Genomic DNA, 121,896 nt, shown 5'->3' with positions numbered 1-121,896 from the left:
CTTACTGTGACTAGGGAACTACTTAAAGACCTTGAGTAATTATAAATAGAATGACCACATTTGCATGTGTACACAGATAATTCAGTAAGTGGAAGGAAAATAGGTTGCAAGAAAGACAGCCTGGAAGCAGAGCAAACAATTAGGGAACAGTGGCAATAAGCCAGGAAAACATGCTAACCAGCTGCGTGAAGGCAACAGCAACAAAGCAGATACTCAAAAGATATCAGGGAGGTAAACTAACAAGACTTCGCTACTAGCCGAAGATGGTGGGTGTGGAAGGCATCTAAGGTGACACAAGGATTTACTGGCTTGAGTGGTGGTATTAATTCTGGTGTCACTATTTAAGAAAGGAAATGAGGAAGAGGATGAGATTAGGGAAACAGGGACAAGAATAGACTGATATTATTGAGTATATGTGCCAGCCACTGTTCTTCTGCCACAGTTTTAATTCATCTTTATTTGCTGCTGAATTTCAAACATGAATCTCCAACCAGGCTTTCTTTCTTGAGTTCCAGATTTGTATATCAAAATGCTTCCTAGATATTTTCACTTGGATAGCTTGATAAAGAATTGCAGAGTAGAATCTGAAAAATGAGATTAGATTTAGGCACTAGAAGAGAATGTGTGTTGTTAATTTTTTGCTATATTATTATTTTTCACTGAAACTATAGAAAATAAGAAAAATAGAGGTATGGATACAAATAAGTTAGGAGAAGTGGCAGCAAGATGAAGAAACATCTTTGGGAATTATTTCTTTCAGTAAGTAAAAAAAGATAATCTGCTGAAACCAATGGAGGTAAATTGGCAAACTAAAAAAAAAAACAAAAAAACTGAGGGGAAAATGGTGAAGGTTTGAAATAGCTACGGACAATAAGAAAGGGAGCCAAAATGGAACATATAAAATGGTGTGCAGGTATCATTGACAGTTCAACTAAGATGAGGACCTTGACCTGTGGGATTTCAATTTTAGTAGCACCAATCCACGTGGCTATTTGATTTCTGTAAAATTTCTGATGAGTCCAGGTACAGGAGTGGAGAACACAGGTGGTTATCCAGGATTGGACTTTTACTTCATTGAGTGTAGCAGGAAAGTAGAGTCAAGTTTTGTGGGTGTAGACAATAGAACTGCTTAAGTTAGAGATCAAAGGCCCAGAGTGATTATCAAATAAAATGTAACCAGGAGGAATCTTTTAGATTGACAGGGAAAAAAAAGGAGCAGTTATGAGCTGAACATTAATAGAGTGTAGTGGGAATGGGAACTGGAATGTTAAGAGGCTAAGAACAGAGAGGAAATCTTAGAGCAGAGTATTTCAGAAGTGGGGAGACCCTGGGCGATGCAAAGACCTAGGTTTGGAATGGAGTTGCTGACTGAAGAGGAAGGAAGGAAAAGTCAAGGGCTTGGACAAAACCAAGGGAACTTGATATTAATTTGCCAGATGGCCCACCCAGTATTGGAAGGACTTTCAAGGCCACTAGTCCAACCTCCTTAAACAGAAAAGTATATTAAGGTGTGACCTTCAATAAATGTTGGCCACAGAGCAGGCATCCTGAGCATGAAATAGTCACCCATCATAGAACATCCTATGCAAATGATTTAGCTTAAGTTCTCTAAAGCAAGTATAAATAAGTCAGTGATAACTTTCTGATTTTTAATTTAAATATTATTTGCATGCAGTAGTTTGTATTTCTTACTTTTGTTTTTAGAAGAAAATGTTTGACATGATTTGAAGGGAAGGAGCTTTTGATTCTCTCTTGGACAAAAGAACTTCAGCAAAAATCCTAGAGGGAGAAGCAATAGGGGATGTAACAAATGTTCTCTTAGAGTTGACATCTAAATGACTTTTCATTGTAGAGGCATGGAACCAATCTAAATTCTCCCACTTTATCTTGTGTTACCTATCAGTTAAATCCTATTTTTTTAATCCTCATATAAATGTAGCTCTGGGCTTAATATGGAAACATTTTTTGAATATGGATTTAAAAAAAATCTATGTTTGCAGTTTTTAATTTATTTGATTATACCATCATCTGCCTCTAGTGGAAGAAAATTCAAGGTTGTTTGCTTTCCTGGCCTCCTTTTCTCATTTTCTCTCCAAAATGAATCAGGATCAAGGAAGAAAAATCATTTTCTTTCATCCCTAAGGAGGAGTAGTATTGATTATTGCCAGCTCCTAGGATATAATAGACTCAATGAGCTAGAACAATCTAATCAAATCTTTGTAAAAGAGGTTAGAAGGTACTGTATCTGTAGGGGCTCCACACACAAACCTGAAACTTTTCCTAATTCTATTACTTTACAGTCTGTGTTATTTACCTGTTGGTAGAGAAAAGATAATGAATCTGAGAAGAGAGCTATTAAATTAATAGTCAAATGTCATGATTACTTATTTTACCATAGTTCATTATTGCTCTCAGTTCCTTCAGCCATACAAAAGTTTGGTTTACCTATCCCTTTCAAACATTTGGGAAGCTTTAGAAACCACATTTGATATAATTCTGGGATGTGGGTTTGGTATTTGGAATGCATACTTTTGTGAAATGGAGATTAATAAAAATAGAGTAATAACTACTCAAGCAAAACCAAAAATTGCAGGAAGAAGCAAGTGCTAATTGAATAATTTGTATGGCTACAGTTAAAATCTCTAAAAAATATAATATATGACATTTGGTTATTATATTTCTTGTATAGTAACTCCTTAATGTAGTAATTTCTCTTTCTATACCAAAGACAACATTATATAGTAACCCATGCACACCTATTTAATTCATGACTGCCTAGATAATTGTAATATTATACTTACTCTGTCACAGTTATTTCTTTTTCTTTTCTGTTTATTTTATTTTATTTTTTGAGATAGAGTCTGACTTTGTTGCCCAGGCTGGAGTGCAGTGGTGGGATCTCAGCTCACCACAACCTCTGCCTCCCAGGTTCAAGAGATTCTCCTGTCTCAGCCTTCCAAGTAGCTGGGATCACAGGCATCCACCACCATGCCCAGCTAATTTTGTATTTTTAGTAGAGACGGGGGTTTCACCATGTTGGCCAGCCTGGACTCAAACTCCTGACCTCAGGTGATCAGCCCGCTTTGACCTCCCAAAGTGCTGGGATTACAGGCGTGAGCCACTGCACCTGGCCTGTCACTGTTATCTTGAACACGCTGTCAGTCAGTACTCCTAGGCATTTATATTTATTTACTATGTTAAGTAAAAAATGGTTTATAAATTGTTGCAATTGCTGGATTCTTTTATTACCAGATCATATTCCTTTTCATATTTTAAGATGAAAAAATTATCATTTCTCTTCTGCAAACTAGCTAAGAAGCTGTACACACTAAAACTGTTTTGCAGATTTCCTAAGCCAAGCATAAGTAAACTTGAGTGCTATCCTTTTGTCTATCTACAATTTAGCTTCAATAGAGAGCCTTTACATTACATCAAATCATCTGTAACACAAGAAGCTTAACACCAGCTGTTTTGAAAGTTGTGCCATATGGCCAGGTATCGAACACTCAGGAACATAAACAGGTATCTTGGGGAAAGTTACTGAATAGTTAATGCAAAGCAGATTGTGTTACAGTAATAAACTAAAGAGCCAAAAGTAAGACTGAGGTCAGTTAGAAAAGTTTTTTGTTGGTTTGTTTGTTTTTGCTTAGCATAGTGGTCACATCTGTTCATCATGTATACTCCTATCAGAGCAAACTACCTGCAGTTCCCCAACATACCACACTCTTCCATAACTCAATGCCTTTGACCATAGGGTCATGCCTTCCAAAAATTATCTCTATGTATTTCTTTACCTGGTGAGCTTCTATTTTTTCTTTTTGACTCAACTGAAACAATCCCCAGGTGGAAACTTCTCTCACTTTCCTCTGTTTCAATGGCACATTGTCTGTACCTATATTACAATATATATTCCTTTGCTTATTGAAACTGCTTACTTGCTGGTTTTGTCCCCTGGAAGTCAGAAACTATGGCTTCTTCATCCCTGCATTTCCAGTATTACGTACAGAGCCTGGCATTTCGGAAACAGGAAACAATGTTTGTTTGTGTTTTAATAAAGGCAGTACTTAGAGCAGTGAGATCAAGAGAATAATAAGAATACTGACAAAGGAATATTATTTGGTGGTGTTACAAATGAAGAAACATATGATTTTGTATAAACTAATAAATTTTACTAACTTAGGAGTGTAAGAGATATCAGTATGTTCAGAATTGTTAGCAAAATAAGTAGGTATCTTTTGATGTAATATTAAGAAATATTAGACAGAAGGTAGCAAATGAATGTAAACAAGGGAACTGCAAAGACTGTGATAAAAAGGCCATTAAAATGTAGCCAGATGGAAGTTTTTAAACAGTTTTAGGAGAGAAAGAAGATCCAATGAAGATATCAAAAACTAGACTACCAGTGAAGAAGAATATTCCATTACAGTGCTTATGTTAAGGAATGAGGCAAACAGAAAATGAAAACACTAGATTAGATATAAAACATCATGAGGATACAGATCACAGAAGAAACATTATTAAAGTAAATGATCAGATAATTCAAGTAGAATGAAGAAAAGAGGTAAACTGGATGTTGAAATAAAGGAAAGGAGCAACTGAAGTGGTAAAGTGATGTGCAATGAAAGCCAAGGTGGAAGCAAAAAATGATCTAGGTATGTTTGAGGACCGGAAAGAAGACCAGCCCCAGGAGGACAAAATGCTGTTCTGAAAGGTGTAGATGTTTGGGTTAACATTGAAAATTTGAGTTGAAATATACCAAACTTTTTTATTTTCATAGACCTTCAAGTCTTTTTCTATGGGCTGACAACAAAGCAAATGGTTATTTAACTTACAGTGAAATCCAGAGCCCTCTAGGAGCAGAGACACCCCATCAAGAACAAATGGAGCTATTTGATGCTGATAATAACAAGATGTACTCCTACTTGGAACTAATAAGAGCATTTGGGCTGACTGGTAAGAGGATTCAAGGGCCGGAATATCAATAATGGTCAAGTGACAAGTAGTCTTGAACAATGTTCTGCATTACAGCCCAAAATTAACAGGCAACCCACATTTTCAATTGTTAGTTTATAATTGAAATCCAAAACAAAAGTTTATAGAAAAACCTGAAAAGTAGCAATAAGCATGGCATCTCAAGCCATACACAAGGATAATTAGAGTTTTAAAAACTGACAATCATTGCTTAATTGCACGAATAAATGGGTTATTTATTTGCAGGCTATGGAAAGGCATATTATTTAGTCTCCTTTTGTACTTGATAATAGGATTTTAGGATGACACTCTTAATACTGTTAAACTTTTTTTTTTTTTTTGAGACGGAGTCTTACTCTTTTGCCCAGGCTGGAGTGCAGTGGTGAGATCTTGGCTCACTGCAAACTCTGCCTCCTGGGTTCACGCCATTCTCCTGTCTCAGCCTCCCGAGTAGCTGGGACTACAGGTGTCCGCGACCACGCCCAGCTAATTTCTTTTTGTATTTTTTTAGTAAAGACGGGGTTTCACCATGTTAGCCAGGATGGTCTCGATCTCCTGACCTTGTGATCTGCCTGCCTCAGCCTCCCAAAGCGCTGGGATTACAGGCGTGAGCCACCACGCCCAGCCAATACTGTTAAACTTTAAAGCCTGAGTATTATAAAGTGGTGATGTAAGGCTACTACTCATTTAACAGAAATAAGAAATTAAAGCAACATAAATTGCGTGAAATTTTAAGGAATCTAAAATACCTTTTAAAATTGTACTATTTCCCCCATCTGCTTCTTTTCTATTTAGTTTTCATAGAATATGTTGTGTAATTTGAACAGATTGACTGTACATATCTAGGGGCAGTTTCTTAACCAGTGAGGAATAGCAAACATACTAGACCTGGCATCTGAAAGCTGGTAGAGGAATAGAACACACAACTATAAAATAAAATTCCATGTCACCTAATGCTAAATTTATTTATGATTGGAGAACAAAAAAATATTTAAATTTCTGTCATTTACCTCTGATATAAGAAATGATAGCCAGCAGAGAGATGTTCTGCACCTTCTGTCTTGATATGCACAAACATGTGAGTTGATGCCACCTACACTTCCAGTGGTATAGCCACATTCTCAGGTAGGACACCCATTTATGTTGAAATCTGCATCAATAGAACATGTATGACATAATGTGGCCCATATGCCTATAGATGCCTAGATATTGCCAAAGTCTTGTACTTGCCAAATTCCACTGACATCTTTGTGTCTTACATTCAAGACCTTTAAAGGTCTTTGCTTGATTTTTGCTCCTTCCCACCTTATCTCTGATGAAATAATAATTTAAAAAAAGATGGATGACCATTCCAAAACATAGATTGCATAGTTGGGGGATCCACCTATCCAATTCAGATAAGCTTCTCCAGAACATCACTGAAATATACCAGGTGGAATAAAAATACATTTTGAAAAGTATGAGAGGAATTCTGAGGTAGTGTTTGATCTGTAACCACTCACTGCTGCTTCCTTCCCAGGTCGTCCTTGCCTTTGCTATCCACACCTTTCTGTTCATTGTTACAGGAAAGACAATTACTGCTGCAATCCTAGCTTCAGATACATTTTTGAGTACCTGCCACCTCTCTGTCTTGGGCTTTTCTCGTGCTCTAGCAGACAGGTGGCTGCAGTTCTAGGACATTTTAACATTAGAGATATGAGTGATGTTACAGAACCAGAGACAGTACTCATTTTCTGGTACAAAAGGATCCTGTTAGGAGCACCAAGAATGAATGTTTGAGACAAGCTTCCACAGGGGAAAATCAACGTCTGTATTTGTACAAGGTAGTTGTCTAAAAATTTTAGCTGACCAAGTTGGGGATAAGAAGATTATATGTGGCTTGATAGTTTAGTGATCATTGAGCTATGCCCCAAACAGTTCATTCAGTGCCATATCCAGAGCGTCACACAGTGCCCTGAGGGAGTGCAAACTCATTCAGTGGTAGCCCTCCTCCCAATACCCATAAGAAGCACCATATGCACATCCATTGTTTTTGATCTTACATCCTAAATGGCATTCATCTAGTACAGATCAAACATTTTTTAAAAAAAAACAGCTAGATATTTTCTTAGTTCGCCTTTGTAAATTACAACGTTGGAGTTAATTTTATTTCCACGTTGATAAAAAACAAAAGCATCTGGCTGGGCATGGTGGCTCACAGCGGTAATCCCAGCACTTTGGGAGGCTGAGGCGGGTAGATCACTGGAGGTGAGGAATTTGAGAAGAGCCTGGGCCTGGCCAACATGGTGAAACCCCGTCTCTACTAAAAATACAAAAATTAGCTGGGCGTGGTGGCGCATGTCTGTAGTCCCAGCTACTCAGGAGGCTGAGGCAGGAAAATCGCTTGAACCTGGGAGGAGGAGGTTGCAGTGAGCTGAGATTGTGCCCTCCAGCCCGGGTAACAGAGTGAGACTCTGTCTCAAAAAAAAAAAAAAAAAAAAAAAATCATTAGATTCACATTAGATAGGCACAATCTATGCACCATAAACTTGAAAAGGATAGGGCAGCTTGGAAAATACCTAAGGGTAATAGAAAACCCAAGAGAGGAAACTGAAAGCTTGGAAGCAAGAAGATGGGAGAGAACAGGTAAGGAAGGTTGTGTCATGTCAGTAGTACGAAATCTGGACCTGGAGTATGGCATATTCAAACTCGAAATTAATTGCACTTTCTCAAATGGTGCAACTGGTGTATCCATTCTCTCGGATTCATAAAATTTATTCAGAGGTACCCAAAGTAAATTTCTTTCTTGCCTTCATCTTTGAGATTGCAAATGAGAAGTCATTTGTCAGTTGTAAGAAAAATGTTATTTATACCATAATCTAAGTGTAGTTTAAATTTCTAAATCTCAAAATGTTTTCCATTTTAGAGTAAGAATATGGAAGTACAAGAAAGAATACATTCAAAGCAGTGACTTGATTTTATTTTGTAACAATTTCATCCTATTTATTCCTAATATTTTAGTAAGAAGTGTTAACGGAGGGTACATCTGACCAAGTTTCTAAACTTACTAGTCCTTTTGAATTTTATTTAGTTTAAAAAAGATAGTTTTTGTTTCTTAAAAGACTTCAAAAAGTTCATAATACTGTCATTCTTTTAAAAAAAATTGAGAGACCATTTTAAATTTTTTAAAAATCAAATTTCGAAAGAATTACGAGGATAATTTAAATGCTAACTACACACATAAATATATATAAATGCTATTAATAATACATATTTTTGTTCAACTTAATATATGTCTTTAGCATTTGTTTTTTCTACTAAAAATACAAAAATTAGCTGGGCATGGTGGCACATGCCTGTAATCCCAGCTACTCGGGAGACCGAGGCAGGAGAATTGCTTGAACCTGGAAGGCGGAGGTTGCAGTGAGCTGGGATTGCGCCACTGCGCTCCAGCCTGGGCTACTGAGAGAGCCTCTGTCTCCAAATAAATTAATTAAGTAAGTAAATATTAAATTGACACAGTGGAACTGGTCACCTCTGCTGTCAGGAATATGGAATAATCACTGCACAAAATAGGGTTACTGAAAAGTAAAACTAATTATAGATAGAAACTAACACAGAAATAAAATACTTTCAATTCTATAAAATTCAGCAAGAACTTCAGATTTTATTGGTTAATAAATGAAAAACCTGAGATAATATATTACCTGAGATTAATGTTGATGTTGGACTTCTTTGAGTAGATGGACATTATTATAATTGTTTTATTTGAATAACATAATTCTACAAGTAGTTCTGATTTTTCAGAGTCTGAACTTGGATTATATACTACTCTACTGAAAATAATCTGCTGGTTTTATTTATAATAAGGAAGATCACTAATCTTGCAGGATACAATATAAATGAATTTTCTCTTACATCATGTCTGCCTTACCCAAAAGTGAAGATATGAGTCATAAAAGTATTGTGTGCCTTTGGTTTCCATATTTTAAAAGTTAGGAGTCTTGGTACCAATATTCCTTACCTGCCCTGCTAACCCCAACTCAGCAACCCAAATACCCAAGTGATCGGGGATTTTTAACACTTTGCAGGACTTGTAGAAAAATGACAATATGAATACTTTAATTGTGTGGACATCTAAGACCCTTCTAATTAAATTTGTTGGAAAAATGTTTTTGCTGTCAAAAATATCAATAGTATCTTCACATGAAATACATGTCTTCAAAAGCTGGCTAAAATGTTACCATCTTGGAAGCATGATAAGCAGCTCTTTAATGCACATTTTGGAGAAGTTTCAATAATAGAACTCCTATAATTCTCAAACTTCATCATATGAAATGTAAAATTTTTCTATTTCAGACTGTTTTTGATTATATCAACTGCAAATAACCATTCTCTAATGTGATTTAATATTTACAAGCTGGTTGAATTACTTAGAAGCTAGAATGAAATATGAATTATACTTTCAGTAAAACAGATTGTTGGATTATCCCTTGAGGTTTTTCTTCAACTTATTTTGGTTCTTTCATTTATAAACCTTTTATTTTTGAAGTGGAGTCGTTCAGTTTTAGTAGCATTTGGGACTGAGTAAGTAGCTGAGTTTTGAAGAGAATCTCTAGCTTCAATCATAAACTATTACTTTAACCCAAACATTAGCTCTTTTCAACCCTGGACATCCAAATCCTGCCCCTATGTGTATGTGGAGGGATATTAGAAGCTGCCACTCTAGAGGAAAAATGTCTTAATTCTCATTTGTGTTTGACATGATGATAACCAGTTATGGGAATATTTTAATAGTTGCAGAAACTCTTTCTAAATAATAAATGAATAAATACTTTCTTGAAAACTTTACTTTATTACAGAATCTAGCCCAAGTGTGGAAAATTTAAAAATCACCCTATTTACCAAAACTGTCTAACAATAATCTTACTAAAAAAAAAAAAACAACAACAATGATAAGTAAATACCTACACTTAACATTCTGAATTCTGGAACAGAATTTTAAGATCCATGTCGATGTCCTTGTAAGGTAACTCCCTCTGTTTAACAATAAAAAAAAAGTCTCACATTTAACACGTTGTTTCCACACTCATAAATACATACAAAAGTTGGGAGACCTGTCTTAGAAACATGTTTAAAATGAATATATATAATATTATGAAATAAAATCTGAATAAAAATTTTATTCCAACAACACTTCTCTATTTTAAATTGTTTATTATTTAAGTTTTTATCACAGTGGAGATTAACTTATGTTTAATCATCCAATCAGTGCCTACTGTCAACTTAATCAAATTCCAAAAAAGTAAAATCAACTCATTCATACACTCTAAGTCCTCTTACTATCCCACCATTCATTGCCTGTGTCTTTTTTCCCTTTTAACGGCAACATCGTAATAAGATTGTGAAAAGGTATAACTAATAAGTTTCTATGTATGTATAATACCATTTCTTCAAGTATTCAGACAGCAGTACATTTGTCTGCATTGTACATTAGAAAACTACTTGTGACATTATTTCTAAGTGCAGGAGAGCAGCTCCTGGTGGGAAAGTAATGAAGTTGTTTGTCATAGTGTATGCCAAGGATTTACAGCACTCTAGAATTTTCACAACTCTTCCATGTTAGTGAATGACATTAGGTAAATGTTGTATTTGCCTACTCTCAGCTATCAGATGTGGGATTTCAAACTAGAAACAAATAAAGCATACACTCAACCAACAAGGGTAGTGCAAGTGCTAAGTAAACAGAATGACATGGAATAAATTCATAGTTGCCAACTAGTGAATGCTTCAGCAGGGAGACCCTGATTTTATGATGTCTGTGACTTGCATCCCTGTTCTCAAATGAATACTGTCACTGCTCCATGTCAGCCACAATGACCGGAAAAGGCTGCTGGGGTGAGGGCTGAGGGAATGAGGAAGATGACAGGAACTCATTTTCACAAACAAGTGGTTCAATTTATCTGTCACGTCTGTATATAGTGTAAAGTCTGATTTGTTAACAAGATCTCAAACCTCTCCAGAAAAAGCAGGTATCAATATGGAAAACTGCAAATGTTCCATTTAAAAGAATTAAATGTTGGCACCTATGTAATATAGATTGTATGGCCCAGACAATAAAAGGGATCAGAAGATGGTTTTTTAAAAGTTAAACTTTGGAAATGTAACACCTGAACATTCAAAAGTTACATTATAGAAAAGCCATCAGTTACATAAACATTCAACAATACAATGGTGCTGTTTAAAAATGCCCTAGAAGCAATAATCTTCAGTACTTTGAATAAAGTCAGAATTTCATTGCTTTGTCTTAATTATGCATTTAACATATTGTTACCCATTAAAATGAAATAGAAAAAACTATAAAATTCTTCCAGAGGAAAATTATTGGTAGTGGGAAAACAAAAGTAAAATGTGAAAACCAATGTATACATTTACTTAATTACATGTTTTTCCCCCAGAAGTGGCCATACTCTATCAGAAAAGAAAAACAATAAAAACAACAACAACAACAAAATAACTAAAACAAAAAGTACAAAAATCTGTGCCATTTCTTTTTTTTTTTCTTCCTCTGCATCCAGTTTTGGGGGGAAGTGTTCTTTCATAGTAGTGTTCTGAGTTCACACACATTAAATGCTAGAAAAGAAACATCTGGATCCTGACTATCCTTTTACTTTATTCTTGAGTGTGTTGTACCCTCAACAAATGTAACAAGCAGCCAGTAAAAATTCTCTTAATTAGGACACACACACACACACACACACATACACACACACACACACGTTATTAAGAAAAATGAAACCATTCCTGATCCGGGACACACACATATCAAGATTTAAAACTAAGGTCTGACACAGTCACTGAATTGATTTAAATAATTAAGGCTTCTAAAAGGTTCAGTGCCAAAACTCTCTACATCAGTATTTGAATAAAATACATTTCTGCATTTTAGGTTTGTGCTTTTTACAGCCATCTTAATTCCACAGAATTTCATTAGTAGATCTCATAAGGGCATGTTAGAATTGTTTACTGATGTTTTACTTTTAGTAGCTGTTAGACTAAATAATAGCAATAAAAATTCAATGAGTGAACCAATTTATTTCTATCACCTGGGCTGTTGGCTCATTTCACTTTCTTTTCATGTTTAATATGGCCATTTCTTTTGTACTTGCCATTGAGGATTCCATTGTGGTAATGTCCATTAACTGTGCTATGCTTATTTCTAGACCACAGACTTTTGATTTTTCTGTAGATAAATTTTGTCACCCAAGACAAGAGAAAGTATAACAAGGCAGCACCAAGCAAAAGCACAAAGGCAATATCCAGTAAAAAATACTGACAAAAGGAGATTTGATGGACAGCGGCACGTAAGTGATGGGCTCCATTGTGACGAATAATATAATCTATCCAATAGATAGTTCGATTGACAGGGTGACCAGGTTGATCCTTGTGAATTTCCGAAAGCTTCTGGGCCCTCTGACGGTAGCTATGGAGAGGGGACAAAACACAGAATGATGATGCTTATAATAAAGTTCTATATTTATGCATATCTTCATTTAAAAAGGGGAAATAATTAAAACAACTCTTCTTTAGTAAGTACCTTGCATGTACAAGCACTGTGTTAAGTGCTTTAAACACATTATCTTATGTTAACCCAATAAAATGTATTTTAAATTGGTGAGAAAAATGAAAATCGGAGACTAACTTGATTATGTTACAAAGTTGAGACCCAGAATTTTCTGACTCCAAACCCTATGCTGTTTCCACACTACATTACATGTAGTTCTTCTCTCCACATACTTTTAAATAGTATAAATCAACAAGTTTCAACTAGGATGGAAACTAAATTTATTAGATTCTAAAAGAAAGATGGAGAAAAAGATACAGAACTTCATTCTACCACTTTTTAAGCAATAATATTTAATTTTGTTTTAATTTAAAATAACATTAAATATGGGGTGAAGATATATTATTAAAGAGATAAAAAAGAGTTGGGAAACACCATGAAGTCAGATTTGATGTTATATGCAGTATATATGTATAGGTAATGTATGCATGTATATATGTATAAAGAAAACACCCTCTTAAATGATTAAAAGACCATGGAAAATGGGGAATCACAAAGTGATAAAATATAAGCATTTTATTTTAATCTAAAAACATGTGACTGCACATTCATGTGCCAATCTTTGACAAACGGCTAAATCCCCCTTGCATGAATTCATGACTGAAGTTTGTATTGTTTAGACATAAGAAATAATTTCCACCTCGAGAGATACAAAATCTATCATGGAGGATATAGCACTACTGAGTTGTGCATTATAGAGGAACAAAAGATTGGACATGTGTGAAGACTTGATAAATCAAGAGAAGAGCATAAACTAAATCATAAAAGTGGGAGACTGAGAATATGCCCAGAACAAATTCATTTGGAAAAAGTATGAAGTTTGGTTAGAAATTAGATTGGAAAAAGATGAGTCTTCCCCATGGGTATTCTGAATGACAAGATATAATAGCTTCTTTCTTAGAACCAAAGAGCCATTATATCAGGGAGACTGGCTGTTAAAGCAGAGGGAAGATGCTCGTGATGGAAAGTCCGTTAAAAAGACCTCAATAATGACCAATGAGAGACTGACTAAAAAATTGGTGGTGGGATTAGACAGATAAAGGGAAGGGAAATGGTGTAGTAGAAGAGTTGGCAGGAGTTGGTAAGAGTGTGGATTAAATGTGAAGGGAAAGGGAGAGATCATATGTAACTGCAATGTTTCCAGCTTGAATGACTCACATGGCAGAGTTAATTAACAGGACACAGTAACACAGAACATGGGACATGCTGCTGGAAATGATTACAGTTTGGGATGTAATGAAAGGAAAGGTCAAGAGAGCCACTAGAAATGTGAGGATGGAGCTATAAGATTACAAAGCCCAGTGAAAAATCTACTCAGATATTTATGAGTTGATTTGATGAGCCTTTATTTTTTATGATTTCACTCTAGACCTAAACATTAAGTTTTAACAATTATGCAAACAAATTGAGAGGCAGTGAACAGAAGGTTGTTAGGAGTGAGAGAAAAAACAAATGAAGGCTATTACATAAGAGTATGTAATCAACAGGCACATTTTCTCTCTCATCAATGCCTCATAAGAAAATTACGACCAAATAATAAATCTAGTTGTATTAAAAGTACAAAAACCTCACCAAATATTAAAAGGCCATCCTCAGTTGCTTTGTAATTTATCATAATTTCTAACTGATGGCAAAAGGGAAACTAGAAAGTTTCTACTACTCCATTTTATGAGAAAATGCTTATGGGGCAAAGGAGTATCTTTAAAATACAAAAATGAAACGTGACATCTTAGAAAATAAAATCCAATCTTTTATTTTAACAAAGATGGAAAAGAAGGATAAAAACAATCTTAAGTCTTCAGGTACCTTAATGTCACTGTGTATATAACCCTTTCTCTAGTGATGATTAAACAGATTAAACAGATGCTTTAATGGGAAATCTGACTTCTTGTACTCTTGAATAAATTATTAACTCATACGGAACTCCAATATATTTACTTGGTCCTAGATCACTAATTATCAGAAAAGCTCTTGACATCTGACTCAGCTTATCTGAACAGGGACTTTCATTGGTCAGACTCTTAGTCCCACCTAGGAGTAGACTTATAAAGCTGGATTGCTTACTAACCGATTTCATTTTGTATGACTATTCTGTTCAGAGGAGGTCCATGGATCAACTGGAAAGGAATATTGGAGAACTCACAGATAAATTTTTGAGGGGCAGGTATTTTCCATGCTGAAACTGGTCTCAAATTTAATGTAGTGGCATTGTCCCATGAGCATAGTTTATTTTACAACTCAAAATTCCTTCCAGTAAGAATATGAATATTGCAAAAAAATAGTGTGATTAAAATGGTCACTCCAGACACCTCTAAGTTATTCCAAGAGATCTCTTAGATAAAGGCCCTTTTAATAAAACAATTACCTTGTAAGGGGCTCACATGTACATTAAATTTTACAAAAGTATAAATATCTTCTATTAAAAGTTGACCACAGGTTGGATATGTGCGAAGTTAATAATGATCGATTCTCCATCTTTCTTTCTAACTTATTTTGTAATAATAAAAGCTCCAGACTCAAAAGAATCCTCCCAAACAAACAAAAAAGCAATAGGCCTTTATTAAATGAATCCAAAGCATTAGGAAACAGAGATGTAAGATGTGTAATTTTACTTAAGTTGTGGATTAATACAAGGAATACTTTTTGGGGTTTTTGTTGTTATTTCTTCTAAAAGAAAATGGAATACATGTGCAGAATGTGCAGGTTTGTTACATAGGTATACATGTGCCATGGTGGTTTGTTGTACCTACTGACCCATCCGCTAAGTTTCCTCCCCTCACCCTCTACCCCCAACAGGCCCTGGTGTGTGTTCTTCCCCCTCTCTGTGTCCATACGTTCTCATTGTTCAAGTCCCACTTATGAGTGAGAACATGCAGTATTTGGTTTTCTGTTCCTGTGTTATGTGCTGAGGATGATGGCTTCCAGCTTCATCCATGTCCCTGGAAAGGACATTACCTCTTTCCTTTTTAATGCTGTATAGTATTCCATGGTATATATACCACATTTTATTTATCCAGTCTATCACTGATGGGCATTTGGGTTGGTTCTATGTGTTTGCTATTATAATTGGATTGCAATAAACATACGTGTGCTTGTGTCTTTATAGCGGAATGATTTATATTCCTTTGAGTATATACCCAGTACTGGGATTGCTGGGTCAAATGGTATTTCTGGTTCTAGATCCTTGAGGAATAGCCATGCTGTCTTCCACAATGGTTAAACTAATTTACATTCCCACCAACAGCATAAAGCGTTCCTATTTCTCCACAGCCTCACCAGCACCTATTGTTTCCTGACTTTTTAATAATCACCATTCTGACTGGTGTGAGATGATATCTCACTGTGGTTTTGATTTGCATTTCTCTGATGATCAGTGATGTTAAGCTTTTTTACATATGTTTGTTGGCCACGTAAGTGTCTTCTTTTGAGAAGTGTCTGTTCATATCCTTTGCCCATTTTTTGATGGGTTTGTTTACTTCTTGTAAATATGTTTAAGTTCCCTGTAAATTCTGGATATTAGACCTTTGTCAGATGGGTAGATTGCAAATTTTCTCCCATTCTGTAGGTTGCCTTTCACTCTGATGATAGTTTCTTTTGCTGTGCAGAAACTTTAGTTTAATGAAATCCCATTTGTCAATTTTGGCTTTTGTTGCAACTGCTTTTGGTGTTTTAGTCATGAAGTCTTTGCCCATGCCTATGTCCTGAATGGTATTGCTTAGGTTTTCTTCTAGGGTTTTTATGGTTTGGGGTTTTACATTTAAGTCTTTAATCCATCTTGAGTTAATTTTTGTATAAAGTGTAAGGAAGGGGTCCAGTTTCAGTTTTCTGCATATGGCTAGCCAGTTTTCTCAGCACCATTTACTGAATAGGAGATCCTTTCCCCATTGCTTGTTTTTGGCAGGTTTGTAGAAGATCAGATGGTTGTAGATGTGTGGTGTAATTTCTGAGGTCTCTGTTCTGCTCCATTGGTCTATATGTCTGTTTTGGTACCAGTACCATGCTATTTTAGTTACTGCAATCTTGTAGTATAGTTTGAAGTCAGGTAGCGTAATGCCTCCAGCTTTGTTTTTTTGTTTTTGGTTGGTTGTTTTTGCTTAGGATTGTCTTGGCTATAGGGGGTCTTCTTTGATTCCATATGAAATTTAAAATAGTTTTCTCTAATTCTGTGAATAATGTAAATGGTAGTTTGATGGGAATAGCATTCAATCTATAAATTACTTTGGGCAGTATAGCCATTTTCACAATATTCATTTTTCCTGTCCATGAGGATGGAATGTTTTCAATTTGTTTGTGCCCTCTCATTTCCTTGAGCAGTGGTTTGTAGTTCTCCTTGAAGAGGTCCTTCACATCCCTTAATAGCTGTATTCCTAGGTATTTTATTCTATTTGTAGTGATTGCTGAATGGGACTTCATTCATGATTTGGCTCTCTGCTTGCCTATTGTTGGTGTAAAAGAATGCTTGCGATTTTTGCACAGTGATTTTATATCCTGAGACTTTGCTGAAGTTCCTTTCAGTTCAATAAGTTTTGGGGCTGAGACAATGCGGTTTTCTAAATATAAAACCATGTCATCTGCAAACAGAGACAATTTGACTTCCTCTCTTCCTATTTGAATGCCCTTTATTTCTTTCTCTTGCCTGACTGCCCTGGCCAGAACTTCCAATACTACATTGAATAGGAGTGGTAAGAGAGGGCATCCTTGTCTTGTGCTGGTTTCTAAAGGGAATGCTTCCAGCCTTTGCCCATTCAGTATGATACTGGCTGTAGGTTTGTCATAAATACCTCTTATTATTTTGAGATATGTTCCATCAATACCTAGTTTATTAAGAGTTTTTTACATGAAGGGATACTGAATTTTATCAAAGGCTTTTCTGCATCTATTGAGATAATCATGTGTTTTTTTGTCTTTGGTTCTCTTTATGTGATAGATTACCTTATAGATTTACATATGTTGAACCAGCCTTGCATCCCAGGGATGAAACCAACTTGATCATAGTGAATAAGCTTTTTTTTTGAGACAGAGTCTTGCTCTGTCGCCCAGGCTGGAGTGCAGTGGTGCAATCTCGGCTCACTGTAAGTTCCGCCTCCCAGGTTCACGCCATTCTCCTGCCTCAGCCTACCCAGTAGCTGGGACTACAGGTGCCCACCACCACGCCCGGCTAATTTTTTGTATTTTTAGTAGAGATGGGGTTTCACCATGTTAGCCAGGATGGTCTCGATCTCCTGACCTTGTGATCCACCCGCCTCATGCTGCTAGATTCGGTTTGCCAGTATTTTATTGAAGATTTTCACATTGATGTTCATCAGCGATATTGGCCTGAAGTTTTCTTTTTTTGTTGTGTCTCTTCCCAGTTTTGGTATCAGGATAATGCTGGCTTCATAAAATGAATACTTCTTTTACAGTATTAGTTACTTGGTTTAAACTAGAATATCTCGGACACAATATTAGTGAGGCAAACTAATATTTTCAATAATTATCACCTGTTAAATGTGAAATATTATCACATTTGAAACAAAGAAAGATAAGTGACTTCAGTTTATATAATGACTTTTAGCAAAGGACATGCTACACAAATCACTGGCATTTTTACATTGACTAAGACATCTTTCTATGCACAAAATCCTTTCAGTTAAATATTTAAGGTTTTCAAGTTACATGCAGTTAACTCATTATCTGATATGCATACTTTTGGGAATGATATAAATTTATTCACTGCATTGAATAATTCTTAAATTAAGCACTTACATGTCTTCAATATTCTATAGCTGGAATTTCATTGCCATGTGACCTAAGATTGCAACCTGTTCTTCCTCTGATTCAGCCTGGTTCATGCCTCGCAAAACACAGCTGGACTAACTTCCTGTGAATAACCTAGATTTTTGCTCTTTCCTTTTTATCTGAGCCAATTTCAGCAGTTCTGCAACTGTTTCCCCATAATTCTACTTAGGGCTATATTTTACAAACTTTCCTGAAAGACTGCAGATAGATACATACATACACACACATATATGATACATGTATGATGTATATGTATGTGTGCATATATATATATATATATATATGAAATAACATCATGTTTTGAAAAGCACACCTTTAAAGAAAAACTATAGATAACAGAAGAAGGGATATACTTAGGCAACCCTAGTTATGGAACACATTGCTCCAATGGCAGAGCTGTATCCGACACTGGATCCTTTAAGAGTCCAGAGCATGAAGGTGACCCCTGAGCTCACATAAAGGCAGCATAATGAACTTCAGTTGAATTCAGCATTTTATATGCAAGCTGCATCCTTTTATATGAAATAATTTTTCTTATTATTGGTTGTTCCTTAGAATGTGGCAGTGTTTCTCAAGTGTTTCTCAGTGTTAAGCCATATCCCCTAGGCATAAAAAGAAAAAGCTTATACGCTTCTAATATTTAATGCTATTGGAAATGCAAGGTAAATTAAATATAATATCTACAAATGAAGAAAACTGCTGCTTTGTTTTAAAACTACACAGGCCAGTTCTTCACCCTTTGAGACTCATTGGTGAACTAGCTTAACTCAGGACCCATCAATAATTTAAAAAGCAAAATAAAGATTCTGCTTCATCATTCACCTGAGTAAATAAATCTCCGTATTTCTGCAATACTCAGTGCTAGGGAAACCCAGCAACACCAGGCTTATCATGCAGTACAAAGAACACTGTCTCGGGAATCAGACAGTCCTGGCTTCTAATTTCAACTACAATTGCTGTGTAAGCCAAATTACTTAAGTTCTATGAATATCAAGTGCCTTGCCTCTATAATGTGGATAATAAAAACTGTGATATACAGCTGTTATAAGTATGAAAATGAAATAAAGCACATAACATTTGACACAATGTAGATATCCAAAGATTGTTCCCATTGCAGTTTCTCCCTGTTTGGAAGATCCTTGTAGAATATTATCTGGTGTCATAACATGGCTGGTCAAATGACTGCTGTTTTCATTTTCTAAATAATAGAAAACATGCACAAAGTATTATCACAGGAATCTAAAGGATATTTCCATAATTTGATAATTTATTGACAATCTATTGAAATTAATTGGCTACTGACAATATACTGTGGTATGTACGTTCATCAGCTTTAATGTTAATTGAAACCTTACCTGGGATTATTGATAACCTTCACTAGTGCTTCATAGAGCTCTTTTTCAGTAACTGTCTTCCATTCTAGCAATATCCCCATGCCTTTTGCTTGTACTCTGGTCATAGTATCATAATGGTCTCCAAAGAGTGGAATTCCCACTACAGGCACACCATGATACATAGTTTCAAAAATACTGTTCAAACCACCATGGCTCAGGAAGGCTTTAATCTTTGAATGCCCTGAAGAAAGATGAAAAAGAAAACAACTTACAACATTATTACTCTACAGAAGAGATTTTCCCAGAAATTCATTAAAAATCAACACTACAGTAAACATGCATTTCAGATAAAGGATTCCTAAAGGTGTAATTTCACTGATTCCTGCTCTACACCAATTAAAATATTTGTTATATACATAATTGTCAGATTTTGATATATCAATTAAAAGCCATTTTTAAGTAGTTGAAATGTATATTACTATTTTTAACACAAACATTGCATGACTAACAACACATATTTAAATGGCCAATAATTATTATGAAGCCAATGAAAGCAAGAAATGCCAAACAATACCAGAGTGAAAAAACAGACATCTACTTTCTGGCTACTCAAATGTTTATCAATATTAAAGTCAAAAGCACTTTTTAAAAAAAATGTAAAAAAGGGCTGGATTCCACAAGTCCATGAAGAGTTTGTGTGCTTCTCCAAAAAGAAATGTTGTAATCACTATTTACAACACTCATGTTCTATCAGCATTAATATTTCACAATTTTAAGGTTTAATTTTACATTTATGTGCTCAAACATGTAGAGGTAAACATTTATAATCATTTATAAGACATGAGACATCACATAACATTTAGTTGTTATAGGAATAAAAGAGATAATTTGTCAAAATTAATATGGAAGTTCAAAACCTAGATTTATTCTCCTGGTAAATGGCCTACATTTCTATAAAAGGGATCAAAAGTTGTCATAAGAGTTGTAAAAACAAAACAAAACAAAAACATTGTACTTAGGATATATGTTATTGGCCAGAAAGAAATTATAGCTAGCTGAAATGTCGATCTTTTAAAATACACATGTGCCAGGTACAAAATTAATATGTATGGGAACCATGGTCTCAATGGTGCTCCCAGAGCTCTTCCATTCTGAAGATTGGTGGAATTGGTTAGTCAGTGTCTCTAGCCCTTACCCACAAGTGGCTTTTCTGACTCTTAGGTCCAACTAAAGGATCTGCCCTAGAAGTGGATTTCAAACTTTATTTTTAGCAAAAACCCCTCTCTTTGAACAAAACATACCACCAAACCCAACAGTCAAATAAAGCAGAGCTGCTGTGTAAAGAGGAGGGACGGCTACGAGGGGAGGGGAAAGACATTGATTTGGTTCCTACTTCTCATCCTGGAAGAATCTTTTGATCATAGTTAGAAGCTATTAGAGGACTCACAAGGATCGTGCCTATTGTTAAAAAAGATACTAATCTTGAAAAAGTCAGAGTTCTGACACTGAGAAGCCTAGAGCAGCTATGGACTTGAGGAGAGTTTTCAGGCATGGACCTTGCAGTAGAGCCTCACAGTCAAAAAAAAGAAAAAAAGAAAAAAAAACAATAAGAAATGGAAAACCCACACACAATAAAAGTTTAGATGTTCATACATAACAGTGTCACACTGTCGCACTGAAATAGTTGATAGGTTATCTCACTTAAACTTCCTGCTTCTTTCCTATCTTCTAAGGAATCTAAGTCATAATAGTAAAGCCATAAAAGATTTAAAAATAAAAAAATACAAGGATCAAGAAAGGTAAATTGCCTTGTATTCTTTTTTCTTCAGTTTTAGCATTTATAGAATAGTATTATAATAAACTAGATGAAAATAAATTATATACATAAATAAAATTCTTTACTGGTTTTTAGTTAAATTTAGTTAAAAAACTAATTTAGTTAAAAAACACACTTAAAAGATACGCATATACTAATTACTATTTTAATTTTGAGAATCAAAATCCCCAAGATTAAATAATATAAAATGCTTCAAAAATGCCCAATGATTTAGGACTAAACAGAGCAGATAAACCAGTTAAAGTTAAAATAAATTGACTGTTCTCGTGGTCTTCTGCTTCTCTTTGGTTTCAGACAAATGAATAACTTCCAATTTCTCTTGGTTCTCAGACCATCTGTAATAAACCTGTAACCTAAATCTACATTCTTATTGTTTTAACTGTTCTACTTTCATCTGATTACTCTAATTAGGTATAATCTTATTCACTACTAATTTATATAGTTCATTAAGTACATAATTTCCAGATAATTAAAATTGATGGCTGGTCTAAAAATTTTGATATAGAGGCCCAAAGGTTTACATTTTACAAACTGTTTTCCAATAAATAAAGACTTAAAATTTTGGCCTCAAATTTAAGACTTGAGATACTGGATAAAAAACATAATAACTCTACCATATACTACACACATACTGTATGAACCTCTCAAGTAAAAAAAAAAAAAGTCACATTTATGTAATTAACACCTAACAGCCAAGTAAGTAACCACACATCATTGACTTACCAAGCAGGTCATTTTGTGGTAACCATTCTATGAGTTTAGTGTTGTTTCCTAGATTCTTTGGTTTGGGTCCAGAAAACCTAAAATGTACACCAGGCAATTAGTCTTTTAAAAATCAAACCTTACTCATAGTATGGGCTCTCTGATTAAATTATGAGATTTAAAATAAATGTTTGATGATCTTTTGTTGATATTCTTAAGAATGAAACCATGCTTTGGTAACAACAAATATTTGATTAAGTTTCTTTTTAATAAAAACTTTCACTGGTTGGAGGAAAAACAAGAAATAATTTGCTTACATAGAGATCTATTTTCCATTGGTTCCTCACGCCTATACACATACAGAGATGGGAAAAACAAACAAACAACAAACAAATAAACCTACACTAGAAGTTATTCCCCACAAACAGCCAGAAGCTGGAACAAGAAGGGGCAGGGAGAGCTGCCACTGCTATGGCAGTCAATATCCCTAAATCCTTAACACCCTGAGTCTGAGGGAAGGCACAAGTATTGAAAAAAATCAGAAAGTTCTCTTTTTTAGCTTCACCAGAAATAAAAGTTTTGTGGGGCAAAGCACATAATTAGGTTGTTTCCTGCCTGATCTTTAAAAGATAAAACATAAATATGCTTAACAACTAAGAGGGTGACAAAAGAGTCTGAATGGAGTAGACATAAACTGTCCTAAATGAAGCAGAAGAGGTACTTTCTGGGGTTAAGCCTAACAGAGGAAAGCCAATGGGACTGGAATCTAAAGGGAAAAGTCCTAAACAGTTAGAATAAAATAAATATCATTGCATAGTTCAGCCAGGAGAAGTGGGAGCTAATCCTTACTCATTTGTTACAAAGGGAAAATCTCTATTACTCAAAGCCTACTTGCAATGGCTTAAGGGGCACTTTCTTCTAATCATGGTAGTAACTATGGGACCAACGTTGTATCCCTAGAGTTCAACAGTGGTAGTACGTGCTCAATAAATACACGCTAAATAAAGTGTTCACGTCTGATTTTTCAGCATTGGGCTGGAAATTCCAAAGACAGTCATGTGCTGGCAATGCCTTCCAAAAGAAGCTGAGGTCAATCTATGGTTCTGTCTTAAACTGTGTTAAATGGTAAGTGATTGTGTTTTTAAAGGTCAGGTTTCTTAAATAAAATAAATCAAAAACATAATGTAAAGGAGACAAAGTGGGAGCCCAGAGTCCACGGTATTTTAGGTATTCGTTAATCCATCATTTTCTTCCTCATTTCAAAACTGATTTGAAGGAGTATATAAAAAGTCATGCAATTAAAACTAATTTTTAAAATCATAATAAATAATAAAAGAGTAAACGAGGGTAGAACTCTGAGGGAAACGTAAGTATGCAACTGACACAAGGAAAAGTCATTCTGAATCATATCTTCTTTCTGTGCTATAGGTCAGAGGTTTCTTTATCCATCATAGAGCCTTATGAATTAATTCCTAGATTTCAACATGCTAAGAAACAAAATGAAAGTCAAGGGCATCTTGCTAATCTTCTCAGGGAAACAATGTGCTGTGCTTTACTGGGACCTGTGGACTAAACAAGGAGATATTGATTGTCAATAGCAAAGAAACAATCTACATTATTACCTTACCTCCAAATCACTTTTTGAGGCAATCTCCCCAGAGCTCCTGCCAGTTTGTTAGCAATGTCTTCTGACAGATACTTGACACCAGCTCCAAAAGACACCAAGACAAAGCCATGTTCATTAGCACCATTTACCCATCTTTGGAGATCCTGTAAATCAAAACATGGCAGTAAGTTTTACGAAGACCAATGTAGTTTATAATTGGTGTTATTAACAGCCCAGTTAAAAAAAAACCTTTTAAGTAATTTTCTTAAACAATTAGAAAGTAAAGAAAAGGATATGATATTTTCTTCTAAATAACTGCTTTTGTTTACAACATTTCATCTGATAATGCTAACTGAAATGAGGACATGTGGTTTATTTGGTAAGATCAATAAGTAACAAAAACAACTTAAAAATCAGTAAAGGCTTAAAATCTCAGAAAAAGGGCAAAAATTGGAAATGACAACTGATGCATGTTCAGAAAAAAATTTGTATGCAGACACAAGCAAAAGATGTGGATTAAACATATGAAAAATCAATCATACTGGCAAAAATTTGTTAATGCATCATTTACAAATTTTTGCCAGTATGAATGATTTGTGTTGAAAATCAAAGCAGTTCATTTTAAGAAATACCACCCTTACTTCATTTTATTCTATAGGCACAAGCTTGTTTTTAGTGATGTCATCCTTTGAATAAATCTTTGCCAAAGACACCCAGCTTCAGTTTCCCATAGGAAAACAAATAGAGCCACGGCACGTTGAGGAACACATTAATTCCACTGTAAGAATGACTCACTTGCTGTGCATTGATGACTCCTATGCCATAATGCAGTCATGAAAGCAGAAGCCTGACCCATTCTGTGTTCATAATGTGTAGAGTGAGCTGCCACAGTTATATCTCATAGACCCTGCAGGTCTCTAGCTCAGGAAGAGTTATTGCCATGGCTGTGTCAGCCATGCTTCTGCATTTGGCACCACTTTGTAGCATAACGTGATTTGTAGCTAAGGAGTACTGCACAATAAGAAGTATCATCACGGCCAGGCATGGTGGCTCATGCCTGTAATCCCAGCACTTTGGGAGGCCAAGGCAGGCGCATCATGAGGTCAGGAGATGGAGACTATCCTGGCTAACATGATGAAACCCCGTCTCTGCTAAAAATACAAAAAAAAAAAAAATTAGCTGGGCGTGGTGGCGGGCACCCGTATTCCCAGCTACTCGAGAGGCTGAGGCAGGAGAACCTGGGAGGCAGAGCTTGCAATGAGCCAAGATTGTGCCACTGCACTCCAGCCTGGGCGACAGAGCGAGATTCTGTCTCAAAAAAAAAAAAAAAAAAAAAAAAAGCATGGTCACAATGGCATCACTGCACAGCTTAATTAAGTATTTAATGGAACATTAAGCCTATGTTTTCCTTCCTTTCCCTTTTTCCCTTTTCTATTCATTTTATCACCTAAAGAGATCTGTATTAACTTTCTCTATTGTACTCAGCAGGGGACAGAGAGACCACATTTTGTCCCTCAAAAATTAGCGAATAATGTCACTGCATGACCGAGACTGATGACAGAAAGGAGGTACATCCTTCTAGCTACTGAATGAGTAAAATAGGCTACCATTATCTGGTAGAGAAGAAAACCTTACCAAAACATTGTATTTTCCAGGAAGCTCTACTTATAAATACAGATAATCCTTGACTTATGATTTTTCAACTTTATGATGCTGTGAAAGCGATACTCCTTCAGTAGAGACTGTACTTCAAATTTTGCATTTTGATCTTTTCCAAGGCTTGTCATATGCCTGGGACAGTGACAGTGAGCTGTAGCTCTTACTCAGCAATGTAATCATGAGGTTGAATGGCCAAAACGCAACTGTGTACTGTCTTGGCAGATGATTTTCTCCAAGTGTAGGCTAATGGAAGTGTTCTGAGTACGTTTAAGGTAGGCTAGGCTATGACATTGGTATGTTAGGTGTATTAAACACATTTTGACTTAAAATATTTTCAACTTATGATAGGTTTATCAGGACAGAACCCCATTGTAAGTCAAAGAACATATGTATATAAAAGAAATAGAGACTATATCAATTTTGAATTAAAACTTTTATATTCTGCTACATTTACCAAGTATATGTAAGATGCTGAAAATTTAAATGTTATCCATAGATTGAAAGTAATAAACAAGAGCAGAATGATTTAAAATTGTATGTACAGTCCTAAGTTAGATGTACTTAAACATAAATGCTACACAGTAAAATCATATGAATACACATGGTGTATGTAAGCACCATATATAGCCTTTACTGATACGTGAAAGAGTAGAAAAAATTATATTCATCATATTTCCTTCAGGAAAAAATCTCAGTACTTTTAGAAGATATTATTCCACTTGGCTTAGAAGGAAGAGTGGGAACCAAGGTGACATGCAAACTCCTATTTCCTGAGTTAGAGATGAAAGGCTGGAGCAGAGATAGTGAGCAAGTGGATGCCTTACTGTCCCTCAATGTAACCCCTCCCCATGATCTCTAATCTTCAGCCTAAATTCACAGAACATTTGGTGTGATGGATGCTTTATGAGAACACTGAAGGGGTTGGATTTTGGATTCGGGTGACAAGCAGGTGATTCTGGAGTCATGAACAGATGCAAGAGTCAGAAGTTGAAGCAATCTTAAATTTGCTGAACTCACGGCAAAACTTTGAAATTGGAACTTCACGATAAGAATACTGATATCTTCCAGTGGTTTGGGAGGCCCTCAGGATATCTTAGCCATATATAAACATACAGGATTTTTTGGAATTTAAGACCCAGTTATAAAAAGCAAATTTATTTAATAACAGCTCTTAGAAAACAAACTCCATGGTAAATGTGTTCAACACACACACACGCACACACACACAAATCCTAACTCCAGAAATGTAACATTTTTACAAGTAAAAGTACTTCTACTCCTGGTCAAATACCAAATTTTAAAACTGGACTAAATAATTCATTTATAATAGCAACAAAATTCATAAAGACCTAAGAATAAACCTAACAGAAATATACCAAATATACCAAATATACATGAAGAAAACATGAAAACTTTTCTAAAGGACAAAGAAGGAAGGAAATCTGAATAAATGGGGACAATGGAACATGATGACAGAGACAATCAGCTACTGATTGAAGAAAAAAATATGAGGTTCTATCACTCCTCTAGTAGAAGTCAAAGAGGGATTAAAAGTTAAATTGAATTATAATTTTTTTTTTTTTTTTTGAGACAGAGTCTCGCTCAGTCACCCAGGCTGGAGTGCAGTGGTGCGATCTCGGCTTACTGCAGGCTCCACCTCCTGGGTTCACGCCTTTCTCCTGGCTCAGCCTCCCGAGTAGCTGGGACTACAGGTGCCCCCACTACGCCCGGCTAATTTTTTGTATTTTTACTAGAGATGGGGTTTCACCGTGTTAGCCAGGATGGTCTTGATCTCCTGACCTCGTGATCTGCCCGTCTTGGCCTCCCAAAGTGCTGGGATTACAAGCGCAAGCCACCACGCCCAGCTTAAAAGTTAAATTGAATTATAATTTTAAAAAGACATTTTAAAAATCAACAAAATGATTAATAGACTGGCAGAAATATTACAATACACATAATAAAGGATTAACACTAAAATAAAATAGGGGGAATAAAACCACAAACACCAGAAAACCAGAAAGCACCCAATTCACAGAAGACAACTTAATGGCATAAACATGAAAAGAACCTTTGTTTCACATGAATAATCAGAGAAACAAATTCAAATTGTTTTCATATTGTCTATATAGTCTGTTTTCATATTGTCTATATCGACTGTCGATATTTAATATTTCATTAATATTTAATTCATTTTAAAGAATAGAACCTAGAATTTACCCTTTAGATTTTTTTTTGTAATTTTCTTGTAACTGTTTTTGTTTGTTTGCTGGAAGGATAAATGTCTTTTTTTAAATGGCCTCTGGGTTTACTGTTATTAGCAAGCTTTTCGCACTTCAAGATTATCTTTTAAATGGTCCATATTTTCTTTTCATAATTTTACAGCATCATTTCTTTAATGTTTTAATCTTTTATCCAATGAGAATTTATTCTGAAGGCAAGAGTAACAATGACATCCATCTTTATTTTTAACCAAATGGTTAGCCAGTCTTGTCAACATTAGTTATTTAATATCTCATCATCTCAATTATTTGAAATGCCACCCTCACAGTCTGTTTCTGAATTCTATTCTGTTCCAATGATCTATCCATCTCTGTGCCAATACCAAAGAGTTTTATTTTACATTTTTATATTTGCAATGTTAGATTTTATTACTTTTCATTTTGGGGATTCTGTTACTCTTATACTTAGCATATTTTTAAGGACCCATCTTTTTTGGTAACTCATCAATGGCCATTTACTACCAGTACTACTAATTCTTAAGTAAGTTATGAATATTTGTGGATAAGGTACAGAATAAGCCTTCCATTTCACTCAATACAGGAATTTAGAAATTGCATCGTCTTGTACAGTAGACCAGCACTGCATGCACATTTCTCCACTAGATGGCAGGACAGGAATGGAGCGACATCTGGGCTCAACCTGCTTACATGCCCAATCCCGGACTACCTCTATGGGTATAGGGGAAAAACTGACATCTTCAAATTGAAAAGAAAATGATCACAATAAGGGACCAAATACTGAACCAGAAATCAGCAACACTCATAGGCACTCCCCTCACTATATCAGAATGAATAATTCCATTCCTATGCAACTTAAGTAACAGATATCTATCTATAAAGTAATTTTCTTTATAGCTATAATTTTCTATGTCTTTTGAAAAGACAACCTTACAATAAAAACAATCATTTTATCTTCTTGTAGGATTAAGTCATCTGTTTGAAGTCTTTTATGGCAAAAGGTAGCATAATAAGGAAATATGGATAATATACATTCTATTTCCTATAATCAGATGCTATATGTTAAGTATTTGCATTTATTTTAATGATCGTGATCCGGATAGACACTGATTTGTTTCTAGTATTGCCAGATTTCTTATCCTAGAGTAATTATATACCAAATGCCTTGACTGGACCACAGGAAGAATGTAGTGAGGGGTGTGTTGTCCTCCCATGTCCCTCCATGTGGTGCTGTCCAGCTTAAGCCGGTAAAGCAGCCTGGCTCTGTGAGGCTGGAGATGGGGCAGAACAGAAGCTAAGCAATGTACCAGAGTCAGACTCGGGGAGCAACTACTCCCAAAGTATAAAATTTTCATTATTTTCAGGTAATGTTTTGATATTAGGGATGTCAAACAATGGAAGATGGTGAAAAAATATTCAAAGAAGTGGAAAGCAAGATCTTGAAACTTTTAAAGAAGACACTTACTGGGTAATGCCTTCTTAAAAATATACTCATCCCCCTATCCGAAAATAAACAGTTTTTTTTTACTCATTGTGGCCAATGTAAAACACATCCCAATGCAAGAAAACTGTAAGTAGCTTCTTAAAAAATGAGCTTCAGAAACAGTGCAAGAATAATTAAAAGTTGAACGGTGCAAGCCCACCTCCATCCTTGCTATCCTGGATTCTGAGGACATCAGAGTCTTTTAGACCTCTAGAGAGGATAACAGGTCTGAGTTGTGGGGACACACTAAGCTGTCATGTTTGCACTCCAGATCTCTCCTGATACCAGCCTGCAACCCAAGCCCACTCTTTTCTCTCCTCCAAGAATGGGAGCCTTGAGAAGGGGCCAGCACAGTAGAGAAACCTATAACACTGCATCCTTTGTTGGCCCCATCCATTCTGAGGAAAAGAATGCCTGGACTGTGAGAGAATCCTACACAGAGATGATAATGGGAGATGAGGGGGGTGGGTGTTGGAGTTCCTTTTCTTATTCCCAACACCAACATCAATAGGCCTCTTTTCCCATTTAATGTTTCTGATACAAAGAATGCTCTGCTTTGATCAGGTGGGTTGCAAAGAATTTCATTCTGCAAAATTTAGTAGGTAAAATGATAGTGAACATTTTGACAGCAAATGCTCTTAAAAAAATCTTGGGATATCAAATGTGATCTCTGACTACTGCTAATATAGTTAACCAAGACTTATTAAACAACAACAACAAACAACACTGAAAATATAAAGGTCACCATTCAAAATAAAAATGCACCAATCATTGTTTTCACTGATTTGTTTGGCAAGAGGCTTGCTTCAAACCTCAATTCCACAATTTGCTGTATGATCTTAATGATGCCACCTATTCTCTCTGAGGCCCAGCTTCCTCATCTCTAAAAACACTTATGATACTTTACAAGTACATTGCAGAGATTAAATGAGATTAAATATATAAAAGTGCTTTGTCAACTAAAAATTATGCTGTTCTCTTCCCTGGCCATGACACCTGATAAGTAATATACAGATTATGGACTGAAATGATATCCACATTGAGAAAAGGGGGAAAAAAAGGTCATTCTGCACCAAGATATTTTCTCTCAGTTGTATTTGTTCACTATGTTTTGGATTTTTCAGAATAAAGCTGTTTAAAATACATAAATGAAAAGTTGTACCAAAAATGTTCACATGCAGCATCAAATCTAGTTTTCAGTTTTTCAGAAAACTCAAATGATTTCCCAGATCATCTATAAGGGTATAAACTACAATTACCCTACAGAAGCAATAGAGAGATCAACGTCAAGGCAATGGTTCTATTTTTAAAATCTCAAAAGATGGCTTCAACACAGTGAAAGTTCAGGAGAATGAAATAAGCACCCAGAAGGGTGTATTCATTTCCACTGAGATTCTGCAGTATCGGTTTTTCTTCATTGTGAGCTTGATTAATTTTGCCAGTACAGTTACAATTAAAATAAGTAAGCAAAATTTGAAACCCTGATTTGACTTTGAAAAGTTAAATTTTCAAGGTTCTTAAGACCTTCAAGGAACTGAACACAAGCAGCAGGGACATCCCGAGGATATGATGATGGCAAGGTACTGAGGAGATATGGAAAGTAACCACGAGATAGAAAAAAAGGACAGAAATAATAAACGGAGGTGAAACTCTCACCAGAAAAAAAAAATCACTACGGAAATGACATCTAAATCTTTCTTATGTTACAAAAGAAAATTGATTAATGGACTTGGAAACCCACCTAATTTGCTGGGTCACTATTTGATAAATGATTATTTGATAGCCATGACCAGCTGCTATGTACCATATCTGACACTTGGGACATATCAAAGAATAAATAAACAAAATGTTCTGTCTTCAGAGAGTTTATATTTTTAATGAGGCCGTACCTACAGTAAGTAGATATGGGGAAATGAAGAGCAGATAAAGTATTGAAACCTGGCCTCAGATTCATCAGGTACCAATATTTTATCTACTCTTCACTCCCCCAAATACAGCCTGCCTTGGGTGCCTGAAACTTCCCCCTCAGGTCACAGTTATTTACCAAGATCACAACAAAGTAGCTCCTCTATTGTTCTCCCATGTGAGACCTGTTCTTTCAACAGGGCACCTACCACACTTCTTGTAGCATGTGAGTTTATTCACAAGACTTTTCTTCTCCTAGGTGTAAGATGCAGTAGGTGCTCAGTACTTATTTCTTTTAATAAATCAAGAAAGCTAATAGTAATCTAAGTCTTTGAAAGGATAAACAGCAAGTACACTGCTTTATTTTGCCATTCGGTTAACAGGATAAATAACACTGTCTTTTCCCTAGAACTTAAAACAAATTATTGAGCACTTTAAAGAAATGTCTCCTTTCAAAAATCAAGCTTAGCTACTAAATTATGTGACCTACATAAACAAAAGAAAGGCAGTCTTGCTAGCTAATCTGTCTGCCTTTCTTTCCAGAAAAAAAACAAAACAAAAAGAAAACACCCAATTTTTTTCATGATAATCAGTATTATGCCATAAAGACACAGAGACTGATGAGAAATATTTACATAGCTTCCAATTCTGACTACCAAGTAAAATTAGTAATGTGACAGCAAAGAAGTCTTGTACATAACACCTTAATCAAACGATTAAAGTGGACATCATCAATAATGAAGCAAGTCAAAATCACGTACCACCTAACCAGATGCAACATGCAGAATATAGCATCCCTTCTGTGATATTCCTGTAAGGATGCAAAACCTGAATCCAATTATGAGGAACAAATGATAAACCCAAATTGAGGGACATTCTATACAACAGGCCGATATCCTTCAACAACATCAAAATAATGAGAATCTAAGAAACACTGAATAAGTGTTCAAGAAGAAGGAGCCTAAAGACATAGCAAATAAAGGCCACTGATAATTCTGAACTGGATCCTTTCCTTATTAAGGACATTATTAGTGGCTCTCACAAAACTTCATTGAGGTGTAAAACTTAGATGGTAGTAATACATCATTGTTAATTTCCTTATTTTTATGGTTTGTATCGTGATTATGCAGAAAAATGCCCTCGTGTGCACAAAATATATATCAATGTTTTGGAGGGTGACAGGGTATCATATAGAAATCTTATTGTCAGATGGTTCTGGTAAAAAAAATAACTTTGAACTGAGTTTGCAAATTTCCTGCAGACTTAATATTGTTTTAAAAATAATGTATTTGGGGATTGTTATATTACAAAAGAAAAATTAAATAAAAAAAGACAGCTTTCAATTTAACAATTCCACATGAGAAACATGGTTTACTATCAACAAGCATTACCACCAAGTAACAAACACCACCACCTAGAATAAGCCCCGTAACCAATAATCTTTGTTTCAAAACAACTTATGTGGACTTCTTTTTGTCTCTAAAAGCTTCCCCTTACTCCAAACCCCTCACAGATGCATCCATGGTCTGCAACAGCATGCATATCCAGCATTGCAGACCCTTGCTATTCCCAAATGAACTGTTTTAGAGAAAAAACACACAAAACAAACAAAAACAAATATCCCAGGATTCTGGATGATGCAAACTAAATAAATAAAAGTTTATTGTGGAAAAATCTAGATAATCGATTAATTTTAATTTTTAAATTTAAACTTCCCTCCATCAATTTCAGCAGCTAAATAACATAATAAGCTGCAAATTACTTTACAAAAAAAAAAAAAACTAGGTACCGGGAATTGGTAAGTGGTCTATTTTGTAAAAACAATGTAGGGAAATATAAATTATCAGTCATACTTGAAAATTATAAAGCCATTGCAAAAGACATAGGAATTATATATTCCCATAAACAGCTAAATTAGTATTTCCAGTCCCACATGTGTTTTCAGAAAGTCCCCATCAAGAGGTGCTACGTCCACACTGTATAAACTTGGGCAGGTAAGCTTTGGCTGACTCGTGACTTCTCTGGTCAACTGATTACAGAAGAAGTAATCCTATGTGAGTTCTAAGGTTAGATCATAACAAAAGATACACTTGACACCTACTTCTCTCTCTCTTGCAAAACGCACCCTTCTTTTCCAAACACTACGCCATATCAGTAAAGAAGGCAACATGAAGACAAGGGAAGGTGTTGTAGCTACTAGCTCAACTAAAGTCTCAGCCAACAGCTAATTTTAACTGCCAAACATGAGACTGAACAAGCCTGAGGATGATTCCAGCCTCTAGCTCTCAAGTGTTCTAGCTGATTCCCCAGACAGTATAGAGCACAGAAAAGTTGTTCCTGCTATTCTGTCTGAATTCCTCACCTGTAGGTATAATAGGTGGTTGCTTAAACGTTACTAGGGTAGATTTTGCAGCTCTAGGGGCTGAAATGTCTCTAATGCATCTTCATTTGGTTTCTTTCTCAAGAGTCATAAATGGAATCTGAAAAACAGCACTAAGAGATCCACATGAGGTCCCTAACATTTTTTTTTTCTCATAAAGATCAGGGAGAATAGAATATAACCAACAGTCACTGAATACCTACTTTGTGACTTTAAACACATTAAGTTATCTCTTCTAAGAAAATACGAGAGTGGATAAAGTTGAGGCCAATAATACCAAATAACCTACTTCTAATCCATTAACCTGTGGTCTTCATTAATACTCCGACAAAGAAAATGTAATACTTACTACATTTCCAAATTAATTTCCAAAATAATTCTGGTAGCTATATTCCCTTTTGAAGTCCACTGATATTACCAACAAAGACAGAGTGCAGTGCAGATCTTGTTTAACCTGCATGCATATTGATTTCATCAATAATTCAATATCAGTTAACAAACTTTTGCTGGTCACCTTCTATGTGCCAGGCACCAGGTGTCAGGAATATAAGAGAGCAAGATATGGTTTCCTCCTCAGAAGTTCATAGTCCATTTCAGATTCATGAGCTTCATTAACAGCACATTAATACTGCCTCTGCCCTACTTCCTCCCTGAAGACTGGGGAAATAAAGAGCCTGAAAATAAATAATAAATTTTCCAAAAATGCACTTATATTAAATCTCTGTAAATTGTAGCCCAGTTTTCTCTTGATTTCAGAGTTGAATTTCTAAAGGAACAGTTTAGTGACAGGCAATTAAAGGTTGCACACCAACATTTCCAAACCAATTAGAAATACATTTATAGTCAGTTAAATTATATGTCAAAAATTCATTGGCAACTAAAGAATCCCTTCTTAAAGAAAATTTCTCTTTTTCTAATGTAATACTGATATTTAGCATTTCTAGATTATACATCTATACAGAGAAAGACAGTAAGTGCAGGATTTGGCTAAAACAGGTCAAATTCACATAATCTCCAGGGTAAATCACTCAAATAGATCCTTCCACGTCAATGACAATATCAAAGTATACTTGAGTCAGCTTCTCTTAAATGCCTAATGTAGTATGTATAAAGCTAGGCAAAGACCACAATATGCAATAAGGTCATATCCTATGACTATAACGTCATGGATATTTTCATTAGCTCTAGTGTTTCTGTCTTATGAGCATGAATAGCATATATATTCAAGGGAAGAGAAGTCTTTAACTTTTATGGGGTAAGTGATTATATAGACTAGAAAACTAGGAACTTGATCACCCTTTCTCCTTCATCTTACTCCCCACTTTTCATAATCTATTTATACAACTATTCAGGAAGTAAACTCATTTGCAACAAAGTCAATGATCCAGAATGGTATGGGCAATGGTACATTAATCCTGGGATGAGTGACTTGGTCATCTCAAGGAAAGATTTTGTACCTTGGGCAGAAGCATGTAGAGCCATGATACAGTGCCTTCTAGACTGTGTACTCTTCCATGTACTACCTTACATAAAAACAATTTAAAAATAAATCTTATTATTTTCCTGCATAAACAATGAGATCAGAATAAGATAAAAATCCTAACTGGACCCAGCAAAGACTCCAACGTTAGAATAAACATCAGTTATCAAACATAGCTATTTGGGGTTGCTATGACCCTCAGCCTCCCCTAAAGGAATTGACCTGCCAAGAGCACTCTTTCATCTCATATTCTATACAGCCAATTCTGTGGAACTAAAATTTGGATTTATGTGCTCTTCTAATCCTTCAATACCATGACTTCTTTCTATTAATACAATTTATCACTATGCTCACAGAGAAGTCTGTAATAGAGGTATGTCTTTGAATAAGCAGCCCAAAATGTACTTTCTCACCAATTTCTTTTTATCTTAACTCCTAGACCCATCGTAAAAGTGCACTTCCCAATGCCAACCAGTTTATTTTAAAAGTCCTATTAAAATACTCTCCACTCAATGCCAATGCTCAAGTTCTCTACACTAGTTACTTAAAAAAAAAAAATACCCATGAGAAAAATCTTGAAATTTTCATTGGTCCAACTACCAGCTGACATCCAAGGTCCTTCTGTTTCTTACTTCCTACTTTGATCAACACTACATGGTTCTACATTCCCTTAGCTTATCCCATCCCTGACCACTCTGGTGACTTTATTCTCTCTGATTTCCTTTGTTAGAAGTACTTCCATCTATTGAAATTCAACAGGTCCTTCAAGCTCAGCTCAAATGCTAACTTCAACAGATCCTTCCAGGTCAGTTGAAATGTCACTTACTATATCAATTCATGTCTAATTATGCCAAATTTAAGAATTTATCTTCTTTGAGAGTACTTTATAGCTTCTTTGGTTCTGTTCATATTTGAACGTGTGATAAAATTATTTGTATACATATGTCATTTTTTTTGCAGACTATAAATTCCTTTAATTTCAAGGCATCCCAAATAGTGTATTCCCCATAATTTGTGTACACTCAATAGCCATCTGATAGCTTATAATTTTCATTGTTTGCTAAATCAAATCCATAAAAAATCCATCAACTCATAAGAGTTTATTCCAATAACTCATTTGTAAATCTTTTCAGAAATCTATGCACATTTTCCCAAAATGTTATTGTTATACATGATAATTTAGGATAAAGTTACACTTCAGTATTTCAGGTATATTTTGGATTAATGATTACTTCAAAAGACTTCTGGAAGATAACTTAAGGTCCTGGGTACCACAAATTAATATTCTCTACTTCTAATCCTGGGTGTCAGAGAATGACAGATTCTCTGCATATGCTCAACAGTGAGCATGTTAAAGAGCTTATGAATCTAAGATATGTTTGTAACAGAGAGGGCAGGAGGAAAACCCTTATCAGTGTATTTCAGCAAGAAGGCAGAAGTGGTGTATATATGGAAAACTAGTTTGTTCTTGCTTTTAATCTTGAAATTGCCTTAAATTTCACATAAAATTAAAATGAGATGTGAGACTTCTATATTTATAAAAGAGAAACATGTATAAAGAAAAAAGCTTAAGTAATGCTTACTAGAAAAGAACACTTGAAGTATTCCCAATTGTGGAAAAATGGAAAGAGCCAATTGTAACTTGTCAAGTCTTTTCAAGTCAAACTGCATATTTTCTTGGTATACTTTATTTTACTATGTAACTTCACAGGAAAATCAGTAAGAGGCACTACTCAATAGAATGAAAATTGAAAAAAATGGGGAAGTAATTTTTCCCCGCTAAATTAACAGCTACAAGGAAAAACTATGCTGGCAAAGGTCTCAAATATCTTGTCAAGTTCTAAAAACCTGAGTCTAAGATTAGGCAATTGGAGAACACAAGTACAGAAGGAATGTTAAGTAAAGTAGAGATAAGATCTTTCCAGGATCAATCAAGGAGTTTTTGAAAAGGTGAGTTTCAGGTAGGAAAGTCTATATCAGAGACAGGAAATGGCAGGATGAAAAAGGACGTTTTGGGCAATGGAAATGACATGTTCTATGAAAAAAAAGGTGTTGCAGGATAGAAGAAAAACTTGCATATCTGCAGAATCAAAACCTTTGTATGAAAAAGCAAGAAAGAAATATATCAGTGAAAGAGTAGGCGCAAAAGTTTTGTTTTTGTTTTGTTTTGTTGTTGTTGTTTTTAAACAAAGCCCTGAATTTATGAGTTCTTCTGGATTCCTGTAACCTGAAGACTGATTGTGACAAACTGAATATGCCACAAAATAGATTAAAAACCAATGACCAAAAGTCAGAAACATCCCCAGGAAAACAATTCTTTCTAAGGAATGGGAAATCGTAGTCATAATATTGGACTAAGTATCTCATAAAATATAAGAATACATATATTACACTTTAATTAAAAATTGACAAATCAACTTTAATATATTTGTTAGTTGTAGTAATAGACTGCTTCAAAAGATATGAGGCTTTAAAAAATAGCTCACACCCACTTATGGCTAGTGTTCCATTATTGGAATGCTACGCATGTGGGAGTTATTTATATCCTACTGCTCAAGTCATCACCAAGTTCTGATTTTCCAATCATGCAAAAATTCAAAAAATTGCAACCTCCGGCATAAATGGGTTAAATAGATACAAATGTGGAAAAATTCTTTAATAAGTGCTATTTGCAAAACGTTCCAGGAAAATAACATGCAGATAAGATGCTAGGAAAAGGTCTCCAAGGCAAGCCAATTGCCAGGCATTCTGAAATAATGCAACTCCAAAGGCAACAAATGTGACTACACAGCTGGAGTCACCCCAAAAGATTTAGCACCTGAGGAGAGGAGAATCAATGATCCTAATACACTTCAAGTGCTCAGGGCAATTGCAGAATCGCCATGTGAGCTCAGGGTGGGTAAAATCTCTGCATACCAATGAAAGTGGTTAAAAAACCCACTGATCCAAAACATTGCTGCTTTTAATTAGCAGCTCACATATAATTTTATATCAGTGTTTATTGAATTTAAATAATCACATAAAAATCAGTACTTCTCAAAGTGAAAAAACACAAAAGTGTACCAAGGAGTTAATACTATAAAGACATAAGATGAAATTTTAATTTTAATTCATAAAGTTTAAGGGTTTTTTTTTAAAATAAGAAAACAAACATAGGCAGATCATTGTGGAAGACATTTCCTTAGTAACAACTTCCAACTTTTAGCTGGGCATACTGCAGCCCAGCTAAAGACTACATTTTCTAGTCTTAGCTGAATGTTAAGTGTGGACACATAGCTAGCCAATGTTCTGGTCAATGAGATGTAACAAAAATGCACCATTTGATGGCTAGAATGCAGCAGCCAAGCAGCCATCTTGACCGTGGGGTTGAGGGTTGCACAGGAGGATGGTAGAGCAGAGTGTTGAAGGAGCTTGGGTCCCTACTGATTCTTAGCACTGTCATACCACCCTGGACTGCTTATCTCAGAACTTCCTTTATGTGACACAAAAATAAACTTCCACTGTGTATAGCTACTTAATTTTTTTCAATTATGTGTGTTAAAACATAATCTTAATTGATGCAACCACAAAGAAGAATACAAAACAGGAGACTTCAAATAAATCAATAAATGTTCACGCTTCTGATTGACTGTAAATATGGCTAGGCCAGTATCACTCAAATAGGCAAACTGATTCCTCTGTGGTGTGCAGGTTTGAGAAGGACTGCAATGTAAATTATTAGTATAATACTAATCTCTGTGTCATTTGAGTTGCTTTAAAACTAGAATACTCTACCCACACTACATTGGCAACCTCTAGTACCCTAGGGATCAGAAATTACATATCCAATATGCAATCCAATATTATCCCCAGCATCATTAATTTTAAAGAAAAGCTAAAATCATATTGCATTAGTAATTTATTTTCCAGCTGAAGAAACTGAAGCAAGATATTAACTGCTAGGAGGTAATCAGAAGCAGAGTTAGAATTAAGCTCCAGTTCTATGTTCTAGTCCAGTGCCCTCCATCCTAAAATATTAGCATGGCCTTATTATACTCTGTGAAATAATCTAGGCTATTTAAAGTTCCTCAGAAGGATAAAGTTAATAAATTGAAGCAATTCATATGTTTTTACAAATTTGCTCAATGGTAAGAAATTATGTTATATTATATTACCCAAAGTTACATTTCTTTTTCTTCCCTTATGCCATATATTTGAAGGGACAAACAATGACATACATAAAGAAATCTTAACCAATTTCGCAACTGGTAAACACTTTGTAGTTGCTGGTCATTCTTTTCTTTCCTTTAAAAGAATTTGTTTTATTGCATAGGCATTAATCTACCCTAAGCTCTGCAACTGAAGTTTTAAAAACATGTCAACAGCTTGTTCCTCATAAATATATTCTTATTTAATTATAATCCATGACAAAATTGAAATAAATTATATATACCTGAAGTCTCATTTTTGTGCCATAATGGCAAGATTTAAAAAATAATGCCTTTCCCCAAAACTATTACAATACAGCCTAAATACCATTCGTTAAGTATCCTGAATCTGATTTGACTAAAAAAAAAATAAATAACAGATTTTCTGTGTGTCTGAGATCACATATTAATGATACTACTGAACATACATGCTCATGCTCACAGCATTTACAACCCCTCCTTCATCACCACAGGCAAGAAGTGCATACTGCTCATTTCTCATATGCTTTTGAGTATTAATAAAGCACATAAATGTTATCACATACTGATCTGCTCGGAGTAAGCTGAAATATGTTGGAATGGCATTCTATCCTATACAATGAAGAGAAATAAAGGGAATCAAAACAAGGAATCTTTTATTATATATGAAAAGTCAACTAGGCAAAGGACCTCAGAAGGCAGGCTGAATTAAGTGGATTTTAGAGTCTTCAGGAAATAAGAAAATCTCTCTGGCAAACAGTGCACCGAACTGACATCCACTAAACATAAAAATAAGCAAGAACACGACATTGTCCATGAATTGGAATATCTATCTATGTTCACAAAATTTCTTCCACAGTTATGTCAATTAACCATCAAGAACAAGGACAAAGCAATAAGAGGATATAAGGGACAGAGGCAAGGTGATGCCTAAGAGCCAGCAGCCTGAGTTCAAATTCTGTCTTCTGCCCCTCACTGGCTGTGTAATCTTTGCAAATTCCAGTACCCTAGAGTCACTTAGCCTCCTTGGACCTCATGCTCCTAATCTGAAAATGGAGATACAAGCAGTCCTTACCTTCTAGGGATATTATGAGTCTTGAAAGAGTTAATTCTGGTGGCTCATGCCTGTAATCCCAACACTTTGGGAGACTGAGGTGGACTGATCATTTGAGATCAAGAGTTCGAGACCAGTCTGGCCAATGTGGTGAAACCCCACCTCTACTAAAAATACAAAAAAATTAGCTGGGCATGGTGGCAGCTGAGTAGTCCCAGCTACTCAGGAGGCTGAGGCAGGAGAATCGTTTGAACCTGGGAGACTGAGGCTGCAGTGAGCTGAGATAGTGCCACTGCACTCCAGCCTGGGTGACAGAGTGAGACACACACACACACACACACACACACACACACACACACACAAAAGAGCTAATTCATGTAAATTGTTTAGAATGGTAACTGGTATATAAAAGCATTCAACGAGCATTGGCTATTATTATTTAACTGTCACTGTAAGTAATGACATAAAAGAAAATCAGAAATTATTACTATAGATCCTCAGGAAGGAAGCAGTTGACATCTTTTATAACATCTCAGGCAATACTACTGGAGACTACTTACAAATTAAAGTTATAATTGATATATTTTATAAAATCTCTACAGGTGTCAATATGACTTTCTAAAAAGAATAAATTATTTACCACTGAAATTGTCAATCTGTTTCTAGTTGTGTATACTTCTACAAACAGAATCAAACTGCTTTAGAATGAAGAGTTCAGACTAAATCCCAGTGACGGAAACATGCTTCTTTCCCTAGATCAATAGTCATGTTTCTGAATTCCAAAAGATTTAGCTCTGTCTCAATGTCTGAAACTTCACAAAAGCCTGTCCCCAGTGATTGTGGAAGTGCATTTCTGCAGGACTATGACTCCAACATGAACGTGGCAGTGGCCTCAGCAATTTGACGAAATTGAAACAAAAAATATTGTCATTTCTAGGCATATAAAAAAACACTACATCATAATCATGAATTATTAGCATCACGTAGCATGGAAATCTATTTCAAGAGACTTGCCAATTTGCTTTCTCATCTCTGGTTTTGTGAGAGAATTAGAACTAATGCCCTATCCAAGGTGTCCATTGTGTACAATGAATTAACTTCTCTTGAATGCATCTGGAAATGGTACTATCTCTGTGTCTTTCTGCAGGGCTTAATTCTCCTGTGAAACCCCAGTAGTGAAATGCTACTTTTGGAAAATAATTTTTTTCATTAAAACAGAAATTATGCCCATGATACTCTTGATGATTATTATCATAATGATGACAACTTCACTGTTTATCACATTGTTTCTATGACATTAAGGCTGAAGTGTTTTATTATGCATATATATATAGATAGATATAGATATATGTATGTGTATACAGATATATATATATAATGTTCATCTGATATACCTTAAATTAGCAGCTTTTTTTCACATTGAATTTCAAACAAATAGTTTATGTTGCTCTTTTGTTCAAATAAAGATATCTGATTCGGGGTTCTTTTAATTGGCAATGAAAACAAACTAGAATTTTTTCCCTGAAAGGCACTTTTATTTTGTCACTAATCAATCCTGTGGAAGTTTTTCTTTAAGTATCATATCAGACATAAATCTTGCAAAACAGTATATCTAAGTATATCTCCTGAGCTAATTCACTTTGAAAGATCAATAAATAGATACTCTGCAATACTTCTTATTACATATACTACATAATATGGAAAAAGATATTGTGTCTCTGTGCAGTTATCTATTTAATTGCTTACACCTGACTTCCTGCTTAAAAATGTACATTATTGCTTCATTCTCTCTTCTGTCCCTTCAACCTAGACAAGCTCTATCTCACAGTATGCACTCAATAAACATTTGCTAAATCAACAGAGTCCTGAAATGTGTAAAATCTACCTATTTCACTCATCTATCCCTATACAACTCAGATAAATAGAAGCCATACATGTGTATCATATCAAGGCACAAATCTAACAAATCTAGCCTTTGTGAAATTGTCTTTTCCCAGATGACATGTCAACTTCAGGTCATTGGTATATATTCGATGACTACTTCTTTAGTATAAGCAGGTTTTTCTATGATGACCATAAGAGAATTTTCCTTCTTGTCTCTATTTCTATTTTCATCTTGTATAAAATATTAGAAATGTTAGTACACAGTTACCATTTGTGGTATTTTTCTAACAATGTGATATAGAAGCACAAAAAAATTATGTGTAATATGGCGTGATGAAAAAAAATTAACTCTATAGTGTCCAAAAACAGTGGTTAGAAATACAGGCATTCAAAAAGACCTGAGCTTGATATCTCGCTATGCAACTTGAATGATATTACTCATCTTCTCTTACCTGATAAGGAAAATGGGGTTGTCAATACTTCTTACACCTCACAGGATATCATGAGGATAAAATGAAATAGTACATGTAAAGAACTCAACACTACACTTCTTCATGGTAAGCACTCACCAACCAATCACCACTGGGATTGTTTTAAAGAGAACTTGGTAGTGAAACTCTTGATGCTTATCCTCATTCATGTTCCCATGGCTTGCTAACAACTTTTAACCAACATTTGGATTTGTTAATTTTTTTGCTCATTGAATGTTCTTCAACATAAACACAGCCTGAATTCCCCCTCAAAGTTTCCTTATATTTTCCAAACCTTGAAGATAGTTAGGAAGTCTGTCTGTCTGTGAACTGCATGTGTAGAGTGTTATAATTAATTATAGTAGAAGAATGTAGCAGAATTAATTATAGTAGAAGAAGCTGAAAGTAGCTTTAAGGAGCTAATAACCAGATTAGGAATATTAAGAGATAAAGATTTGAATGTATAACTACATGTGAAAGTAGTGCCTAAGAATGATAACTTAAGAGGCAAGTGGGCCACTTTCAGCTGTAGAGGGACCATGCAGAGATGTATGTTGACAACTCCATGCTCAACACACCCTGAAGATATGAGACACTCAATAAGCATTAACTGAAAGAGATGAAGGATAGGTGGGATTTTAATAGGCATAAAGCAAGGGATAGAACATTTTAGGCAGCAAAAGGCTTGAAAGGCATAGATCACAAATTATAAATTGTATCAATTCATCCATTCAGTGTATGATTATGAAAGGACTATAATATACCAGCCTCAGGGAGACAATGAGTGCCTACCTCAAGAGGTCCAAATGAGGGGCCAAGAACTCATCACAGTCCAAGCAGGGAAAGGTGAGTAAAAGAATCATTGCAATTCAATGTGATATGCTAAAATAGGTTATGGGATTCAGATAAAAACATCAAAGGGTCCAGGAAGCCTTCCAAATGAAGTGATGTTAAAAATGGGAAACAGATCAGTTTACCTGAAGTGAATAACTGTGAGGCATAAAATGAGAAGGATACCAATGAACAGGTAGGTCTGACTGCCAGCATCAGATATTCCTAATCTGGTTATTAGCTCCTTAAACCTACTTTCAGCTTCTTCTACTATAATTAATTATAGCACTCTACACATGCAATTCACAGACAGACTTCCTAACCATCTTCAAGGTTTGAAAAATATAAGGAAACTTTGAGAGGGAATTCAGGCTGTGTTTATCATCATTTACACATGGGGCCCCAAAAGAACTATTTCTCAAGAGAGAAATGGCATAACAAGTGCTGTGTTATTTGCAGATTATTCAGTCACTGTTTTCAGTGTAGATTAGATTCAGAGAAGAAAGGCACCATGGCTGAAGGGTAAAGCCTGGAAAACAGGGTAGTAGGCGCTGCAATTGTTCACACGCGAGGTCACAGCAATTTGCAGAAAATGGGAGTAGAAATAAAATGGAACAGAAAAATATAGATGACATTTCTAAGGAGGAACCACCAGTATTTGTTGAAACCAGAAAGAAAGAAGCATTGAGAGTTTGAGAAATGTGTATTTCATGTTTGATGTGTTGTGGCTTTTAAGGGATCCAAATAGCATATTTAAAAAAAATGCCTATGTTAGCCAAAGTGATTCCCTTTCTCTAACTCTTATGTAATATGCTTAGTGTCTTAGTTTTTCCACCACCCGAGAAACTGACGTAAAAACTACAAATGCATTTATTTGTCCAACAGATTCACTGAGTACCTACTGTGCATAATGCCAAATACATACTGTGCTCAGCACTATCAGAAGGAAATACAGTTGGAGTGATTTATCTTTTGTTTGTGAAATACGATCTAAAACAATGCCCTGAAGCTATTTAAAGGCTAACTAGTATTAGCTTCACTCAGAAAAATGTGATAATATAACATTTTTTCTACTCCCCATAAGTTTCTCTTTATCAGTACCAAATGGAAAAGCACAAAACAAGAACAACTTCTGGTTACTATATGGCTCAGTGCTATTTTTTTAAAGGACAGTCCTGCCTAGTTATTAGTCCCAACTGTAATTCAAGTGGCTTATTTAGATGCACTATCATTCTCCAAACCTGTGTAACTATTAAAATTTAAACTTCTGTTTATAGTATTTCTTTCTGTTCTCCTGAATATGACTGCCTAATTACCCAGAAGCCACTGCCATTGACCCGCATCCAGACATTGTTTTTATAACTTAATACAAACAAAAAAGTCAGAGAGTATGTGACTGTGCATCTTAAGTCCTGGGCACTACTGTTTCATAGTTTTTACCTTGGACCTTCACCTACAATTATACAAACTAAAACAACATTAAAATAATAAGAACCAAAAAAGCCTTTGTTCTTCTTTCAAATATCTAAAAAAGCTATGTCCCATTGTGGACAAAAATAATCCTTTAAAGGAGTAGTTGTTTCTAATTTTGTTCTGATTGAGGTATGATACTAATCAGAGATCACATAGCTGATCTCAGAGACCCGTAGATAATAATTCACAAAATAAAAATACCATATTCTGCATTAAAAAGAATTTTTCTAAAATATTGTCATTAAACAATTCCACCCTATTTATTTTCTATCACTTTCCCCTTAAGGGCCTTTAAAACAACAATTTTTTTGAAATACATTTTTCTCATACACCAAAAGAAAGCCAAATGACAAGCGAACAAATCCTATTGCTTACAAACTAAAACAGCTACAAGAAAGATGAAATAAATAAAATGAGCTTTGATTTACTGCAGTGATGAGTGCTAGTTTATTCAGCTGTCCATGCTGGGTGATTCAATATACAGCTGCTCATTCAAGTGAAAATATAGGAGGATTCAGGAAGCAAAATAGTCACAGCCTGAGAAGTTAGTTGGTAAAAAATATCAGGTTTAGCTGAGCAGTCTCATATTGGAAGAACACATCAATAAAACTCTACCCCCAAAAATTGTAATCATATGTTAATCTTGCTACAAGCTAAGTAATATCTACTGCTCATTGAGGGCCTAATATGTGCTGAGCATGGCAGAAAATGGTGCTTTCTCACTTTATTATCCCATTTAAACTGCAAAACAACACTATAAAATAGATTGTTTCCCTTAAAAATGAGAACAGAAGACTCAGAAAGTCCCACTATCTCAAAGTTATAAATCGCTAAAAAAAAAAAAAGTCAACAAAGGTTAATATACGTTGAAAAAGCTCATCATCTTTCAGCTACACGTTGCTGCATCTGACCTTACAATTCTATTACATACATAAGGGTCCTGTTAACAATTTTAACAAGAGGGGGCTGTTAAGCATCTAGGTAGCACTAATTCCCATCTCAACTACTTTACAAGGATAATAAGCCCCCTTTCCTCTTTTTATTGATATTTATTTATATCCCTTTAATGTAAATTTCCAACTTATAAACTATTGCATGTCATCTTGTAACATCTCAAATTCACTTTTGAAACTATCAGTCACGTTGATTTTATTTTCAGTACACAGCTATATCGAAAAATATAATGTCTACCAACTTTTCCTTTTTCTGTCAAAGTGTAAAAGAAAATGAGAAGATTAATTCAGGCAATAAAGAAATTTTGATCTTATAATTTATTCAAGTTTGTTTCTGTTTCAGGTTCCAAAAATCTAATAAATTTTTTTTCTGTTCCATTCTCCTCTCTCATTTTTCTCCAGTTTACTACAGTGGTTTACTACATGCGTTACTACAGTCACTTTACTACAATGGTTAATCTCTCGCTTTATGAATCAATAAATATCATCAATAGATTAGAGGTCTTCATATCACTGTAACCCTGGCCAGATAAACGTATATGAATAAACCTGTGTGTAGCATCCAGCATCCATTAGGGTTTACAGACATCACAGTTTTTAAAAAACTAACATATTATGAAAACTTTCTAGGTCTAACATTTTAAATTATGAAATAACTCTCTCATAGCTTCCGTGAATTGGAGTCTATGATTGGGTCATTCAGGGCAGTTACCAAACTCAAATTTAATATAATCAAAATTCCAAGTATTGCTTTGATTGTGGGAATAAAAACAAAGTGAGACTGAACAAAGAGGAACAGATTTCTCCCACGGATGAAAGGGAAGGAACAAGCTCCTAATGATGCTCTTATTTTAGGGTAACCTTGTCTATGAAGACAGTAATGCCACCAATAGTAGAGCTTTTGTGGTTCTTTTAGCAGCAATTGATTATCAGTTGATAAAGATTCATTACAAATTATTAATTCAGGCTTTAGCTTTAGCCTTTCTTAAGGCTATTAATTTTAACTATTACATTTAGATATTGCCTGCCAGCTTTTTTTGAACACAGCACATGCAAAAGTTTAGTAGAACTTCTCCACAGAAATACTCTATGACCGATAACAATGACTAAAATGCCACAAAGATCAGAGATTCACATAAGGTAAGACTAGCCTGTCCTTTTGGTGATATTTTCTAAGATAGGTCCTGATATGGTTTGGCTGTGTCCCCACCCAAATCTCACCTTGAATTCTCATGTGTTATGAGAAGGACCTGGTGGGAGGTAATTGAATCATGGGGGCAAGTCTTTCCCGTGCTGTTCTCATGATAGTGAATAAGTCTCACAAGATCTGATGATTTTTAAAACAGGAGTTTTTCTGCACAATCTCTCTCTTTGCCTGCCACCATTCACGTAAGATGTGACTTGCCCCTCTTTGCCTTCCCCCATGGTTGTGAGGTTTCCCCAGCCAAATGGAACTGTGGGCTCTCCATTAAACCACTTTCCTTTGTAAACAGCCTAGTCTCAGGTATGTCTTTATCAACAGTGTGAAAACGAACTAATACAGGTGCTTTGGTGAGATCTCCTAGCATATGTCTTTGAATTAAATAAAATCCAGCTACCTTAGGGTATATCATACATATTTTTTAACTTTAACACTTAAAAAAATCTCTTACTTTATTTTGGATGGCAGCTAGGGCCTACTTGAGTCAATAGCTATAAATGTATTCCTCCTGGAAAATATAATAGAAGTAGAAACCTGAGAAACTTTTTTCTTCTAATAAACATATTTTTACATGAAACTATCAATCTATAAGATCTTAACAGTAAAAAGGGAAATGCACTAAATATGACACTAAACTGAAGTCAACAATTGATGTTCCCTGCACCCAATAAGGCATCCATCATCCTGATTCCAGTTCATTGCTTTCATATGATCCCCTTCTCCTCCAGGCAAGCTCTGTTTCAGGAAGACAACACTAGGCAACTAAGGAGAAGTAGGTTTACTGTGTGCCAAGTACTTAACACAATTTATTTTGTTTATTGTTTTACATTTTTATTTTGTTTATTGTTTTACATTTCATGGATAAGTAGAAGTTCTGAGAAATTAAATCATTTTCCCAATGACTTAAAACTAGTAATAGTAAACCCAGGATTACAACACGGGTTTGCCTTGTGTTAAAACCTGTGCTCATTCTAGTACCAACCAACCTCCTTAGGTCATCTCAAAGATTGTTTCCAAAAGGCACCATGCTCAGTCATTATGGAAAAGTCAAGAGACAATAAAAGAAGAAAAGGCAAAGCAAAGTAATGGGAAAGATTACAAAACACAGATTCTTCATTACAAATTAACTAAAGGCCAGTAAGGCTACCTTTCATGGCACCACTTTCTGGATACATAATCCCATTCCAACTCTTGGCTTCAACTACGCCTAGGTTTAATGAGAATGTGAATGTTCTTATGTTAAACAAGAGAACCAGGGACATCAGAACACCTAGAAGATGAGGCTTGTAGTGGCAGGTTCTTCGAGTATCTGACTGGAATACGTCCTGATACTGAATATATATTTGCTGAGAGAATTGATGAATGACTGAAATGAGTGAATGGAGTCTGATAATGAGTGTGGAAGAGAGTCAGAGACTGCTATTCTTTATTTCCATTTGGGTGTTCTTTCACAAATGGAAAGGACATTGGAATCACAGTGAGCTAGAAAACTTACAGATTGCCTGAAAGATCTTTGAGGGCTTTAAGGTTTACGGCATTTTATTTTGTATCTCCAGCATCTAATGGAGTCTCTTGCAGTTGACAGGTACTCAATAAATATTTTCCAATAAGTAATAGAATAAGCCAACGATATAGGTATGAAGGGCTGGGCATTTTCTTTTACAAGGATAAATATTCTCTACTAAGATCCCCACCATATTAGGAAAGTCTGTGAGAAATTCTCAGTGAGCTTGGAATGGAAGGTAGAAAATCTTCTGCAGTAAGAGATATGTAAAAATACCAGTCAGGCCTGAGTATAAATGGGCCACAACAGACCTACAAAACTTAGTGGAATCACAAAATGATGTAGAGAATTCATCACCCAAACAAGTAGCCAGTGGGAGGAATTAAACTTTCCAATAAAGTAGAGAACATTCAGCATAACCAAAGATCAGAATGACCTAAAATGTCAGTCATGTTAGGAGGAAGGAGCTCCTTGCTCTCTGTCACAGGAGATGAGTTTAAAAGTGACAGTGCACAGTGTCTCACACGTGGTGACCTTCAATAAATTACTATGGAAAGAAATGAAATGAGCAAGGAAAACAGATGGAGGGAGGACAGATGAATGCTCCTAAAATTTGCCTCGTCTGTTAATGAGCTTTAGTTACTGGGTTCTCCAGAGGGTCTTGATGTCAGTTACCTAGTAAACATTTTCTTAGCACAGATCCAAAAGTCAGGGATGGAAAAACTACAGTGGAACACCCTTGGAACCCTCATGTAAAAAGCTCATAATGACCCTGTTCCTTACTCCCAGGCCCTAATGTCATACTCTTCAGCACCCTATGCTTTCCTTCATAGCACTTCTAAATGTTGAATAATGGGATTCGTAGTTTAATGAGGGCAAAAATCAAGTGTGTTCTGCTAAATCTTGTCTTCTCAGGAGCTAACACAGTCACTGGATTTAAATGAATACATGATTTACTATTTTTAAGTGTCATTTTCTGGTCTGATCATAATGATAAAAGGGTATTTTTTGCTGTTTTAAGTAAATAAAACAAGCACCACATGTCATTCTAAATGTATATCATATATGTATTCTATGGTAAAGTTAATTTCAAAAAAAATCTGCCAGAGGTTTAAAATATATTGATCTGGTAGAAAACAAGTATGAGGTTACATATTTTAGCCTGTAATTCTGAAGGTTAGTTTAGCCCAAACTCTTTATTTTGCAAATGAATAAAGTGGGCCTATCATGATGAAGTAGTTCTGGATCTCTCTGTTCTGTCAGGTTATTAAATTGTCAGTATTCATTGCTTTCAGCATGCCTGCCTCAAAAATGTACTTGCTGTTTTTAACCTTCATAGGCTTGGAAATAAAATAACCAAGCTGTTTAGCAGGTATATAATTGGAATAAATTAACTCTGTGTGATGAAGGCCTAAGGGCAGCTACTGTGAGTCAAGTAAATAAATGTTAGTTCCTGGACATTTTGGCATTTATTTTGGCCTCTCAAATGTCTTTGTGACTTTCTTTCTAGCTCTTGGTGTCGTTCAGGTAAATGAGACCTCCAGAAAAAGTCTGTTTATTACTGGAGTTAGTAGAAGAAATGACACCAAAACTCTAGATCTTTGGTTTTCCATTAAATGTTCTCCTAAAAATGCAGCTCATTTAAAACTAAGTGTGTACTTACTGAATTTCAGGAAATCGCAACTTCATTACTTCCTAAAATGTATATTTCTAAACAAGAACACATACTCAACAAAATATGTACAGTCTAAACAGCAACATGGGATGTGTCCAGCCTATTTTATTCTCAAATCAGAAAAGAAATAATTAAAGCTACAGGAGGATGTTAAGCACCATGCCAGGCACTGTAGCATTGTAGAACTCACAATGACCGTGAGATGTGAGATGCAGATGAAAATGCTGCCTTACCTCCTTCCTCAAAGTTTGAGCCATAATCGCCCGTAGGAGTGGACCATAAAACTGGTATTAGGGGCATTCATATTGTGTCCTCCTAATCCTCTGGAACCATTACCTCTCTGACTTTTACTAACCAGATTATGCTGCTGGTATTGATTCTTTTGACTAATGCCTCACTGTTACTAGACCTCCAATTTCAGTATAAAATATTCACTACTGCTTGAAAGGTAATATGTTAAATTGCTATCAGCCATTAACACATAGTGCTGAATGAATGTCTTTTCCCTCATTCTTTGCTGCAGCTAAGTGTATCTGAGGTTTAGAAACAAAGCGGTTTAAATTTAAGAAAATAAAAAGAGAGAGAGAAGGGAATAGGGAATTTTGGAGCCTGAGCCACAATAAGGTTAACTGAGGATGCTACAGTTGGTTTGTGGCCACAGGGTTCCAATGTAGGGTAAAACAAAGCAGAGTGGAGAAGGCAGCGGGAAGTTTGGGGGAAGGGAGAGGGGGCAGCAGAATGCTGAAATGGAGCAGAATAGAAGAAAGTGAAAAAAGAGAAATCAAAGGCTAAATAGAAAATTTTGATAAGGCTGGCCATATTTTAAAGAGATTACAGATTTCTGTGAAAGGATAATATCAAGAAATTATTTCTAGTGAGTTAAAACATTTTGTTAAATATTGCCTGCTTTACACATTTAGCACAAATGCTTATAATGAAACACTAATGCGTAAAGATTATTTATTTATGGTTCTCAAACAGAAATGGTATTGTATCAACTCCACTGGGTATGCTTTGTCCGGTTTGGTTTTCTAATTAGCAATTCTTAGCATGATTAAATGCTAAATACACAGCTGTGTAAGGCTTCAGCTGGTAGTAACCAGTAGTGCCTAATACTGACTTTTTAAAGAGAATAACAGAAGTACTCAAATACTGGATATAAACCTTTTGAGGCCTTATTCCCTATTCAGCTGAAAGAAGTAATCAACATAAGCACTGATTGTATACAATATGTGAATAAAGCTTGTATCTATGTATTATTTGACATTTCTGTTAAAAAGTTATGTGGACTAGATGGAAAATAAGCCTAGCTTAAATAATGTATTCAGCTGAAATCACATATATAACATATTACCATGATTTCCATTAAACCGTAATTTTAAAAGACTAAAGTTATTACTAAGCAAGTCTAGAGGGATAAACTATACCATCCATATCAAAACATTATCAGAATCCCATATGTTCTGAAAAATGAGCTTTTTTGTATTCATATGAAAAGTTGTATATAATCTAGTACATAAATAATCTCTTTTCATTCTTACATTATCTCTTCTTGTAACATCTAATGCTTCTAAAAATTGGAAACAATGGAGACGTTCCTGTCTTCATAACAGGAAACTGATTCAAATTACACATCAGAATAAATTTCTGCTCTTTAAATTTGTAAAGATCTGGTAAACAAGCCTCATTTGAAGTTTTATTTACAAAGCAATATACTTAAAACTTAACTGAAATAAATGGATCTTTTTTATGAGGGGGGAAAGCATTTGAACTTTACCAAAATAAATTTGCAAAAGCTTGAAGTATTTTTCTATAATTTCAATTTTTTCCTTAAAATGTTTCTAAATAAATATTTTACAAAATCTTTTCCACAAATTCTCTATCACAAAAAGCTGAAAGGTATAATTCTTAAAAGGTAAGAAAATTATGTATATGGCTTGATGCATTTCAAAATTCTCTTTAAGATTATAGTTGAAGAAAAAAAGTCTTTCAATAAAAATGGTAATTCAATTATATTCCCTGGGGAAAAATATGTACTTTCTGTATTGTAGAAAATCAAATAATATGGTGGCTTGAATTTTTTTTTTTTTTTGAGACAGAATCTCACTCTGTCACCCAGGCTGGAGTGCAGTGGCACAATCTCAGCTCACTGCAACCTCTGCCTCTGGGCTTCAAGTGATTCTCCTGCCTCAGCCTCCTCAGTAGCTGGTATTACAAGTGTGTGCCACCATGCTCAGCTAATTTTTGTATTGTGAGTAGAGATGGGGTTTGATCATGATGGCCAGGCTGGTCTCGAACTCCTGACCTCAAGTGATGGTGGCCTGAATTTTTAATCATTGGTTTTTAAAAAACAAATATTACTTGTCTTAAGCCTATTTCTAATTATTGTTCATGGTTTACTAAAAAAAAAAAAAAAAACAGCTTCACTAGTATACAAACTGTAAAACTGATCCTTTTCTATGCCTCTCACTTGTCCATCCTCTGCAAGACTCCAGCTTTATGAATTATCAGAGATCTGCCAACTGCACTAGAAATAAGAACGATTTAAGAATGGAAGTCTGTATTTTAATGTATGTATAAGGCTCAAAATTTTCTCTTTCACACCATCACTGAAGTGGAAGCCACTTTAAAGACCATCCAAGCCCTATCACTGACCCACTCACAATTTAGTGATAAAAAAAGGTAAAGTGATCTTGTGAAGGACTAGATATTCACCTGGTTCTCAGTGAGTACTCTGTCACCTCTACCAATGGTCTGATGCCACAAATGTAAGAAGATTGTTAAAGGAGAGTATAAGTTTAGTCATTTATTACTATATATCTACTTAGCAACAACTAAAATTGTCCAGTGACTCAGGACCACAGGTATACATACCCAACTAACTCATGGAAACATCCAATTCACCAACACCAATAAAGGATGGACCTATGATATCACTTTTTCTAGTTATCCTTTATCCTTTCCTAGTCATGACTTCTCAGAATTCTTGGAGACTCCTCTTCCTTCCTCCTCTTCCTTGGAGAGTCGATAAGCCACTGCATTTATTTCCATGGCTTTACTATAATCTCTTGGAAGGTAACTCCCACAACTGAATACCCAGCATTGACCTTTCCTATCAACTCCATGCTCACATGTTCAAACATCAATTTGACTTTTGAATCCACTCATATACCCACAGGTTTCTCAAATTCAATATGCCCCCAACTAAACAATGTATTTTCCTAAAGAACTTCTTCATCCCTTACTCTTTCGCATCAAGGAAATGCCATCCACCAGTTGCTCAAGCAAGAAAACTGGGTTTTTTAGAACCGCCCATCACTCAACTTCACCCCATTCAATTCTACCTCCCAAATATACTTGGAATTATCCCACTTCTCACCATCTCTGCAGCCATCAATGCACCTCTGAGCTACTGCAACATTCACCCAATTGATCCTGCCTGTCTCCTCTCTTCCCCTTTTATTGTTCTTTTTCCACAAAGCAACCAGAGTGACCTTTTTTTTTTTTTAGACAGTCTCACTATGTCCTCCAGGCTGGAGTGCAGTGGCGCCATCTGGGCTCACTGCAACCTCTGCCTCCTGGCTTCAAGTGATTCTCCTGCCTCAGTCTCCCGAGTAGCTGGGATTACAGGCACACACCACCACGCTTGGCTAATTTTTGTATTTTTAGTAGAGACGGGGTTTCACCAAGTTGGTCAGGCTGGTCTCGAACTCCTGACCTCTTGATCTGCCCACTTTGGCTTCCCAAAGTGCTGGGATGACAGGCAAAAGCCACCATGCCTGGCCCACAGTGTGGATTTTCTAAAAGTAAATCCAATCATGTTAAAGCCCATCTAAAGCCTCAGAAGGAAATCCAAACCTTGGACAGTGAACAAGGCTTTGCATGATATCATCTCTGTTCATCTCTCTAAGGTCACCTGAGTCACTCTACCCTAGCTCCATGCCATCAGCTTCTCAGCCCCCACTGATCTTTCTCAGTTCTTCAAAATGTAAAGTCCTTCCCACTTTGGGGTGGGTGTTGGTTGCCTGGAATACTCTCCTTCCATCAGCTGTCTCCACTTTCTCAGGAGGCATTACTCTGATCGTCTGAGAAGACTCCTTATTTTCTATCACTGCATTCTTTTGGCTTCTGTTACAGCAGTTTAGCTTTGGAAATATGCATCATATTAATTTGTTTACATCTTTATTATTTCCCCTATTAGACTAGAAGCAACACAAACAAAAAAACTATGGATTGCACTTAACATTGCTAGCTCAGTGCCTGGCACATATTAGGTACCCAATAAATCTGCACTCAATGTATAACTAAATGGCCATCTATCCTTTTTAAGTGTGGCCATCTCTTTGTGATTTGTAAAACCTTTTCAATGTTATACATGTGAAAAAGTTCTAAGAGGACTTTGTAGTGAAAAAAAAGTCAAGTCGGTTTATCTGTTTCTCATCATGGCCTGAAAATGGTAGTCAAGGAATTTAGTTAGCCTCAAAGTTTTAACAATATTTATCAAGTCAATTAAGTTGCTTTTCACTGATAAAAAGTCTGGAAATGCATAGTGTAATAAAAGTTTTATTCCATTTTTGCAAAATAAATTAGGCAACTGTATTGACTTTTGCAACTTTGGATTACATTAATTCAAAACATATGTATTAAAGCCCATACTGTGCAAGTACTGTAGTACTAGGAATGAAAGTGGGTGGGACATAAAAGTTGACTGACCTGAGATCCCTCAGTATTGCTTCCTCCATTATTTGTTTCTGAAATATTTAAAATTCCTTAGAACCTAATGTTTTTCTTAAAGATCTGTGCAAATCAAATCTTTTTAAATGCTATCAGAAGACCTTTTCTCTAAATCTAATTCAGTATAAAATGATTCAATAGACATTCATTAAGTAGTTACTATATTCAATGAAGTAGAACCAAGTCAGCTTACTTTGTAAAGTTTATTTTTACTCTACCACATATCCAGGAAGGAAAAAAGCAGAAGAAAATCTAGGGAAGTTAGTATCCACCACGTGGTCTTAAGTTTCCCCTCCTGCATTTGAACACCATAATTTTTCTGAAAATCCACCCTGTCAAAGGCCACCCAAATGAAATACTATATGTAAATGACCACTTTTATAGGAACTTCTTTGAAGTTTTAGGACAAAGGAAGACATGCTTGTCTGTCTCTTTTTCTCTCTCCTATCTAATAGCATTTTCATCTCTCACAGCTTTCTAGAATGGATGCTCTGTTAACCAGCTAATTAACTCTCTATGTTTATATTAATCAGAATTCTTGAATCTTCTCCTAGAAGTGGTTCCTACAAACAGCAATAAATGCTGCTTTACCAAAATATACCCGAAGGCCAAAAGCAAATGGTGAAGATGAATTAAAACAGGGAGAAGAGTTGAAAGTTATTAGTTCTGAGGCCCTTACCTATTATTGACATGGCTGTACATGGCCAGTCTATTTAGATCTATATCTTAAAGCAAGAACTGATCATTCAACAGCATCATCTTAGTTTCACAAAATGGAACTGTAAGGTAATGAGCTGTTCAGATCTACAGTGTAATCCAGGGCTTTTCTAGTTCTTGAAATCTAGATACATATCCATTTGTTTGGGTGCAATTTACACTGAAAATAACTTTCTAAAACAGAGAAAATCTTTAATTACCCCAGAAAAAAGATTCTCATACAAAATACATTACGCAATGCTATTAAAATTTATGGATCACATGGATTGTGTGAGTTTAAATTAATGGTTCTCAAATAGTGGCTGGTCATCTGACCAACAGTATCAGCATTACCAGGTAACATGGTACAAATTATTAGACCCACCCCAGATCTACTAAGTGGCCTACAATCACGTGCTGACAGGAATTTCATGGAATTCTGATCTAAGCAATACTGAAAGAGAATACAATACTGAAGGAGAATACAAAGGATACAATGGGACATTACTTTTCTTTTATTGTTGTTTTTGTTGAGATGGAGTCTCACTCTGTCGCCCAGGCTGGTGTGCGGTGGCACGATCTCAGCTCACTGTGACCTCTGTCTCACGGGTTCAAGCGATTCTCCTGTTTCAGCCTCCCGAGTAGCTGGCACTATAGGCATGCACCACAACAATGCCCTGCTAATTTTTTTGTATTTTTAGTAGAGATGGGGTTACATCATGTTGGCCAGGCTGGTCTAGAACTCCTGACCTCAGGTGATCCACCTGCCTCAGCCTCCCAAAGTGCTGGGATTACAGGTGTGAGCCACCGAGCCCTGCTGGGATATTACTTTTAATGACAAAAACCACAATTACTTTTGCACCAACCTAATAAATAATATAGGAAGAAGTCAGTATAAATATTGGGGTTGGTTGCTGAGTCTGAACCTTAGATCTTAGAAGAAACTACTAAGGCTTTTTTGGCATTTCTAGGTTACTGAGTCTAGTTCTTCAGGGTCTGAGTGTGGAGGAGATTCAGTACAATGCTGGGCTAGAAGGAAGGCAATCATTTATTTGCCTAGAGTTCTCCCCTAAACTCCCTCAAAAATGAGAATAACAGAGTCAGGAGAATGGATAGGTGTGGAGCCAGCAGAAGAGGGGCTGGAGTCCCAGTTCCTCCACTGAAAGGCCTGAAAAATCACAGTGTCCCAGAGGTTAAAGAAGCCAGCATTCTGATGAAGCTACTCCCTTAATTCTTCTTTCTACCCTAGAGAAGATACATCTATCAATTTCTGTTCATTTCTTAAGAAACTCCAGGTGATCTAAGAACCACGTATCTCACACAATTGTCATGGTCCTTCTACTTCAGTAAGAAAAATAATGGAAGAAAGAAAAAAAAAATCCCCAAGATGGAAACAGAAGTACCAGTGTCAACTGCCCGAATGAAGAGAGGTGAAACCATAGATGCTCCACATCCCTCCTACATCTCTATCCACTCTCCTGAGAACCATTCTTCTCCTCAGCATGTGGAAAATAATAAATGATCAGTGATTCCATACTCTTGGCTCACTGTAAGTTACAAGGGTTATTACAGCAATAATAAGAGTAATAGAGTAATAACTGCCACCACCAGGTATTGTCATGGCTCTCATATACCAAAAGTCCTCTGAAGTACTGACATGCTATCCTCATTTTAATTAGGCTGATTCCTTTATCCAAAAGAGTCATATGAAGATAAGGCTAAAAGTCAGGGCCATTTGACTAAAAAAGCCCCTGTTTTTCCATTTTGGTATTTTGTACAACAAGGAACAATACCTGGAAAGGTGAAATACAATTTTTCATAAACAAAGCCAGAAAATAGGTAGTTTGTCTTCAGTGCCACTGATTTGTCACAAGCTCATGCTTACACCACAAAATCTGAGCTCAGAAATAGATCTGACAAACCCTTTGGCAGTAGCAATTTAAATTTCATAAATAGACCTGTTTGGCTTAGAGTAAGAGTATTTGTGAAGAATATCATCCCCCAAAACTGGTGTCAACAGTAATTTAATTGAGAAAATTGTCATTTCTAAAAATTATCAGTTAAAAATATTTCCCTTAAAAATATTGCCAGTATTTGACTTAATACCTAAATGAACAATTCTCTAGGGCTTATTAAAGCTTAAAAACTTAACAATGTGTGCTGGAGTTAAAATCATGTCAGATCTTGCAATATCAATTCAAAACAAGTTTGTTTGATTCCGTTCATATATTGGATCTCCTATCATATCAGGAAATCCTTGTAAGCCCATAATGCTTATAGAAGCAGATGACAAGCTATTAAAAACTACAATGTTGCTTAGAAAATTTTTGTATCAGTGAACTGAACAGTTAAGTCATTGATAGTTTCAACAGTGCTTGATTTACTTACTTCCTGGATAGATTTCTTTAACAAGAAATTTGGTTACTTACTATAAATTTGGTTTCTTACTACAAAATAATAAGAAAATACATGATTAACCTACAAAGCATCTGCAAAAACATTTTACATTAATGAGTTCCCTTAGAGAATTTATTTTTTCTGCCAAACTATCATTTAACAGTTCATTAAATATTAAACTTTTATTGAGTGCCAACCACTTTTCAGGCATTCAGGCTATAGAGTATCAACCTTTTGAGGTACTCACATTCTAGTTAAGAGAGCCATCCAACAAACAAACAAACAGTAGTTAAAGTACTACCATTTCTGACCTCAGAATTAGTAACTGGAATGAAATTATTAGTCTCTTCTAAACATTGTCATCCTCAATTTTCTGACCCCCACATAGCTAACAACATAGCATAGTACTACTATATAAATGAAGCTTTACATCTCCAGCTTTAAATTTCATAAGACAACAAATTGCATATGTAATTATTAATAAAATGGCCTTAATTTTCCACATCTGCTGCAACCCTGGATCAAGTCTTTTACCCCCAAGGACCCTGGTCTCATATCCAAGCCTAAAGACTTCATTCATTAATGATGAAATCAGCTTTCAATCACCATATGTAATAGGAAGTAATGGCTTCTATGTTAATCAGGAATACCAAGTATGGAAAGCCACTATTTTGTTTCTTCATTTCATTTTTCTTCTCATAAACTTACCTGCTCACAAGTGGCTAATCTAATAACTCTGTTGCTCAATCTCTCATTGTCCCCAAGATCATTCTCTGAAGGAGTTCCAGCAAATAACAAAATGACAAACAGTGAATATCTCCTGGTCTAGTCCCTGGTCCCATGTGCTTTCTTATCTCTGTTTATCTCTTATCTCTCCCCAAGACTATGCTTCCTTAAATAAAAATGTCTCCACAACTGGTGAACTTAAGATGCCATAAATACTCCTAATGTGGAAATATAGTATCTCTGAAGAGCACCAAATGAGTGCCATGCTGCCTCAAATCATCTTTCAAGACAGCAATAGCTGGCCTGACTTTCAACACTGTCCCTGTTTATATGCATATTTGGAAGAGAGAGAAGACTATTTTAGTTCACAATTGGGTAATGGTATGGTTATCTTCTTTCCTCACTATCAGTAACATTAGAGTAGTTATTCTAATTCATTAAAATAACTTAGTACCAGCTGGGGCAGTGGTTCATGCCTGTAATCCCAGCACTTTGAGAAGCCAAGGTGGCCGGATCACTTGAGGTCAGGAGTTTGAGACCATCCTGGCCAACATATCGAAACCCTGTCTCTACTGAAAATATAAAAATGAACTAGGCATGGTGACATACACCTCTAATCCCAGCTACTTGGGAGGGTGAGGCAGGAGAATTGCTTGAACCCAAGAGGCAGAGGCTGCAGTGAGCCGAGATCATGCCACTGCACTTCAGCCTGGGTGACAGAGTGAGACTCCATCTCAAAAAATAAAAATTAAAAAAAAAACTCAACAACTTAGCATGGATTTTTGGGTTGCTTAATGGCTAGGACAGTATACAGACACAAATTTAGAACAAACAGATGATAGTTATAATATTAACATTGTTGCACTAACTGAATCACCTATTTTTGGCAACTATTTCTATTTGATACAGTTCATTAAATATTGAAGTTTTATTGAGTACCAACCATTTTTCAGGCACTCAGGTTATAGAGTATCAACCTTTTGAGGTACTCACATTCTAGTTAAGAGACCCATGTAAAACAAACAAACAAACAACAACAAAAACAGTACAACAACAGCAAACAGTAGTTAAAGTGCTATTAGGTGCTGTAAGAGTTCAAGGCTGTAGAAGTTGAAAAGTGGCAGAGAGCAACTGCCTGGCAGCCTAGGCCATTTCAGCCAATGGGAAATCATCTAAAAAGTATCACTTGAAACATTTACTTTTTAATAACTATTAGATTCCCTAAGTAAACATGTACTATTCTTTGGTGGATTATCTGCTAATAAAATTAATAAAAATTAAAATCACTTTCCAATTAGATGTCATTATTTCATTCACATTTAATATTTAAAGGATCTATTTGGCCAGGCGCGGTGGCTCACACCTGTAATCCCAGCACTTTGGGAGGCCGAGACGGGCAGATCACAAGGTCAGGAGATCGAGACCATCCTGACTAACACGGTGAAACCCCATCTCTACTAAAAATACGAAAAATTAGCTGGGTATGGTGGCACTTGTCTGTAGTCCCAGCTACCTGGGAGGCTGAAGCAGGAGAATCACTTGAACCTGGGAGGCAGAGGTTGTAGTGAGCTGAGATCATGCCACTGCACTCCAGCGTGGGCGACAGAGCAAGAGATTCTATCTCAAAAAAAAAAAAAAAAAGAATCTATTCAAATAGGGGCCTGTCTACAGACCTCCTTGATCAAAACATTTTTATGTTTTAATCTTTATCTATGTTCTCTACTGGCCTGCAATGATAGAGTAGGTAAACCACTATATGAATGTGATCCAACTCAGAATTCTTCCCCTTAGTCCACATTGTTTAAAGACTCCTATTAGAGGCAGCCAGGTAGTAGATGATAAGTTGTCTTTCCAGGCACATTTCTAACATGGATTTTAAAATGATTTCTACTATCAAGGCACACAATTTCTTCACTCTACACTGACACAACATTTTGTAATCAAAAGCATTTGAACTTAGGCTGATTTAGTTTATCAAATCTCTAAAGCATAAATAAGAGTCCATATGGTTTCATTTGACTTGAGTATTAAGCCCTGACAATCTTTGAGAGACATAAAATAAATAAGATTCAAAAACTGCTGTCTCTGCATGGTTTTATACACAATTGTAAGTAAGTAAATGACTAAAATTAGTGACAAGAGATGCAATCACCTTGAAAAAACACCTAATAAATAGCAAAACAACCCACATTACACCTGACTTTGCCACAGACTATCTGTGTGGCTTTTGATGAAGTCTTTGTATCTACTATGTGAGAAATGGATGGACTATTCCCTATCTCTATTCTACCTACTTTAAAGGAAAGAATAAATAAAATGAATGGAGCCGAACTATATGCTCTCTACAGGATTTCTTTAGGATCAAACATTGTGAAAGCTTATTTAAAATGTCCTTTATAAATTTTCTCTGCCCTTTCATCCAAGGTTGTGAAATTCAGTCTCACTGTACAATCATTTACAGACATCTGGAAAACCTAATCTATGCCCAGTGTAAGATACCAGGGCAATTAACAATTAAGCTGCTATATGTGAATCATGTGTTCTACGCAGCTATTTTCTGGGCCTTCCTGTGTTACTGTCACAACAATGCCCTGTAAATAATACAGGCATTTGAGAAACTCATTAACTTTTAGAATGAAAAGTTTATTATCTCAAATAAATCTACTAGAAAAATCTCACTGGGAACACGTGTTCATAAGCATATAAAACCACACCAGAATAAGGAATCCCTGAAAGAGTACTGCACATCATTCTTCAAAATACTCCCTGCTCAAAAACTATAAATAACATTCTGAAATGAAAACAGCCCTTCACAATGATAATCTAATAGACTTCCAATAATAATAATATACTTATCTATGTCCACATACTATATATAACACATGCACACATGCCATGTCTGTGCATGCAACCAAACTAATTGGCACAAAGCAAACTTTGTAAATAAAAAACGCATTTCAAAAGAACCACTACAAATAGCCCAGAGGAAAAAGAAGAACTCCACAAAGAAAGTCAAGCCAGTGTCAAATGAGAAATTATGGCAAATTAAAGGATATTTTGAGTAATACCTTATGTCGAGCACCAAAAACCACTAAAAAGATGTTTTTCATGTAAAACAAAATAGTGACACTAGTAAGGACATCTGTGTGCAGAGGAATCCATGACAGAAAAAAATGCTTGGATGGTAGAAAAAAATTCTCACATGCTATGCATCTTTTTGAAAGGTAGAGTACTGAAAATAAAACATAAAGTATTTTCCTACACTTATACTGTGTCATTCAAGTTGCTGCAACTCAAGACAAATATACAGCAGGAACTGGAAGGAAAGAAAAGGCAATCAGGACAGGATATTCCTTTTTTTTTTTTTTTTTTTTTTTTTAAGACAGGGTCTCACTCTGACACCTAGGCTAGAGTGTAGTGGTGTGATCTCAGCTCACTGCGGCCTCGACCTCCTGAACTCAAGTGATCCTCCCACCTCAGCCTCCTGAGTAGCTGGGACTATAGACATGCATCACCATACCCGGCTAATTTTTATTTTTTGTAGAGACAAGGTTTCACTATGTTGTCCAGGCTGGTCTCGAACTCCTGGACTCAAGTGATCCTCCTGCCTTGGCCTCCCAAAGTGCTGGGATTACAGGCATGGGCCACCGCGTCCAGCTGCTTTTCATCATATACTTCTTCTTCAATCAAGTGACTGAAGAAGAGAGACATCACCCAGATGAAAACCAAAGGGAGCTGGCAGAAGGGGAGTGTTCTAGCTGGGAAAAGATGATGACCCAGAGAGAACAAGGATGATTTGTGTAACATTTTAAATGACTCAGTTAAGGTAAAGACACACCTTGATTACCAAATCTTTTAGAAGCTCCTTCTAAAATCTGATTTTAGCTACCTTTAGGAAGGTGACTCTGCCAGAGAAGATCTGGGGATTCAAAATGAGCTTGGATAAATTCATGAATGGCTAAGATAAGCTGAGATTAATCCCTATCCTTTACAGTTGACGTCAGAGAGAACAAGTGTGCCCTCATGGCCTCCAGTGGCTGTATATATTTGAAATGCTGTGGGTGTACAGGCCATTTCTATGTTTCCATGTTATATGAAATATATCGATATATTATTTATTAATTATAACTCTAATGGCCATATTAGAAAAGCCTACAGGTCATATATTTCTAATCACCTTATTGCCTCACGACAAAATTCAGCCATGTGATTGTCCTCATCTATACGAGAAAATCTGGATTTACTCTTCATCAAGGCCCTGACAGAATTTTTAATATGTAGTACCAGAACTAGAAATCAACAATTTAGCAAAATTGTTTTGAGTGCCTATTTCCAGAGGTAGGATTAAAAGTAACTTGAATAGAGAAAGTCCTGCAACAAGCCTTACACTTCCTAGTAAATGGGATCTGATGTTGAGGTTAAATTGAGAGATTCAATGTGAGGTTAGAAAACTCACTACAACAATAGGTATGTGTATGGCTTCTGCTAATGTGGGATACCTAATAAAAAACAAGAATGGTGAACAGAATACCAAGGGATTTACTGTTGGCTCAACCAATAAAAAGAATTTAAGTTTGACATAGAGAACAGTTTCTTAAAGTGCCATTGATTCCATCATTGAAATGAAATTGCAATAGAGCATGCTTTCCTTAAAACCATTACATTTACTTACTAGCTTAAATTAACCGACTCCTTACTTTGATGGAAGTTACCACCTCACTTTCATTATTGGACATAAACTAGTGGTAATAACCTCCCAGAGAAGAACCTCTGTTCACTGACCTGAAGCTAAACATATATACCCGTTAATTGTGCTATTTGGGGTAGAACAGAGGGGATTCTGTGTGTAATTAAAGATAAAATCACTTATACTCATTAAAATTAACCATTTAACTATATTCTCCTCACATACTATAACTATTACTTAATCAGAAAACTACTTCCCAGCCAGTCTATTGACCATATGGCATAGTGGTCTTTTCAGTATTACAGAAATGCTCATTCAAAGCAGCAATGTTTCCCAGGGAAGTGGTGGACCCACATAAAGGGACTTTGGAGGCCCCATGTCCTAATCACCTTTTAGTGTACTGTATATATACAATATATATAAATAACAAATCATATCTCTTCCAAAAATCAAAACTGACTTTTACATTAAAAAAGAATTACCAAGGAATTCAGCAAACCTTACTTCTGGTAGTGGGCTGGCTGGTTTGGTTAGGATTCCTCCTACATAAACAACATTAGGCAGAGTGGGTCTTGGGAATTCCAGTGCTACGTCAGTACACAGCATCCACAGGCTGGACCCATGAACCAAATCATACATGGACTTCTCCGGCAGCAGGTTGTACTTCTGCATTATCCTTTCATATTTGGGAAGAACCAGAAAGCTGACCCCTAATCTGGAAATGAGGTAAACACCAGTATTTTTCATCCTTTGCAGCAAGTTCATGCGGTCTGTGAGGAGTGAGTTAAACTCTGGGACGTATGCTAATGGAGCAGGAGCACCCACTTCAGCAGGATACCAAAGGCCAGTTGAAAATACAGCATATTTAACCCCTAAAAGATGAGCTATCACAAATCCACACATATCATTAGGGTCCACCAGCAGCAGGTCAAATTTTTCTTTCTTCAGACCCTGGATCAGGGCATGGTTGCCAACCATCATGTCACAGTTCTTAGTATAGTGATCCAGTATGTCAAACAGTTCGATTGCTGTCAATCTCCCAGAGAAAATATTCCGCATCTTGGACTGTAGGAAAGCATCTGAGGTGGTACTGTTAAAGATCCCTGGGTAGCGCTGGAGGCTGTAATGATTAGATGGGGCGATGTCTCTGCCTTCAGAGAGGAGGAACACTGTATGGTGGCCTCTCTCGTGCAAGGCTGAGGCTAGCGTCTTGAAAATGTACATATGGCTTTCAAACATAATTGGCGGCACGATGATGATTTTGGCAGCCTTCGCTATCCCAACAGCACTCCACAGGAGAATGAAATATGGAGTGTAAGACTTCATAGCTGTAATAACAACCAGAAAACAACTTAAAACAAAATACAATGCTCACCATTCAAAACAAGCAATCACAAAGCATTTTTCCCCAAAAATATCTGATCTAATACTTTGTCTAAAAAAAAAAAATCATGAACAGACACTTCTCAAAAGAAGACATTTATGCAGCCAAAAAACACATGAAAAAATGCTCACCATCACTGGCCATCAGAGAAATGCAAATCAAAACCACAATGAGATATCATCTCACACCAGTTAGAATGGCAATCATTAAAAAGTCAGGAAACAACAGGTGCTGGAGAGGATGTGGAGAAATAGGAACACTTTTACACTGTTGGTGGGACTGTAAACTAGTTCAACCATTGTGCAAGTCAATGTGGCGATTCCTCAGGGATCTAGAACTAGAAATACCATTTGACCCAGCCATCCCATTACTGGGTATATACCCAAAAGACTATAAATCATGCTGCTATAAAGACACATGCACACGTTATGTTTATTGCGGCACTATTCACAATAGCAAAGACTTGGAACCAACCCAAATGTCCAACAATGATAGACTGGATTAAGAAAATGTGGCACTTATACACCATGGAATACTATGCAGCCATAAAAAATGATGAGTTCATGTCCTTTGTAGGGACATGGATGAAATTGGAAATCATCATTCTCAGTAAACTATCGCAAGAACAAAAAACCAAACACCGCATATTCTCATTCATAGGTGGGAATTGAACAATGGGAACACATGGACACAGAAGGGGGAACATCACACTCTGGGGACTGTTGTGGGGTGGGGGAAGGGGGGAGGGATAGCATTGGGATATATACCTAATGCTAGATGACGAGTTAGTGGGCACAGCGCACCAGCATGTCACATGTATACATATGTAACTAACCTGCACATTGTGCACATGTACCCTAAAACTTAAAGTATAATAATAAAAAAAAGAATGCATTATATAGTATTATACACTAACATACAAAAAAACACTATTAAAATTAACCTGATATTTGTTCTAATTACCTCTTTATTTTTGAAAGATCAATTATGTTTAAGTATAGAATTGAAAGCAAAGTTGACATAAACTGAAATATATTAAAAATGGATCTGTTTGGGAAGAAAATTGAATCAGTAAACTATTTTCAGACATTTGAAATAACATTTTGATAAGGTTGAATGACACATAATATATCTTTTTGGAAGAATATCTATGAAATATCTATGGAACCTCTGTTCATCTTCTAATTGAATGTCAATGTTAATCCCAGGAAGAAGAGCTGACCTTTTTTAATTTCCAGGTATATCAGCACGTGTCTCTTTATTTAAATCATTTTAATTCAATGGTTACATTTGCAGTTATAATCAAAGCATACCAAAGAAAGATTGTTTTAGAAAATAATTATTTTGAATGGTAGTTTGGTAATTCTGCAGAAAAGACTTTTTTCCAGAGGAAAAATGATCTTTAACATATATTTTCCCTTTACCTAAATACCATAATTGTCCTAGCAATCTATATTTATGTAATCTATGTCAATTTGCTGATGCATTTCAGGGCATTATGTAAAAGAGAAACTTTTAATAGAAAAGCTCAAGAGGGTTAATGGATCTCAGTAAATACTTATTGAAAAAGGACTGATGAATGATTATGTCTCAGACCACACTTGCTATGTTGTACCTTTAACTCAGGTGCAAATGTCAAGTCAGATGATGCCTGTACACTTGAGGGCCAGTACTTCTCCTACCTTTTCATGTTAACAGATATGTGTAATAAAGTTGTCTTTTATTGTTTTTAGAGATAAATATACTATACGTGGGGACCATATAGTGTGCAAATACACCCACCAACCTATTCAATATAATGAATTCTTAGACTCTAAATTAGACCCTCAAATAGAAAAAAGATCTAAACAATTGCTCATGCAAACTGGACACATTTCAAAAATCTCAAAATAGATTTATACACACATCACCAACACACATATAACCAAATTGATATCTATTTTTACTCCTTAGAATACATTAACCCTCCTATTTGTATAAATTCCCAACATCTAAATGCAGTTTTAACAACTATACCTTCTCAACATTCAAACACTGCAAGCAAAAAGAAATCAATAGCAGGCAACTAATAGATTCTTCCAATAACAAGATTGAACTCTAAAATACATATATTTCCAGATGCTTTTTTCCTCTCCTACTCTAAGGGAAGTTTCAAACTATTTGAAAGTTGAAATTATACCATTAAGAATAAGTAAAAGTAATGCATATTACAAACATATAATATAAACGTCACTTACATTATTATAAGGCTTTAAAAATAATTAACTTTGGAGAAGATACTGATTCTATAGTAAAGTTGACTACAATTACAAGATCAGTGAAGAAAGAAAATTAAGGAGCCGATCTTAGAAAAACCTTGCAAATGTTTATTCTACTGTACTGCCTCACCTATGTGTCTCTCCAATGTTGCCTTCTCACAAATCTGAAGAAGGAAAAATGAGATATTTTACAAGGAAATATTATGAACTCCAGGGATAAGACTAATGCCAAAACAGGTAGGTATTCCAGCAGCTACTGCTCACTGCTGTCACTTCTTGCATATTCGAGAGGTGAGTACTTGACGATGGAACAATGGTAGAAAACTGGTCTCCCCACTGGGTTCTGGATCTAGCTGAGCAGACCATAGGTACACTCTGTTCAGCTACAGTTAAAACTACTTTATCTATCATAAATAACTTAAAACAAAAATGATCATAGAGAACAAATGCTTTCACTGTGCTTTTGTTTAATTCTTCCTTTTTAATTTTAATATTTTATTTCAGTAATTACTACAAAGTAAAAAGAAATCACATAATTTTTAATGAACTGCTTATATTTTAGAATAGCACAGTCAAGATATAATTATCTTATATTTTAATATAATTATGTTATTATAATAGCCTATATTATTTATATTAAAGAAACCTGAAAAATACTCAATAGAAAGAAAACAAACTAAGCAATACAAATAAAATATGCAGACATATCAAATGCACCATAAACAAATATAATGACAAATGATATCTTAGAAATACAACCTGCAACATACATAATAGATATTTAACTTCCCTAAGTATTCTCCTGACTTCATTTAGTGCAGGAGAGGATTATTACCATGTGCAAATCTTGAAGTTATGTTAAATTCTCAACAACTGGGGATTGGTTAGACTGTCATTCATTCATATAATGCAGCCACTAAAATAATCTTATAAAAAGAATATGGCATAAGATATTCAAGATTTAATGTTGACTGAAAATTAGGATACTAAACATTATAAATATCATGTAGCACTTTGCAAAATATATACATGTGTACACATATGGGAATGATACTTGCCAAAATAGTATTGTTTTTCTCTGGCTAGTGTGAATTATAAGAGTTTTAACTTTTTCCTTTTATGTATTCACAAAGGAATCCACAGTGGGCATGTGTTACTCTCATTGAAATAAAAATAAATATTATTTTAAAGTAACATATGATGAAAAAATACTTCATTCACAATAACAATAAAGTGTACAATATACCTTTTACATTACCAACATAGAATATTTGTTGCCTATAACATGGCCAGACTTCCCCTGAAGATATATACACAGGAATATTTTCTAAATGTATAGAAACACTTTTGTTTTCACAAAAGAAAATATTCTAAAAGTTAATCCTTCCCATGTTATAAATAGACTGATACATTTCTTCCAAATCCCACTGGATGACTGTTGTGTTTTGTTCGAAATTTAATCAAAATTATACCTATGTTCATTGGAAAAATATAAAAAGAAGAGAGAATACATTTTTGAAAAAGAAACAGTAATGATTTGGGATATCCATATAAATCTTAAAACATATTTTAAAACCCAATAATTAAAAACTGGAATTAGCCCAAGAATTCTACATGAAATCAATGCATCAGTGTAGGAAGCCTATTGGAATTCCCTGAATAAATATAAGCATAATAGATGACGAAGGAAGTACCACAAATAGATGAGGAAAGAAAAACTTATTCAATAGTGTTAAAAATTTGCTTTATATTTGAAAAATAAAATCACTATATTTTTTACCTTAAACCTTCCTTAAAGTAAATTGAATAGCATCGTGTTAGAAGTTTTTAGATAAATCCATTAAAAATGTTTAGCTTTAAAGGATTATCTAGAAAGAGAAAAAAATAAGCATAAAGCAAAGCAAACAATCACTTTTACAAATATTAGATTTAAATGCACAATCATTAATATTTTTGGAATGTTTAGAACATCTGGAGCAAGCAGAGGTTTCCAGTTTAAAATGGCAGATTAAAACAAGTGTTTCCATTCCTTTTCTCCCAAAGCTCCACTGGAAATTTGAGTGAAGAATATAAAAGAAAACAAATACACATGAGTTCTGAAAAGTGGTATGAGGCATTGACAGGGCTACAGTGGAATGACTGAACAAATGAACAAATTAGACTTGTCTCTTATAAAACCGGCAAGGATGTTATTTTTAGTGATAATGCTCAACTCTTGCAAAGGCACAGTGTAGTCTTAAGAAGTTGGTGAAAATGTAAACTGGTGTAAATGTTATGAAATACAACTGGCATATTATTTTATAACACTACAGAGATACCAATACTTATGTAGGAAAATGTCCACTGCATTCATAGCCAACAGCAAACAGCCAGAAACCACTATAAAGCCAACAGTAGATTAATTTAATTACAGCATATTTTTATGATGGAAAATTATACAACTTCAAAAATAATGTTTGAAAATAATTTTAATATCAGAAAATACTTGTAACATAACACTAAGATCAGAAATAAAATTATGTATATGATATATATATGTATATATAAAGTGATTATAATGATAACGAAGTAAAGATGAAACTGATAACAATTTTAAGGTTATGGACTTGAACACTTTTCTTTCCTTTTCTTATATTTTTCAGGATTTTCAAAGATTTCTACCAAAAGTAGGTAATTCTACAGCTTTCAGCTGGCACATCCCTGGAGCTGCAGCCTTACTCTCATCCTTCCTTTGGAGTTAAGCATCATAAAACATCAGTCTCTATTTGCTGGTCTCCACTTACTCCCCAAATGTTTACAGTCAGCCTTTGAATCCACCACAATTCTAACCAAATTCTTACTGTTAAGGGCACTAACGCTTCCCAAAATTCATACAAATGCCCATTTTCCATTTATCTGTTTGGACTTCCCTTTAACAGTAGCCACTAGTGATTCTCTCTTCCTCTAAATTCTCTCTTGGCTTCTAGGATACTACTACTACTTGACTACAAGATTCTGGCAGTGGAGTAATATGCTGCCAGAATCTTGAAGAAAATCCAAAATTCAAAGAATGTACAAAAATTTGAAGACTCTACACAAACTGCATTATCAGTCTACCCTTTTTTCTTCCTATTAAAAATTATTTCTATGCTTGCTTTCAAGACAGGAAGCCAAAAGCATTTTAATAGGTGTGTCTACCACTCACCACAGGGAAGTCATTTAACATTTCAGTGTGAATTAATTTGGGCAAAACAGTAAGATATCAGGATATTGGGGTGCACATCCAAAACGTTCATCTGTAAAAGTGATTTCTCCAAGGCCAAAGAAAGGGTTTGTCTGTTTGTTTTGTTTGAGACGGAGTCTTGCTCTGTAGCTCAGGCTAGAGTGCAATGGCACAATCTCAGCTCACTACAACCTTCACCTCCCAGGTTCAAGCAATTCTCCTGCCTCAGCCTTCTGAGTAGCTGGGATTACAGGCACACACCACCGTGCCCAACTAATTTTTCTATTTTTTTTAGTAGAGACAGGGTTTCACCATGTTGGCCAAACTGGTCTCGAACTCCTGACTGTGTGATCCGCCCGCCTCAGCCTACCAAAGTGCTGGGATTACAGGCATGAGCCACCATGCACAGCACAAAGGAAAGGTTTTAAACCCTTAGAGCTCCAGAAAACAAGTTAGATTAGCTACAATGCTTCTGTGCCTAGGTATCAATGGTTCATATATGCTGAAATTTGATACAGGAACACCCCAGTATACTACTGAAATATTTTAAAGATGAAAATAGAATTTTATAAATCCCCTGTATTTCCCATTTTTCCAAAGAGACTAAAGCTAAAATACCAGAGTTTAATACCATACATGGGAGCCAAGATGGCCAAATAGGAACAGCTCCAGCCTACAGCTCCCAGCATGAGTGACGCAGAAGACGGGTGATTTCTGCATTTCCAACTGAGGTACTGGGTTCATCTCACTGGGGAGTGTTGGACAGTGGGTGCAGGACAGTGGGTGCAACGCACCGAGCATGAGCCGAAGCAGGGTGAGGCATCGCCTCACCTGGGAAGCACAAGGGTTCAGGGAATTCCCTTTCCTAGTCAAGACAGGGGTGACAGAAGGCACCTGGAAAATCGGGTCACTCCCACCCTAATACTGCACTTTTCCAATGGTCTTAGCAAACAGCACACCAGGAGATTATATCCCCTGCATGGCTCGGAGGGTCCTACGCCCATGGAGCCCCACTCATTGCTAGCACAGCAGTCTGAGATCAAACTGCAAGGCGGCCATGAGGCTAGGGGAGGGGCGCCCACCACTGCCGAGGCTTGAGTAGGTAAACAAGGCGGCCGGGAAGCTCGAGCTGGGTGGAGCCCACTGCAGCTCAAGGAGGCCTGCCTGCCTCTGTAGACTCCACCTCTGGGGGCAGGGCATAGCCCAAAAAAAGGCAGCAGAAACCTCTGCAGACTTAAATGTCCCTGTCTGACAGCTTTGAAGAGAGTAGTGGTTCTCTCAGCATGCAGCTGGAGATCTGAGAACGGGCAGACTGCCTCCTCAAGTGGGTCCCTGACCCACGACTAGCCTAACTGGGAGGCACCCCCAAGTAGGGGCAGACTGACACCTCACATGACCAGGTACTCCTCTGAGACAAAACCTCCAGAGGAACAATCAGGCAGCAACATTTGCTGTTCACCAATATCCACTGTTCTGCAGCCTCTGCTGCTGATACCCAGGCAAAAAGGGTCTGGAGTGGACCTCCAGCAAACTCCAACAGACCTGCAGCTGAGGGTCCTGACTGTTAGAAGGAAAACTAACAAACAGAAAGGACATCCACACCAAAACCCATCTGTGCATCACCATCAGCAAAGACCAAAGGTAGATAAAACCACAAAGATGGGGGAAAAACAGAGCAGAAAAACCGGAAACTCTAAAAATCAGAGCACCTCTCCTCCTCCAAAGGAATGCAGCTCTTCACCAGCAACGGAACAAAGCTGGACGGAGAATGACTTTGATGAGTTGAGAGAAGAAGGCTTCAGACGATAAAACTACTCCGAGCTAAAGGAAGAAGTTCAAACCCATGGCAAAGAAGTTAAAAACCTTGAAAAAAATTAGATGAATGGCTAACTAGAATAACCAATGCAGGGAAGTCCTTAAAGGACCTGATGGAGCTGAAAACCACGGCACAAGAACTATGTGACGAACGCACAAGCCTCAGTAGCCGATTTGATCAACTGGAAGAAAGGGTATCAGTGATGGAAATCGAATTAAATGAAGCAAGAGGAGAAGTTTAGAGAAAAAAGAATAAAAAGAAACGAACAAAGCCTCCAAGAAATATGGGACTATGTGAAAAGACCAAATCTACGTCTGATTGGTGTACCTGAAAGTGACGGGGAGAATGGAACCAAGTTGGAAAACACTCTGCAGGATATTATCCAGGAGAACTTCCCCAATCTAGCAAGGCTGGCCAACATTCAAATTCAGGAAATACGGAGAACGCCACAAAGATACTCCTCGAGAAGAGCAACTCCAAGACACATAATTGTCAGATTCACCAAAGTTGAAATGAAGGAAAAAATGTTAAGGGCAGCCAGAGAGAAAGGTCAGGTTACCCACAAAGGGAAGCCCATCAGACTAACGGCTGATCTCTTGGCTCTACAAGCCAGAAGAGAGTGGGGGCCAATATTCAACATTCTTAAAGAAAAGAATTTTCAACCCAGAATTTCATATCCAGCTTCATAAGTGAAGGAGAAATAAAATACTTTACAGACAAGCAAATGCTGAGAGATTTTGTCACCACCAGGCCTGCCCTAAAAGAGCTCCTGAAGGAAGCACTAAACATGGAAAGGAACAACCGGTACCAGCCACTGCAAAAACATGCCAAATTGTAAAGACCATCAAGGCTAGGAAGAAACTGCATCAACTAATGAGCAAAATAACCAGCTAACATCATAATGACAGGATCAAATTCACACATAACAATATTAACCTTAAATGTAAATGGGCTAAATGCTCCAATTAAAAGACACAGACTGGCAAATTGCATAAAGAGTCAAGACCCATCAGTGTGCTGTATTCAGGAAACCCATCTCACGTGCAGAGACACACATAGGCTCAAAATAAAGGGATGGAGGATGATCTACCAAGCAAATGGAAAACAAAAAAAAGGCAGGGGTTGCAATCCTAGTCTCTGATAAAACAGACTTTAAACCAACAAAGATCAAAAGAGACAAGGCCATTACATAATGGTAAAGGGATCCATTCAACAAGAAGAGCTAACTATCCTAAATATATATGCATCCAATACAGGAGCATGCAGATTCATAAAGCAAGTCCTTAGTGACCTACAAAGAGACTTAGACTTCCACACAATAATAATGGGAGACTTTAACACCCCACTGTCAACATTAGACAGATCAACGAGACAGAAAGTTAACAAGGATATCCAGGAAATGAACTCAGCTCTGCACCAAGCGGACCTAATAGACATCTACAGAACTCTCCACCCCAGTTCAACAGAATATACATTCTTTTCAGCACCACACCACACCTATTTCAAAATTGACCACATAGTTGGAAGTAAAGCACTCCTCAGCAAATGTAAAAGAACAAAAATTATAACAAACTGTCTCTCAGACCACAGTGCAATCAAACTGGAACTCAGGATTAAGAAACTCACTCAAAACCGCTCAACTACATGGAAACTGAACAACCTGCTCCTGAATGACTACTGGGTACATAACGAAGTGAAGGCTGAAATAAAGATGTTCTTTGAAACCAATGAGAACAAAGACACAACATACCAGAATCTCTGGGACACATTCAAAGCAGTGTGTAGAGAGAAATTTATAGCACTAAATGCCCACAAGAGAAAGCAGGAAAAATCTAAAATTGACACCCTAACATCACAATTAAAAGAACTAGAGAAGCAAGAGCAAACACATTCAAAAGCTAGCAGAAGGCAAGAAATAACTAAGATCAGAGCAGAACTGAAGGAAATAGAGACACAAAACACCTTTCAAAAAATCAATGAATCCAGGAGCTGGTTTTTTGAAAAGATCAACAAAATTGATAGACCGCTAGCAAAACTAATAAAGAAGAAAAGAGAGAAGAATCAAATAGACGCAATAAAAAATGATAAAGGGGATATCACCACCGATCCCACAGAAATACAAACTACCATCAGAGAATACTATAAACACCTCTACACAAATAAACTAGAAAATCTAGAAGAAATGGACAAATTCCTGGACACACACACCCTCCCAAAACTAAACCAGGAAGAAGTTGAATCTCTGAATAGACCAGTAACAGGCTCTGAAATTGAGGCAATAATTAATAGCTTACCAACCAAAAAAAGTCCAGGACCAGATGGATTCACAGCTGAATTCTACCTGAGGTAAAAGGAGGAGCTGGTACCATTCCTTCCGAAACTATTCCAATCAATAGAAAAAGAGGGAATCCTCCCTAACTCATTTTATGAGGCCAGCATCATCCTGATACCAAAGCCGGGCAGAGACACAACAAAAAAAGAGAATTTTAGACGAATATCCTTGATGAACATCGATGCAAAAATCCTCAATAAAATACTGGCAAACCGAATCCAGCAGCACATCAAAAAGCTTATCCACTATGATCAAGTGGGCTTCATCACTGGGATGCAAGGCTGGTTCAACATATGCAAATCAATAAACATAATCCAGCACATAAACAGAACCAACGACAAAAACCACATGATTATCTCAACAGATGCAGAAAAGGCCTTTGACAAAATCAACAAACCTTCATGCTAAAAACTCTCAATAAATTAGGTATTGATGGGACATATCTCAAAATAATAAGAGCTATCTATGACAAACCCACAGCCAATATCATAGTGAATGGGCAAAAACTGGAAGCATTCCCTTTGAAAACTGGCACGAGACAGGGATGCCCTCTCTCACCACTCCTATTCAACATAGTGTTGGAAGTTCTGGCCAGGGCAATTAGGCAGGAGAAGGAAATAAAGGGTATTCAATTAGGAAAAGAGGAAGTTAAATAGTCCCTGTTTGCAGATGACATGATTGTATTTCTAGAAAACCCCATCGTCTCAGCCCAAAATCTCCTTAAGCTGATAGGCAACTTCAGCAAAGTCTCAGGATACAAAATCAGTGTGCAAAAATCACAAGCATTCTTATACACCAGTAACAGACAAACAGAGAGCCAAATCATGAGTGGACTCCCATTCACAATTGCTTCAAAGAGAATAAAATACCTAGGAACCCAACTTACAAGGGATGTGAAGGACCTCTTCAAGGAGAACTACAAACCACTGCTCAATGAAATAAAAGAGGATACAAACAAATGGAAGAACATTCCATGCTCATGTGTAGGAAGAATCAATATCATGAAAATGGCCATATTTCCCCAGGTAATTTATAGATTCAATGCCATCCCCATCAAGCTACCAATGACTTTCTTCACAGAATTGGAAAAAACTACTTTAAAGTTCATATGGAACCAAAAAAGAGCCCACATTGCCAAGTCTATCCTAAGCCAAAAGAAAAAAGCTGGAGGCATCATGCTACCTGAATTCAAACTATACTACAAGGCTACAGTAACCAAAACAGCATGATACTGGTACCAAAACAGAGATATAGACCAATGGAGCAGAACAGAGACCTCAGAAATAATGCCGCATATCTACAACTATCTGATCTTTGACAAACCTGACAAAAGCAAGCAATGGGGAAAGGATTCCCTATTTAATAAATGGTGCTGGGAAAACTGGCTAGCCACATGTAGAAACGTGATCCCTTCCTTACACCTTATACAAAAATTAATTCAAGATGGATTAAAGACTTACATGTTAGACCAAAAACCATAAAAACCCTAGAAGAAAACCTAGGCAATACCATTCAGGACACAGGCATGGGCAAGGACTTCATGTCTAAAACACCAAAAGCAATGGCGACAAAAGACAAAATTGACAAATGGGATCTAATTAAACTAAAGAGCTTCTGCACAGCAAAAGAAACTACCATCAGAGTGAACAGGCAACCTACAGAATGGGAGAACATTTTTGCAATCTACTCATGTGACAAAGGGCTAATATCCAGAGTCTACAATGAACTCAAGCAAATTTATAAGAAAAAAAACAAACGACCCCATCAAAAAGTGGACAAAGGATATGAACAGACACTTCTCAAAAGAAGACATTTACGCAGGCAAAAGACACATGAAAAAGTGCTCATCATCACTGGCCATCAGAGAAATGCAAACCAAAACCACAATGAAATACCATCTTGCACCAGTTAGAATGGCGATCATTAAAAAGTCAGGAAACAACAGGTGCTGGAGAGGATGTGGAGAAATAGGAACACTTTTACACTGTTGGTGAGACTGCAAACTAGTTCAACCATTGTGGAAGTCAGTGTGGCCATTCCTCAGTGATCTAGAACTAGAAATACCATTTGACCCAGCCATCCCATTACTGGGTATACACCCAAAGGATTATAAAACATGCTGCTATAAAGACACATGCACATGTATGTTTATTGCGGCACTATTCACAATAGCAAAGACTTGGAACCAAGCCAAATGTCCAACAATGATAGACTGGATTAAGAAAATGTGGCGCATATACACCATGGAATACTATGCAGCCATAAAAAATGATGAGTTCATGTCCTTTGTAGGGACATGGATGAAGCTGGAAACCATCATTCTCAGCAAACTATCACAAGGACAAAAAACCAAACACACCACATGCTCTCACTCATAGTTGGGAACTGAACAATGAGAACACATGGACACAGGAAGGGGAACATCACACACCGGGACCTGTTGTGGGGTGGGGGGAAGGGGGAGGGACAGCATTAGGAGATATACCTAATGTTAAATGACGAGTTAATGGGTGCAGCACACCAACATGGCACATGTATACATATGTAACAAACCTGCATGTTGTGCACATGTACCCTAAAACTTAAAGTATAATAAAAAAAAGATGAATGCTTATAAAATAAATACCATACGTGACTCCCGGTTATATTACTTTTTTTTTTTTGAAATATGTTAACTCCCTTTATTTTGTATTTTTATTTTTAACTCAAGTTCAGGGGTATAAGTGCAGGTTTGTTACATAGGTAAACTTGTGTCACGGGGGTTTGTTGTACAGATTATTTCATCACCCAGGTATTAAGCCTAGTACTCAATTATTTTTCCTGACCCTCTCCCTCCTCCCATCCTCCACCCTTGCTATTTAAAAAAAAGTGGGGAATCACCTTTTACTACCACTTGAAAGAATCATTCCTCTCATTTCTCCAGTTCAAGAGCTGCTCATTGTTAGTGACTCTGAACTGGAAAGCATTCATGTGGATGAACCGTTGAATCATATAAGAAAAAAATGACAAGCACATAAACTACATGAAATAAGTTGACTTTTGAGAGTCTATCATCCCAGAGGCTCAGCAATTCGTTATTTTAAACAAGAATTAATCAAAGTATCTTTGCATTAAAGGAAAAACAAAATAAGGGCTTATGGAAAATATAAAATCATGTCTGCATATGGTGAATCATATTTAGAAAAATGAAGGGGATGATTTAGTCTAAAGCAGATTATGTAATCTGAACAGCTGAGGTTCTCAGTACTTTTAGGTTTCCCTGGCATTTACTATTATGTGGACTGCAATAATGTGAGCAAATACACCAATCAATTGCCACCAGAGGTCAAACTTTGTACTATATAGAATATTGTAAGAGAAACTTCATCTCTCTTCAAAGCACCCCTTACGTGTAAGCCTTGGAAAATGCCATCCAGCAAAATAAAAAATAAATAAATATAAATTCAGCAAAATAAATATTGATTGAGTATCATTACTGGTGCTTTTAAATAAATATAAATTTTATTTTAAAAAATGTATTTTTCTGCCTTTCCTTAGTATGACTTAAGCTCCATAAAGGTAGGGATTTCAGTTAAACTTGGTAATTGCTTTATTCTCATTGCCTAACTATGTAGTAAGCACTCAACATTTATTTACTGAGTAAATGACTGCAATTATTATTTTGAACCAGGACATATAGATGAATCACATGCATCTACACTACCAGCCCCACTTTTTTCTTTAATTTTAAATAAACGAACCTTCTAATTATATGAATTGTCTTACTTTTGAACAAAATTCTGAATCAAAAGCTTTTGCCTGAGGCACTGAAGTTATTTACACAACTCAACTACAGAGAAAATTTCTGGGCTAATGTGTACTACAGGTGGAAGAAGAAAGTAGCAAGTAAAAGTACTGATTTCATTACAGCTTTTCCTTGAATCTGGGGTCTTTCATTTTACACATTCACAGTAGTGTTACAAATGACCAAGATAATTGCCATTACCTTCAGTAATAACAAGAATTATGAAAGGAAACTAGAACTTAGATGCCAGGCATAGGCACATGAGAGACAGCTGTGGCCTTTGTTCTTTCTTCCAGCAATGGTATCACCCACTACTTCAGTTTGGCATATAGCCAAAAAGACGAAAGACAATTTTTCTCTACCTCTCTAATAGCTTGTTTTAGTCACATAAATAAGTTCTACTTAATGAGAGTGAAACGGAAGCAGAATTGCTATGTGTAATTTCTAATGTATGCCCTTGGAGTTTCACTTTTCACCTTCCTGCCAGCTGGAATGAGACATGGTAATGATTAACATCCTAGACCATACAGACAGAATTATAAACCAGAAAAGGTGTAACAACAAAGACACTTGGGTCCTGAGATTGTGAAACCATAACACCAGCCCTGCCTGCTTATGCCCAAATTATTGTGTGTGAAGCAACTAAGCTACCTTTTCTAAGTCACTGAAGCCCTAGGGGGACTCAGGATCCTGGTTTGCCTAGAACTGGGGTGGGAGGGGGGAAGTTTCCCAGGATGTGGGATTTTCAGTGCTAAAACTAGGAAAGTCTTGGGCACACGGGGACGAGCTGGTCACCCTATTGCTTTGACTTAACATACAAGTATCAATAAACAGCAGCTGTTTTTAATTGCTACATGCCTTCCCCCTGCATTACCAGCTTTCTAAACATTATCTCATTTCATATTGAGATCACATGAAGGCAAGAAAGTGGCTCCCACTTTACAGATAATAAGACTGAGAGTATAAAAACTTGACAAAGATCTAGTATCTAGTAAATTAATGTACTCATATCCCACCATGTGAAGAGAGAAAAAAAAGAAAGCTTAAAAAAAATTGTTAACTGTGGACAAACTGGGAAAAACTAAGCTTTATATCTACTTGGTTGTTAAATAGCTCTCGTTTTAAACATGTATCTTTCATCTGTAGGCAATTCTTGGTAATCTTAAGTTATTTATGGTGGCTATTAGCAAGTAAACTACTAAAAGCAAAGAATCCCCTAAAATCACTAGAATGGGAACATACTGATTTGAGGTAGGAGAAGAAATAATTCAGAAAATTGAGGCCACCTGTTGTTGGTTAAAACTTCCACCTGCCCCCCCCCCAAAAAAAAAAAGTCTGGCACCTTTAAGAGTACAATCTGAGTGAAAACCTTACACAGAGAGAACTCAGTTTGGCTGTCAGCAGTTAATAAATATAAGTAACTCTAGATTTTCAAAATCCTCCACATTACTAAATTAATGTTTTTCATTCCATCAGAAAAATTATATTTATTTGTATAGAAGCCCACAGCTTAACTGCAGAAATAAAACTGAAAAATGCTGAATGCAAAGGAAGAAGGAATTTGGTTCCATTTCACAAACTTAATGAAATAAATTAATCCAAAGTTCCCTGTCAGAAGTTTTTGGTCAAAATTTCCAACACAATCACTTTTGCTTTTAAAATATTGCTTTGCCTGATAACAAACTCATTTAAAAGAGCATAAAGAAAAATATTGTGTTACTATTCCATTCCTTAAACTAGTATGTCATCTTATGAAAAATAAGATTAATAGAAATCTCTACGAGTATTACAGAGGCAGACCTTTCTTTACACACATGAAATATGAAAGGAAGAGACCATTAGGAATACCACTCAAAAAATTCAGTTTTGCACCTGGAACATTCATAAGTGCCAAGAGAAATACAAAAGAACCTCTTCTTGAAGGAGAGGTTATAAAGAAAGTTGTTGTTGCTGTTGTACCATTCCAAGCTAGTTGCACTTACCACTTCTTCAACACAAGTATCTGCAGTTATCTCTTTTCAGACATCTACAGTACAGGTGGTGAAGCTGTAATGAGAAACTCAGCCCTATTCGCTTATCAGTGATAGCTGGCTTAGGCCCACCTGGGGAGTTTCTCTGACAACATTAAGCAGGAAGGTAAGATAAAAACAAAAATATAGTGAGAAAATAAAAATAAGATAATACGAATATCAACAGACCGCACTCAGTACCTTGTACACAGTATGTATCCAATTAATGCCTGATGATGGTGATTAAATTTAACTATTTAAAACACAAAGATATAATCACCTAATGAAGTTGTTTTCAAATTCTGGCATCCAGAAGAATCACCTCAAGTACTTACTAAAAATACAGGTTCCAAAGTCACCTCAGCAAAGAAGCTGTTATGGAGTCTAGGGAGAAACCCAAGAATCTGCATATTTAGTAAGCAGCTGGGGATATTTATGCAATTCTCCCACCGAACTGACAGGGATCTAGCACTCGTTACTTATGTGCATAAGAGAAATACAGGTAATACAATGAAGGTAATGTGGATCCAACTATCGAGACCTGAATTAAAGCTCAATTATCTTGGGAATTTAGAAAAATAAAATGCACATAGCCCCAGATTCCCAGGAACTCAGAATAAACAATTCCAAACAACTTTCTGTTTAAATTTCTGTATACAAAGTACCAGCAGTCTCTCAGAAGCACATGACTATTTTTAGTACTTAATAAGTAGTAAACACATATAGTAGTTCCTTTCATTTCCATGTTGTTTAATAGTCAACTTCCCCATTATTACTTAATTAATTAAATTCTAAACTAATTTGAAGTAGTATGTTAGAAAAGCATTATCAAGAGCAATTTAGACAGATAATTAAAATAATTGTTAATGTATATATAAAATGTTGAGGTTTTTTGGACATGTATGGTACTTGGTAATCTAAGACTATCTTTTCAGTTAGCTCACAGTTCAAGTAGTTTAAATTACAAAGATATCATTTTAAGTGACATATAACGAAAAGAAAAATAAAATGATTGCAGCATGCATCTATGGATCCCCAAATCAGTACCCTTTGTAATTTAGGCCAAGTCATTTAATTTATGTCCCTAATTTTCTTCACCTGTCAGGTGGGGCTATGAAATTTGATAATTTAAAATATCCCTTACTATTCTAAAACTTACTGGGAAAAAAAGGGTTTAAGAATAGGTTTAATGAGACTGATATCTTTGGTTCATAAAAAGCGGTTAAGATCAAACCAATGAATTTGAAGAAACAAAATGAAAAGAAAAAGAATTTACCTTGATTTTAAATTTTAAGTTATAGAGGATCATTAATGTGAAGACACATTTTATAGGGACACTATTAAAATGTAAATTGTGGTTCAGTAGACGTAGGGTAGGGCCCCATCATACTTATTTATGAAACAAGCTCTCTAGTAATATGGGACTACTGGTGCTTGGAGTGCATTTTGAATAAGCAAGGACTTACAGCAAAACCAGGAGGCTGAATAAAGAGTAATAAAATGATCAATAACATGGTTAAGCAAATCAACAATACCAATAACCTACTGGAAAAGAAAATATTTTTAAATTAAACATAGATGAAAGGACAATTTGCTTAAAATAATAAAAGAACCTAATAGATCTAATGTGCAATTTTTTTAATGGACCTATACGTGGTAGATGGGCCAATCTTTGAACATATGGCTATAGTCCAACTGCACATAATAATCACCTGGGAAGCTTTGGAAAAATAGAGATGCCTGAAAACCTGCCATCTACAACGTAGTTCAATCAAATCAGAATTTCTGGGGATGAGGCCTAGGACTAAGGGTTTTTGGCTTTTTTAAACCCTCCTCCCCTTTATTCCCTGTGATTAAAAATTAAGAACATCTAGGCTACACTTGTACAATGTCATAGCAAAGTATACCAAAATAAACAACTAATTCAACCCTGTTTTTTTTAATAAACTGAGAAATGTGCGGGTTTATCTGAACTAAGAATATTTGTTGATGCCTCAATAACCAATTAGTAAGTAAAATAAGATATGAGTTTAGGTTATAAAACTAACCTGGAAAGCATTTTAAAATCTAAACTAAATTTTTCTTTTGTCCTTAAGATGATCAGAATTTTTTCATTATGCGAGAAAAGTGAATTGATGAGATATCTGGTATCATAGATAAGTGGGTCTCAAACTTCAGCAGGCATCACAATCACCTGGAGGTCTTGTTCAAACACACACTGTGGGGCCTGCCCTCATTGTTTCTGATTTTACAGATCTGGGATGAGCCCAAGAATTTCCATTTCTAACAAGTCACCAGGTAACACTGATGCTTCTGTTCCAGAAACCAAATTTAGACAATAAGGATAAAAGTTTGTAATTTTTAAAAAATGCAATTTTCCTTTTTAATAAAGAAAACAGTGGTATTAAAACTTTCGTCTTGATCACATACCTCATTTTAAAAATATATATGTATACATATTTATATATATGTAAATATGTGTCTTCCAAGTATCTATGATTATACAGGTAAGAATCTATGTCTTCCAAGTATCTACAATATATGTCTTCCAAGTATCTATGATTATACAGGTAAGAATGTAAAGTTTTGTGTCTTCTAACATCTATGTGTGTGTATATATATATATGGATATATACGGCTATCTTATTATATATAGGTATCTAATATATAATATAGATATTATATATCTAATATCTGTGTGTGTGTGTGTGTGTGTGTATATATATATGTATATAAATGGCTATGTTATCCTACAGAATAAGATGTGGGTTCCTATTTCTGCAATTCCCCAAGACTAGCCTGGTACAGTTATCTCCACGCATCTGCAGCATGTGATAAACATTCAGCAAACAATATGGAAATTAATTGTTTTGATTCTGATCCCATCTTTACACAAGTGAGAAAAGTTTCAAAAATCATACAACTGAGATTATCTAAGGCTTTACAGTCTAACATGTATACATTTTATTTTTAAAAAATACAAAAACAATGATTGACATTTTAAAATGTTTTGTTAGGACTCTTCATAATTCTCTTTTATTGGGATTTTAGTTAGTAGAATACAGCAAGTGAATCTGGAGAATATCCAGATCAAATTTTCATCTTCTCCTGCAATGAAACATATTCACATGTAGGAGAAACAGCTTTTCAATACAACATTACTAGAGATTCTTAAGGCTACAGTAATGTTGTAGAATCACAAAAGATCATGGGATTATTTCCCCCACTAATTAAGATATTCTTTCTTTACTATCACTAGTTTAAATGTATTTTTAACATTTATATTAAAAGTCACAAAATAAATTTTCATGTAATGTCTCAAACATATTTTCAGGACAAAACTGGCCAAATATAAACAAGCAAATCAGAACAAGAAACAAAACTCTAGGTATTTTCCTATTCAATTCCTTGAAGGTCTTCACAGGTGAACAAATAACAAACTTCCCTATTTTATAAAATTCTACCATCATCACTAGGACAAGGTTGTATTAGATAGGTTGAGTATTAGATAAAAAACAGCAGTTATCTTAATCCCCAGAAGTGGAAAAATTTTGACAGTTTCTGCAGAAAAACAATGAATTTCTTTGATGTTCCTTTACTAACAGGTAAGAATGTATAATTTTGTGTCTTCTAAGTATCTATGATTATAACCGATATTCACCACAATGAGGCAAGTCCAGAGAAAGTATTTTGTATATCATTGCCATTGTCTTGTGAAAATAAGATAAATATATTTAAACATTGACACAATATATTTGTGCCAAAATGATATCAAAATTTTAAAAACCATATATTTTCATTAAATAAATGAGTCACAATTTAAAAACTAAAGATAGGTGATTTCAAACCCCTCATTTGTAGAGAAAGGGGCAAAGTCTCTATGGGGTGGTTGTCTTTGCATTACACAGCTAGTTCAGTTATTTGCTGGCAGAGTCGGAACCAGCATTCAGGTTTCCTAGGTCCTAATCCAGCATCTTCTATTTGTACCATATAAACACCCTCCAAAGTTGTCACTGCCATATGTCAGATAATAGTTTAACTTTTTATTGAATTCTGTGATACATGAATCAAAATAGCAGTCTTTGTAAAGCCTTGGTCACGACTTTATTAAACTTTTATACTGTAAAGCCTTAGATACTTAGACTATGAAAAAATTACAATACATTTTGGCTCTAAGACAGAAGATTTCTAGCATATATTAGGTTACTTATTAAATGAATGACTGAATTAATTCTAAATGTTACAAAATACTCACTGTACAGGCCACCAGGAAATCAACATGTCTGGTTCAAAATGTCTCCCCTTCAGTCTCCCTTTGGATGGAGTAGTAGGGGTAGAATAGGGACAGGACTGCATTTAAGTAGTATTAAAATAAGCTACATCATTTTTGCTGGCAAAAATAATGGTCAGAAAGTATAAAGCATTTAAAGCCCATATAGAGGCTGGACAAACAACCAAATCCTACTGATGGGCAGATGCCTATCCCATCTCTACTCTATCCAATCCCTCCCCCACACAAATTTGTAAAGCCAATCACTAGGATCCCTCCTCTGAATTCCCTACAAGAGGCAGAAAAATTATTTCCAGAAAAGCGGAAGGGAGAGAAAAAAAGCAAGCAGAAAGCAGGACAGCCAGAGGACCTTGTTTCTGTATATTGCACATAGTTTAGAAGTTTGAAGAAAAAGTATATTCCAAAGCATATATTCAGATAAAGTCTAACTGATTAAAAGAATATAATGACCTCTCAAATGCCTTCAAGAATTATTTAAAACTGGCAAATTAAACAGACAAGCATTACTTCTGATTAATAATCTTACCTAGCTTATCTCTCTTTTCTTTTTACTTTAGCTGAGGAATTTTCTTAAAATATATTCTTTTTTTAAGAGACAAGGTCTCACTATGTTGCCCAGGCTGGAGTGCAATGGCTATTCATAGGCACGATCTCCACAGCACACTACAGCCTAAGCCTCAACTCCTGACCTCAAGCAATCCTCCCATCTCAGCCACCAGAGTAGCCGGACCTCAGACCTGCACCACTTCACCTGGCTTAAAATATATTCCTATTCCTATTGCTCTGCTCAGAGGGAGATGGAAAGGGAGATATTCTGACCAGAAGAATTCAGCAATTATCAAAGGAGGAAATAGGGACAAAGAATGGAAAAAAGAATTATTCCTGGGCTGGTGCTTTGATTTAATTGCTATAAAAGGTCTATGGGGAAGTGGGGAGTTGGACAATTAGAATGCTTCCTAAGTTATCTTCCTCATGCATATAATCATTATTTTCTCCAACTATGGTTTCATGACATTAGGCATACTTACATTGAAATGTAAATACAAAATAAAAACTAAATACAGTTAATTATCACCGCGATTATTTTCTTTTATTAGCATTACCTAGAATTAGTTGTGAATGCACATCCATCTATAGAAGCCCCAGGTAAATTTAAAAAAGAAAACCCACTAAACCATTATAATTTTATAGTAGAGTTCCATGTAACTATTATATAATCTTTCTATATATCAAACCTTTTTTCCATTGTGACTAAATAATGTAGCAATCCCTATAAGATATGTTGTTCCTATATAGAACACCTTGTTAAAAAAAAAATTGGGGAATGTTTCAAGTTTGAATGATGCAGTTCTGGAAAAAACAACAGGAAAAAATCAAAATACGTATAGAAAATTAGGAAACTTACCCTTATTGCCTCATGACAAACTAAAGATACCATTCAATCATGTTTGAATATCTTCTCTCTGATCAATAGTGTTTGTCCAAGGTGTATGAGGAGACAAGAGACTCCACCCTCTAAGAGTTCATACTCTCCTTAGAGGGAGAATGAAACCTAATTGCTAACATCAATATATGTACAAATCAAAGTCACAGAAAAGTGACAGAGACTGGGAAGCCACAGTCTGAGGTGGGACTTGAGTGTCAAAACCTTGGGTGAGAATTTGGAAGTGCAGAAGAAAAAAAAGGCAGGACATCTCAAGCAGGGGGATATCCTGAAATGAATGCCCCAGTGGGTAAACAGAATAGAATCCTATTGAGCAATATGAGAAAATAAATAAGTCTGATCAGAAAGCAGCTAGACAATAGACAGCCTCGAAAGCCATGCTAAAAATTTTGGATCCCCCTGTGAAAATAAACGCATAGTCAAATCACACTCAAAGAAGGCAAGTGGGTCAGTAAGGACAAGTGACTGATGGTTATGGGCAGTAGGAGGTGATTGAAGGCCCAGGTAATGGTGAAAATGAGTCATTTAGTACCACTGGTGAAGAAGTGATGTGGGACTACACCAAGACATCAGGAGGTGAATGGAAAGACTCAGGCAAGGGAAGAAGGTCTTCATGAAGGACATAGTGATCAAATTAGGAATAGATTAGATATAAAGGATAAAAAAGAGTGAATTCCACAACACCAAAATCTGTCTTCGAAGACTGAGGCAAATGGGGATGTCAGATCTGAGTTAGGAAGTTGAGCTGGGAACTCTAAGCTCTTGAGAGTATAGAAGAAATCACAATCAGAAATACAGATTTTTGAATCATCTATATATAAATAAAAATCCAGTCTATGGGCATGAATAACTACACCAAAGGAGTGAGAATAGAGAAGAGGAGAGGTGCTGGGACAAAAGATGTTAATAAAAATGCCAGGAAGGAAGAAGAGGCACAACCAAAGATCAGATGGGGAGTTACCATTACAGATGAGAAAGGAGAAGGAACTCTCAAGGAGCAGGGAAGAAGCATGGAGCAAAGGAGGAGACTACTGAGGACTACAGAAAGACTACTTAAAGGTAGTTTCAGTGGGATCAAGGTTCAGCATTCCCAGAACATGAGGCAGGTGGTGAGCTATAGTTCAAAAACTTGTTCTAGGCGAGAAGCTTTAGTTTTAACATCAAATTCCCCAGACTGGATTGTCATTTTGACTTCAAAAGGTTACTTGGGACTCTACCAAGTTATGAGCTGTAAAATGCTACTACCTATAGGGCTATGCTTCAGGCGCAGAATGAGAACTAAACAGTAGAAATATATGTGTAATAGATTTGCAAACTACAATAAAGCTGTATGACTCTAACACTTTACTAGGGGAAACCAAGTATTATCTCTAATATAAGATTAGTATCAGAGATGGTTAACTATAACATTTTCCCACCAATATTCCTAGTAAACTTCAGCCCTGCCCTGGCAAGACGTTCCCTATTTTGGACATTGAGGATCACAGGCATGTGGGGGGTTTTTTGTTTGTTTTCATTAAATTCATTCTCAGATCAATACCATGGTTTCCTGCTATAACACACCCAGTTTACATAAAGCCCAGATATGACACTGAAACACTATTCTTTTCTTCTTGAGCTTTTTTTTTGCCTCCATTGTTTTTCCCTTCCTTCTCCCCATCTTGTCCTTATCCCCTGCTTCTAAACTACTTCCCCTTCCAGTTTCTCTCTTACTTTATCTCCATTAAGATACATTCTCACAAATGTCTACAAAGTATTTTCAAAACCAACAGTCAGTGATTAGCATGAATATTACTTAAAACAGTTTTACTCTTGGCCTTTATCCATACATTTCACCGTTCTTCCCTCCTTTTGAATAGACAGGCAAACCTGTTTGACTAGTTTTCCCCTAAGAGCTGCTCCCCAGATTGGCTTGGTGAGAACAACTCAATAGGGACAGCAGCACAAATGCAAAACCTATGTAAAACACAAGGGCCTTCTTCATAAAGAGAACCCAGAGGAAGGGCCTGCTGTGGAGCCCCTAGACTAACTGCCTAGTCTTAGGCCTAAGACTAACTGACTAGTCTTAGAACAGCTCTCTCAAAGCAGGAAGACACCACCACTGAATCACTCATTCCGTTGCTAGTAAAAAATTTTTATTTAAGTAAAATTGAATTCTTCCTGTTGATGCCTCTCCTCTGAATAATGAATATTATGAGGATGAGGGAGAATCAGATTAAGACTTAAGTGTAGAAGTTTAAAAAATTCCAACAGATGAGACTATATTCAAGATGTGTTACAGAAGTGTGTCCAAGTTTGTTGTTGTTGTTGTTATTGTGTGTGTATCTGCTTAATTAAACCCATTAAAAATTCTGAATTTGCAAAACAGGTATTAATAAAATCAGAATAGGATTTTTTTCCTATGGTAAATTGTATGTTGATATTGCTTTAAATTTCAAAGTCCCTGAGTATATTTAATATATAATGTGCTTTAATGTCACTAACCACAATTTTTTTCTGTAAACTATTTCTAACATACAGAAAAATATAAAGATTAACATAACAAACATCTGTATGCCCATCACTTAATATTTAAGAAGTGTTAAATGTTTGCCCTATTTTCTTAAATTCTATAAATATGACTCAACTTATAAAAGCTGAGTTTATATACAGCTTTTCAAGAACCTATTACAGAACATATAGCATATTTGCACACTTGATTCTTTGTAAATTCATGTGCACATTATTTAAACTTAATGTTTCACTTGGAAGAAAATTAGCCCCACAGTTTTTACTTATTAAAGCAAGTTATAGCTTAATGTAATAACTAAAAAGTCATGATTTGGTGTCTTGAAATATTTTGAGTATTAAATTTCTTCAAAACAATTAAAAAGTACAAAATGATTTCACAAATATTTTGTGATATAATATTCCCAAATCAAGCACATATTTACCAAATCAGATACGAATGTAAATTTCTTTAATGAACTGGACTCCTTGCAGATGCATTTCTGTTATTTATATCAAGTCAATGGAAATAAATTATACCTTCAAAATAAAATCAATATAGTGATTATTCCAAATTAACAATTCAGATAAATAGTACAATGCTACAAGGAAACAGTATCTCTGAAATGTTCCTACTATACATCTTTCCATCTAATCTAAATGTTTTAATATTTACATAAATGTCCATCCAGAGAATACGAACTGACCTACACTGTCCTAGATGCCCTGCCATTCATAAACCAAAGGTACCATTTTTATTTTGGCTATGCACTCCTAAACACTTACCTAAGTGTGGCATTCTGTATAAGTCAATTTCAACTTGGCATCTGTTATCTCTGTAAGGGAGTGCTGAGCATGACAATATATAGTCTAAAACTGAGTTGGTGAATATACAACATGGAACTAGAAGAAATCCTAAACTGAAAATCACCTGCTTAGATTACTATGCTTTACAAATAACAGGACCATAAATCGTGAAGGACTAAGCACAGTGGGAAAAAAGAAAGCACTGAAACACAACTGCAAAATAGAGAGGTGCTGAAAAAGAAAAGTATGGCTAGCGATTTTCAGGTAAATAATATGATTAAATATTAAAACTACAGATATAAAATTCATTTCATCTTAAAAATATGGAATATCTAATTTTGTTTTATTCAACAAACATGTATTGGGACAACAAATATTTATTATATGCCTTATAACCAAATAGTAAACAATATGTACTATGTGCAATTGTTGGTTGATTTCCAAACCACTGCATAGATGTAAACATTTTCTCAAATTATGCAGTAATTGCAGAGTAAAAAACTTACATACATATTAAAATAGAAATCTAATTTAAAATGTTTATTAATCTCTAATATAAAGCATCACTTCATCCAAACAGAAAATCCTAGGAAAAAAGTAGGTATATTTAAATATTACCATAGTAGTCTTAATTGGAAAAAAAAAAAAGCAAACAAACCTCTACAAATCAGTCCTTCCCCTATTACACAGGCTAATAATTATTTTTCACATGTTGATTTTTAAGACCCTAATGAGGTATAGAGGTGCCTTTGGAATCATCAAATATTAAATTACATTTTGTTAAATTTTGAAATCATCTGTATTGTTTTCTGAGTTTGTTTTCAGCTAATACTAAAATGTATAATCAATGTCCTTATAGATTATCTAAGGAACTAGAACACACTTAAAATACTAAGAGTACTTTAAACAAGACATTAGAAACCTGTAGGTTTAATTACCAGGTGCTTTTTAAACACAATGCATATGCCACCAGACTCTCCTGACTGGTGGAAGCATGGATTGTCCTGAGAAACCCAACATCTCTGCAACGCTCTTGAGGCAACTTCCACTCTCTCTTCAAGGACTTTTGTTCAGTTGGCTCCCTCTGCTCCCTTCAAAACTTTCACTGGCTGCTATTCTACTGGCTTCTAACCAAAAAAGTTAAAAGTATGATCAAATTTTCATCTTAAAAATATATTTTCAATCACTCTCTGTGAATTCTGAGAGCGAGTACTTGTGAAAGCAAAAATGACTACGGAGCTTCTAATCACAAATCCAAGTCCTGGTTTCCATAAAACAGGTAGCATTTGTTAAACACAAACGAGTAACCTCCCAGGCATTGTGCTTGATAGATTTTATCTCATCTGATCCTCACAGTAGCCCTACAAAGTAGGTGCTTCTCCCCCCATTTGCTAAATGAGGAAATGAAACTAAATTGTGAGCTCAAGGTCACAGAGCTTTTCGGGGCTCGAGAGGGGGTGGGAACCGAGACTGTCTAATACCCCCTCATTTCAGTACCTGACCTTCTCACTTTCTGAAATTTTCTCAGTTTTCAGCTGCTTTTAAAAGTTACACCCTCCTAATTCTCCTCTTGCCTCTCTTGTTCTGTACCTTCTCGTTTTTCTTTATTGCTTCCTATTTCTCTACCCAACTCTTAAATTTTAGGATCTCCCCAGGCCTCTGTTTCCCTATTGACTTTTGGTACTTGCCCTGGAAAACCTATCAACTTTCACGGTTTATAATTACCTATACACTGAAAACTCCTAAATGTTTCTGTGTGTCTATCCATTTATCTACCTACCATTTATCTACCTGCCTATCTAGCCCAGGACCTCTGTGCTCAGAACTCACATACAATGATTCACTGGACACACATCTCCAGTTCGATTTTCTATAAGCACTTCAAGTTCTACATGTCTAAAACTGAACTCTATCACTCTTGCTCTCAAATCTGGATCTCCTTTTAAGTTCCTATCCCATCCTCCTATACCACCCACTCCCAATCCTCCAACCAAATTGGTCACCTAATCTTAGAGGTTCTACCACCTGAATATCGTTGTAACCAAACCCCTTTTTTTCATCCCACTGCCAACACTTTGGTACAAGGACCTCAACCTCTCTTACTAAAGCCACCCCAATATCTTCTAAACTACCATCCAAATCTCACATTCCTCAGATCCATCCTTCTAGATTGCTTGCTGTAAGAGCTGTTTTCTCATTACATAGCTCCTCTGTTTAAAACAACCTTAAACTGAAAATAGTCCATACTCCTGAGGATGGCAAACAGCCCTCCATGATCTTGCTCCTGCCTCCAGTGATTCATCTTTTATGTCACCCTCTAAGAAACCCTCGAATCTCCTGTCCCCACACAGAATTGACCACTTCCAAATTTCTGCTCAGGGTACTGTGTGTGTATCTCTATCACGGCACTTACAGAACAGCCAGCACTATACTGTAGATATTGAAAATAGCCTGTTTCCTCCTTGTCTCCCCCTTTTAAACCTAGAGCCCTCCCAAGGCCTTAATTGTATGCACATCCCCAGAGCACAGTGCTTGGCACACAGTATGCTTTTAACAAATATTTGTTGAATAAAAGAATGAATGTTTGTGAAATGCTTCAGATTAAGGAGATATGATTACCACTGTTTTCAAGACCAAATTAAACCATTTTAATCATATGTATTTGATTACGTACCTCCTCCATAAGTAGATTTGCAAAATAATATTTAAATAATTCATGTAGCCTCAAGTATGGTTAGCAGGATTCTCAAATCATACTTCTTATTCTGGACTTCCGGGGTAGAAAAATATTAACTACACTACATTATAGTTAGTAAGTTTCAATGGCAGAAAGTAATATGTAAAATATTCTAGTATACATATTCCTAAACAAAGACGATCTGGGCCTATCATAAGAAAGTAAACTTTTTTTTAAAGGCTGCTTCAGTTTCTCAGAAACACCAAGATATTCCAGAAGACTGAATTGTCTGAAATTAAGACACCCTCCTAAAGATCTCATACACAAATTTTTTCTATAAAAGGTACATTAAAACCTTTTATATAGAGGTCACCCTTCTGGAAACCTAAACATTTCAGCTCACAGTCCAAACCACAAATAAAGCACGTAAACAGAAAGTGTCTGTCACAAAGTCTACAGGATTTACACTCAGGCAATAGCCCACATCATTTAATGGAAAAAAAGACACCAGATAATATAGCAGCAGGGCCCACTCACAGTCTGACAGCAGCAGAAAGTGATAGCCGATAACAGAAAGAGGACCCAGAAAAAAAAAAAAAACATAAAAAGAAGAATGGTACTTCTGTCTCCATTCTAGTATTTCAACCCAGCAGGCTGAGACCATTTACTATAAACAAAAACAGCTCTATACACCTCAGCGAATAGCACTATTCAATTCTTTATGAATTCATAAAGACAACCCAACAAGAAAGAATAACTTATATCCAATATTCTCCAAGGGAACAAGGAAGACAGTAAGATTTAGAAATTGCTTGTGGGTTATAATGGCTTTTCTTTAAGTTTCAGTAATAAACGGTGTGAAGAGTCAGCTACCTAGAAAATGTGCTTATGTAAATAAGTACCAATGCAGATGATGTCAAATAAATGAGATACTATATCTTGCATAAATAATCAAAAGTTCTCACTCTCCAACGATATCTTAGAAATTCCCAGGTGTACGTTGGAAAATCCTAGTATGAATTAAAAAGCAACAAATTCATATTATTTGATAAACAGGTGCATGATTTTAAAAAGGATTTGAGGATTGAAGATGGGATTTTTAGCAATATTTAAATGGTAATGAAGCTGATAGTTGTTCATAAGGTGCAATAAAATGTTTTAATTTAAATTACTGGGAAATGTAAACTGTCAAAATCTTTAAACGAAAAGCAGTTTTTATCCAAAAAAATTGTCATAAGCATCTTTATTTACTGCATTGGTTTATTTATTCTAAGATGCGTACCAAGCTTAAATACAACAAGCATAGTCCTCTGGAAATCTTAGATTTAAAAAGAGTGTGAATCTGTATAGTAGTATTACCTGGAAAAAGTCAGAAGTATAGTTTCTGTTCAGTTATGCCCAACCTCCTAATAGGGTATCAAGCCTTTACTAAATATCGGGGCACTATGCTTTATTGTAGTTTTTAAAGACTTGTATAATACTAAGTCACACAACACTAGATGTCAACTTAACCTTGTAGGTGGCAGGCAAATCATACAATACTAGAGTGTTTTTCTCTGGCATTATCTAGAATAGTTGCTGAACACAGACACATTCCTAAAGCAAAACCTCAAACCACCAAGAGACAGTTTCTGTATGACAAAACTAAGCTGGCTAAGATTTAATTCAAGTAACACAAAGTTCTGGTCTCCTTTACCATATAATATTAAGATGCATGACTCTAATTTTAAAATCTCCTGGGGACAAAGTATGGTTACTCTTAACACTATTAAAATATTGGTTAAAGATAACCATTGGGTACTGGGCTTAATAACTGAGTGATGAAATAATATGTAAAACAAACCCCTGTGACATGTGTTTACCTATGTAACAACCCTTCACATGTACCCCAAAACCTAAAATAAAAGTTTTTAAAAAAGAAAAGAAAAAAGGGCACTTTCTATCCTTCCTTCAAATGGTGGTGATTTTTTTCTGGGGATATGTCAGAAGCACGCCAATTCTGAGTGAATATAGACGTTTTTGAACATGAAATTATCAGAAATGATAACAATTTGGCATCTAGCCAAACTCCCTAACATTCACGTCATTGATACTGAAAAACTGGTAGTACAAGGTGACAGCCTGAGGGGACTGAAGATTTTTGGAGTATTTGGAGTAGTGTGGTTTTTTTCTAATTTTTACCAATAGGACCCCCAGAAATAAAAGACTCTATCGTCACTGCTAACACTGGCTCATAATAAAGGTGATTCTCCAGAGCACGCCTGGTTTGATACCGCCACCCACTCCTTCCCTTGGCGACATTTTCCTGCTGAGAACGCCTAGTTAGCGCAATCCAGCCATTCGCGTTAGTTCTCAGAACTCTCTCAGAAGTTCTCTACCTTCTCTCCTCTCCCCGCCTAGATGCTGAAAGGTGATGGGAACTCGCGGTACAGGTACAGAGGCTATTCCTTTCCTAAGGAAGTGCTGCACAATGGCAGGTTTACCGTACTCAATTTTATAAACCCTCAATTAAACCAGAGAGCTTGTATACAGGGATTGGGTACCCCGCCCACCTCCTCAGATTGTCCTTTTGCCCCGACGCACTGCATCTACTTGCACTCTCCGATGCGGTTTGCCTCCTTCAAATCCAAAACACACATACCAGGCTCCCTCGCCGCTCCTCCAGTCCATGGAAGGCGCCCTTCTTTTTGCCAGCAGCGCGTCCTTCTCTCCCCGCCCGCAGGCGCTCACCTCTTCTCTAATCCCGGGGGCCCGCACAGGCTTCTCCAATGCAAGGGCACCCCGTACCATTCCCAAATCGGCGCGGGGACCCGTGAAACCCTGCCACCACTGTACACTGTCCATTGTCGAGAGTCGCGCGGGCACGCGGAAACGGCGGGCCCCGAAAAGTCTCAGCGAGCTTGTACAGCCCCAAGACATTCCCCACCCCCAACACATCCCGCTCTTATTCCACCTTAGGGGGAAGAAGGAGTAAAGGGGAGTTGAAGAGGTCCCGAAGCTCCTCCTGGTCCCCCACCTCCATCCCTGCCCTGGCAGCTGGCTCTGGCCTCTGGGCTCCGCGGTGCCCATCCCTTCAGGGGTCAAGTACAAGGTCCTCGGCCGAATCGCCTCCCCGTTATACCCTCCCTCTGCCTTGAGCGCACAAACGCGAGAGAACCCTCGAACGGATGCCATATGGGAGAAACAGGATTGCGGGCGCTATGAGGGGCCAGCCTAAAAAGATCTCCTTCACACCCCCTCAACCCCTAGCCTTTCTCCCTACCCCGCCAACCCCCACTAACCACTTCTAACTTCCTCAGCCCAACCCTGTCTGTGCTTTCTAATTCCCACCCCCCGGCCCCTGGACAGCAGCCATTCGCCCGGCACTCACCTCAGGGAGCAAACAACGCCCCTCTCCTCCACCCAGACCGCCCCCCCTTCCGCCCTCTGGAACGGCGTGGTCCCTCCGCTCACCTCGTCTCTTGGCTGCCCCGCGCGAGTTTGAGTGTGTGTCTGCCGCGTAATTGTATCCGGGACAGAAGGGACCTGTGTTTGTGCGCTGAATCAGGTGTCGCCGCCTTCGGTGGTTCGGGGGCGTAAGGGAGGCTTCGGAGTTAGCGTGTTGGCTAAGGAGGGCTCTCTGCGTTCACAGTTGATAGCAATGCTTTAACCGTGTCCTCCCTCGGGTCCGCAGCGCGCCTGCTCGTCCGCAGCTCCCAGCAGGCGGCCAGGCCCCCCGCCCCCCAGCCGCGCCCCGCCCTGCGCGCGGCGAGCAGAGCTGGAGCGCGCCGCTGCCCTTCCGCACTTGGCTCAGCGGGGCACGACACGGGCCGCCACGCGCTCAGCCTAGCATCACTCGCCTCTGACTGCGAGCGCCTCCAGCTCCCCCGGCTGGGGCATGGATGCAGACGCGCCTTCGTACCACGCGCTCGCAGGCTGGGCAAGGGGCAGCGCGCTGGGATCCGGCCAGTCGTCTGCTGAGCGCGGTTGGCTTGCAGGCTGGGACTTTTCGCGAGCCCTCTGGGCGCTCGAGTTGCGAACTCTGACACCGGCACGTGGCCCCGCCCACTCTTCCCTCTTTGCGAGGCGTGTCCCGCGCCCTTTCTGCCACCACCCACGTAGTCCCTGTGCCCGCCTTTTGTCATCAAGGCGGCTCAGTGAGTTCTGCGTGTTGATATCGCGCCTTTTCTCATCTTCCTACCTTTCCTGCCTCACTTCTGCTGAATCCATTCAAAAGTTATACTTGGGCAAGTGGGTGGAGGAGTTAGGAAAATTAAAAGAGGGATGCTTAGGTGAGCAGGTACTGCCGCCAACCCAGGCTTCAATTCTGGCTCTCTTGTAGCGGAAAGCCTTAAAAAACGCGAGTTTGGGGATCCTGAAAAAAAGTAAATAGGGTTGTTGGGCTGAATAACATCCCTCCTCTCAGGCTCCTGCTGAAAGGGCCATTCATGCTTTGCCTGGTTGAGCCTGTGGCGACTTTATTCTGACGAATCTGCCTTTGCCAGCAGCATAACCTTGCCAAGTTGGCGTCTTGACCAGCAAGCAACTGTGCCCAAGGAAGCCTCTCTGTGGCGCCTCAGACCTGAGAGGCCGAGTGTCTTTGAGCGCCTGAGGTAGATTGTGAGTTTCATGAAAACCGAGAAAGTCTAAGTGTGCGTGTGCGTAAGATATTTTATATATATATATCTCATATATAAATGAGATATATCTATATAACGTGAACTGAATTGTTTATTGTTTATGTTTTCTGTCGAGCATAAATTCCAGAAGCTAAGATGCTGCCATAGCACACAAACGTTATGCGTTTAAACGTTGGAAATCAAAAATGCCATGTCAGGTCATTCTGTCCTTGTTCCAAAGCGAGATTCAGAAATAGGTTGGGATTTTCTGCCCTTAGATAAGAAAACGGAAATTATATTTTACTGTATATGTTATCAGTTAATGATAAATTAAAAAACTAATATACACTGCTGTTATTATAAAATCCATATGCTCAAGAATGTTCATGGATGGAGAGATCTTCAAATGCCATTTCAAAAAAGAAAATGCACTTTTCTTCTTTGCAGATTAGGAATTTGAACATATTCCTGTGCAAAATGCAGGGAATATTTTCACAGCCTTTGTACCTGATTACCATACTCTCTATTTATTTCTTATTTAAATTGCACTAGGAAACCTAAAGTAAATGAAATGTAACATAATAAAGAAAAGAGAATTTAGACATTTACTTTAAAAGCTTTATTTCTCAAAGGTCAAGCTTCGGTTTCAAGCTACTGTTTGATGATGCATATGTAAATTCTTGGTAAAAACTTGATCATTAGCAATTAAAACAACTTTTTTCTTTTATTATATAAAAATGTTTAAAATTGTTTCACCACATCCTTGTCCTTAAAATGGTGTAAACTGACCATTGTATAAGGTTTTTGTCAGATTTTTGGATAGAAAAGGAGTATATATTATGTGTAGATATGTCCATGTTTATTGTTTCTCTGATCTATTTTTGTCCACATTAAATACTGATTATTGAATTTTTCACAGCTCTACACAGTAAGGGTGTTCCATAATGTAAAACAAGTTTATTCAATCATCATATGAATAGTTGAAATACACTTTTGGAGTTTGAAATGATAAAAGCAAGAAATCAGTGAGGTTCACTTCACCGCCCCACTCCACTTTTCCTTTTTTTAATGCTCCCACCTTTAATTGTTAACATTATTGGCTAAGTGGTTGAATAAATGAATAATGAAAACATTTGCTACTTCTCTTTAAGGAAGGATGCATATTTTCCATATTTAATGTATCCTTCAAGCTCCCATTCAGATTAAACAAGATTCTCCCTATCATCTTTAGTTTATAGAATGTTGAATGGGACAGCATAGCCTGCAGTGAGAAAGTTTCAGCCAATGTGGAGTATGGTATTAAAATTCCCTCATTATTTCTGTGGACCATATATATCAGTATTCTCAATTGTTATTTTTTTCAGAAATACTTGTTATAATTATTCACCCCATATAACTTTATTGGAAAATATAAACAACCATATGTGAGATATTATATAAGTTTTGTAATCATTCACCATTAACTCTGGGATCAGACTCCCTAGAATTTGAAGAAGAAATTAATGAAATCAAGTGTAACTTAATAGTAGTAGTAATAGAAATTTTAAAATCCTCTTAAAGTTTCTGCAAAGTGTGATCCCTGCCCCCTTACACTCAAGTTAAAGGAGAATGTTAACAGCCTGTCCTGTCTCTGTGGACAGTGGACCTTATCTATACTCCCCAACTCCAAATTCCTCAAGTTTATTACAGGCCAGCAAGCTCCTGCACAGCTGCAGTGTCACAAGACCAATAAGTTTAGGTTGCAAGACATGTTTTTCTCAAGATGTAAGAAATGTTGTAATGCTTGATTAACTGCCTTTGTTTCTCGCTTCTGGTAACTTGCTTCCCACCTCACGTAGTTCCTGCCTTAAGATGTTTAAAAGTAGGAAAAGCCCTTAGTTTGGGGCTCATACTTTCTGGACATATGTCCGGCTGGGCCGGTGATCACCTTAATAGACTCTCCTGAACCTTTTTCAGTCTCTCCAGTCTTTGATTGTCTTGTAACATTTCTGGGGGCTCATCCGGGATTGGAGAGGGAACATTTTCTGTCTCCTTTGCCTGTGGGCTACAGCCCCAGGACATGGGAGATCTGGGGTCCTTGGCACCACCAGGAGAGTTTCAGCCCAGAAGGAGAACTGCCCTCCTGCGTTCTGGGGCCTTCCCCTGACAGCACAAATGGAACCAGTGGAAGGGGTTGCAGGACGGTCACGGGAGCAGCGCACAGCCATCTGAACCACGGTAAAGTTTGGGCCCTAAGGCAAGACCCGTCCCATAAGGATGGAAGGGGAGCCTGATCACCTCCCAGGGCATGATGACTGATCTGACCCGAGGGGGTTGGGACAATGGGAGAGGCTCATTGATTCAGACAAAACTCACGCCCTAACCGACACCAGATGCAGGTGGGGCTCGAAAGTCGGTCAGAAAGGAAAACAGTTTCAGGGATGGGGGAGGTGTGTGAAAGAGACAGTCTCAGGAGAGACCAATGCGGGGCGTGACATGGGGAGGCACAGATCTCTTAGCGTGCACTGGGTGCTCTGAGGCGAGTGTGGGAAAAACCAGACCTAGAACACTGCATACAGTCCATAGGACCAGCTGTATGGCTGCAGCTAGCTGTAACAGGAATTAAGGTACTCTCCTGGCTAAGCAGCATCCACCGTGGCTGCAGCTAGCTGTAACAGGAATGAAGGCACTCTCCTGGCTAAGCAGCATCTGAACCTCCCATAATAGGACCTGGTCTGGTGGATCCAAGAGTGAAAGTGACAGTGAAAGCATGCCGTGAGGGAAGAAATGGGAGGAAAAGCATCAAAGCCTACTCCACTGGAGTGCATGCTGAAAAACTTTTAAAAAAGGTTTAAATGGTGATTAAATGGTTAAGCTAACTCCACAGAAACTGAGAACCTTTTGTGAGATAAACCGGCTGTCTTTTAATGTAGGGTGGCTGGCCGAGGGGACAATACACAAGGAGATAATTGGCCAAGTGTTTCAGGTGGTCACTGGGCTTGGAGAATAGCCCAGGCACCCAGATCAGTTCCCGTATACAGACTCCCAGCTAAGTGTAATTCAGACCCGCCCTAAGTGGCTGCAGACCTGCTTTGAGACCTACTGTAAGACTCTAATGGCCTGGACAAAACCAGGAACCATAGAGACTGCAAGTCATCAGAAAAAGAAAAAGAGTCGCAGGAAAAGCAGAAAAAACCTGTCCTACAGGCCCCATCTGAAGAGTTAGAAACTCTACCCCCTATGCACCAATTTATCCATCCTTGGCAAGGCTTAGACAGGAGGCTTCCCCGGCTGCCTCTGGAGGCTCAGACTCAGAAGAAAGCATCCCTCAGGCAACACCACGCCGACGGAAGTCAGAGCCCTTACCTGAAAAGCCAGGGAGGAATTCCAGGGGGATGAGGTTGGCTATCTTAGGTCAGGTCATGCCCAAGCAATGCAGATGCCCCTCCAATAAACATGGGGACAAATTTATTTGAATGCACAGAATGAAGTCCAAGGGGGAGAATGGCTCTTCATTTATCAGCCCTTCTCTACTACTGATCTCTGAAATTGGAGACAACATACTCCCTCCTATACAGAAAAGCCTCAGGCTCTTATAGATTTAATGCAGCCCATTTTCCTAATGCACAATCCTACCTGGGTTGATTGCAAACAACTTCTTCTGTCATTATTTGATATGGAAGAGCACCAAAGAGTTATACAAGCTGCTCTCCAGTGGCTGGAGAACAATGCGCCTGCAGGCACAGGAGATATCAGGCAGTATGCACAACAAGCACTCCTGATAGAGGCTGTCCCAGGCTGGGACCCTAACCAGGCTCAAGGGCTACAAAGTTTGCAGCGGTATTGAGAGGCACTCCTAAATGGAATAAAGGCTGGAGGGAAAAAGGCCACCAATATCAGAAAGGTCTCAGAGGTCCACCAGAAGCCAGATGAAAGTCCCGGTGAATTTTACGAGAGGCTCTGCGAGGCTCACCGGCTTCATATGCCATTTGACCCTGACGCTGCTGAAAAACAGTACATAGTAAATATGGCATTTGTAAGGCAGGCCCAGGGAAATATCAGGCATAAATTGCAGAAGTTAGAAGCTCCACAGGCGTGAGTGCTACTCAGCTTACTAAAGTGGCTATGAAGGTGTACATTAACCGAGATCAGGAGGCAAAGAAGGAAGCTAATTGGAAGCTTAAGGAAAGGCAGATTTACTAGCAGCAGCCCTCACGGGAAGGGAAGCTGACTTTGCAAGGAGGCGTGGGTGCAGTCGTGAAAGAGGCCAGTCTGGACAGGGATTTAAGAGCTGGCCAAGGCTAGAAAAAGATTAATGTGAATGGTGCAAAAGGAAAGGACACTGAAAGGATGAATGTCAAGAGAATAAGGAAAATGGTCAGGACCATGGTATAAGAAAGCCACTGGCCAAGGGCTACTGCACCCGGGAAAAACCCAAAACCTTCTGCACCTGCTGTGGAAGGCAGGATATAAAGTGTCAGGAAAAAAAAGGCTCAAATCTGCTTTAAAAGTGTCCAGTATTTAGGCTTCTGTATAAGCCAAGGGAAAATATGGCTCGGTGGTGAATGATAGCAGGCTGTTTGTGCGTTTCCTACTCCAACCACCCAGCGCCAGATAAGAAAGTTCCTAGAGGCAGCAGGGTTCTTCCGCATTTGGACCCTAAATTTCTTGCTCATGGCTAAGCCATTATATGAAACCACAAAAAGGGGGAAAAGGAACCCCTCCTATGGGGAAAAGAGCAGGACATGGCCTTCAAAGAAATCAAGAAGGCTTTGATCCAGGCCCCAGCATTAGGACTGCCAGACATGAAAAAGCCTTTTTACCTGTATGTTCATGAAAGTTAAGGAATAGCTACAGGAGTCTTGGTACAAATACTAGGGTCATGGTATTGGCCCATGGCATATTAGTCCAAAGGGCTAGACTTGGTGGCTATGGGATGGCCACCGTGTTTCAAGGCATTGGCAGCCACTGTCCTGTTAGCAGAAGATGCTAACAAGCTCAAATTGGGACAAAGGTTGATAATTCGGGTTCCCCACACGGTCATCACCCTGATGGAGCAGAGTGGGCATCGCTGGCTTAATAACCCTAGGGTGTTAAGATATCAAGGGCTTTTGTGTGAAAACCCCTACATAACTTTGGAGATTGTGAATACTCTAAATCCAGCCACACTGCTGCCAATAGAATGGGTAGAGCATGGAAAGCCCATGTTGTGTGGCCCTGGGTATGACTGTTGTGTGGAAATACTGGATGACGTTTTCTCAAGCCGAAAAGACATAAAGGACCAGCCCTTAAAAGACCCAGATGTCGAATACTTTACTGATGGGAGCAGCTTCATATCTGAAGGTGTCAGATGGGCTGGATATGCAGTGGTAACACTGAATTCAGTATCTGAAGCCCACCCTCTGCCAGTCGGAACTTTAGCCCAAATTGCTGAGCTAATAGCTCTCACTAGAGCGTTGCTCTTGGCAAAAGGAAAATCAGTAAACATCTATACTGACTCAAGGTATGCTTTTCCCACTTTGCATGCCCATGGAGCCATATATAAGGAAAGAGGGTTGTTAACTACTGAAGGAAAGAAAATAAAAAATTAAAAGGAAATAGAGCAGCTCTTAGAAGCCGTATGGGTTCCAAAAGAAGTAGCAGTCATCTATTGCAAAGGGCATCAAACAGAAGGAGGTGATGAGGCTAGAGGAAACAGAAAGGTGGACAGAGAAGCCAAAAGAGCTGCAATGACAGAGGTAACTAAGAAGGAAGAGGAAACCCTTACTATGCCTTTACTGGAGCTTCCCCTTACAGAACCCCCTAACTATTCTGCTAATGAAAAGGCTTGGTTTGAGCAGGAGAATGGAAGTTACCAGAAAGGAGGTTGGTGGAAGTTCTCAGATGGGAGGCTCGCCATCCCAGAAGCAATAGCCCCCCCACCCCAGTTCATAAAGCAGTTTCATCAAGGAACGCATATGGAGAAAACTGCATTAGAGACTCTTGTAGGATGGCATTTCTATGTGCCGCGTCTAATTGCCATCACTCGAACCATTTGTGAGCCACTGCAGGGGCCAACACAGCCCCCAGGGATTCAAAAAACTGAAGCTACACCTTGTGAAAACCTGCTTGTGGACTTTACCAAGCTGCCTCGAGTTGGAGGCTACCGGTACAGGAGGTTAACGTTTGTCTGTACTTTCTCAGGGTGGGTCGAGTCATTTCCCACCGGGACAGAGAAAGCTCGGGAAGTAACCAGGATCTTACTAAAGGACATTATTCCTAGATTTGGACTGCCTCTAACTTTAGAATCAGACAATGGCCCAGCATTTGTGGCAGAAAATAGTACAACAGTTAATGCAGATGTTAAAAATCAAATGGAAACTGCATACAGCTTATCACCCACAGAGTTCTGGAAAAGCTGAAAAAATGAACCAGACATTCAAACAGCTGTTAAAGAAGTTTTGCCAAGAAACTCATCTAAGGTGTGATCAGATGCTCCCCATGGTCCTTCTCCGAGTCAGGTGCACCCCTACTAAATTAACTGGTATTCACGCTATGAGATAGTATTTAGCCGACCACCCGCAATCATGACTCAGATAAAAGGGGATTAGAGCAAGACACCGTCTCAAAAAAAAAAAAGAAAGAAAGAAAGAAATTGGGGGATTAACCTTAAGAAGGCAAATGCAAGCCTTAGGTGAGGCCATGCAGGAAATACAAGGGTGGGTAAGAAAAAGAATACCTGTTAGCCTCACAGATGCAGTACATCCCTTCCAACCTGAAGACTCTGTCTAGGTCAAATGATGAAACCCAACCACTTTAGGGCCTTTATGGGATGGCCCCCATATTGTGATCTTGTCTATCACCACTGCTATTAAAGTTGCAGGTATCACACCTTGGGTTCATCATAGCCAGCTGAAACCAGCAGCAGCCACTGCCCAGGACCAGTGGACCAGTCAACAAAATCCAGACCACCCGACACTGGTGAAACCAAGCCACGGCTGACAAGGACAACTGCCCTGCTCCGATCACACTGGAAGCTGGTTGGTCCACGCACAACTGAAGCTTGAGAAAACATCAAGCCCTGCTCTAGTCACACAACCGGAAGCTGACTAGTCTACTCATGGCCGAAGCCTGAGGAAGTCAATGGTAGATAAGTAAATGTGGATTGAATTTACAAACAATAGTTATACTCCTACTTGTACTGATTTATTTTGCTGTCATGTTATCTTTGTAAATGCTGCCAAGCTTGTTGCCCAGAAGGGTGCCCATGCATAGTATAAGTTTAATCATATTAGTAATACTGAAGCCACTGACACTTTCACCTATGGTCATAAAAGGGGAGCAGGATGACTGTCATCACTGTATGATAGAAGACTGGTCCAGAAAAGGTGTGACTAAAACTCTGTTATACCAGACCTACTATGAGTGTACAGGGACTCATACAGGAACTTGAGTCTATAACCAGACTAGTTACTCAGTCTGCGATCCTGGAAACAGGCAGCACCAAGTATGTTATGACCCAGAGTTCTTGCCCTATGACTTCTGGTTTGAAGTCCAAATTGGCGAACCCGTAATGCCATCATACACAAACCCCACAGAAACCGGGGTCAGTAAACTTGTAAACAAAATGGAATTATTCCCTTACTCTCATAAAGGGCCTGTCTTCATACATTTTGATGCCTGCCAAGCTGCACATCTCAGTAAACTAAATAATATTGGGACCATCTGTAAAAATCTAGGACAAGAAAGAGTCAGCACAGAGCCACCAAGGCTGTAATAGGAGAGTCCAAAAAAGACTGCCCTGATTGTGATAATCAGTGGACCACACATGAATTTAATCAGCACCTATACACAGGAAGGGTTGCTCTATTTGCCAGCCAAGAGGCAACTATAGGGTGCACAACTGGAACATGCAACCCACTCAATCTGACAATACTAAAGCCAAATATGCCTTTCTGGACTAAAGGGTATAAAGGGTTACTAATTTTTGATCAGCGGGGAGCACTCCTAGGACTTGGTATTCCTCTAGTCATCACAAAGAAAACCCAAAGGACCCAAATTCAAGTTAGCCGAATACAACAGTTTAGATTTTATAAATCTTTCAGTGAACACTTTAATCCTGAAATATCAGAAATTCAAATTCCTCCTATATCAGCTGAAAATCTGCTTGCCCAGCTAGCCAAAAGTATTGCTAATAATTTACGAGTTACTTCATGTTATGTATGTGGAGGTACTAATATGGGAGATCAATGGCCCTGGGATGCCAGAGAATTGATGCCACAAGACAATTTTACCTTGCCTGAGTTTGTTACAAAATTCAGCAAATCCAAGTGTTTGGCTATTAAGGAACCCCATCATCGTAAAATACTGTATCGCCCACTGGGGCAAGGCCTTTCAGAACCAGGTAGGGGAAACAGCTTGCCTAGGTCAACAATATTTTGAAGAATTTGAGAACAGAACACAAGAGAGAAGCTTTATAGACAATTCCTCTGTGTCCGATTTTAATCCCTTTTTGCAGTTCCCAACACTAAATCAATCATGGTACCAATTAGATGCTCCAGCTGTTTAGAGAGAACCTGCAGGGTTATATTGCATCTGTGGAACAAAGGCTTATCAATTACTACCCGATAAATGGACAGGGGCATGTGTATTAGGAAAAATATAGCCATCCTTTTTCCTACTCCCACTGCAGCAAAGGGAAAATCCAAGCTATTTGGTCTATGATGAAGGCAGAAAAAGAGTCAGAAGACATGTGTCTACAAAAATAAGTACTGTGGAAAAAATAAATACTAACATTAAAAAGGACACTGAAATGGGGAGCTGGAACAATAATAAATGGCCCCCTGAAAGAATTATCAAATACTGTGGACCAGCCACCTGGGCACAGGATGGGTCATGGGGATACCGTACTCCTTTTTATATGTTAAACCACATCATAAGGTTGCCAGCAGTTCTGGAAATTATAGTCAATGAAACAGCCCGAGCCTTAGGCTTGCTAGCCATACAGGTGATCTAGATGAAAGATGCCATTTATCAGAACAGGTTAGCACTGGATTATCTTTTAGCTTTAGGAGGAGTGTGTGGAAAACTTAATTTAACAAATTGCTGATTGCAAATTGATGACGATGGAAAAGGTACATTTGTGTCAAGCACCAAAAGGGGAGAATGAAGAAGGAATTAATGAAATCAACTATAAACTAATAGTAGTAGTAATAGATATTTTAAAATCCTCTTAAAGTTGCTGCAAAGTGTGACAACGCCCCCCCTTCCCCCGCCGGCCTTACACTCAAGTTAAAAGAGAATGTTAACAGCCTGTCTTGTCTCTGTGGACAGTGGACCTTATCTATACTCCCCAACTCCAAATACTTCAAGTTTATTACAGGCCAGTGAGCTCCTGCATGGCTGCAGGGTCACAAGACCGTTAAGTTTAGGTTGAAAGACATGTCTTTCTCAAGATGTAAGAAATGTTGTAATGCTTGATTAACTGCCTTTGTTTCTCGCTTCTGTAACTTGCTTCCCGCCTCACATAGTTCCCGCCTTAAGATGTTTAAAAGTAGGAAAAGCCCTTAGTCTGGGGCTCATACTTTCTGGACATATGTCCGGCTGGGCCGGTGATCACCTTAATAGACTCTCCTGAACCTTTTTCGATCTCTCTGGTCTTTGATTGTCCCACAACAAATTGAACTTCTGCCTCACCATTTGTTAGATGTGTGATTTTTTGGCATGTTACCTAACTTTTCTGTGTTTTGATTTCTTTATCTGTGAAATGAATATAATAGTAGTGTCTATTTCATAAAGCAAGACATAGCTCCTGGCACATAGTAGTGCTCAATACATGTTAACAGTATTCTCTATCTACAACTCTAACTGGTAATGGAGAAAATTATCCAGCTTTCTAAGTTTTGTTGGGGTTGTTATATTTGTTGACAGATTTAATTGGGAATTTTTCTGTTACTGGAGGCAGCACAGCATAATGGAAAATGTCCTTTTTTAGCTTCCTTGCTACCTTTTTTGTGACTGCAGGACTGATGTTTCATACAGTGTTCTGACAAGACCAAGTTCTTCTAATACTTTGCCTTTTATTATAGTAAGTAACCTAGTATCTCTTTAAAACAGTTCTTACATTCATTTTATTCATCTCACTAGCTGTACTGCATTCATCCATCTAGCAAATGTTTGTTAAACACCCAATTTATGCTCAGTTTTAATAAACACTGTAGAGAATTTGCTCCCTTAACCCCCAACAAAAATTATTTTATTGATTCTGCCCTTAACAAGCTGGGGAAAGAAGTAACTTAAAAACATTTTGAAAAAAATCTAAGTATATAATCATACTGTATTTAAATGTAATCAACTGTCAAACATGTAATAAAAACAAGTAGTGAGAAAGAAGAGAAGGTGATTAATATTAGCTAGACTTGTTAGACAAAGGATATTGGGAAAGATTGTACTTGACGAGGGCATGAAGAACAGGTAGGTTTTTCAGTTCTTCAAGAACTAAAGGGTATTTTGTCTGAGAATAAAATAATGTATTAGTAATACTTGGACAATTTTATAAATCAAGTGAATAAACCTACCTTAAAATACATAATATTACAATTTTAAAAGTACTTTCTATATATTAAACTTGAAATATATTGCTTTGTTAAATTGTACTTTTCATACTGTTTCAATCCAAATGAATAAACAGTTGAGCACTATAGGTGTAGGCCCTGTTAGATAGTCCAGCCACAAATATGAATGTGTCATGATCCTCTGATCCTCAAGGAACTCAGAATTGTGGGAAATAAGGGTAAATATATTACACATGTAAAAATAGAAGATGATGAAAGCAAGGAAGTAATACAGAGGAAGTACGATAATTGTGTGAGAAAGTTTCAGAAGACTTCACAAATAATTGACATTTGAACAGTGTTTTAAAGGATGAATAAAAGTTCTATACGTCAAAAAAAGAAGGAAAATTCAATTAGAGGGAATAATTTAGTTATTACATTTCACACTTTAATGAACTTCATCCATTTTTGTCCATAGTTACCTTAATATATTTTGACTCAAACATTTTCTGATAAAATTACTACATTGATTCTTTTTCTCATTTTCAAATAGAAATAGTAGAGACATTACCCACTGACAAAATAATATATGAATGAAAGAGTAGGCCGTGATATTGATAGATACATGTATTATAATACACGTATACATCTTTTTGCGGAAGAAGAATGTGGAAATGGGAATAGGTTTTGTTTTGGTTGGTTGGTTTTTACCAATTTTTATTTTAGATTCAGGAGGTAGGTACATGTGCAGGTTTCTTACTTGGTTATATTGTGTGATGCTGAGGTTTACAGTATGATGATGTTGGTAGTTTGATAGGAATAGCATTGAATCTGTAAATTTCATTAGGTAGTATGGCAATTTTAATGGTATCAGTTCTTCCAATCCATGAGCATGGAATGTTTATCCATTTGTTTGTGTCATCTATAATTTCTTTTAGCAGTGCTGTGTAGTTCTCTTTTCACCTCCTTGGTTAGATGTATTCCAGATATTTTATTTTGTGTGTGTGTGTCTATTGTATGTAGGATTGCATTATTGGTTTGGCTCTAAGCTTGAATGTCATCAGTGTAGAGACATGCTACTGATTTTTGTACAGTGATTTTGTATCCTGAAAATTTATCCTGACTGAAGTCAGGAATAGGTTTAAAATGAAGACTTTTTGAAAAAGAATACTAGAGAAAAAAGAGTGTGCTCAAAGCTCTACATGAGTTTTAGGCATTTTATAGTAAATGCAACATGGTTTAAAAAGTTTTTGTGTGTTCAGATATTAAACTACTTGCAAGAATATACTTTTGTAATGTCATGATTAATGAATACTTTAAAAGTAATATACAAATTTTCCTTTAATACTTTCAAAAATGATACCTCCTAAAATAAATTATTAATGGTACACTTTTACATCAAATGACCCTGTAATGTAGACCATGTAAAGTAGAATAGAGCAGAATGGATTTAAATTCAATCACAGAGAGAAATATGGGTGGCTGTACATTCCAACACCCCTTTGCTAACAGATCCAAGTATTTGAATATATTGTGATGGGGCACCTTATAACTCTGACAACATCACTGACTTCACAAACCGGCTCTTCTCTTTGAGCTCTTTAAATGTGATTGTCTATTTTGGAGACCTGAGGAACATAGAGCATCTAAATGTACACAAAGATTCATTAGGTCTAATTTGATGCTGCTCTCCATAATAATAATGATAAAAATTATGGCTTCTGCATTGAATCCTAAGTAGTGTTTTCCAAGTGCAATTACTGTGTAATTTTAATTATAAAAATCCTTGAGGTAGGTACTGTTATTATCCCTGCTTGAGGTAGAGTAGCAGAGAGTTTAGGAATAAAACTTATCTAAGGTCACTGCTGGAAAGTTGCAAAACTGAGAACTGAATTGAGGTCTGTTTGAGTCAATGATCATGCCCTGAACTATGCAGGCCATTAAGACTGGATCTCACAGCACAGTTTAAATCTTGATGGGAGGAAAGGTTGAAGAGCATGACTCCAACCTGGCCATTTGAGAAACCCTACAAATTCGAGAAGCACATAATCCCAGACTGCCTTGTTATGTCTCCTTTTTTACCCCAGAACAACTGCTTTATAAATAAATCATGGTCCAAAAATGTCCATGATAATTGGGCCTTAATTTCCTATATATCCAGTTTTAATATTGTGCCATTTTTTGTTTTAATTCCCATTTCCTGCAGATTCTGGCTTGCTATATTTATAAGAACACTAAACCTGATAGTAAACAGAATGAAGATCATGCACAAAGTCCATATGATAACAAAATATACCATCACATCTTCACCTTCTCTTTTTGCTCTTTCATTCTTTCTTTCCCATCGTCTCTTATTTTCTTCCAAACTCTAGTTTCTTGCTTTCAGTTTTAACTATATACTTCAAATGTATAAACCATACACCACAGCACATTTTTATATGTGTTGATTAATTTATTTCATTTCTAATAATTTATTATATTTTGTTAGGCATTAGAGACTACATTAGATAATGTTGATGCATGGATCAAATTTTAATAGAGAAGGATCAGAGGAGCAAAAAGGGATTTCTAGATCTTTGAAAATGATAGAGATAGCTGTATTGCCTGACAACTTCTAGACTGTCATTAAATATTTTATAAACAGTCTAAAGGAATATCCCATAAAGGATCAAACCAAAAATACTCATATTTTTAATAATTTTAATTACATGATTATAGACATCATGTAGACATAGAGACATCTATATGTGCTTCTAAAGCAATATGTATTTTCATGATTAGAAAATAGCATCAATGAAACTCTACTCTCTAATCTAATACCTAGTAGTTGAATCTTTTTAAACAATTTCAAAAACTTCATGATGAACTCTAGTGAGTTGTAGAAAATCTATGGAAATAGAAAATCTATCTTATATAACCCTTAAACCTTTCAGGACTGGAAAATTTGCTATACTGGATTGTTAGATAGCCTACATTGAGTCTCTGATAATTCAAGACCAATCAAGATTTTAGAGGAGAATACTGCATGAGGTCAAAGTTAAGGCTATACCCAAAACACAGCTTTCTTCCCATTCATTTAGTGGGTGTTACTTACTATTATAGCCTCTCTGGGTTTGGGCTGTAATACCTCCTGATAATAAAGAGCTTCATAATATAATACCTTAGTGTCACCATAATTTATTTTATTTTATGTAAATAAATTGCAAGCTCCAGGAAATACCAAGTAGTTCTAATATTGCAGCACTAGGTGAATGAGGTCACAATATCCTCTTTTTATTTTATAGATTCTAATCTTCACCCAGATCTTCTTTTAATTGTCAACTTTTATGGCAGCTCTCAGTTCCATTAAGCATAATTCAAAAATATCAAAACTTTCTGACGTATATCATATCCCCCCAGTACCATGGTTTCTGTGCTTCCCAAAACAAACAGTTTCTCACATAGTCAGCTTACCCTTTTTTTGTTTGTTCCATGACAGGGTTTTGCTCTGTCGCCCAGTCTGGAGTGCAGTGGCATGATCTCGGCTCACTGCAACCTCCACCTCCTGGATTCAAGCAATTTTTCTGCCTCAGCCTCTTGTGTACTGGGATTACAGGCACCCACCACCGCGCCTAGCTAATTTTTGTATTTTTAGTAGAGACAGGATTTCACCATGTTGGCCAGGCTGATCTCAAACTCCTGACCTCATGATCCACCTGCCGCAGCCTCACAAAGGCTGGGATTACAGGCATTAGCCACTGCGCCCGACCTAGTCAACCTAGTCTTATTGGAAACTTCTGTGGTTTGAATGTGTCCCCCAAAAGTTCATGTGTTCAAAACCTAATCCACAGTGCAACAGTGTTAAGAGGTGAGGCCTAATAGGAGGTGATTGAGTCATGAGGGCAGAGCTTTTATGGATGGATTAATGTTGTTGTCTCAGGAGTGGGGGAGTTATAAAGTGATTTTGGCTCCTGGTGTCTCTTTAGCATGTACTCACTTGCCCTTTTACCCTTCTGCCATGAGATAATGAAGCAAGGAGCCCTTCATCTGATGCAGCTTCCCAATCTTAGACTTCTCATCCTCCAGAACTTTGAGCTAAGTAAATGTCTCTTCTTTCTAAATTACCCAGTCTTTGGTATTCTGTTATAGAAACAGAAAATGGACTAAGGAAGGTTACAGAAGACTTCAAAATCCACTATTATTTTTAGGGCAATACCCTCTGCTTTTTAACATAAAAACCACTTGTATTAGTTTTAAGAAAGAAGTAAGGGGCTTGCCCTGGCAAATTGGTATAAGCAATATTTTGTGTCCATGATTTCACTTGGTTATCTTAAAATAATGATGCTTAAGTAGTGACTTTCTCAGGTCAGGCTTTAGCTCCCAGATGAAACTACTAAGTATATGTTTGTTTGTACATGTCAGTCCCAAGCCTGACCCTCCCTTGGTCCGCAAAGAAAGTAGTTTCTGTATCCATGAGAAAAAATAAGCACTATAAGGACTTTGCCCCTAGTGTTCAGACTTATTATGTTACCTGTGTGTATTTTACTTTATGATTGGAATCTCATTGTGAGTATCTCCATTGCCTTGTTTCTCATTTATTGCCTCCCTTAGTTTCTGTAATAAAGGACTATGGCATAGTAAACAAACTGTCTAAAGGAATATTCCACATAAAAGGGCAAGCTAGGTAGAAAAAGCCTGGCCAGTTATAGCATATTTCTGTTACATAAGGACATCAGTTTGCATATGTTTTTCCAAAGTGTAATCAGAATTTGAAGTTCTTACTGTAAACCAGATACAGACTACTTTTACAAATTGGTTTTTTAAATGTGATGGCTACAGACTGTCCATCCTAAGCTGATTGCACTGAGTGATTGCTGACCTGCATCTTTCTAGGGTAAAGCCCCCAGGGGACAAGCAAAAGACCCTTGGTCACAGCCACTTCTAAGGTCCTTTCCTCTGCTGCCTCCAAGTTGAGGAAGGAACATATACCCTGAAATTGTTCTAGAGCTACAGCAGGCTGCCCAAGAGTTCCAAGCCACAATCTCCAGCCAGCAGTCAAAGGGGACAGGAGCCCACAATTTCAGAGCATTGAGAGGGCACACAGCTGCAACTATGAGGAAAGAAAGGAGAGCCACACACCCAAGCAAGAGTCTACCAAGAGACCAGTATACCTAAGCACCTCCTACTATATCACATCCCAAAGCTTCAACTACAAATATACCTTGCTAACATATCCCACTGTGAAACCAAAGACAACAAGTCAGTGAGAGTCAAATAAAGACTCTGCAAAAAGCATTGGCCCTGTGAAAACAACCGTAAAAGAAGTCTCTTGACTGTACTCAATCTATGCCTCCTTAAAGGAACACTCACATGCAGAGGTGAGAAAGAACCAATGCAAGAACTCTAGTAATGCAAATGGCCAGAGTGTGGTGTCGCCTCCGAGCAACTGCACCAGTTCTCCAACAAGAGGTTTTTTTGTTTTTTTTTTTTTTTTTTTTAGACAGAGTCTTGCTCTGTCGCCCAGGCTGGAGCACAGTGGCACAATCTCAATCTCGGCTCACTGCAAGCTCTACCTCCCAGGTTCATGCCATTCTCCTGCCTCAGCCTCCCATGTAGCTGGGACCACAGGTGCCCACCACCACGCCCAGCTAATTTTTTGTATTTTTTAGTAGAGACGGGATTTCACCATGTTAGCCAGGATGGTCTTCATCTCCTGACCTCATGATGTGCCTGCCTCAGCCTCCCAAAGTGCTGGGATTACAGGTGTGAGCCACTGTGCCCAGCCAAGAGTTCTTAACTAGGCTGAGCTGGCTGAAATTACAAAAATAGAATTCAGAATATGGATAGAAATGAAGATCAAAATTCGGGAGAACAGCAAAACTCAATCCAAGGAAACTAAGAATCATAGTAAAATGATACAGGAGCTGAAGGACAAAATAGCTGATATAAAAAAGAACCTAATGAATCTGACAAGGCTGAAAAACACAATAAAAGTATTTCACAATGCAATCAGAAGTCTTAACAACAGAATAGACCAAGCTGAGGAAAGAATCTCAGAACGTGAAGACTGGCTCTCTGAAATAAGACACTCAGACAAAAATAAAGAAAAAAGAATGAAGAGGAATGAGCAAAACCTCTCAGAAGTATGGGATTATGTAAACAGGCCAAATCTATGAATCACTGGCATTGTTGAAAGGGAAGGGAGAAAGCAAACAACTTGCAAAACATATTTCAGGATATTGTCTATCAAAAATTTTCCAAACTTGCTAGAGAAGCCAACAGTCAAATTCAGGAAATACAGAGAACCCCTGCAAGATTCTACACAAGATTATCCCCAATACATGTAATCATCAGATTTTCCAAGGTTGAAATGAAAGAAAGAATGTTAAAGGCAGCTACAGAAAAAGGACAGGTCACTTACAAAGGGAACCCCATTAGGCTAACAGTTGGCCTATCAGCTGAAATCCTACAAGCCAGAAAAGATTGGGGACCTACATTCAACATTCTTAAAGAAAAACAGATATTTCATATCCAGGTAAACTAAGCTTCCTAAGTGATGGAGAAATAAGATCCTTTTCAGGTAAGCAAACGTTCTAGGAGTTTGTTACCACCAGACCTGCCTTACAAGAGATTTTGAAAGGGACACTAAATACAGAAAGGAAAGACCACCACCAGCGAATACAAAAACATACTTAAATACACAGACCAATGACACTATAAAGCAACCACACAAGCAAGGCAGAATAACCAGGTAACAACACAATGATAGGATCAAATCTACACATGTCTACACTAAGCTTGAATGTATATGGTCTAAATGCCCCAGTTAAAAGGCACAAGAGTGGCAAGCTGGGTAAAAAAGCAAGACCCAGTGGTACACTGTCTTCAAGAGATCCATCTCATGTGTAATGACACCCATAGACTCAAAGTAAAGTGATGGAGGGAAATCTACCAAGCAAATCGAAAACAGAAAAAAAGCAGGAGTTGCAATCCTAATTTCAGACAAAACAGAGTTTAAATGAACAAAGATCAAGAAAGGCATTACGTAATGATAAAGGGATTAATTCAACAAGAAGACCTAACTATCCTAAATATATATGCACCTAACACAGGAGCAGCTAGATTCATAAAGGAAGTTCTTAGAGATCTACAAAGAGATATAGACTACCACATAATAATAATGACAGACTTAAAAACTCCAGTGACAGTATTAGACAGATCATTAAGCCAGAAAATTAACAAATATATTCAGAACCTGAACTCAGCCTTGGACCAAATGGATCTGATAGACCTGTACAGAACTCTCCACCAAACAACAACAGAATGCATATTCTTCTCATTGCCTCGTGGCACATATTCTAAAATCTACCATATAATTGGATGTAAAACAATCCTCAGCAAATGCAAAGGAACTGAAATTACACCAAACACATTCTCGGACCACAGCAGAATAAAAGTGAAGTCAAGACTAGGAAAATTGCTCAAAACCATGCAATTACATGGAAATTTAACAATATGCCCCTGAATAACTTTAGGATAAATAATGAAATTAAGGCAGAAATCAAGAAGTTCTTTGAAACTAATGAGACTAAAGATCCAACATACCAAAATCTCCAGGATACAGCTAAAGTAGTGCTAAGAGGGAAATTCATAGCTCTAAATGCCCAAACAGTTAGAAAGATCTTGAATTAACAACCTAACATCACAACTGAAAGAATTAGAGAAGCAAGAACATATCAACCCCAAATCTATCAGAAGACAAGAAGTAACCAAAATCAGAGCTAAACTGATGGAAAATTAGACATGAAAAACCATTTTGAAGATCAACAGATCCAGGAGTTGGTTTTCTGAAAAAAAAAAATAATAAGATAGGCTGCTAGCTAGACTAATGAAGAAGAGAGAAGATCCAAACAAACAGAATTAGAAATGATGAAGGGGATGTTAATACTGACCCCACGGAAATAAAAATAACCATCAGAAACTACTGTAAACACCTCTATGCACACAAAATAGAAAACCTAGAAGAGGTGGATAAATTCCTGGACACATAAACCCTCCCAAGACTGATCCATGAAAAAACGGATTCCCAGAACAGAACAATAATGAGCTCCATAATTGAATCAATAATAAATAGCCTACCAACCAAAAGAAGCCCAGGACCAGAAGGATTCATAACCAAATTCTTCCAGACATACAAATAAGAGCTGGTACAATTTCTACTGAAACTATTCCAAAAAATTGAGGAGGAGGGACTCTTGAGTAGGTTTATTCTATGAGACCAGTCTCATCCTGATACCAAAACCTGGCAGAGACCCAGCAAAAAAAAGAAAACTTTGTGCCAGTATCTTTGATGAACACTGATGCAAAAATTCTCAACAAAATATTCTCAAACCAAATCCAGCAGCATATCAAAAAGCTCATTCACCACGATCAACTTGGTTTCATTCCCAAGATGCAAGGTTGGTTCAACATATGCAAATCAATAAATGTGATTCTTCATATAAACAGAACTAAAGACAAAAACCACATGATTATAGATGCGGAAAGGCTTTTGGCAAAATTCACAATTTCTTCATGTTAAAAACTCTCAATAAACTAGGTATTGAAGGAGCATACCTCAAAATAATAAGAGCCATTTATGACAAACCCAAAGTCAACATCATACTGAATGGGCAAAAGCTGGAAGCATTCCCCTTGAAAACTGGCACAAGACAAGAATGCCCTCCCCTACCACTTCTATTCAAGATAGTATTGGAAGTGTTGACCAGAGCAATCAGTCAAGACAAAGAAATGAAGGGAGCCTGAATAGGAAGGGAAGAAATCAAACCATCCCTGTTTGTAAATGACACAATTCTATATCTAGAAAACCCCATAGTATTGGTCCAAAAGCTCCTTCAAGTAATAAACAACTTCAGAAAAGTTTTAGAATACAAAATCAATGTACAAAAATCACTAGCACTCCTGTACACCAACAACAGCCAACCTGAGAGCCAAATCAGAAAGGCATTACCATTCACAATTGCAACAAAAAGAATAAAATACCTAGGAAGACAGAAACTAGGGAAGTAAAAGATCTTACAATGAGAATGACAAAACACTGCTCAAAGAAATCAGTGATGGTACAAATAAATGCAAAAACATTCTATGCCCACTCATAGGGAGAATCAATGTCATTAAAATGGCCATAACTGCTCAAAGCAATGTACAGATTCAGTGTTATTCCTATGAAACTACCAAAAACATTCTTTACAGAATTAAATAAAACTATCTTAAAATTCATATGAAATCAAAAAAGAGCTCAAATAGCCAAGGCAATCCTAAGCAAAAAGAACAAAACAGGAGGCATCACATTACCTGTCTTCATACTATACTACAAGGCTACAGTAACCAAAACACCATGGTACCAGTACAAAAGCAGGCACGCAGAACAATGGAACAGAATAGAGAGCCCAGAAACAAGGCTGCACACCTAACGACTATCTGATCTTCAACAAAGCTGACAAAAACGATAGGGAAAAGACTCCCTGTTCAATAAATGGTGCTGGGATAACTAGCTGGCCATATGCAGAAGATTGAAGCTGAACCCCTTCCTTACACTATATAAAAAAGTCAACTCAAGATGGATTAAAGACTAAATGTAAAGCCCAAGACTACAAAAACTCTGGAAGATATCCTAGGCAATAGCACCCTGGGCATAGGAATGGGCAAAGATTTCATGACAGTGACGCCAAAAGCAATCGCAACAAAAGCAAACACTGACAAATCATATGTAATTAAACTTAAGAGCTCTGCACAGCAAATGAAGCTATCAACAGAGTAAGCAGACAACCTACAGAATGGGAGAAAATATTTGCAAACTATGCATCTGAAAAGTATAATTCCAGCATCAATAAGAAACTTAGACAAATTTACAAGAGAAAAACAACCCCATTAACCACTGGACAAAGGATATGAATAGAAACCTTTGAAAAGAAGACATACATGCAGCCAACAAGCATATTTTAAAAAGCTCAATATCATTGATCATTAGAGAAATGAGAATTAAAACCACAACAAGATACCATCTCATGCCAGTCAATATGGCTATTATTAAAAAGTCAAAATAATGGATGCTGATGAGGTTGCAGAGAAGAAGGGAACACTTGTACACTGTTGGTGGGAGTGTAAATTAGTTCAACCATTGTGGAAAGCAGTATAGTGATTCCTCAAAGAGCTAAAAGCAGAACTACCATTTAGCCCAGCAATTCCACTGTTGGGCGTATACCCAGAGGAATCTAAATAATTCTACCATAAAGGCACATGCACACAAATGCTCACTGCAGCACTATTCACAATCACAAAGACATGGAATCAACCTAGATGCCCATCAATGACAGATTGGATAAAGAAAATGTGGTACATATACACCATGCAACCATAAAAAAGAACGAGATCATGTGCTTTGTGGACGGATCTAGAGGCTATTATTCTTAGTAAACTAACACAGAAACAATATTAAATACCACATGTTCTCACTTATAAATGGGAGCTAAATGATGAGAACTCATGAGCACAAAGAAGGGAACAACAGACACAAAGGGTCAACTTGAGGATGGAAGGGTAGAAGAAGAGAGAAGATAAGAGAAAAAGTAACTGTTGGGTACTAAGCTTAACACCTGGGTTATGAAATAATCTGTACAACAAATGACTGTGACATGAGTTTACCTATATAACAAACCAGCACATGTACCCTGAACCTAAAATAAGAGTTTTTTAAAAAGTGATGGCTAATTAAAGATGCCCCTTGTTATTTTATCTAATCTCTATTTTTTAGACCAAAAATAATCCTCTCTTCCAGATCATCTTCCCCAAAGCATTTGGTTAAAAAATTGCCTGCCATTGAACATACCTAGGATTTCAGAAATCTGTCCTAGCACAGATCAAGTGAAAATTTTAACAAAACACAGATGGAATAAGATGGCTTCGTAAGTTTATGTTTTCATGTAACCTTTCTATTCCAAACAGAAATGAAGAATGATAAAAAAGGAAAAAATAAGAGAAATTAAGAAACGAGGTAAACATTTTCATGAACTAGAAATAAAACACAAATGCAAAGCAAGGAACCAAGCTGAGGCCAAGGGCTGTGACTTCTGGGACAGAACATAGATGGTGATTTGGGGACTAAGGGTGCATATAGCAGATGGACCCTAAGGTGATTCAATGATTCTTACCCCCTGGCATTCATGCCTTCTATAATTCCCACCTTATGTGTGTAGTGGGAATCTGTGACTTGCTTCCAGTCACTAGAATATGGTAAAGGTGTGATGTGGTTTGGCTGTGTCGCCACCCAAATCGCATCTTGAATTGTAGTTCCTATAATCTTCACATGTCATGGGATGGTAATTGAATCTTGGAGTGGGTTAACCTCATGCTGCTGTTCTCATGATAGTGAGTGAGTTCTTATGATAGTGAATGAGTTCTCACAAGATCTGATGATTTTATAAGAGGCTTTTCCCTCTTTGCTCAGTACTTCTCCTTCCTGTCATCATGTGAAGAAGGACTTGTTTGCTTCCCCTTCTTCCATGATTGTAGGGATAATTGTGAGATAATGAATGTGTGTTGTTTTAATGTGCTGAGTTGGTGGTTATATGTTATATGAGAATACCTAATATAGTACCTTACACAAGAAAAGGATCAAGGCCAGGTTCGCTGCTTGAAACCAGGGCAGAACCAGCACACCCACATATGTGAACAGTGTCTGAATAAAAAGGCTGGTTACCTGGTTAAATAGAAAACTATGGCTATAGAGAAGTATGAGAACTTAAAACCAGGAATTGAGTCAAGTTGCTAGTAGCAGCTGGATCTTTGAACCCACTCCCCACACCTATCAGTACCCTTAAAAATGCTGTTATAGGCAGGGCATGGTGGCTCACCCCTGTAATCTCAGTGTTTTGGGAAGCTGAGGCAGGAGGATTGCTTGAACTCAAGTTTGAGGTTACAGTGAGCTATGAGCTATGATCATGCCATTGCTCTTCTAAGCAACAGAGCAAGACACAGTCTCTAAACAAAAAAAGAAAAAGAAAGTTATAAAACTTGGTTCTGGATTGGTGGATCAGGAGTACCAAGTGACAGCAATTTCAGGTACTTGAAAACTATTAGTCTAGGAAGCTGAGACCAAATAAAAGAAAATCATTCTCTCCAGTCGAAAGAAGACGTATACCTAAATTCAAAGACTTATGAAGAACGCTACTGCTAAGGAAGGCAAACAAAAACCACAGTGTCCCAGCATGAATTCCTTGCAGGAGAAATTAATTATATGGAACAGTTATGCTTAATGAAGAAATAGCATCTATTAAAAGTCATTAGAATTTGAAAGCAGAAACACGTCCTAATAAACGTTTAAACATGAAAACGAAAATGGAAATCTTAAAAATAAAAGTTCATTATATGGAATAAATTCTACACATTTATGAAGAGAAATTAGCAAATTTGAAGATGAGAAATTCAATCCAGATGGAGGAAAGGAACACACAGAGACAGACAGACACACACACACCCAAAGGCCTGAATAATATATTGACTCAATGATATATGTAACTGGAGTTTCAGAAGAAAAGAAAGAAGGAAATATCAAAAGAAATATAAAATATTAACTAAGAATTTTTCCAGAATAGAGAAAAGAGTAGGTCCTCAGATGTTAACTAGTATCTGCTTTTCACTAGACAGAGCAACCAGCACCTACTAGAAGAGAAAATGTCATCGGTGATCTCTGAGGAGACTTGAAAAGTTTTAAATTCTCAGGCACTACTCCAGATCCACCAAATTAGAAAGAAATGCACCAAAAAATCTCCAGTCTTCCCATAATTGATAACCCCAATCTAATCATGAAAAAAATCATCAGACAACCGTCAATAGAATATTCCACAAAATATCTGCCCAGTATTCCTCAAAATATGTCAAGGTCATCAAAGAAAGACAAAAAGAGAGAAAGAGAGAAGAGAGAGGAAGGGAGGGAGGGAGGGAGGGAAGGAAGGAAGACAGGCAGGAAGGAAGGCAGGCAGGCAGGCAGGCAGGAAGGAAGGAAGGAAGGAAGGAAAGAAAAGTATAAGAAAGTTGCATACAGAGCAACCCAAGGAGGCATGTTGACTAAATGCAATGTATCCTAGATGGGATCCAAGAACAGAAAAAGGACATTAGATTAAAAATTAATAAAAGGTGAATAAAGTATGGATTGTTAATAATCATGGATTAATATTGGTTAATTAATTTTAACAAATGTACCACATCAATGTAAGTAATAAGATGTTAATTATAAGAGGTGATAAATGTGATGTGTATCAGAATCCTGTACTATTTTACCTAGTATTCTGTAAATCTAAAACTATTCTAATATTTTTTTAAATTGTTAAACATAGAAGCTTTCAATTTTATTTTGATTATCAGCCAGATTTAGATTTATTTTATCCCATCATGTTGCAGATGAGAAAATTGAGACACTTGAATTGTAAGTACTCACCTGATTCTAATAATTTTAGAGATAATATAATTGTTATTAAATTATAATTGTAAATTGTGATTACAAGTGTTTTTTTGAAATACCTTAGAATTAAACATAATTTGTATTCTGGAGTTTTAACTAAACTATAGCAATATAACAGTGGTAGTTTAATTGCAACAAATGCTTATTTTTAAAGCCCTTAAAATGGTACTGAAAAATGGAGTGGATTTCAAAATCAGCCCCCATTAGTATTAAATAAAGTAAATAAAAATCATCTTTTTCTTTCTTTCTTTCTTTTTTTTTTTTTCTTACAGAATCTCACTCTGTCTGTTGCCCAGGCTGGAGTGCAGTGGCATGATCTTGGCTCACTGCAATCTCGGCCTCCCGGGTTCAAGCAGTTCTCCTGCCTCAGCCTTCCAAGTAGCTAGGACTACAGATGCGCACCACCAGGCCTGGCTAATTTTTGTATTTTTAGTAGAGATGGGGTTTCACTGTGTTAGCCGGGCTGGTCTCCAACTCCTGACCTCAGGTGATCTGCCCACCTCAGCCTCCCAAAGTGCTGGGATTACAGGTATGAGCCACCATGTCCAGCCTGAAAAGCATCCATTTTTAAAAGAATAGGAATATATTTTCTGTTTCCTCTTTTCTCCTTAAGTCCTCCCTTCTTAAGTATTTCTTAACGTTTTCTACTTTTCTTCACACCCACTTCCTGGTAGTTTTCCTAGAAGGGAATCACCTCCACACACAAGTTCTCGTCCCACCCATCACACTTACAACATACTTTATTGTCAACTGATTTTTCTTATTATCTCTGTCCTCTAACATGCCTCCCTTTATATCTGGCTAGCTCACAGAGACAGCTATCTCTAGTGAAAAGAGCTTTGGAATTTTACAATGGTACTGTCCCTTACTAAGTATGTGTGAACTTAAGTATAGCACATACAACCATTGCCTCAGTTTTCCAACTTGCAAAATGGCTACAGGATTCCCACTTCACAGAGGTGTTGTAAAGATTAAATGAAGTAGCACATATATGAGAATATTATAAAGTATCTGGTATATTATGGATGTATGTCACCAAATTCCACTTCTGAGAATACTACTTTGCAGTTTCTAAGGATACCCATACACCAGCTGTCCCCAACCTTTTTGGCACCAGGGATTGGTTTCCTGGAAGACAATTTTTCCATGGACAGGGGCTAGGGGGTGGGGGATGGTTCTGGGATGAAACTGTTCCACCTCAAATCATCAGGCATTAGATTCTCATTAGGAGTGTGCAAGCCAGATCCCTCACATGTACAGTTCACCATAGGGTTCCTGCTCCTATGAGAATCTAATGCTGCTGCTGATCTGACAGGAGGTGGAGCTCAGCGGGTAATGCTGCTTGCCCACCACTCACCTCTTGCTGTGTGGC

General features: G+C 36.9%; 1 protein-coding gene across 2 annotated transcripts; it reads right to left on the bottom strand.

Annotated features, from left to right (window-relative positions):
- Nucleotides 1–10,147: 10,147 nt before the first annotated feature.
- On the bottom strand, nt 10,148–95,928 carry UGT8 (UDP glycosyltransferase 8). 2 transcript variants are annotated; one of them, XM_008955427.5, is made up of 6 exons: nt 95,371–95,928; nt 63,931–64,754; nt 23,853–23,995; nt 22,247–22,323; nt 19,708–19,927; nt 10,148–12,433 (listed from the first exon to the last, which is right to left on the bottom strand). In XM_008955427.5, the coding sequence occupies exons 2-6, from the start codon at nt 64,750–64,752 to the stop codon at nt 12,070–12,072; spliced, it is 1,626 nt and encodes a 541-aa protein (XP_008953675.1). In that variant the 5' UTR covers nt 64,753–64,754; nt 95,371–95,928; the 3' UTR covers nt 10,148–12,069. The 2 variants fall into 2 exon arrangements, with proteins under 2 accessions (XP_008953675.1, XP_054967751.1); XM_055111776.3 differs by lacking the exon at nt 95,371–95,928 and adding an exon at nt 94,559–95,060.
- Between the last annotated feature and the right edge of the window lie 25,968 nt (nt 95,929–121,896).

The sequence above is a fragment of the Pan paniscus genome, chromosome 3, assembly GCF_029289425.2.
Source record: "Pan paniscus chromosome 3, NHGRI_mPanPan1-v2.0_pri, whole genome shotgun sequence".
NCBI classification, from domain to species: Eukaryota; Metazoa; Chordata; class Mammalia; order Primates; family Hominidae; genus Pan; species Pan paniscus.
The sequence above is the reverse complement of the archived record's forward strand: the minus strand, read 5'-3'. Positions and strand labels throughout refer to the sequence as shown.

Bases quoted from the DNA above. Each gene is read 5' to 3' on its own strand.
- UGT8 (XM_008955427.5), bottom strand. From the start codon at position 64,752: ATGAAGTCTTACACTCCATATTTCATTCTCCTGTGGAGTGCTGTTGGG. The intron at 23,996-63,930 runs GTAAGGTTTGCT...TTTGATTTACAG, and splicing joins CAGCCAGCCCACTACCAGAA to GATCTCCAAAGATGGGTAAA. The intron at 22,324-23,852 runs GTAAGGTAATAA...TGTACATTTTAG, and splicing joins CCTCAAAAAGTGATTTGGAG to GTTTTCTGGACCCAAACCAA.